Below are 130465 nucleotides of genomic sequence, written 5' to 3'. Positions count from 1 at the left end.
GGCAAAGGGTAAGGGTATTCACTTGAATAGTGACAGCTCTTGCAAAAGGTTGTGATGTTTCCACCTATTGCTATGACAACCACTATTCACATGAGATATGAGGAGAGGAATTTGTATAGAGTTTTAGTGTGGGAAGTGAAGAATATGACTAAGTATTTATTTTTTTTGTATTTTTTGTAGATTTTTTTCATTTTTTTTTTGGGTTGCTGAAGTCATCACTGACGTCAGCAAACCCATGCTAGAGCACGAGCTTGTTTTGCCTGAGGGCTAGCCTGGTTTTGTGGGCCCCATCAGCTACCCTGGCAACTTTAGCCCTCTGGAAGACGAATTTGGGGCTTGGGCCCCCTCTTACCTTGGTAAGGGTAGCCCGTTGGAATTGCTCTTAGAGAGGTGGTATATAAATATGGTACGCCTAGCATTTTCCATTGCTTAAAGCCCACAAAATGCTTGTCTTGTTTAAAGATTGCTTTAGGAAAGAACTTATGTTTTAAGCCCACGAAAAGAATTGTTTTAAGAAAGAATCCTTGTTTAAAGTCTATGAAATGCAAGCCTTGTTGAAAGCCCATGAATCTAGTTTCCTTCTTTTTTTTTTTTCTTTTTTTCAGGACTTTAAAAAAAAAAAAAAAATTAGCGTGCTGCGTTGTTGCTTGCGTTGTCGAACACTTGGAGTGCACAACCACCAGCTTGAGCAGAGAGGCAATTTGAAGCACATACACTGATTTTTTTTATTTTTTTTTTGGCGAGGAGAAGTGCAACTGCACCTCCTTTGACCTAAATAGGTTCGTCATTGGTACCCGAAACCAAACAATCGGTTCTTAATTAATGAAAAGTAACCTAATTCAACTTTAGGGGTAGGAAGAAGTTAATTAGAAAATAATTGGGAAATGCTATCAAATACTAAGATTACTATAGCAAATCGATAATATCGACAAAATATTGATACTTTGTTGTCATATCAAGACTCTATATGACTATTTTTTATTCAAAAAATGAATAATATCGACAACATATTGAGATGATATTGATGTACTAAGATTCTTTATTATAGTAATGGTGTTATTTGAAAGTAATAATGGTATTTGAGAGCCTTCCGCCAAATCATAAGAAATTTTATCACGAAAGTTTTATTCCAAATAATTCACTAATTAATTCCAATTATGAATTTTAGGATATGTTAAGCATATATATGTACCATATTGTTTACGACTTTTGCCACCAAAGAAATTAGGGATCTTCACTAATATACCCAAAATAGGAGCTGAAATTATAAAAAAACCCCACATGGAAAACACTTCATAAACACACCCAAAATCCATTTATTAAATAACAAATTAGTGTTGAAGTTCCAATAAATTACAGCACTGCCACTATCAAGCCCAACAGAAAAAAACTCAAAAAACACCCAAAACAAACCCAGCCCAAATTTATAAACAAGCCCAAACATTGTACCATCTCGTATTCTATAACTTTCGGCCCAAAAAAAAAGTAAACCGTAAAAGTAAACCGTAACTTAACTGCCAGCACGCGCACCTTCATTTAAGCCACTGTAAATAAAGTTCCAATATAAATAAAGTTCCAATATAGGGTAATAACACTACTAGTTCTCTTTGAAATCCTATTTCTTGTGCTTTTCTACCACTGTCAAGTTCCAGTATATGGTAATAATACTGATTGTACACTGAAATCCTATTTCTAACGCATGTCTGCCACTGTAAATAAAGTTCCAATATAGGGTAATAACACTACTAGTTCTCTTTGAAATCCTATTTCTTGTGCTTTTCTACCACTGTCAAGTTCCAGTATATGGTAATAATACTGATTGTTCCCTAGGAAATCCTATTTCTAACGCATGTCTGCCACTGTAAATAAAGTTCCAATATAGGGTAATAACACTACTAGTTCTCTTTGAAATCCTATTTCTTGTGCATTTCTACCACTGTCAAGTTCCAGTATATGGTAATAATACTGATTGTTCCCTAGAAAATCCTATTTCTAACGCATGTCTGCCACTGCAAAGTTCCAATATAGGGTAATAACACTACTAGTTCTCTTTGAAATCCTATTTCTTGTGCATTTCTACCACTGTCAAGTTCCAGTATAGGGTATTAACATCGATACTTTACTGTCATACTATGTCATAACACTATCTTCCTAGTAAAAATTACGTTATGCATATCATAAACTTCAAGTGCATAGCTATATATAGAGCAAAATATAGAGCATGCTTTGTTACTGAAAATCTGTTAATACTATGTCATAGAAGTACACTGTTAATATTATGTCATAGAAGTGCACTGTTAATACTATGTCATAGAAATCATCTCAGTTGCAGGGTATGAACAGTATAACAACTGTTCATACCACTTACTGGAAATTAACAACTACGTCATTTCATTTGCATAATAGGTACGATAAAGAATCCAAACAATACCACATCAAAACCAAGTTAATACTAAATAGTGTTTTACACATTAAAATCACAAAGAACCTAGATAACTGAGAATCTAAATCCAAGAACAGTAATTATCAATTTTCTTTTCTTTTATTCAATTTTCTCAGTAACCAAACATTACATAGCATACACAGACAGAGCCAAACCAGTCAACAACAATGAGAAAAACAAGCATAATGAATTCTAAATCTCTAATTCCAAATATTATATCATTCTAAAATAGAAAAAGCAATACAGTGACTCATATTGACTAATTGAGTATTTTACGCTAAGAACTCATTCCAAAATTCTGACTACCACCAACTCTAGCATCGTCAGCGCTCCAAAGAATGAAGAATCAAATTGAATCACCATATCACCATTGCCAAAATCTCAATTGAATCATACACTAAGCAAACACATAAATTAACTACAACAAAAAATTATGAGAAATTAAAATTTTCACAGTAACCTCTAAGAGCTTTTGTGTATGAGAGACTGAGTAGTTCTTCAGAGAATCTCTCTCCTGGCGGCGTATCTATACTGAGATCGATGAATTTTATCCAACGATCAATCCAAGTACGATTCCTGCCTTCTTCGCCGAAGTCATTCCTCCAGAGAAGTTCTTAGTTCCGTCTCTGTCTGCATTGAGGTTGTTGTGGTTGACGTCGCTCGGATTCTACGAAACTGGAGAAGGAACTGGAGGTGTGTCGTCGGTCGATGGAGATTGAGATGGAGATGATTACGATAGCGTCGGAGATGAAGAAGGATGGTGCGTTCATTGGAGCGTCCGACGGAGATGGAGGAAGGGAAATCGAAGAAAGAGTTTTGGGCGAAGGTGAATCGGCGACGGGTTGTGGTGATGGAGTCGGCAAGGGCTGTGGTGGAGATGATGAAGATTAAATGGGAATTGGGCTAGGAGAAAAGCTAGAAGCAGAGCTCGATTGTTGAAGAAGAAGAAGAAAGTTCGAGATGTGTGTTGATGAAGATTAAGTAGATTAATGGATAAAGCAAAAGGGCAAAATAGTAATCCAACATAGCTGTTGAATTTAAGAAATCGACAGCTGTCAATTTTTGGGTTTATTTTGGGTGTGTTTATATATATTGAATGGTATAGGGTTTCTTTATAGAATTATGTCTAGAAATGGGTATTTCACTAATTTTGTAAAGAAATTAATAGCTATGTTTTCTTTTCAGGTAACTGCATGTAAACATGTAGATATATGAGCTTTCAAATTTCTTGTGGGTTTTACCAGTTATTATGTCTTGTTTATCCAAGAAGCAGTAGACCAACCATCTTGGGCTACTTCTCTTCTAAAAGTTCAATGTCGGAAAATGTCCCAAATTTGAATCTCCCTCAACCGTTGATTACAACCAAAACAAATTTTTAAAAAATCTTCAGCAATGGATCTCTTGATCCGCGTCTTTTACTCAGATTTTCAATTTGGTCACTGTAAACCATTCTGGCCCTTTCCGTCTAATTCAAGCACGCGTGGCAGGTATAAAACACAAGGATCATATTGATCAAATTCGAAACAGAGTTTTTTTTGTCTGAATTTTTTTTTAAGATTCCAGACACATGGACCAAAATGAAATTGGAGAAAAACAGAAACCAAAAGGGTACTTTACCCTTATTTTGTTTCTTAATTGGTTTGAACATAATGCAAACTTATGAATTCATAATGGATGAAAAAAGAACATTCTGCAGTCGATTAATAAAAATGTGCCAAAAAGAAAAGAAAATCTATTTGCATTATTAATACAACAACTAGCATCTGTATCGGAACAAAATCTACATCCCTCATGTGTTCATCTCCCTAACCAAACTCGGAACCCCCTTCCTTTCTCTCAGGGAAAAATAAAGAATTTTAATTACAAAAGTGAATTCTTGTATGTTATGTTGACACAGTTGAGTGGACTGCCCTTAATATGTATTCCTAAAGCCTAAAACAAAAATCATTTCGACCTACACAGAAATTAAAGTACAACAGGCTGTTTGTATTCTTGGTCAGCAGATTAGTTGTATATCTACAAAAAGGTGCTCAAAGTATGTACATGAATGTAAAAGAAGATGATTTTAGGCAGGTCTCGTCGCTGCCCACTGCCATACCTATGTTCCGTCCAGGAGGTTGGAGCGGCGTTCACAGACAGAGAAGGCTGTAGAATATAAGTGGTATGAAAGCATTATCAAGTTGTGCCGTGTAAGCCTCCAACAAACCACTCACAGTCACGGCTACGAGAAGAGAGCCCCAATGCTGTAAAAGTTAGGCATCAAAATCATGAGCAGATGAAGGAACAAATCCATATAAGATGGGAATAGAGAGAACACTGGCTACCATGACCACATTCTGTATGCCTCTCTTTGTTATTTTGGTGAGGAGAAATGGGGTGGGGGAACAGAAGATTCAGGCACCAATAAAAGATGCAATGCAAAGCATTAGCAAACCTCATACATAAATCACATGCATTTTGACCATGCTGACAAAAAACCTGCAGCACAAAACCACTGCTAATTCGGCCTCAACTAGGTGCCTCCTCATCTTTGTTTTAGGAAACACTAAATGGACTTGAACTACTTGCACTTGCATAGCTAATCTGGTTCATAGAGTGCACCTCAACTCGTCTAGGTCACTTGACTCCATAATTAGGCGACTAATTAGGTATCTTATTCAGAAATTCCTTTTCTAAACCAATTTCAACCAAATAACCAGTTCCATTATCTAAGTAATAGGTTCATTGAGCAACGGTCATATGCTAATTTGGCAGCGAGAGAAAGACAGATATGCCTACCTCAGTAAGAATATATCCGGTTGATGCTAGAAGGGGAAGCAGAACTGAGCAAGCAGCTAAGACAGATGTTATACCAGCTGCAGTCCCTTCAATTGTTTTCTCTATGAACAAGGAAAAGTTTTGTGTACATTAACAAAATTAATGGAAACACCTTCTTTGGTGAAGTTTATCAATAGAATTACTTACTGCCAGTTTTGCTCCACCTGAGGACACCATACTTGTGCCCAACAACTGATGCCTGGACAAAAAAACAAACAAAAATCCCAATTAATAAATTAAGCAATAGGTGTAACTCCTGTCCTGGTCATCCAGTGCAAGCACACTCACCATTGTATCTCCAATTCCGAGGCTTAAAATTCCAGAAAAGGGGGCAAGGGGTCGATCATTGTACCCAGAAGACATCCAAATAGGAAGAGCACATCCCAATAAGAGTGAAAAGTGGCTGAAAAAAGCAAACAACATAAAAAAACAACACAGTTGGGTTTGCATCAAACTTATGTGTTTAAAGCTTTGCTCTATCAGGAGAGGTCTTGCCATACCTGACAATAAGAAGATCTGAGTCACGATGATCAGTGAAAGCATTCATAAATTTATGTATGGATTGTCCCAATGGCCAAATTCTCCATACCTAGTCACAAAGATATGGTCAAGAAAAATGAAATAAGAAAGACAGACTTCTATCCTCTCTCTTTGTAGACATTAACATAAGGTGCTAGTTTGGAAACTTACTCGAATAATTTCCAATGCCAAGAAAACTGCCAAAGCTGCACCAAATGATAGATCAAGAAACTCTGGCTGCAAAAGAAACATACAGTGAGCATATCCAAACACACACAACCAGAATGAACACGCAGATAATATACCAGGATGACAGTCAATCCTTAGTCCTAAGTCACCTGGAAGATAAGAGCAGGCAGAAACATTGACACAGCCATCAGATGGTAGTATTTTCGTAGTAGAATCCTCTCAATCTTGCTATTCTTTGAAATGTTGTAGAACCTTAGAACAGACACATATATCACGCACATCCAGTAGACACACAAAGATAGTCTCTTAAGTGGTTCCGAAAAAATAAATGAAAGTACCCTGCCAAAGAAAAAATATTTGATGCTGACATAAGATAGCCATCTGGCAGAATAGATTAGATATTTTTGGTAAATAGAACCAAAAGTAGTATCAATCACAGCAAGTAGCCAAGTTATGCAACAAAAGGAAAACTAAGATGAACCTTATACAAGTGATATCCCATGCAAGGTTTGCCGTAGAGTTACCAAATTGCATACCCATCACAACCCAAATCCAGATCATGTACCCAATTCATGGTATTTTGGTGATCCAGTTCTCCAAAACTGGAATTCCAACGTACCATGATACATGGGGGAGTAAAAATAGATAAAATGTCAAACTTTTCAACACTAAAGAACAGTAGATGTTGGCGTACCATGGTATAGGAAATATATTGTGAGCTTTGAATTAAATATTTATGCATTTGTGCACACGTGGATTGATGTACTTCAAGTTGTGTGCAAGCAACCAAAATGACAAGCATAAAATTGGAATTTGAAGCTCAAAAATAGCTAACCAATTAAGTAAACCCTGTGCGCCACACATCAGGGCTAATAGCGCAATTCCGATGCCAGTACTGCAAACCCAAACATGAAAAAGACCCTAGTAACTCTGGTGTTGGCATGGAGCCTACCATTCAAACTACAGGAAATTCTTTTTACAAAAAAGAGACAAAACGCTTTTTAGTAAGGAAGTTGAAAACACAGAAAATATAGCATAAAGAAAGTCCAGTTAATTGCAATTCTAGGCCTACATCACAACCTATGGAAAGCAGTTTCGCTGGCATCACTGATTGCAATCTCTCCCTCTTGCCTAAGTCATACTTGCAACTGCACAGACCAATAAGAAGTGATACTTGATTCAGATTTGTGTTCATTATCTAGTTTTGTGCATTCACATGGAGTCGCATCTATGCATGATATCAACATGCACGCAGACCCTTTGGTATCCAGTTCAGACTTCAGAGCACTTGTATATTATGATTGCTTCCCCACTCCAGCATACTTCATCATGTTAAGCACAGAAGCAACTTATGACTTGTGTCATTAGGGCCTAGTTTTTTTAGCAGTCTTAAAAACGTATGTAATGGACTGCAGCATTTGATTTTCTATTAAATACCATGCAAAGCTTTCAGTCCATGCATCTGTGGACAGCACCAGATACATGAAAAATCAATTACCTACCTATAGTGTTGGGTTACCACCAAACAGAAACCCAATAACCACGTTGGTCAGAAGATAATAAAAACAATCCAGTTGAAGTAAACAAGTATCATTAAAATCAAATTTATGAAGTGTAATACCATAACAACGGATGCATATGAAAATCCTGAACCAACTGCATCCATGACGGAATGATCACAATCATGATAAATCCAAGGGAAGAAAAGAAGATAAGAGATCTCCAAATCTCGTTGTTTGTCCCAACTTCAGAACGGGCTGTACTGAATGTGGATTCCCACATTCGAAGAACAAATTTAAAGACCATTGGAAAAAGAAGAAGGCCAAGCAGCAATCCCTGCACAAAAAAGGAACAACCTTTGGATTCCAGTCATACCGCTTGCAACCAATTTCACCTCTTAAAGAAACATACCTGTATAATAATACTTATCTCACTTCTTTTACTTCCATATTGTACCACCTCTGATTTCATAGTCAACCCAGACACCTGTGTGAGCAATGTTATCACCAATAAGATGAGTATATAAAGAAAATTTGTCGAGAGAAAACATAGCTAAATCGAGCAGAAACAATAACCTTTTCAATGGTATATGCCAACATATCACCAAAATAGAGAACAAGACCTGAAGTCACCAGACATGATTCCCCTAGAAAAAAAAAATAAAGAAAAGAGAACATCAACAATTACTGAGAAAAGATCAAGAAATACCTCAAAACATGATTTTCACAAAGAGAGATAGAAATCGAAAGAAAAACAAAGCACGAAGAGATGAGAAGAAGAGGAGAGAGAGTGATCTGATCATTTGGTGACGAATAATATAAAAATTGAACTGCAAGTACTCAAGATGGGTTAACTGAGACAGTTAATGTTTAAAGAACTTAAATATCTGCCAGAACATATGAACTAGGTTGGATCAACTTTTAATCGTGTAACCGCTAAAAGCCAGTAAACATGAGGGCAACATGAACACTCTATGGGCAGTTAACTGCTACCTAACAAGCTAAACTATTTCCATTTAGCAGTTACATTTTTTCCCTTCTTTAATCAGTAAGAAAAACTCCATTGCATTTTGCAAGAAAGAGTAAGTGAAATAGAAAAAGTAGCAAGGCATATACCGATGGAAGCACAATATGGGAAAGTTTTAATAACATGCTGAATTAATTTTACTGCTGCCAATCCGTGACAGAGCATCCACAATAACTTCAATGCAGTCTCAAAGCCTGTATGGAAGGAGCAAATAAAGATTCAGTTGTCCAATTAATATTGGCTTAACCACAAGCAAAGAACAGTTTCCATGTTCCTAAATCAATTCAGAAAAAAAGGATTTGAATGAGATGCAGACCACTTACTAGTAAGAGATACTGTACCAAAAGTCACAAAGCTCACTGCTGTGTGTAATATTATGCAACTTAGGCTAAATTTTGCATGCCAAACATTATGTGCAGGTGGAGGAGGCATATTCTCAGGTGCCCGCCACAGAGTTATGCAGAGGAAGATAAGCACACTCAGGCAGCTGGCAGAAGCAGCCCAGTATTGCAACGTCAAAGATTCAAGTTCTGTACAGTAATATTGAACAGATTTTAACATATTAGGGAGGAATCATATGGTGAACAGAAAAGGTGGGAAATTTGTAAAATCAAATGAAAGCAATAAATGAAAAGAGTTAACAGTTAACACAAAACGTTACAAAATCTTGCATCAAGAAAAGAAAAAAGGAGGGTTATGATCTCCAAAAGAGAAGAAACATTCTGCTATAAGGTCCTACGTACCCAGCTAACGGAATGCTAAAGATGTCATTTCTATCACCTCATCTCAGATAGGAAAATACTAATTTCAGCTACATTTTATAGTATGAAGAACAAATTGCCAGCATTAAATTAATTGTCGAAAATGAGGGCTTGAACGTTTTAGCTCATCCTTACAAAATTGAAATGAAATTTAAAATTTTAACTTAATTTGATGTCTCTAAATTTCAGAACTTTAAAACTAATGTTTAGATGCCACAAGATAACGGTCCAATTAAGTCAAAAAACGAAACCAGTACCTTCAATGCCAACTTGGTCCAAGGGGAACGCCCGTGAGAGCTGTATCATTTTGGAGATCGCAACAGCGGGCAACGTGACGGCCCCTAACAGTATACCTGACGAAGCACCAGGCCTGAAACAATGAAAATTACAATAATGCACGCAGTCATCATCTGAAGAAGTTGAAGAACCCTAAGATTTAGAAAAATGAAAGAGGAGAGAAGACCTGGTGTTGAATTGAGAGAGGGAAGTGGAAGAGTCGGCGAGGATGTCGAGGGAGAGAGCGGAGAGAGCGAGGAGAGAGAGGGCGATGCCGTGGAAGAGGAGAGAGAGAGGGAGGGAGAAGAGGACACGACCGATGAACAGAAGCACCACTGCTCTCTCTCCGTTCATCAACCCGGCCATCGCCATCGCCATGGCCGCCATTTGAATTGGTAATCGTAGCTTGTTTCAATTTCGAGACAAGGAAATTGAAATTGGAATTGATTGAAGAATCAAAGAGGAGATTCAGAAGGAGCTGTTCTTGTTTGGCATTTTGGGGGTTTTCGCGGGAATTGGGAATGGGAGCCCCTCCATTACCAGCAAATACCAAGCCTCCATAGAATTCAATGGGCCAACAATACAAGAGGCTCGCGTGTGAAACGCCTGACCAACTTGGAATATATGATTAGATGCCGTCAGGACTTTGGGAGGCGGGACCAAACTACACCAACGCGTTAATATTATGGCTTTTTTCGCAATGGACTTTGGAATTTAGACTTTGGACTATGAAAAGGTCTCCTTTTTTTTTCTTTTTTTTTTCCTGCCAAATTTCAAAATTCTATATAGGTAAAATTCAACCGTTCCAGGAAGGTGTTCACGAAACAGCAAGAGTGCAAACAGATCTAACCCAGTGAAAAAGAGCCTTAACTTACAGACTAATAGTCTTAAATTCGAATACTATTGCAGCTTACAAACAATGCATTTTAAACCCTTCTAAATTATAGATCTGAAAACTACCAAACTCTAAAGTTATGAATGCGTAATAGTCACCATAACATTTTTCGAATTTTATCTTGTTAGTCACACAAAATTGAAGGCAGCATGTCATGATTTAAGGAGCTGATAACTGCGAGACTAGGAGAATAGGAAAGACTTGGTTATATAATTTGTGCCTTCGTTCGGGCTATAGTCCATTAGTAAGCGAGTAGGGGAACGGTTCCTTCCATTCAGTAAGGCTCTCACCATATGATTCAATCATCCATCACATTCACTCATAGCAAGGGGAAGAACAAATATTAACAAATATCCTTGGTGCTATGTCTTTCATTAACTTTTCTGGTCAAACAAGAGGCCTTTTCATGGTGCTTTTTTTCGTTGTCTTACCTTGAGGAGAAATTTGAATTTTGTTTTTGTTTTGTATACAAAGTTGCAGACGTGACGTTTATTGCCATGGGGCCATGCGAAGATTACAAGCCTAGCTGCAAACCAAAACCAATGGTGCCGGGAACATATAATCAGTCTAGAAAATGCTGGATCTTGCAAAGTGAGTGAAGCAGGAGAGAACATATATGTTACTGTCAAATTAGTTGAGATTGAGTGCATATATTATATGCCACAAATAAACAGAGATGGGATGCATACAACAACCCTAATTTCATTCTCACAAATTTAGTTCAGTTGTACCAACCCAGATATATATGTTTAATTAATTTAAAAAAATGAACAACTGATTGTGATCAATGCCTTTTTCTTTTTGTTACGATTATAGGAAGCGGGTATTGCTTAATATATAAAGGAAATTGATATTGACGCTACAAAATAGTCATCCAGCATTCTTTGAAGTGCAATTTTTACTCTTGTGAAAAATATAAGGAACCAATAACAATTTCTTATATAAAAATATGAGTGTAAAAATTCACCGTTGTAGCGACTTCGATGACCTTCGTGTGATCGCCCGACTTATATCATGACACATAAAAATTCTATCCATGTGCATGAATGAACTAGAGAGATATATTGTATACAAGACGTCAACAGTTATCCAAATAAAAAATACAAGACGTAAATTTTGTGAGATTTGGATACACATGGAAATTGGACACATGTGATTTCTTTCTCATGTTTGGATTTGTTAGAAGAACAAAAATGAAACTTATTCTTAAATTTTAAATATGTTAAACAAATGTTGTCTCCTAAATGCATTTATAGGTGACATTAAATAACGCTACGGGCGCCAACTTGTTTATCAATTTTTGGATACCAACACATGTGGCATATGACATGGCATCCCCATATGTCATATGTCATGTCATTTGTATTAATTACATAATTTGTTAAATAAAAAAAAGAATTTCACACAGCAAAAATAAAAAAAGAAAGAAAAGAAACTCAATGATTTTAGATTTAGGGATACACTCATCTCTTTCGTCTTCCTCCTTCCCTTGAAAAACCCCGGAAATTCAACAGTCCTCCATTGAAGAGCTAAAGCTCTTATCGCAGCAGTCTATTGGGCAACATAAATAATGGAGCAAATTTCAAGTTAATAAACATTCAGCAACAGAAAGAGAACATGTTTACTCAAATTTATATAGGGGCTATGTTCATCACTTGTATCATTGTAATTCTTTTCATTTAATTAAAAAAACATATATGATATACACTTATCAAAAGGAGAGATTGCAATGATGATGTACATGTTGGGGATGAGGATTGCTGTACAAATATGAAGTCTATTTCTTATGGCATCCATATGTGTCAATATGAACTCTCCTTTGTACATCATAAAGTGGAGGAAAAGAAAAGTACAATGAAAATTCATAAGAAAAATTAGAATTCGATTCATATTAAAACATTCAATATGCTTCATTGACGAGAGACTACTGCGATAAGAGCTTTAGTTCTTCAATGGAAGACTCTTGAATTTCTAGGGTTTTTCATGAGGAAGGAGGAAGACAAAAGGGATGAGTTTATCCCTAAATCTAAAATCGTTGGGTTTCTTTTCTTTTTTTATTTTTATTTTTATTTTTATTTTTGCTATGTGAAATACTTTTTTTTTATAAAACAAATTATGTAATTAAAACAGATGACATGGCAGATGACATGGATTGTTATGTCATGTGTCACATGTGTTAGTATTCAAAAATTGGTAAACAAGTTGGTGCCCGTAGCGTTATTGATATTTTAATAAGATGAGTACATAAGTTAGTATGACCAAAAAAAAAAAAAATCCTAACAGATCTAGGGATTAGGAATTTGATTTCTTAAAGATTTGTGCAAAATCCATGTATGCTTTATCTTGATCGTAAGCTTTGAACTTTTAGAAGCCACATTTTGAGGGAAGATAAGGACACAAACAGCCGCTTGGCACTTTGGCATGCATGAATATTGTTATGCAATTGCGGCTAACTTATCCAGGAATTGGAGTATTTCCATTTTCAGAAAAGAAAAGAAAAAAACGAGAGAACCCTAAATGTCATTTGATCAAATAGTATTTAATTAGTGGAGACTAAACTGTCATCTACCAATTGATCATCGGCTTTTAACCTATTCTCTTATCTTTAAATTTTATCTTATTAACCAAAATAAATACCTATTAATCCAGTGTGTATACCTAATACCTATAGGATTAAGCTAGCTAATGTTTTTTAATTTATAAAAAAACGAAGATTTTTCTTAGTCACCACAACACAAGACACCTTATAAGCTTTTATCCCTTTTACTTCTGAAATTGAAATGGGCTTGGGTTTTTAGATATTCAAATATCAACTTTGCAAAAACTCATTTGAATTCGAGATTATTTGACCACTCAATTAGATGATTATTATTATAATTTTTTCTTGAAGTACTATGTTCACTTTTTTTTTTTTCAGGATGATTTATGAATGAAGACTTAAACAATAGACAATTTGGATCGTTGAAAGAATATTCGTAGGGTATCCTAAATGGTGTCCTTCAATAAAAGAGAACTAAACAAAGAGCTTCAGTTGAGCACCCCTCAAAAAAAAACTTGAGTAGTAATTTGGAAATGGCTTAAAATTCAACATGAATTGATACCAATCATTATTCACTACTTGCTCTCGATCAACCAAAATGTATTTCCGCAAAGAAAGGCAAATTCAGTCATAATCTATTTCAGTCAAATCAAGTACCGTACAACTTGGGATTCATAACCTTAACACCGAAAAACCTAGCACATATATATCTCTCTCTCCCTCTCCCTCTCCCTCTCTTTCTCTCTCTTTGCAACTCATCTTTAATTCATGCGTTAATGGCAGACTCGGTTCATAATACCCATCACCAAAAGCGCCCTCACGCCATCTTCATCGCCTACCCTCTCCAAGGGCATGTAATCCCATCCGTCCATCTAGCCATCAAGCTTGCCTCACGTGGCTTCAAGATCACCTTCATCAACACCCACTCCATCCACCACCAAACCTCCAAAGCCCAACCAGACTCCGGCAGCGATCCCTTTGCCTACGTACGTGAGTCCTCCGGGCTCGACATAGACTACACTACGGTCTCGGATGGACTCCCCCTCGAGTTCGACCGGTCCCTCAACCATGACCAGTTCATGGCATCTTTATTGCACGTGTTTTCAGCCCACGCGGAGGAGGTCGTGGGAAAGGTTGTTAAGTCTTCGGCTGACATCACACCGGTTACTTGCATGATAGCCGACACGTTCTTCGTGTGGCCGTCCAAGATTGCCAAGAAGTTTGGGCTGCTTTATGTTTCTTTTTGGACAGAACCAGCTTTGGTTTTCACTTTGTATTATCATCTTGATCTTCTTCGAAAGAATGGCCATTTTGCATGTCAGGGTAAGTTACTGCTATTAATAGGATAATGATGCCTAAATGTTGTCACCTTATCCATCTAGACCATTAATTGGATAGACATTTGACATATTGGCCAGACTCTATATCCTTTGTGAAGCGAATTCTTATTTGAATGTGTGGTGTCTAGATTATAGTATGATAATATCAATTTAGCAAACCAACAGTAAATATATTTGTCCTTTTGCTATGTATATGAAATGTTATGCAGTCGTGCACTTGAACAAAAATTATATGACTCACAAACGTATTCACATTCCAACAACATATGCACAATCTAGCCAAAAAATATTTGCATCATGTGTACGACAATCATGTCTCTCTTACAGAGATGGGATCGACTTGCATAGTTAGATTCTACCGGAGACCAGAAAAGTAGCAAAGTCTACAAGGGTCTCGCATTTATGATAAATATACTAAGATACATATATGATTTTGGTTATCTTGTGATTAGATGTGCGCGAGGACACCATAGATTATGTACCAGGAGTGCGAGCAATCGAACCGAAGGACATGACGTCATTTCTGCAGGAGACTGATACAACGTCTGTGTGCCACCATATCATTTTCAATGCATTCAAGGACGCCAGAGGTGCACATTTCCATCTGTGCAACACAGTGCAGGAGATTGAGGCCGAGACCATATCAGCCCTGCAATCCAAGACGCCATTCTATGCCATTGGACCCATTTTCCCTTCTAAATTCAACAAAAATATAGTGGCTACGAGCCTGTGGTCCGAATCAGACTGCACCCAGTGGCTCAACACCAGGCCCCAGGACTCGGTCTTGTATGTCTCATTTGGTAGCTATGCTCATGTTTCCAAAAAGGACCTTATAGAGATTGCTAATGGGCTTCTGCTTAGCAAAGTGAATTTTGTTTGGGTGCTTCGGCCCGATATCGTGAGCTCAAATGACACCGAACCGTTGCCCACGGGCTTTAGAGAGCAGGTTAAGGACCGGGCCATCGTCATACCTTGGTGCTCTCAGAAGGCGGTCCTGGCCCACCCGGCTATCGGAGGGTTCTTGACTCACTGTGGATGGAACTCAACGTTGGAAAGTATTTGGTGTAGTGTCCCAATGTTGTGTTTCCCCTTGCTTACTGATCAATTCACCAACAGAAAGCTAGTGGTTGACGATTGGAAGATCGGGATCAACTTATGCGATCGAAGGGCTGTCAGTAAAGAGGAAGTTTCGGAGAAAATCAACCGTTTGATGGATGGAAAATCAAGGGATGAATACAGGAAAGCAGTTGTCAAGGTCAAGAAGACATTGGAGGATGCATCGACACCCAATGGATCATCAGAGAAAAACATGGACAATTTTATCAAGGCCCTAAAGGCCAAGATGTGACTGTAAATATGGGCCTCCATGACCCAAAAGATGAAATTTTTTTCTTTCCAAAGGAACCTTTGTTTTTTTTTTTTTTTTTTTTTCTGTATATACTACTCCTATGGCTTTGTTTATAATTGGCTAAAGGTTTGGCAGCTTTAAAATAGATATTGTACATATTGTATATACTCCTACGTAAATGAAGTTTGCATCTATTTTTGTTTTTACTTCAAAATATGTAGGGTTACTTGCCTTGCCTATATACAAAACTATTTTCCAACCGCAAGAAGTTACTGCGAAGGTGATTCTCCTCTCACATCAACTTAGGATGAAAAAAAGCATGAACTGCAGATCTCAGCTCTGTAAAAATTTAGAATAACAAGAAAGGGCTCCAAGAAGTTTGCAACAAAAGTAATCAGCAAAAGCTCCCTAAAATATGCACTTTATCATTTCATAGATCATAGCAGGTTCTCACAGCAAAATTGCACTTGCCTAAGGACAACAGGGAATTACAAAAATGTGACGGCCAAACACTCATTGCAAGTGGCGACTTCATTCATCTTGCATTGTTTGTTGTATCCCGATTACACTTGAAAATGTTATGTAAAGACTTTTTTTTCCCTACACGGAAGTACAGTACAACAAAGACGAGAATACGATACCCAACTGCCATTAGAAATAAGATCAATAAATTTTGCCACTTGGAATTTTTGTCCGGAGAGATGTCGTATGCACTACGAAGTGCCTGATACCCAGATATGGTCCTTACCTGCCCAACTGCAAAGGAAGTCCCTATGTACTCATTCTCCAACAGCCCCTATAACATGTAGTCAACAGATTAAAAACCTTCAGTAAGAGAGGTTAAAATTAGCCAACTAGTTCCAGAATATGAAATATTTGAATTTCGAATGTGAAGAAGACTGAAATGCTTTTTCCCTTTGTCATAAAATTCGAGAAATTTGAAACTGAACCAAGTTCCCTGAAAATAGTTTTTTAGCATTGTTATGCAGAGAGGAAAAAAAATTGCAAATGACATTGTAAATTCTCTTGCCTGTATAGAGTATGTATGGAAAGCAATATAGGATATTGGATATGTCCACACTGGCCCAGGCAAAGCATTTCGAATTCTGAAATACCCCGCAGATAGCATCATTACCACCTGAAATTTCACACATATTCACTGTAAGATTAGCGAAAGCTAGGAAATTGATTATAACTTATACCAGCTACCAATCATGACCAGAAGAACAGCAGATGGATAATAGTTCACTAATATGATACATGAGTCACTTTTATCACACACATCGCAAAACACCACAAGTGCCATGTACTTTGTGATACACAATCTAGGTTTTGGTTTCACAGTAGTATTTCAAGTCCATACAAAATTAAACTATCTTCAAGCAGGCAAAAGCAGTATGACATGCAATAAATGTAAAAGTTATTGTTGGGTTGCAGATGAGTCAATGCTGAACATGCTGACATTGGAAACTTCAAGTATATTCTTTGAATTGAGATAGAGGAACTTACTTGTACAGATACCAGAGTCAGGGTGCTCCAGAAAACATCTCGCGACAAAGAAACAACAACCAGCATTAATCCATCATTTACCAAGAGGCACATGAAGAAATTCAGCATGAAGTACATTAACAAGCTGAACTCATCTCGCAATCCTAAAAGGAAATAGAAGACGACACTTGATGGAATGGAGATGAGAAACAGGAATGGGATGCTAGAGAGAAGCTGCCCAAACAGAAAGATTAGTGCCCCCAAATGGTGGTTTGATTCTTCACTTGTGTATACCTGCAGAATTCATAATCAGTTTGATCAGAAGAATCAAGAAAATAAACACAACATTACATTACTTATCAGAATGTCCTATTAAAAATAATGCGTAAAAAGCTTAACCGGTTTTTCATTTTTGTTTTTTCTAGACTACTTTCGTATCTTTGGAACCATGCAGTTCATATGTTCTGTTAAATATGTATTGAAAACTCATATAAAGCCATTCCACCTCTGCATTTCAGGGATTTGATGTATTGAATAACCATGCCCCAGTTTGCATGTGATCATGAAGAGGCAGAGGGATCTTATATGTGAGCCTGGAAGACTTAATCACAGACCAACAGCTAATGTTAGTTTGTAAGCTTGTCTATTATTTCCTTGAGAAAACCAGTCACTTAAAGTGGCATTAGTATACCATTTTTTTATTTTTTACTTTTTTTAAAACCCAGAACTCAACTTTGTCAGCTTTGCTGACTCATCTTCCAAACTGACAAAGTGCTAGATAGGTAGTCCCCAGTTTGGAAGATGAGTCATCTTCCAAACTCTAGCAATAAATTGCTAGACAGGTACCTCAGTGAGTTTCGAACCCCAAACAGGTGGTTCCGCAACAAGTCCCCCAACCACTGGACCACAACTCACGGGTCATTAGTATACCATTATCATTGTCCTAAATTGATGAAATGTCTTTAAAGCTGCCAAAGTTTAAAAAGAGAGATCAATCTTTTACAGGATTAATCACCAAAGACTAGATTGCCAAGAAAAACCAGCACAAGATCTGGGGTTCTTCCTTAACAAACCATAATACGCATAATTCATATAATTATGTACGGATGTTAGCACTATATTAATCATAACTTGGGAAATTTCAATGCTTCTTCAAGTCAACTTCTGAGAAAGAATACAATCAGGGTTACCTCAACTTCTTTTATAACTGCAGGTACTCCAGAAATGCTTAGTAGCGCAGTAAATGAAACAAATACAAATATTGCTGCAACTTTTGTCTGCATATAAAAGTTGAACAAAGAAGAAAGTGACTCAGATGCCACACAAGATAACAAATAATGTGGGTGCATGAGGGGAACAAGCAACATTTTCCTGAAGCAGACTTCAACAATTATGTATCTTACGTTTGACATAAAAGGTTTAGCATTATAAAGAAAATCAGTGAACAGATTTTATTATTACAGTTTTATACTGTAGAACTTAGTATAAAACTACTCCAGCAGTGTATAGTAGTGCAGTGAAGAAACAAATAATACGTTGCTGCAACTCTTCTCGGCATATGGAAGGTGAAAAAAAACAAAGTTGACTCGATTACCACACAAACAAACAAGTTTTGCAAATGCATCTAAATAAAGACGGTAAGCAACAAGAACATTTTCCAAAATCAGACTTGAAGAGTAATTATTTTATGCTAGAAGTAAAACCTTCATCATTAATTAAGAAAAACCATGAACAGATTTTGTTAAAAATTCTTATTTGGGTGCTAATGTCATGCAGCTGATATCCAGTGAAGGTTTATAAGCAGAGTGGTCCATCAAATCTGCCATTGTGATTTTCCTTATAGCATCTGATTTTCCTATAGGAAGCCTTGCAGGTGACAAGCTACAACACAATTGGCTTCTGGGAAGCTGAAAGTTGAAAAACTATGGCACATGAAACATAGTCCGAAAAAGAGTCTTCAAAGTAGATACTAGCTACCTATTGAATTCTAAGGAGTTGAATCCTCTGACGCTGACCCGACTTCTCATTTCAAAATCCTGTTATATTTTAACTTTGGCATCCTTAATTAGTCTAAGTTATTTGAATAAATCCAACCAAATCACATAATGACTACTATTGATGGCTATCTCATATCACCCTTATTTAAAATCTCCCTCCAGATAAACTGACTATTTTTATATTTAACTCAAATATGAACTGAATTCTAGCTTATGTGAGTAAGGCATCTCCTTAAATAAAAAATTTCTTTGGGATCAAACAATGCCAGTAGGCGATATGGAGGCTATATTTAATAAAATTAAACTGACTGATCATAAAATAAAGCAGTACAGAAGACGTAACCATTTTGGTGAATTTTTTTTTTTGGTCAAACCATTTTGGTGATTATGATACACACATTTTAGCTATTTTGCTACAGAAAAATGAAAAGAAGTAGGAATTCAGAAGTGATAAGTCTTGTTGGAGGAAACAAGATTACTAGTCGCAGTAGCCTTCCAATAAACAGTAGTTCAACTAAGAAAGTGATTATTCATGAAATGTAAAACTGGAAATGTTTTCCAAAATGTGCAATTTTTATTTTTATTTTTTTGTCTAAATGATTGAAAAAAGTGATGTTATGTAACTCACCACAACTGAAGACAAAGAATGCCCTGAGCCAGAAAATACTGTACCAACGGAGAGTGTAAAAATCATATAAAGAATAAGACGAAGCCAGTAGTATTTCCATTCCCTTGACATTATTAATAATGATCTCCAAGTTAAAACTGCAATTCGTGTAGCAGTTCCAGCCTTTCCCTTGCTTTTAAGTACTGGACCTTCCTATAGAAGCAAATGCACATTGGGAGTTAAGAAAATTACAGAAGCTAACCTATACATATATATCAGTTATGGAACACAACATGCAAAAATGAAACTTCCAGTTATGATGCAGAATACCACAGCCGCACACTCATGCACGCACCCAGGATTTATGGTGTATAGATACGAGCATATCAAACTTATACCTTCTCCGTAAGTCTCAATATCATAGTTTCAACTGCAGCAGCATCAGCTGATGATTTATAAGTTGCTTCAAGGGTACGTATTGCCACAGCTGTATCCATGTTCACTGATGAAAAATCACCATTGTCATCCTGCCATCATGTTGCAGTCCATGCAAAGCATATGTTAAACAAAGTAATAATGTAAATGTCTTGCTAAAGTCTAAGACATATTGGCCCACAAATATTGTTACACATCGTTCCACCCTCTAATTCAAAATCAAAACATGTGGCCTAACAACTTTGAAACTATTTTTCTAATGGAAAATTATAGAGCAAGAATTAAAGAATCTTCAATACACTTTATGCAATGGGAATCAGAAAAAACTGCAATCCCCAAGTATTTACCTGCCAATTTTTGCACATTGCAATGATCTTGTCGAAATCTGTATTTATTGCGCGTAAAAAGTGATCAGAAGGACTTTGCATAATCGGACAAGGAAATCCAGCATTTGAGAAGTGCTTCATCAACATAAGGTATGTTAGTTAGCAATTACCTACAAAGCTCCAATTAGCTTCCAAAAATTAACTTTTAAAGTTCTAATTTTTAAAACATAAGTTGTTTCTTAAATTCTTCTCTCCTTCCTTCAAAAAAATTCTTCTCTCTTTCAATATGGCAACCAGATGAAACATACAAACACTAACAACAAGAAAACAGCACCTGATCAAAATTTGCATGACTCATATATTGTAGGGTCAGCTAGTCCAGAATTAAATATTTGATGCACAAACGGATAGAAGTAGACAAAACAGACTTATTTACACATCACTTACCTGTAAGCAAGCCAATGTTTCTCCAAAAAATAGAGTATTTCCATTTGAAAGCAGACATATCCGATCAAAAAGGCCAAATACTTCTGTGCTGCTCTGATAAATGGTAAATATAATAGCACAACCTGTACTTGCTAGTTTCTTCAACGTCACCATCATCAGAAGTGCAGAGACACTGAACAAAACAAAAGCACTTTAGATATGGTACTACAAGGAAGCAAATATATTCCAATAGAAAGAAAATCGCTCGTGAGCATGCAGTCACTGTGGTGAGCAATATATATATATATATATGAAGGACTAAACAAAACCTTTAAATTTCACTGCAGATCCCTCAGGAAACAATGCAGCAATAATTTCACATTATATCAGTTATAATGTAAGCCCAATTCATTCTCGGAAAAAAAAAAAATTCATCAAGTAAATTCATTACAATATCAATTTTTCAATATCTCAGGCCAGTTGCGATTGCTTGGCAAACATGTAATGCAAAGAAACTGAGAGAGTTCAAGGACAATCATAAAAACATGAGTTTTAGTTGGGAATGCTCCCATGGAAAATATATGCTTGCTTATGGTTGCACACAAAACAGTGCTACATGTCAACCATGGTGTTAAAAACCCATGAAGTGCAGTTATCACAAGTCCATTTTTAAAATTTTAAATCTAACAAAATAAAGTTTACCTATCAAGATGATAAAGAGGCTCGTCTATGAATAAAATATGAGGCCTCATCACAAGCTCCCGGGCAATGCTAACACGCCTTCTCTCGCCATTTGAAAGGCCCTTCATAAAACAGTAACCACCAATCAATTTGTTTGAACAGTCACCCAGTGACATGGCATGGATGGCATCCTCTACGATGCTCTTTTTTTGACAAAAGAAACCAGGAAGCTGAAGCAGCGCTGAGTAATACAGAAACTCCCGGACAGTGAGGGATCCAATTAGAGTGATTTCCCTCTCAACAAAACCCTGCAAATTGGATTAACAAGCATGAAGCTGGAATCATAGACACAGATTTAAACCCTAGAGAGAGAAAAAAAGACCTTGTACACACCCCCTCTGAAAAAAAAAAACAAACAAACAAACAACTTTTTGAAGAAAAGCACAGTCACAGTGACTAAGGTTAAACAATTGAAATTCTATCGCGATGAAACTAATTTGAGAGCATAGGCTAACAAAATCACTTGAATAAACTTTTCTTATACAAATCACCCCATTCGTGTGAGAATGTAAAAGAAATCGCAGAAAGATGATAAGAGGAACAATAAGGACACAGACTCATGACAAACAAAATAATCTCTTAAACAAAACTCAGGATTAATTGGGTAATAGTGGGGAAGCATTAAAAGAATGCATGAGCTGAAAACTACATAAAAGACTGAACAAAATGCTGATGGTTACTTGGAACTTACATATGAACCATACGGCATGTGCAATTTTGCACCATTCACAAACACCTCACCATACATTCTGGCTGAGTGAGGCAATCTTCCTAAAGCAAGGGAAACAAACAGCAGTTAGCACTCAAACATCCCATGATAAGAGAAGGAAAAATTCTAAATAAGCAATTAGTGATTTAGTAGTAGAAGTGCATGCTTGAAGACCTGCAATTGCCCTTAGTAGCGTAGACTTCCCCGATTTAGCAGGACCCATAATTACTGTTATAGTTCCTGGCAATGCATAACCATTTGAACTCTTCACAACCTTGTCCGAGTACTTTCTTTTCCCCTTAATTGTAACAGTCAAATCTTTCCACACAACTGAAGCCCCTGCAATCTTTCTTACTGCAGTTGCACCCTCTGGTAATGGTGGGGATGGCAAAGACCCACTATTGAGCTTTGAAAGAGATGGGGAGACCGGTGTGGTTGCAATGTTGATAGAGTCACCTCCTTCCTCCACCCTAACATCAATGTCTGTATCCTCCCATTCAGGTGAATCTTCGAATGAGATGGGTTGTCTGAGTGAGCCAGGTTTTCGCAAGTAGAAAAAGTTACTTGAGGGCACCCTGCTTGCTGGACTGCTTGCTGAAGACGAGGAAGACCTATAATTATCTGATTGTGATTGTATTTCTTCCATTATCTTCTCCTAGATTACAAAACTTCAAGTCATTCTACAATAACTTATGATCAGCAACAAACTTGCATAACTACCATGCGAACATAATTCTCAATACTTGTCAAAAACACCCTGTTCTGTGGAATCCTGCATCAAAAACACCCACCATAACCACTATCTGTTATGTTCAAACTGTGGGAACAGAAAGTCACTATATACTAACTAGAAAGACAACCCCCCAACCCAAATCAGTTTATTTTATATTTAAGGCTGAATTTGATTTTGGAATTAAAATCCATTGGGGTTTACAGAATATTGGAAAAACCTCACTGGCAACAACTACTTTTCTTCAAAAACCTCTCCAAATAGGCATTTTGTCATTGAAAGTTAATTTGGGTAGATTTTTTTTTATTTTATATTTCTTGGATGAGAAATCCAAAATGGAAAAATGGAAATACACAATTAAGTGCGAAACCTTTTCATTTTTAAGACGCCAGAAGGAAATGCTAAAATGTTTTTCCTTATTTCTATAGTTTCTTCTCAGCAACTAAATTGACATCACGAGGGAGACTGCTTCTTAAACCTTAAAATAGAAATATTATCATATAAGAACCCTTAGAAATTGAAAAAAAAATAAAAAGAGATAAATTAAAAAAATAAATCTCAACCTACAAAAATAAATAATAAAAACAATAACTTGAATGTGAAAGAAAATCTACATTATTAGAAAACCAATCACCACTAAACTGAAAGTGGAAAAAAATCATGTACTTATCTATCCAGCACACGCACGTAAATACACTAAATTTTTGTTTGGTAGCTGAAAACACGAAAAAATGGCTAAGAAAACTAATATAAACTTCGAATCTTAGTATTCCTAGTTAACCCAAGAAAACTAAAGTACTTGAGCTTAGTACTTCAATCTGGAAAGATCAAAAGAGCCCCAAAACACTAAACCCAGAAATGTGTAAATATTGTTTTTCTTTTTTCTCTTCCGTTCTCAGAGACCAAACAGAAGCAGAAGCTTATATCTAAATCTCAAAGTTACTTCAAACAGAGGTATTGGAAGCTTAAGAGATTGAAGAGGAGACAAACCTGGATCTGAGCAAGAGCTCAGAGAGAATGTGTTTTGCGCAGAGAGAGAGAGAGAGAGGAGAGAGAGAGTTTGTGTGTGTGGGCTTCAAGGACACTGGCAGTGACAAACAACAGAGCAAATAATATAATCAGCGGATTATTTGACGCGCTTTTTCCGGTTTATGTATGCTTTGCATCTCACTTTATCTTTTTTTTCTTTTCGGTCCCTGTCTGTTTTGTTTTATATGTTGTTTTCCCCTATTTTGTATAATCCAAAGTGTTTAATGTTGGCCAATGAAAGACCGAAGTGTAATGATTTATGTTTTTTCAGGGGCAAATTTGCCATGAGACGGTCTCTTTGGTCCCACTCCTTCTATCTAACCCAACTTTTACAACAAAAAAAACATTCCGCAATTTCTACACTTTCTTTTTCTTTTATGTCAAAGTTTCCATTCCTTGTTTTCTATTTTACCATCCTCCAGTTTGTAATTTTAGAAAACTTAAAAATGAAAAATCATATGGTCATAAAAGAGAAGGGAGAGTGCAGAGGGAAGTGAGAGAAAAAAGTTAGTAAGAAAACATTTGAATGGGAAATTTAAATAATTATGGAAACATTATATTATAAACTTTTGGGGCAAAATTGGTCCCAAATATTATATAAGGACGTATTTTTTTAGTGGTTGGACAATAATACCCTTATTTATTTTGAAGATTGCTTTGCAAGTCTACTTTTGCATTTTAGATGGTGATAAGGAACATTTTCTTCTTTGCTTTCTGTATAGTGTCAAACATGGTCCCACTTTCTTTTGTAAATTTTGATACTACGCAAATGATGGACATGTGTTGCTTCTACTACTTCTGTTATGGCTATTTCGATGATATGGTTAACGTGGATTGGTGCTGCTATTACTGCTTTTATTATGAAGGCTTGTGTTGTTGGGAGATTTTTGTTTTTCTTACGCTTCCATCATGTTCTCGATATTGTGGATCTCTTCTTCTGCTCAATTATTTCAATATAAGTTGTCATCATTTTTTGCTTCCAGTTGGTCTGCTAATTGATTGTACATTACTTCAAAAGTCTCCTCTCCTATCTTGCTTAGCCTAAATTCATATGTTTCATCAAGTCTTCATGCTGTATCTTCATGGAATTGGACTGAATTGTTGTTGTTGTTGTGCCAATGATGCTTCTCTATATCTCTTGATATCTTGCTTAGTAAGAATATTAGTAGTTTCAAAATCTGGATGAGTGGACAGTTCATTGTGAGAAATAATTAAGTCATGTCTTGCTCTATCTAGGTAAATATTATGCTTAAACTATTGTAAAGGAATATTGGTGAAATCTAGGTTTACTTATTCCTAAAGATGGAGATAGTAACTTATCACTTTTTTTAGTATGGAAGGAAATGAATGAAGATGGTGGTTGTTTTCAACATAAAGTTGTCCTAAAGAACTTTGCTCGACTAAAAAACCTGATGTAACTATTTCCTGGTTATGCTCTAAATATAATTCTTTGTTTTACCATATTTATGTTGACTACGTAAATTGTAAAAATGGAATGTTTTTCTTGCCTATAGATTATTTTACAGCATAAAAAGAAATGTTGTTCACAAACTCTAGTTTTCTTGAACGAAAGAAAAAACTAAATATGAAAAGATACAAAAACCTTATATTTTCTTCTTAAAAGTCATCTTTGTTGTTCATCTTAGCCTATCAAAGATGATTATATGTGAAAATTTGCCCAAAGTATAAGTTAATGATAAATATTTTGACCTACTTAAAGTTTGGCACAATTAACACGTTGGGCTCTCTTTCGAATCGAACATATTTGTGACCATGTTTGGAAAAAACATAACCTATGTAATTTTTATATGATTTAGGGTTGCTCAATTCACTAAAGATGCACGGGTATCCAGAGACAAGTTTTGGGTTGCAAATAGAAAGAAGATGAAAATGTTTTCTTACGAGAACATCCGCAACTAACGTTACTTGCGGACAACAACTATGGTCATTCGATGAACTTAGACAACTAAGATTAAAATGTGGGTTTAAAAAGGTTGCACGTACAAACGTGTAAAAGAAACCTAAATTTGAAACTCCCAAACTTGAAATAAGGAACCCACCAAAAGTTAACAACAAGGTTTGAACACATAATCGAAGAAAAGCGCCAAGAAACTACATATTCGAAAGCCAAAGTGTTTTGGAATCCGACTAGTTGAGTGAATCCACGAAGGTTGAAAGGCAACTCCATACGCTACCAATAAAATACTTAGATAGTTTGAGTAGAAGAGGAGAAGTCATATCGTACAGTCCTTGAAGCAAAGGTTACATCGAAGTGATTGCCAAAGCGAATTATTTATTTCGGAAGTTGTAAGTGCGAATATCCTTTTGTTACATTTGAAAAAACCTTAAGTTGCATTTGTAATCAGCATTTGGTAATATGAAAGTAATTTAGTGTAATTTAAAAAATAATAAGATATGCAATTGGCGTAATCACAGTTACTCGTTGTTTAAGTATTCAATAGTTTCCATTTGGAATCAAAACACTTATTCAATAATATTTCAATATCACCCCAAAGCAAAAATGCATATACATGGGTCCACATGTTCATCAGACGTGATGGAAAAGACGGCTTTTGATAGCCTCCATTAATGGGATAATTGAGAGTGTATTCAATAAGACCCAAGTAATTTTTTTTTAAAAGTTTATTACATCTAAAGAAATTCATAGAAATCTTGGAGTTCGGAAAAATTAGTCATGTGGGTTGATATTGACATGTGTCATTGGACTATTAAGGATTATGATTGCATAATACTCAATCTGCTTAAGACTATTTAGGAATAATAAAAAGTCAAGTGGATTTATAGAGAATGTGATGACTTATAAGATTTTATATATGAATTTATATGATGAATACTTTTTACTTATAGATTTTAAAAGATTTATTAGATTTGAAAGGACTACTTGGATTTAACTAACACCCCAAAAATACTAAACTTGCCTTTAGGATATGCGAAATGCAATGGATGTTATGTAATCTCCATAGAGAGACATGTCATGCACACAATAAAAGCAATTGCACTTTTCCTATTTATACTGATTTATAGGTTTTTATCTTAAATTTGTATTATTATTTCTAACCTCAATCTGAAAATGAAGAAGCATTAAACAAATCATGTCTATTATTTCCTATCAAAAGCAAAAGAAAAATGTCTAGTTATTTATAAGGCAAGTTGCTTTTTTGAAACAACAGAGCGTATACTAACTTGGTGCTCATGCATTTTTTTATTTAAGAAAAGAACAGCAGCACACGCTGTTTCTAAAATGAAGCTCTCTGTAGACTTTCGTCGAACACTTGGTAGGCATATTGTGATTGTAATAACCCAAACCTAAATTCATATTTAATTAGTAATTTATTAAGATGAAAAGATAATTTTGCCCTTTGAATAATTTATTAACGAAAAGTTGACTTTTTGACCGAGAAGGAATTTGACAATTCCACATAACCGTTGCGTAGAGCACGACGAAACGAGTTCGTAGACACGAAGTGGACTCGAATCGGAGTTTTAACGAAGAAAATACAGTTAAAATATTACGAGGGGCAAAACGGTAAATTAAAAAATCAGATTTTTTTACAAAACCTCACTTCTCTCTCTCTCTCTCTCTCTCTCTCTCTCTCTCTCTCTCTCTCTCTCTCTCCCGTCGCGAACTTCCCTCCCCCTCGATCGACATTTTGGGGTGCCGTCGCCACCACGGAGCACCACCGGCCACGAGACTGGTCTTGTTCAAACCGCCACCTCCTCCTCTTATCGTCCCAACCGGTCCCCGTCGCCGAAAACTACAGAAATCCGAGCGGGTGTGACCGGAATTTCACGGCCGTCGTTCTCCCTCATTTCTCCACCAAATCGGACGAGGCAGGTATGGATTTTACACCTCTCGAGCTGTTCTAGCTGCCTGATGGGTAGGATTTAATCGATTCTGAACGTAGATAATTGATTTTCAAATTGAAAATTCGGCCGATTTTGGGATATCGATTCTGGCCACTTCCGGTCAGTTTTTGGGGTAGGTCCAAGAACAAAAGTTGTTCCAAATATGGTGTTATACCTAGGGTGGCGATGCGTAATCACTTTGGACACCCAGCGCTGCCGGCGCGTGGACGAGGGTAGTAAAGTGGTACTGTGTCTTGATGAGATCCTTAGGTTGTCACGAGCGCGTAGGAATTTGCGGATCTCAATTTGAATACCGTTTGAGCCTCGAACGGATTTTACATATTGTGCGATTTCCGGGTTCAATACTGTTGAGCCGTTGGATCGTAATCTTTTTCAGATATGTTACTCGAGATAATTTCAGAATCGTGTTGGATTCGACGGATTGTGAATCGGAGTCCCGGATACTCTGAAATCCTGAACCCTAGGGCTAGAGTTTCTAAATCGTGCGATTATACGATCGTGATCAATCCAACCGTTCGATCGAGACCAAACCCTCTGGACATGTGTCCTAGACATATTGGAACTTCTAGCAACTTCCGGATCATATTGTGAGGTCATGGACCCGCGGGGTCCTGGGTTGACTTTTTGGGACTTTAGCGCTTTTTGAGTCCCAAGATACTGCTAAACTATTCCAAGCTTTTATGGGCATAGGAATAACTTTAATTTGACGCACGTACTTCTAGGAGCTGGGGGTCAGGATTTTTAAATTAATACTATATTGTATTAATAGAATATTATGGTCATTGAATCAGGCACCCAGGCACCAGTTGACCCGCAGGAAGGACCTTCAAGAGGTCCAGCGAGCACGGACTACCAGTGAGTGGACTCTTTGTTTTTATAAATGAATTTAAGCAGTTCAGTTTCAGTTACAGTATTTGATTTTGAATAAATTTTATCCAAACATTAGTGTTATAAGTTGTTTTATGCTTTTGAATATTTCATTTTGCATGCTGCAGAGTGGAATACCCTTTAAAAGATATAGAAAAAGAAATTCTAGTTAATTATCAGATAAATGGCAGTAGAATTTGAAAGGTTACAGAAATGTTATATTGGTTGCCTTCGGTTTAGTCAGCATGCTTGACAGTTGCCCCACGAGTCCTTTGGTAATCGAACTCGTGTGGAGCGAGTAATGCGGATTAGGCGGACTACGGTCCCCTGAATCCTGCGAGTTACGGCTCGGACTGACCTCGTGTCACTGAGACCTGCGAGTATGTGTCACCCATGATGATGCAAGGAATTGACGGATATAAGGAATTGACGGAAATAAAGGGTACACCTAGGTGGTAGTTTTAAACTGTTTTCAAAAGTAATGTTGACCATGAATATGATTGGTTTATATACATGTATAATTATATACGTGCATTGATTTCAGAAATAAAGAGAATAAGTTAGTTGTATAACTGTTTTTACAGTGGGGTTAGTATGTTCATATGCTATTTTCTAAACTTTGTTTTGGGTCCACTCACCCTTTTTGTTGTTTTGCGGCCCCAGGCAGTAGATGTGCACAGGAATCCACCGGTTAGGGTGAACCGGCTAGCTCACAATACTATGATGTTGCCACCATGAAGGCTCGAACTCGTTCCCTCTTGCATGAAAGATAGCCCACATACCACTGTGGTAGTAATAATTATTGCGTTTTTATTGTGTAATTATGGTATTTAAAGGCTTATTAACGGAATTAGAAAATAATATAAAAGTGTTTGAGCTTTACCCCTAACACATATATTTTATTTTGAACAAAAGTGATGGTCTGAACTTCTCTCTCTACATATCGCTCTCTCTTTCTTCCTCATCCTCCCTCATTCCCTTTCTTTTCTCTGTCAGGACTTCTTCTTCTCTCTTTCTTCATCTCTTTCTCTTGTCATCGTTGTCATCGTCGTTGCAAGTCGCAGTCATTGCCGTCTACAGCCGCGAAGTCGTCGTTAAGCCCAGATCACGCAACATGTCTCAGTCATCTCTACACCTTAAACACCGAAATCGAGCCAACCCAAACCATTCAATCAGTTTATTGAGGGCTCCGGTTAACATGAGGTGGTGGTTCCGCGTTGGTGAAAGAAAATGCTACACCAAGGACGGTTTTAGGTCAAACTCGAACCAACCCAAACCGAGCTCACCCTTAGTGGTATTGAAAATTTAGTGAACTACTTTATGATTTGAAAAATAAATCCAAGTTTTTCATTATTTACGTCATTCCCCTTACTTTTGCATATAATATAGAAAATGATCTAGCTTTTTGATAACCATGACATCTTTTCGACATCAATAGCATACGTTGGTGGGAGGGAAGGGACTACATGTTATGGTAAAAAGCCACTTTTTGGTTTTGAGATAAATTTCAGACAAATATTTGGAAAATGTAATAAATGAGGATTACAAACTGAAATACATGATCCGCCTTGTCATCAACTACTCTCTCTCAAGGACAACAACATTTAAATAATAAAAAAATGTAAACTTCATGAGGTGTGCTCCCAGAATTGGCTCGGTATAAAATTATGATGTTTGTAGACATGCACTCGTCTAAAGATCTTTTCGCATGGCTTGCTTGTGTGTTTCAAACCCTACCAAATTTGTCTAAAGTATGATACATTCTGTCCATGGACAAATACCAAAATCACGAAGTAGTTTATTGTCATAAACCGAAGTAGTTGTGGTTCCTACAACAATGCAAGGCGTGCAAACAACCTGAAAGCAATTTTGCGCATTTCACGTATTCTTTCGAAACGGGTCAATCGACAGGCTATAAGCAACACACACAATGACTATGCCCTGACATTTAGAAGCAATTGTTGTCGTCGATTTTCTTGGCCTCAAGGGCTTTGGTTCATCAAAAGAGGAAGCACTCCAATTCCTATGTTCTTTGAATGATTGTAAGAAAATTTATATTGAATGATGTCAAAATTCTCAACACAAGAGAGTGCGATATGAGAAAGTCACTTATATGAGAAAGTCACTCCTAACACTGCAAAATATTTGGGATCGAGTTGGGAGGTACATATGAACACATAATATCTATAAAACATAAACATAAACTCATTAAAACATTATTTAAACATACAAACTATATAATACATCAATAAGACACATAAAATGACAAAGTAATACCTTATTCAATCGGATTCATAAAACTCCATCTCTTGAATTGTTGACTTATATTGTAAAGAGGATATGTCATCCGACCTTAACCAATTTTGTGAACAAATTAAGGCCTCCACAATCCTTGGAGTCGAAGAAGCATGAAATGAATTAACTACCCGACCACTCTTGCTAAAGCATGATTTAGAAGCCACCATTGATACCGAAATGGAAATCACATCCTTTGTAATAAGTGCCAAACTCGGATACTTAACCCCATTCAATTTCCACCACTTCAAATAATCAAAATCAGCCACCACAATTTCAATAGGGTTGGTGATGTACCTATCAATATCATGCTCCAATATTACGTCATCACTTACTCAAGACTCTTTTATCCAATTTTCCTTTCATTGCAATCAAATCATGAAAGTGGTATGGGAAGCGAGATGCAAAGTGGCATTTATTTTCAATATTCTGTCATAAAATACCTTCAAAAAATTCACAAAGGTAAGAGCATTGTTTTAATCTTCACTAGTTGGCGACGCTTCCTTCTTTTCAAAATAATGAGATACAACCATCCCATCTTTGAGAACCGATACATCTTCACCAAACCAAAAAATATATGGACCTTCATCATCTTCTCCCATTCTCCAAAAGACTTTTTCAAACTTCAAAGCGGCTTCTAACATCCTATATATGGAATTCCACCTAGTTGGCACATCCAACACCAAAATTCCTTTGCATTTAAATTGTTTATTCATAACACAAGTCCTAAAGTCGTATAACCTTTGTAGAGAGGATCTTACATACTTCACCGCATTTCTTATATATAATATGTCTTTCTCCAATTTTTTCAACTCATCACGAACTATCAAATGCACAATATGAGAACAACACCTAATGTGCATGTACTTTCCTCCTAATGTGAGGCACACTCTATGTGATGCTAATTCGTCTTTCAATTTTTGTTTCATAGCATTATACATTGCCATGAATGCCTCATAAGTGTCATATGAGATGACACTTGGAAATGAGGGTTTAAAGAATTACAAAATCGCCTTAACCCTTTTCCTTCAACCATACTAAAAGGCAACTCATCAATTACTACCATTTCTATACATGCATTTAACTAATCCTCTTTACCATGCACTAGGGGTGGGCATTTGAACCACAAAACCGAACCAATCCAATCCGAAAAAAATTGAAAAAAATCATGTTGATAGTAAAAGTCAAAAACCGAGTCAAATCCAAACTAGAGCGATTTAGACCAATTTCAATTCCGGTTTTCCACCCTAAGGAACTGGTCCAATCCGAACCGGTCCAATAAAATTAATTTATATATATTTTTGTGTTATATTTGAAATTATATAAATATTTTCATATGTGGCTAAGTTTGATTAGGTGTCTACGCGGCTACCATAAGCGCGCATCACACAGAAGAAAAAAAAAGAGACTCTAAATGAATTACCAAGGTTTTTTTGTCTTCAGTTTCCTTTCTTCCATTTCGTTTCTTCTTTGTTTCTTCATACAGAGCCGCCCTCTTCCAAACCTTTCTCTCTCTCAGTCTTAGCCATCACGTCACGCCTCTCTGCCACCGCTCTTCTCCCAATGGCCGTCGTCGTTCTGTCAGCCAATCTCCTCATCTCTTTCTCTCAGTCGTCGTGCCGCCATCACTCACACTCACGCAAGTTAGATAGATTATGTCTCTTTTTTTTTTCTCTTTCCCTTCAATTCTCTGTCTGGCCAATTTGTGTGTCCTCCAGCAGCAGCAGACCAGCATCAATTTTCTCGTAGCTTCCAATAGCAGCAATTTCCAGCATCAATTCTATCTCTCTCAGGTATTCTTCATCGCTCTATTTCTCTCTCTCTCTCTCACAGATATTTTGAATTTGATGTTTTGCAATTGAAATTTGGATGTTTGCAATTGAAATTTGGATATTTTACCATGTTAATTTGTTAATTGATGCTCATCCAATCCAATGGATATTGTACCCACTATGACAGGATCCGACCCTAATTTTTCATTGGAACTCGTGTCGAATCCTGCTATCCGACCGACACCCGAACGATGCCGGACACACTACTAAAATTACACATTTCACCCAAACTTTTAGATAAAAGGGTCGAGACTTCTACAGAAATTTCGGCAAAGTCTCCCCTGTAATATGGACTTTCCTCAAATTAACACCTGCAATTATCAACAATATAATAATCTCAACTGGCAGCACACACAAGATAAGGCACACATAAAATTTACATGGCCTCCGGCCTCAATTTCAATCCTAAGTGGGAAATATCAGAGCAACTATTGGAGTTGAATTTACAAAAATATTTTCCAAATAAACCATGAGAACGGAAGATGAAGTCTGCTACTAGAATTATAAGGACTTCACCAACGTCGGAGTAGCTTACGTGGATGTTCGAATGTTGAGCTATCTATTTCCTGGGGGCACAAAAGCGTGAGTAGACAAAAAAAAAGTTTTTCTTGAAAGTAATTATATAGAATATACTAACTCCTCTGTTTTCACAAACCTTTGGAAAACTCACTAATACACATAAGTATATGTATAGAAACAAAATATAATCAATACAACTCCAAATATAATTCAACAAAGATCAAGTTTCAAACCATTCTTTGAATCCCATAAACCAAGCAAGCTCAAATAAAAATCATCTGAAATCCAATTTATACAAAAACTCTCCACCCAAATATACCTATGGGAAAAATAGCTGGCCAACCCTATGTAATATATCGGCAGGGTGGCAAGGGAACATCCTGGGGAAAAATCACTGGCCAGACACTCGCATTTGTAATATGAGTACAGGCAATACACTGAGGGCAACCAGGGAATGGGGAAAACTGGTCAACCACCTGTGTAGACAATCGGGCAGGTGGAGGGGGAAAATCCTGGCCAGACACTCGCAAAGGCAGGTACAGATAATACACTGGCCGAACACCTACAAAGTAATCTCTATGTAGGTACAGGCAATTCACTGGTCGGACACCTGCGCAGTCAACACAGGTATATGCAATATACTCTGGCCGGACACCTACAAAGTAGTCTCTATGTAGGTACAGGCAATCCTAGCCATGTGCACAGACTTAACCGAAGGCAACCATAATTTTCGAAGGCAACTCATTACACTTTTTTCAAAGGCAACCATTTTATCTCTTCCGAGGTAACTCATTTATTCCTAAGGCATCTCATACATTATGAAGGCAACCAGGGATAGGTTCCTAGGATGGGTTTGAAATTCAATTCCAACACTTAATCATAAAAGCCCTCTTTTTCCACAAATCCCTGTTTACCACACTCTTTCTCAAATCCCTTCTTAGTCATCTCAAATAAAACACAAATCTTTCAAAACCAAATAAAGTTCCAAGTATGCATTATAATTAATTAAATAATCAAAATCCTCTTTAAAACCGAGATAAAACCCAATTTCCATTATTTTGATTCAAACCATTTATAATTCTTCCAAAAAAGTTTCCCAACTAAATCCGAAACAATAATCTACATATCAAATCATATCTAAGCATTATCCCACATTGAAATTATTTCCAAACATTTAATAAAATCAAACTTGAATACCAAACCATAATTGGAACGATACATAATTCATTTTCAACCAAAATCAAATGCTCAAAAGTAAACATCAAAACAATTCATTCGTAAAACATTCATAAAAATTGTTTAGAAAGCAAATGTTCACTTGCACACAGTCCAAAGCGCATTCAACCCTCCGCGGTTTCATCCAGAACAATTCGTAGCGCCAAAGAACCTATTTGAGAGAATACCAAGACAAACTGAATAATCAAACCCAACACTGAACTTTAATTCAAAATCCTAACTCTCAAGACTCACAGTGAGTGCATATCCTTTAAGTAAAACCCTAAGGCCATCTTAGTACTTAACAAGAGACAAAACGTTCTCCAAAGACCCCTGGTCAACTATCCGGTCCCACTAATCATATTGGTCAACCGATAGTCAACTAGGCCCACGGGGCCCACAACCTCCCACTTACAATCCGAACTTTTCTAAAGCTCCAATAGAGTTTCCTAAACAGGTCACAAGAGTTTGATCTTGATCGAGCGGTCGGATCGCTCTCGATCATACGATTGGACGGTTATCATTTAACGCAAACGTCATGTTATTTAATAGGAACATCCGGGGCTCCGATTCACAATCCGCGAATTCCTACACGACCTTAGGAATGTCTAGATCAACATATATTAATTTGGACTGGATCCGACGGTCCGAACATATCAAACCCGAATAATGCACAATAGGCGTAAATCCGTTCGATAGTAAAACGATATCCGAATTGGAATCCGGGCATACCTACGCGCTCGTGACAACTAGGGGATCGCATCAGGACATAATGCCCCTCTACTACAGTGCCCACGAGCCACCACAAGCGCGGGTAGCGCGTGGGTGTCCAAAGCGTTAACACTTGCCGGAAAAACCTCAAAATCTAGGGCCAAGACTCCTACCCTAGGTGTAAAACCCCATTTCGAGTCACTTTTGTTCTTGGGCCTATCCCAAAAAGTGGCTGGAATCGGAGGCCGAAAATCGGCAGAATTTCAATCGCTTAAACGACTACCTAAACGTAGAAATTTCTCAAAACTAACACAACAAGCAGCAAGAACAGCTCGAGAGGTTGAGAAAACATACCAAGTTCGAAGAATTTGGTTACTAGAATCACCCGAATGAGCTCCGTGAAGTTATGGGTAAAATCGGCCGGATTTTCACAAATTCCGGCGAGAAACGGCGACGGCTAGGGTGGCGAAGTGTCGGGATGGGAAGGCAACGTGGCACTGGTTCTTTTGGTACCAACCTTGTCGAGTTTGGTGGTCAGATGAGACGGTGGTGGTTCAAAGAGCCGTCGGATGAATAGTGTCGTGGGAAGGGGCTGTTTGCACGAGAGAGAGAGAGAGAGAGAGAGAGAGAGAGAGAGCGAGAGAGAGAGAGGAAGAGATCAAATTTTAATCAAACCAACTTCAAGGAAATTACGATTATGCAACCGAGCTTATTTTGATCGTAACTTCTTCGTTACAACTCCGAATCGAGCTCACTACGTGTCTACAGAATCATCTCAATATGATCTACATAAAAATACCACTCGCTGCCCTAAAATCCTTCAGAATCAAAAAGTGACCAAAATACCCCTACTCCAAGGGTAAATTCATAATTTCATATTAAATTAAATAATTTAGATAGGGAATTTAATTTGGAGTCGGGGTGTTACACAATATTCTTGTGCTAGGCTAGGCTTAGTTTGTATTTTTGTACTCACAAGTTGGTTTTAGTTCATATTTTATCAACTGACAGAATTTAAAAAAATAAAAGGAAATTGTTTCAAGTTCAAAAGATTTAAGGTGGTGTGGATGAATGATCTTCATGGGTGACCCACTTCACATTATTTATTAATGTGAGGTCTGTATAGTTTGCCATCGTAAATTAGCCATTGAGTTTTCATCTGCCAATTAGTTTGGCATAGTATCCCCTGCCATATTGCTGGAGTGAATCGTAGATGATGTTTTAAAGCAATTTCCAGAATGTTGCAGATCTCATGATAAAACTAAGGAAAATTGGCATGCTTACTTTTATGCACAGTAATTGTGGTTTTGATAGTTATTTACTTCAATCAGTATGATAATTGGTTTTGATTATATATGTATGTACAGCTTGTATTAATATGTACATCTTGTATGTACAACTTGTATTAATATGATGCAGTAAATATAAATATGTGTACAGCTTGTATTAATACATGTAATACAATTGATTAATACATGTACATGCATCATGTTTAATTGGGAAATGAAAGTAAATATAAATATGATGTACATAGTTATTTTTTTACTTAAGTATTTTGTTTTGTTAGTTTGATTGTATACTATTTAATTTTCTGTTTTTTTTTTAAACTGAGGGGTTGTTTTTTGTTAGTATCATGTTTAAGTTGCTGTTTTTTGTTTCTTAAAGAAACCATGAATGAGTCAAACCCATTTGGAGAGGTGCTGCCACTACTAATAGTGAAGTTGGTTCGTCATCGGCATCCGTATCCACATCCGCATCCGCATCCGCATTTTCATCAACACCTTCACCCACTTTACCCATCCCTCAAACACCAACTCAAAGTGCACCTCATACCCAGATACCACCTCAACCGAGTGGTCTTCCCCCATTACTCCCTTCCGGCCCAAGAAAAGAAAAATCAGAAGTATGGAAACACTTTGAGAGATATGAAGATGTGGTTGAGAGTGAGAAGGAGAATGAGAGCAAATATGCAACCATTAAGAAGAGAGCTAGGTGTAAGTCTTGCACTATGCGCTATGCGACAAACTCCACTAGAAATGGGGCCTCAAATTTGAGGAAACATATTGAAAACCTATGGAAGAAATATCCGGGGAGGGTTCCTAAAGATAAACGGCAAAAGCTCTTGTCTTTTGATCAAGAACATGGGGTTCTTACATCAACAGTGCATGGTAAAGAAGAGTGGTTAAATGCATGTGTGGAGATGGTAGTAATGGATGAGATACCGTTTAGTGTGGTTAAAGAAAAAGGGTTTAGGCGGTTTTGTAATTCTTTGAACCCCCATTTCTAAGTGCCACCTCGTAGGACACTTGTGAGGCATTTCATGGTAATGTATGATGCCATGAAACAAAAATTGAAAGAAGAATTAGCATATCATAGAGTGTGCCTCACAACGGACACTTGGACAAGTGTTCAAAACATAAATTACATGGTCATCACGGCACACTTCATAGATGGTAATTGAAACTTGCACAAGGGGAACTCAATTGGTAAACTCCTCGAGTCATGTTTGCTTGATTGGGATATGAAGAAGATATTAACCATCACGACCAATAATGCTTCTTCAAACACAAATGTCATAGATTACTTGAAGTCGAAAATGGGTCATTGGGGAAATGGAAGTCTTGTATTAGAAGGAAAGTACATGCACATTAGGTGTTGTGCACATATTGTGAATTTGATAGTTCGTGATGGGTTGAAGAAGTTGGAGAAAAGCATATTGTGTATAAGAAATGCGGTGAAGTATGTAAGATCTTCTCCCAAAAGGTTAGAGGACTTTAAGAATTGTGTTAAGAATGAGCAAATTGAATGCAAAGGGCTTATGGTGTTGGATGTGCCAACTAGGTGGAATTCCACATATATGATGTTGAAAGCCGCCTTAAAGTTTGAAAAAGCCTTTTGGAGAATGAGAGAAGATGATGAAGGCCCATATATTTCTTGGTTTGGTGAAGATGAATCGGATCACGGAGATGGGGTGATTATGTCTCATTACTCTAGAAAAAGGGAAGGGCCACCAACTAATGAGGATTAGAACAATGCTCGTACCTTCGTGAATTTTTTAAAGATATTTTATGATACTACATTGAAGATGAGTGTCACTTTGCATCCCGCTTTCCACACCACATTTCATGACTTGATTGCAATGAAAGAAGAAATTGAGGATTTGTTGATGGAAGAGGAGGAAATATTAAGTGAAACCCAAACCTCCAAAGTTTTGAAGGACATGACACTTAACATGAAGATGAAATTTAAAAAGTATTATGGTGACCTTGATAAATTGAACCAAATTTTGATGGTTGCTCTTGTTCTTAACCCTCGATACAAATTGGGGAACTTGGAGTTTATCTTGACGAGCCGGTTTGAAAATCCGGAAGATGCAGTTAAGAAGAAGAATGAGATCAAAGATATTTTAAAGAAGCTTTATGAGGAGTATGCCATGTCGTTGTCACCACCACCATCCACTCAAAGTAGTAGTTATTGTTTTAGTGATACTACTACCATGCATACAAGTAGTAGCCTAAGCTGGAGGGGAAAGAAACGGAGGCAAATGACTGAAAATTGGAGAAAATATACTCGAGCAAATGATGTTGTGGTATTGGAGCATGAGATTGATAGGTACATCATCGACCCTATTGAAGATGTGGTTGACGAATTTGATGGTTTAAAGTGGTGGAAATTGAATGAGGTTAAGTATCTGGGGTTGGCACTTATTGCAAAGGATGTGTTTGCCATCCCGGTATCAACGGTGGCTTCGGAATCATACTTTAGCACGGGTGGTCAGTTAGTTAATTCATTTCGTGCTTCTTTGACTCCTAAGATTGTGGAGGCCTTAATTTGCTCTCAAAATTGGTTAAGGTCGGATGACATATCCTCTTTACAATATGAGCCAACAATTCAAGAGATGGAGTTCTATGAATCGATTGAATTAGGTATGTCTTTGTAATTTTATATGCTTTATTAATGTATTATATAATATGTTTGTTTAACTAATGTTTTAATGGGTTTATATTTTTTTTGTAGATATTATGAGTTCATCCACACCTAACACCACAGCTTCAGCTACTTTTCAATGTTATGAGGAATTTAATGAAGTTGGATTGAATTTGTGTTGTAATATATATTTGGATTGAATTTGGGTTGTATTTGGCTTGTAATTTATTTTGGAACTTATTTTGTTGAAGTTTGATTGAATTTGGGTTGTAATTTATATGTTGAAGTTGGATTGAATTTGTATTGTATTTTTGTTGAAGTTGGATTCATTTTGATGTGTTCAAAGCTTGATGGAACCTCAAATTTGGGGTATGTTAGTATATAAATACATTTTTGGCAGGTCTATAAATAAATTAAAAAAAAAAATTTGGGCCCATACTCAAATCGGAACAGTAGGAACCGAACAGGTTCGGGTTGGTTCAGATTTCTATATGGATTTTAAGCAAAATTGGTCAAAACCGAACCCGTTTGCATTTTCAATTCAAGTTCCATTTTTTGAAGAAAATCAGTCCAAACAGAATCATCCCAACCCCTACCATGCACCATTTATGTAAGACACCTAAATCATTTGTTACGACCCAATTCGAGAATAAGGAATATTCCTAGATCATGGTGTGATTCATACCGTAGTCATAAGAATAAAATCCTATAACCATGATATGATGAGAAGTAGAGTCACAAATAATACAAATTTAGTTAACAATACAAAATCAGAGTCGTAGTAGCTCGTAGTTAAATTGACTACTTACAAATACTAATTATACAATTCAACAACAAAAACTTAATAGTTTGGTTGAAACTCGTTAATTTCCTCAAACTTTGCCCCGAATCCTGCACAATTTATTAGGGTATGAGCATTCTAATGCCCAATAGAGTACCGTTAAACCCTTCAAACTCAGCTATCACCATTAATCAAAGTGTCATGCATCAAACAACACAAGAAATATAAATTATGCAATAGTCAAATTGAAAATACCCATCTTGATAGATTTATGCAAAGCTGGAGTCAAAATTGAGCCACGACCAACTAAAAGTATATTTGACATAGGATTCAATCAAATCAAATGGGTTCTGAAGATCCCACTATTTCGATTGAGTATTGAATTTGAAGTAATCAGAAATATTATGGTATTTGAACAATGTGTCACATTCCACTCCCTATAGTAAGATATTTTTTGCATTGGGCCTAGGCCCTCACGATTTTGTACATAGGCTTAAACTTATGCTATCTTGGACAAAATATGTACATGAGATGTCAATTGCTCTTATAAGGCATTTCAAGTTTTCCTCCCTGGGCAATGTCATATTCTTACCCTTCTTGCTTCTTAATAAGCTCATGGGTCTTACACAATGCCATAACTCAATAAATTGTTACATAAGTTAGTATGCTTCATGGGTAATTGCTGGTTGAGAGTAAAGTTATACTGGAAGATAAAATTATAAGTGAAAGATTAAAGAAGTATACTTCATCAGTTATCAAATGTTGTAAGCTCTAATGTTTACTAGAATAAGGATACCATTTTACATCTTGAAGGTCCACCATTACCAATAGATTGTAATGTGGATCCAAATCCTTGTAAAATTGGGGATTTACAAAATCATGGATCAGGTGAACCCTAACATTGTAAACTAAGTGCATACATTTGTAAATCATTACCCAAAAATCTTGTAACTTACAAGTTCACAAATCTTGTTTACAATTTTATGGTGCCCTTGTATCCAAAATTTTGTAACTCCGGTCCATAATCTTGTAAGCTCTAATGTTTACTGGAATAATGATATCATTTTACATCTCCAAGGTTCACCATTAGTAATTGATTGTAATATGGATCCAAATCTTCATAAATAGGAAATTTACAACATTATGGATCGAATGAACCCTAATATTGTAATCCGGGTGCCAAAACTTGTAAATCATTACCCAAATCTTGTAACTTAAAAGTTCAATGATCTTGTTTACAATGTTATGATGTCCTGTATCCAAAACCTTGTAACTCCGGTCCTTAATCTTATAAGCTCTAGTGTTTACTAGAATAAGAACATCATTTTACATCTCCAAGGTCATTCCTTGTAATATGGATCCAAATCCTTGTAATTAGGGATTTACAACATTATGGATCGGGTGAACCCTAACGTTGTAATCCATGTGCAAAAACTTGTAAATCATTACCCATATCTTGTAACTCACAAGTTTATGGTATTTACAAAATTACGAATTGCGTGAACCTTAACGTTGTAATCGAGGTACAAAAACTTGTAAAACGCTACATAAATCTTATAACTTACAAGTTTAAGGATCCTTTTTAAGAAGTTATAGTGCCTTTGTATCCAAAACCTTGTAACTTCGGTCCTTAATCTTTGAAATCCTTTATTTAATACAAAAACGACACATTTTACTCCTCCAAGTTCCACTCTTACTAATACCTTATAATATGAATACAAATCCTTGTAAATAAGGGATTTACAACATTATGCATCAGCTGAACCGTAACATTGTAAAAACTTATAAATCATGATCTAAATATTGTAACTTACAAGTTTAGGGATTCTGTTTACAAAATTATGATACCTTTGTATCCAAAACCTTGTAATACTAGTCTTCAGTCTTGTGAAATCTTGTGTTTACTATAATAGGGACCCCCATTTACACCTCCAAGGTCCACCATGACCAATTCCTTGTAATATGGATTCATATCTTTGTAAATAGAAGATTTACAACATTATGGATCAGGTGAACCCTAACGTTTTAATCCCGGTGAACAAATTTATAAATTGCTACCTAAATCTTGGAACTTACAAGTTTAGGGATCATGTTTACGAAATTATGGTACCCTTATATCCAAAACCTTGTAACACATGTCCTTAATCTTGTAAACTCTCATATTTACTAAAGTAAGAATACTATTTTACATCTCTAATGTCGACTTTTACCAATTCCTTGTATTGTGGATCAATATCTTTATAAATAGAGGCTATACAACATTATGGACTGGGTGAACACTAACGTTATAATCTATGTGTAAAAACTATTAAATTGATACCCAAAACTTGTAATTTACAAGTTTATAAATTATTTTTACGATGTTATGGTACCCTAATAGTTATTAATATTGTAAACCCTTTGTTTACTAGAATAATGACTTTTCAAAAATAGAGAACTTTGCTCTTGCTCTATTTCTCACTACATTTTAGAAAGAAATACCAACATGTTGGAAGGTATGTTTTAAAAAAAAAAAATCCAAATACCATAATGTGACTCCTATTATGCAATTTAATTACGCAATTGCTAATGTATAAGCATACTTTTACAATGTAAATATGCAATCGATAACTCGTTTGCATACTTTTGCATTTTTGGGATGCAATTACGAAAAGAGAAAACACTTTATTTTCACAGCAAATGTTGTAAAATAAATGAATTAATTGAATGAATTGTCATCAATTGCAATTTGAATTTGCAATGCAGTTACCTGGAAAAGCCAGTTAACAAGTATATTTATTTATGGGGAATGCTAGCAACCTTCTCTCTAACCTTCTCCTTTGGACCTTCTCCCTTCTTTGCTTGACACGTGTCACTTTCCTTACACATAAAACAATGCTACTAATTACAGAAAAACTAAAAATTATATTTCCATATTTGCCCTTGAAGCTAAATCGTCTTCTCTTTGCTTTATCTTTCAGAAGACGCTCCTGCCATTTCAACTCTCAGGCTCAACCACAAAAGCTAAAGCATCTTGTTTAGCTTCTCTTGCTCCAAGTCTGGGTCAAATGTATGGTTTCATTTCTGCTTTATTATTGTGCTGAAAATTGATATCTGTTGGAAGTATTTTCTTAGGTTGATGGGTATTTCTTTTGTTAATCTAAACTGTGATATATTTAGGTTTTCATATTGAATTCGATTTTGGTGATTTTTTATTCTTTTGGTTCTATATATTTTATCTCAAGCCTATATTGTTAGGTGTCTATGGGAGTCGAGATTGACTTGAATTTGCCCGAAGAAGATGTTGATGGTGTGAGTCAAGATAACACTAATATATTTAAGAGTGCAAGCTTTATTAATGAAGACACAGACTTTAGTGAAATGGAATTCCATTCAGATGACAAGCCGTATGAATTTTATTCAGAGTATGCTAAACAAAAAGGATTTGCTGCCTCAAAGGTATCTTGTCGTCTGTCAAAGACATCCGGAGAATGGATTGATACAAAATTTGCTTGTACGAGGTATGGGGAAAAACGAAAATCTGATGCTATTAACTCACGGCCTTGCTTGAAAATAGATTGCAAAGCAAGCTTGGAAGTCAAAAGAAGGTATGATGGAAAATGGTTTGTTTGTAATTTTGTCAGAGAGCATAACCATGATCTCTATCCATAGCATATACACTACTTTCCAAGTAATAGAAGAATCAACAGTGCCGACAAGTATAATATTAATGCTTTGCATTCAGTTGGAGTGAAGCCAAGTAAAATTTTTGCTGCAATGGCCAAACAATACGGAGGATATGAGAAAATTGGGTTTTTAGAAAAAGATCTAGATAAGGAACGTCGTTTGGCACTAGAATCCGGGGATGCTAAGGCAATGCTTGAGCTTTTCATGAGAATGCAAGAAGAGAATCCTAACTTTTTTTATGCAATGGATTTGGATGAAGAACAACGTTTGGTAAATGTGTTTTGGGTCGATGCAAAAGGCCGAGAAGACTACAAAATTTTTGGTGATGTCATTTCGTTTGATACAACATATATCACCAACAAATATAAGATGCCTTTCGCTCCTTTTATTGGAGTGAATAATCATTCTTAGTCTACATTACTTGGATGTGCACTACTTGTGGATGAAACTACTTGTACATTTGTTTGGTTAATGAAGACATGGATTAGAGCTATGGGTGGGAAAGCTCCTAGTGCTATACTAACTGACCAAGATCAAGCTATGAAAGCAGCCATTGCGGAGGTTTTCTCAAATGCTCGTCATCGTTTTAGTTTATGGCATATATTGAGAAAGATCCCTCAAAAGCTTGGTGAAGTTTTGAGAAAGCATGGAAATTTTATGGGAGTGTTTAATAATTGCATCTACAATTCATGGACAGTAAAGGACTTTGAGCAAAAATGGCAGAATATGGTTGAAGTGTTTGAGCTTGATAACAATGAGTGGATTAAATCTTTGTTCGAAGACCGCAAGTTTTAGGTTCCCACTTACATGAGAGATGCATTTTTTGCTGGAATGTCTACAACTCAGAGATATGAAAGTATCAAATCTTTCTTTGATAAATATGTAAACAAGAAGACTACATTGAAAGAGTTTGTTGAGAAATACAAGGTGGCTTTACAAGATAGAGAAGAAGCAGCAACCCATGCAGATTTTAAGACATTACATAAAGAGCCTACTTTAAAATCTCCATCACCTTTTGAGAAGCAAATGTCAGTTATTTACACACATGAAATTTTTAGGAAGTTTCAACTGCAAGTTTTAGGAGTATCGGCATGTTATCCTATAAAAGAAAAGGAGGAAAGTATGAAAAATACTTTTAAAGTTCAAGATTTTGAAAAGAAGCAAGATTTTGTAGTCGTCTTTGATGGAAGAAAATATGAAGTCTGTTGTGTATGTCGGCTGTTTGAATATAGTGGGTTTCTTTGTAGGCATGCAATAGCTGTGCTGCAATCTTCTGGTGTTTTTAGAATTCCAAGTCATTACATATTAAAACGATGGACAAAAGATGCAAGGAATGGATACACCAGTAGACATATGTCAAAAGAAGTTGACCCCAAAAAACAGCATTTCAATGACTTGTTTCGAAAAGCCAATAAATTGATTGAAGAGGGGTCATTATCTCAAGAGAGTTATGATATTGTAAATCATGCATTGGAGAAAGCCTTGAAACAATGTGCAAGCATAAATCATTCTCTCAATAGCACATCATATGATTTTCACAGCGTTGATAAAGAGAATGTTAATAATAATGTGTTGTGTGATATCAATGTGCTTGATCCAAGAGTCTCAAATACAAAAGGAGCCCCGAAAAGGGTGAAGAATCAGAACTCGAATGGTAAAAAATATAACAAGAAGCCAAAGAAGATATGCTCTAAATTTTTTTCCTGTACATAAGACATATATTGATCTACTTCCTCATATTGTCATTGCCTATCTATTAAATATACTTTCATCTTTTTTCGTAGGCACAAGCAAATCTTGGACTATCTAATGATGGGATAGAAAGCTCCTTGCCAAGACAAGTACAATATATTAGTTTTCTTTTGGAATTACCTTTAGATGCATATATAACATATACATGTCAAGGTGTTTTTTTTATGTATAGGAACATGAAAGGACCTGCCCCGAATTTTTCGAAATCCGAGGCGAACCCTCTGGAATTCCCGACATCAACCCCGATGCCAGGCCCACTTACTAAAGACCGAGACTTCCTGCCGAAATTTCGGCAGGGTCTCCTCTATAAATTGGACATTTTCCAAAATTTCAACCTGCATAAAAACGAATTTAATATCCACAACTGGCAGCATGCACAATATAATTTCATGCAATTTACACAAACGGCCTTCGGCCTTCCAATAATTCTCAACTACTACCAAACCCACTAAACAAACAATTCATGCCTTAAACAAGGCAAACAATTCAAATATAAATTATGACTAACATTTAGTTTGCGACTGCACCTAATAACCTTAGGCTGCCTACGTACCCTCCTCGAGAGATCAAGTCACACGTAGTTCTTCCATAAAACCCAATTCCACACATAGGCGATACCTTATTTCATTTCTCTGTATTTCACATAATCTCTCCATACGCCGGTACAACCAACGTCACGTATGGGGTCTGTCAACAAGCCGGATAACCTACGCCACGTGCGACTATGCCATATTATCATAATATCTCCCTATACGCCGGTACAACCAATGCCACGTATGGGGTCTGTCTCAACACCGGATAACCTACGCCACGCGAGACCTGCACATCATATCACATCTCCCCATACGCCGGTACAACCAACGCCACGTATGAGGTCTGTCGACACGCCGGATAACCTACGCCACGTGCGACCTCAACACAATATACATAATCTCCCCATACGCCGGTACAACCAACGCCACGTATGGGGTCTGTTCGCACGCCGGATAACCTACGCCACGTAGGACCTAACTTTCACTTGGTGGTACTTGTAGTGTAACCAAAATCCGGGGAGGTACCTAAGGTAGTGCGTATAACACTCCAAACTGACATTCTAGACTCTTTTGTACCCTTGTACAAACATATATAATTATATTAATCCTAATATTGTGTAACCCTCCACAATGGTCTAGCACCCGATAATCCCCCATGGAAATGTGAGATTACTCCGAGAGACTCGCGGTCAACTAAGGGTCAAACGGACCTGCGGGGCCCACGACCTCCATATTCTGATCCGAAAGTCCCTATGGGTTTTATAAGGTATAGGACACTCGTCCTGCAAGTTTGGTTCAGATCGGACGGTCGGATCGCTCACGATCGCACGATCTGACAGTTAATATAAAATATAAACTTTATTTTACTATTCGGAACATCCGGGGCTCCAATTCACAATCCGTGAATTCCTACACGATCCTAGAAATACCTAGATTAACATATATTAAATTTGGGACCATCCAACCGTCCCACCCTATCGAACCCGGATAACGCACAATATGCTTTCGTCCGTTCGATAGTCAAACGACGTCCAAATTGAGATTCGCGAAATCCTACGCACTCGTGACAACCTAAGGATCTCATCGAGACATAGTGCCACTTTTTCTACAGTGCCCACGCGCCACCGCACGTGTCGGCAGGGCGTGGGTGCCCAAAGCGATAAAGCTTCGCCGGAAAATCTCAAAACCACGGCTCCAAACTCCTACCCTAGGTATAACACCCTATTTGGAGCCATTTTTGTTCTTGGACCTACCCCAAAAACTGACCGGAAGCTGCCGGAATCGCGATCCCAAAACCGGCCGAATTTCAATTCGAAAATCGAATTGGCTACGCTAAGAATCGATCCAATCCTACCCAACCATCAGCTAGAGCATACAAAAGGGATGAATTTCCATTCCTTGATCGCCAGAAATGGCGGCCGGAGGAGGGAGATCGGAGCCGGCGAAGTTCGAGCGAAAACCGGGAGAAAATCGCCATTTTCCGGCGGCTGAAGCGGCGGCCGATGTCGAGGGAGGGCTGGGTCGTGACGCCGAGGTCGAGCCGGTCCTTTTGGCACCTGTCTCGTTCGCAGCCGCTGCCGGTGGCCGAAGATACGAGGAGAGAGAGAGAGACCGACGGGAGAGAAAGAGAGAGAGAGCTCGCGGGAGAGAGAGCGAGAGAGAGAGAGAGAGAGAGAGAGAGAGAGAGAGAGAGAGAGAGAGAGAGAGAGAGAGAAAATCTGATTTTTATAAAAAATCCCATTTTGAAATAATTACGATTGTGTCACTGGGTTTCTTTTGACCATATCTCTCTCGTTACAACTCCGATTCGAGCCCACTACGTGTCTATGAACTCGTCTCAGTATGACCTATCCAAAAATACTAGTCACTGCCCCAAACTCTCTCCGATTAAGAATATAACCAAAATGCCCTTAAATAATTAAATAATTTAAATAAGGGTTAAATTTGGAGTCGGGGTGTTACAGAACAAGCACACATAAGGAATGATGCTTCTGATAACTACAAGGATACTCATGAATGCTTGCAACAAATAGTAAGTATACCATAGGTGATACACAAATTCTTCTTTTCAGCACTTAATAATCATAACCTTCTATTGAATTTTATCACTTATGAATAAATCTTGTTTTTCTTTGATATGTTATAGGATGAATATGAGACTCTTGAAGGGCATAATGGAATGAAAGTAAATATGGACTGGATGGTAGTTAATATTGTCATATATGATTTATTTGTGTTTATTACTAATATATTTGTATTAATTAAGGTGCATATCTACTGCATGTAATAGGAAAATTATAATTTGTGGACCTCAGACATGCATGAATATTTTGCTGGTCAAGCTACACAAGATGGTATTGTTATAAGAACTTTTTATTTATTTATTTATAGAATTTTAAAAAGAAAAAAATTTATAAGAACTTTGTTTGTGCTTGTTTGACCAACTGAATTTGTGGTAATAGGAACAGTTGATACATATTAGAGAAGAGTTGCATGTGAAGTCTGGGAAGATGAGTAGTGAAGTTGTATACCTTTGAAGAAGAGAAGTGAAGTGAAGTCTGGGAAGATTAATCATTTTGTTTCTACTACTACTAGATTCTGGAAATTTTTTGGGAAGACTTTAATATTGTATAAAGATTTCACTATTTGGTGTTTTGTAACCATTGCTAATATTAAAATGTGTTGTTTTGTTTCTACTCAGATTTGGGGGATATTTTAGTTTATTTAGTAGTATAAGAAATGCAATCAAGCAATTTCCTTCAGGAAAAAAAAAAGTTAGTCTATAAACTCTGTACAATTGGGGTGCTTACGGATTTGAAGGACTTTTTTTTTCCTATCTAAACCCTTTGTGTTAAAAAAAATGAACATTACTTATTTTTTTAAAACGCATACATTTTCTTTATTTTTTTTTATAAAAAAACTGACATTAAAAAAAATAAATAATATGATGGTAAAAAAGTTGTGAATTTTTTTGGGATAAATTGAATATATTTAATAAGGGTAAATTTGGAAAGCAAAAGTTAGCTTGTATAATATATTAATGAAATTATTTTAAGTGCAAAGAGAATGACACATGTCAAGAAAAAGGTTACAGAAAAGGTTGCTAGCATTTCCCTTTATTTATTATTTAAAAAGTTGGTGCACCGTAGACGTAATTCCCATTCCAACTTCTATTCCTATTCCAAGTCCAATTCGGGTTACTGCTTCTCCATATAACCAAACAACCCAGTTAGAAATATTTCTCCGATTTTCGTGCCAAACAAGCCATAAAACTCAGGCCCAGATATATCCACCCACACACAAGATCACACAAACACTCTCTCTCTCTTGGTCTCTTTGCTTTTCGTCTACCATACTTCCTGATCTCTGAAATCTCCACCATGGCTCACCCAGCCGAATCGTCCGACTCGTAAGTCAACCCACTGCCATTATATTCCAAAATCCACCATCAATTTTTTGTTTTTTGTTTTAAAGTAATAATTTTTATGTATTGAAGTTTGTTTTTTCAATTTTTTTTATTTTTGTAAATCTTCAGTTTTGATTGTGGATTTCATGGTTTTCCAGGAAGAAGAAGGACTTCTCGACCGCGATTTTGGAGCGGAAGAAGTCGCCGAACCGTCTCGTCGTGGATGAGGCTATAAACGATGACAACTCTGTCGTTTCGATGCATCCAGAGACCATGGAAAAGCTCCAGCTTTTCCGTGGCGACACTATCCTCATCAAGGTATTTTTTTGCTAATAGAAAATTATTGATTTGTTATTGGTAGCTTGTCAATATATTTTTATAAATAAAGTATCACGCTAGGGCTTTGTTAGGATAAGGTTTTAGGGCATTTAATTTTGCATAACCCGTATTTTCTTTGAAACTACTTACCTTAGATTCAGAAATTGCAACTGTGTTTAAAAACCGTAGTTGGGTTGCTTTGTGTACTCATTGGTTTGGAAGGTCAAGCTTTCGAATTATAAAAAGTAAAGGTTATCAAATTTGCATAATCTGAACTTGTTTGATGCATGGCAGCATGAAGCCAATAAATGCTTATTACATTGGTATTATACAACGGGAGCCTACCCAAGTTGTTTGACATTGTTTTTTTTTTTTTTTTTTGTTTTTTTAATTTGCAGTTGTTTTGATTTGTTTATGTGTTGTTTATTTAATTATCCGTAATTGAGTTTTCAGGGGAAGAAACGGAAGGACACAATCTGCATTGCACTTGCTGATGACACCTGTGAAGAGCCAAGAATCAGGATGAACAAGGTTGTCAGATCGAATTTGAGGGTTCGACTTGGAGATGTTGTGTCTGTACACCAATGCCCTGATGTGAAGTATGGGAAACGTGTTCACATTCTGCCTATTGATGACTCCATAGAAGGAGTTACTGGAAATCTCTTTGATGCCTTTTTGAAACGTGAGTTCTTGACCTATTTTGCTAGTCATTATTTCCTTTTGAAATTGTTATTGACTTAGGGATCATCCTAGAGTTTCTGCAACTTTTGCTTTCCCAGGGTCATTCTGGGGATGGTTGGTCTGGGAAGAGGTTAATGGCTTCGCTCATTTGTTTTTATTCCTTTCTGTAGCCCTTTCTATAAGTTCTTATCTCAAATTTGCAGAAATAGTTTGGCTTTTCTTTGGATTGCTTTCCATTCCATGTTATCTGTGCATGCCATTCATGGAGAATCTGAAAGGCTTCTGCAAATGATTTTCGCTGTCTGGACATGCTTTCTAGTGTCTGGCTTTTTTGTTTAGGATAGGATTATATTCCTTTAGGCTAAATTTCTTTCAATTTATTTTTGAGACTTGACATTAAAACTTGGCTTGCTCTATACCTTTGTTTTGTCTGCAGCTTACTTCTTGGAAGCTTATCGCCCTGTGAGGAAAGGAGATCTGTTCCTTGTCAGAGGAGGAATGAGAAGTGTAGAGTTCAAGGTTATTGAAACAGACCCAGGAGAATATTGTGTGGTTGCCCCAGACACTGAGATCTTCTGTGAGGGGGAACCAGTGAAAAGGGAGGATGAGGAAAGGTTGGATGAAGTTGGTTATGATGATGTGGGTGGTGTTCGGAAGCAGATGGCTCAAATCCGTGAGTTAGTTGAGCTGCCACTGAGGCATCCTCAACTGTTTAAATCTATTGGTGTGAAACCACCAAAAGGAATTCTACTTTATGGACCCCCGGGTTCAGGAAAGACATTAATAGCCAGAGCTGTTGCCAATGAAACTGGTGCTTTTTTCTTTTGCATTAATGGGCCAGAGATTATGTCTAAATTGGCTGGAGAGAGTGAGAGCAATCTCAGAAAGGCATTTGAAGAAGCGGAGAAGAATGCCCCATCAATCATCTTTATTGATGAGCTTGATTCAATTGCTCCTAAGAGGGAGAAGACACACGGTGAGGTCGAAAGGCGGATTGTTTCTCAACTTTTGACTCTGATGGACGGATTGAAATCTAGAGCTCACGTTATTGTTATTGGTGCTACAAATCGTCCAAACAGTATTGACTCGGCTTTGAGAAGGTTTGGTAGGTTTGATAGGGAGATAGACATTGGTGTTCCTGATGAAGTTGGGCGTCTTGAAGTTCTTCGCATTCACACCAAGAACATGAAACTCTCTGATGATGTAAGTTGAACCTGTTCTTTTTCTCTAAGTTTGTTTTAAAGGTAAAGCATGTACTGTATCTGGAATAGATGATGACAGTTTTGGTTCCCTAACATTAACTGGATCCGTTTAAACAAGCTAGTGACACCATAAGTTATCCTATAAACCAAAAGGAAACTCTAAGTTATACGTGTTACATATGATTACTAAAGCATAGGTTTGATGGACCATACTGTAAGTTTGAAAAATCTGGTTATGTGTTCGCAAAGTTGGCCTGTATCATTTGTAAAAGTTTCTTTCTTAAATGCCAATCTGGTTTATGTTGTTCATTCTTTATCTTCCTTCAGCTGTTATAAATTATGCTTCCTGCTGTTCAGGTTGATTTAGAGAGGATTTCCAAAGATACACATGGGTATGTTGGTGCTGACCTTGCTGCTCTCTGCACTGAAGCTGCACTCCAATGCATTAGGGAGAAGATGGATGTGATTGACTTGGAAGATGAAACCATTGATGCAGAGATACTCAACTCAATGGCTGTAACAAATGAGCACTTCCAGACTGCTCTAGGAACAAGCAATCCATCTGCTTTGCGCGAAACGGTGAGTGTTATTCGGCTTGGATTCCATCCAGTGTTGTATAGAATTATCATTTTATATTTTTGAGATATGATTTTTTTTTTAATCTTTCTTTCTATTCTTTGATTTGGGTCAGGTTGTTGAAGTTCCCAATGTTAGTTGGGAGGATATTGGAGGCCTTGAAAATGTCAAGCGGGAGCTACAAGAGGTAATAATTTTTATTTTTTAGGTATTCTGTTTATATCTTGTATTTTTTTTTCCTTCTCTGCTTAGTGCTTACAACCAAGTCTTTTTTGTCTCTGCCTTGTTTTCTCGAAGACTGTTCAATATCCTGTTGAGCACCCAGAGAAGTTTGAGAAATTTGGCATGTCACCTTCTAAAGGGGTCCTTTTCTATGGACCCCCAGGATGTGGGAAAACTCTTTTGGCCAAGGCAATCGCAAATGAATGTCAAGCTAACTTCATCAGTATCAAAGGCCCTGAACTACTCACCATGTGGTTTGGTGAGAGTGAAGCCAATGTTCGAGAAATCTTTGACAAGGCTCGTGCATCTGCACCATGTGTCCTTTTCTTTGATGAGCTTGATTCCATTGCTACACAGGTCAGTTTTATCGTTTATTGACTTTTATTTGCTTTTAACTGTGCTCGTATGATTTTCATACATTAAAGTCATCTGAAATTTGAACTGCAAATTTGGTTCCACTTGCTTATTAGTTTGTGTAGGAGAAGTGTTTGCTTCAATATAATTGAATAGCAGAATAGTAGTAATTTAACCTTGTTAGGATGCCCATAATTTGCTTTAGTTTCCTTTTGATTTGTTGATTTTACTTCACACTGATTGTTGCAGAGAGGAAGCAGTTCTGGGGATGCAGGGGGTGCTGCTGATCGGGTTCTTAACCAACTCCTGACTGAAATGGATGGCATGACAGCAAAAAAGACGGTTTTCATTATTGGGGCCACAAACCGACCTGACATCATTGACCCAGCACTTCTCCGACCTGGCCGTCTTGATCAATTGATTTATATTCCTCTTCCTGATGAAGAATCGCGTTTCCAAATCTTTAAATCCTGCTTGAGAAAATCACCTGTCTCAAAAGATGTTGATTTGAGAGCATTGGCCAGGTATACACAGGGCTTCAGTGGGGCTGATATCACAGAGATCTGCCAGCGGTCCTGCAAGTATGCCATAAGAGAAAATATTGAGAAGGTATCTCCTCATTTGTCCTTGTTACTTCTTCACCTTCCTAATATTCCTCATTTATATTGGTCATAAACGTTGATAGCTTAAATTTTCATGATTGTACCTTTCCTCTTGACCAAATGTGAAGTACAAACTTGTTCTCGCATGAATAACTGAACCTGGCTGCTTAACCAAGTTATTTCTCGAAACTACAAGCTCTGCTTGTTCAGAGCTGTTAACTTGGAACCTTACCAATTTGACTTTCAAGCCTTGCATATCTGATTTCATTGTGCTTCTCTTTTGCCTGTAGCGATTAGGGGCTTTATATGGCAATATTTTTATGCAAAAAGTGAATGGCTTTGAACAGGATGGTTCCATTTGATGAAACATGCAAATCTCTCTGGTTCGCATCCCAAAACTTGGGATGTGGTTATCTAGCCTTGTAGACATGGATTGACACTGCATGTAACATAAATTCTGCACAAGTTCTATACATCATTAACGCATGATGTGATTGCAGGATATAGAGCGGGAGAGGAGGAGAGGGGAGAATCCGGATTCTATGGATGAGGACATCGATGACGAAGTGGCAGAGATTAAAGCTGCTCATTTTGAGGAGTCAATGAAATATGCTCGTAGGAGTGTCAGCGATGCAGATATTCGCAAATATCAGACCTTTGCTCAGACCTTGCAGCAGTCCAGGGGTTTCGGAACTGAGTTTAGGTTTGCTGATAACCAAACTGGGGCAACTGGTGCTGATCCATTCGCAACTTCTGCTGGTGGGGCTGACGAAGATGATTTGTATAGTTAATATTTATTTATATATGCATGGTTTCGGGTGACATTTGTGTCTACTGATATGCTTTTGTCTGCTCCTCGTGCCACCCTGGAGGAAGCCTTTCCTTTTCATAGTTATGCCTAGTCTTCTGTGTATTAAAGAGTTTGTGGGGTTTGCTAGGATGACATGCTGTTTCAAGTTTCATATGCTGTTAATCAATTTCTATCAATCAATGGATGGATGGATTGAAAAAGGCCACTTACTATATTCATGGAATTTGTTATGTTTAAATATTAAAGTTGTCTGTACTGGATGAAGTCGAGTTAGATGCTACTGGTTTTGCTTTGTTGTTCCTCTTCAGATGGGACGGATTGCGACTTGGAGCGGTGAGTATAGAGCCCGCTGCTTCTGGCTTGCCTACTTGACTTTGGTCTATAGATGATCTATGGTGGATTGGGAGGGTAGTTTTAATCTCAGCTCTAAATTATTTTGGAGTGGCTGGATTTTGTGGAATTACCCGAGCCTTCACCTAATGGACAAAAGAAACTGAAATAATGCAAGAATTGTAGGTATTTTATATAGATCAAATTGCAGATGATGTGATTTTGCTTTACGCCGGCTTCAAGTCAGGTGCATGACTTCTCACCCTTTTGAGATGGGCCAGGTTTTAGTGCCTGGTGTCATGGATGATGACTCTCAAAAATTAAGAGAAATGTCGGAAATTGGTCACCAGTTTTTAACCACGATGTAAACAGAGTCTCACTATTCACGTGAAATGAACTTTTTATTTATTTATTATAAAAGAATTCATATGAAATTTTTGCTGGAGATTCAAAGCCAGCCAAATATTTGCCTTTTGCATTCTATGATCAAAACGTAGGATAGCTGTATAAAAATAAAGAAAAGAAAAATGGCGCATGGGAGAATCTTAGGTTCAAAAACTACTTGATATGGGTGAAAAATAAACGTAATAAATTAAATAAACCACTTTTCATTTAATCATCATGACTCAAAAATATACTTAACCCTTATACGTTTCTCAATTCCATCCCTTTTTAAGAATCTTCGTAAGTACCAGTTATATAAAATCACTCTCACAATACGCGAGTAAATTCACCATAAAATAGTGAGACTCACGTGCATATTATGAGAGACACTTTGTAATATGTATAATCCGCACATACAATCCATTAATCCACCACTCATAAAACGCGGAAATCATATGCAAAACACCACTTGCATCCTTTTCCCAGTCTTCCCCATCAAGGTTTCTTGGAGCGCATAGAAGAACAGCCTTGGCCAAGTGCGTGATAGTTCACATACCGGCTTGGAGCAGAGGCATGCCTAAACCCTTTTGGCAAGCAACCATTCACTTCCCTCCCATGAAAAACTTGTTGCTTGTGATTCAAGTCCTGAGGCTTCATGCTCACATAGTGATCTAGCCCCTCCGTGACCAAAGGCCTCACCATCGTGCTCGGGGCGCTAGACGGGATGTTTCTTGCAGCCAAAGAGACGTCAAAACAAGGAAAGAAGAGCAGGGAATATATGAGGGCAATGCAAAGAATATAGGAGGACATGTCTGAAATATGTTTTGAGTGAGGGTTTTTTGGGTTTGTGAGGAATGTAATGTAAATTTGAGGGTTGGGTTGAGGATGCGAGGGGTTTATATGGGGTTTTATTTATGGGGCTAGTGTTGCGAAAAAGGAGGTGAAATTGAAAAGGGGTCTTAAATGGGCTCGTGAGTAGCTGAACAAGGCAGAGGGTGCACAGCTCATCGCTAGCAAATTCAAATGCAAATATTAGTTTTGGGGTTGTGGTGGTGGTGATGAGTATGACTGATGATATGATATGAGTAGTTGTGTGGTGGGTGTTTTTTTAGACTGTAGAGAAAGGAGGATGCCCGTGAGCTTCTGTCATATGGCACGGTTTGCACCCGGCCCTCTATATCTTCCCATTATTAACTCCAGATCAATTCAATTTTTTTTCTTTTTTCCAAACCCAAAAAAAGTGAAATTGATTTTGTGAGTGAGAGAGAGAGAGAGAGAGAGAGAGAGAGAGAGAGAGAGAGAGAGAGAGACGCGCCAAGTGACAAATTTTTTTATTTTTAAAATTTAAAATTTTGGTTGAAAGGAAACTTCATAGAAGCCCAACAACTTTAGGATTTAAGAAGTATCTGCAGTACACTCACCTTTTGTACCTTTGTTATAAGAAATCTGGAAAAAAAAAAAAAAAAAAAAAGAAGAAGAAGAACATAAATTGAACAAACATACAGAGAATGAAAACAGAGGTGCTTAATTAAAATACATGAAAGTTAGGTTTAACTTGTATGATAAAATAATATTTAGGAAGTTTTCTATAAAAAAAACTTGTTAATAAGGATAATTTTTAAGTATGACCGTAACGCCGCCACATAATAGCATTAGCAGCATCAACCCATAAGCAAGCAACTACTAAATAGTAGAGTAACAAGGATTCAAAAATTGCCCAACTACTTCCTTTTTTTTAAAAAGATAATTAGGATGTTTCTTAATTCCAGAAGGAAAAAAAAAAAGCATATTATAAATTATAATAAAGTCTATACCATCTAATAATTGCCTCTCCAACAAACAAAATGCAAATAATGAAGCAATTGTGAAGCTTTACACCCACAGAAGAAGAAGAAGAAGACATTGAAGATATTTATGAAGGAATTAATTTGATTGCTGCAACCACTATCCATTGACATCTTTTGCATCGTGGGTTTAACAACTTTTATGAAATTTAATTCGACTCTTCTGAGAATTGTAGATCAGCAACTACATTTCACATAAAGATTAATGTTCTCAATGCAGTAGGACATATACTTACTCTAGTGATATAGACAATACCAACTTTCAAGAATTGATATTATGGTAAAGAAATATGTTGTGTTCTTTTTATTCTTCTTGTTGTTGGAGAAATATGTATGTTCAGTGTCAAAGACATCTTTACCCTTATATATACGGGAGGTTCAAAAGTAAGAATGAACATGAAACAAGTTGTAAACTTAAACATCTTTAGTTTAAACTTCAAAACTAAAAAAATATATGAATTTACCTTACATGTTGTTCGCATATGATTGCATATAAAGAGATTAATCATGGAGTGCTCCTTGTTACATTCAATTTTAATGTGTGAGCTTTAGCATAATTGAGTCACATATATGTCCCACTTTCAACAATTTTCTACTAGGATTATGCACGATTTGAGTAGATTAAAGAAAAAAAAAATTGTATACGGCTTGTTAACATAAGATGAACATTGACACAAAAATTCGATATTAGGGCTGAAGTTTATTGAGTGGTGTTGAAAACAGGTGAACCTATTAACTACTTATTTTTAGTACTATTCCGGTAGTTTAGTGATTTATTTATTTACTAAAATTATTTCAATGGGTTATTTGGGCACGGGTTAAAACGGGTTCATTTTTGCATTTCTTCACTCATTAGCTTAACGTGGTCGTGTTAAGTTTAGATATTTTCGCAAAATCCAACACGACCCAGACCCCCTTACCATGTCTAATTTTGAATTCCAAAAATAAAATGGCAGTTCTGAAATTGTATACATAATCAATGGCAAATAAAGACCAGCCCCAGCAGCCAAGATAAGGCAGTTAAGATTAAGAGACCAGAGCAAATCATATTCCTCGGAGCCTGGTGTTTGCCTTACTCGGAAAGACAGTAAATGATGGAGCTGGCTGTGCACAAACTATCGTTTTCTTCCCTTCCTCAGAGTAAGATAACCCTATTTTTGGTTTATTTCAAGCATCAAACTTCAACTTCCATGGCCGTTATGTATGTCTTTATTGTTCACCTTTCCATTTCATGAGAGTGTTAATACATGGGAAGTGAAGGTTGTTGATTGATTTCATTTTAGAAATTTTAAATCTTGATACTGGAGGTTGGTAAGCAGCAGAAATGTGTTCAAGACATGAGACAAATGAGATAAGCCATCTATTCTTTAACCACCATCAAATTTTAAGTTTCCCCATTTATTGGTATCTCTTCACTTCAACACCTTCAACAACTCAATTTCTATGAAAAAGTCATTAACAAAAGGGCCATCTTTTTATCTGTTATAATTATGAAAACCATTTCAACAGCAACCTTCCTCCATAAAGATTACAATGAATGGGTATGGTGGCATAGCCAAATCATTAGAACCCACTTCCTAATGACTCGCAAATGCTCAATAAAGCCCACCATAATGTCAATCTGATCTTGCTGGATGGTGCTTCTTGGTTTGTTTGGTTTGGCGGATAGCTTCTTCTCTAGGAGTTAAAAGTGTTCTTTATTTCAGGATACGAGGACTTGAACCCAGAACCTTGTCTGGGGGAGCAATTACTCCAAACCTCTACACTAGTATGTCCTTGTCTGTTAATTGCTTTTGGTTAGTGAAGAATTTGTTTCTTGTGCTAATATGGGTTTAGAGATTCTATTGAGCACACCATCTTTAGGGAGATGGAGAGTGAAAAAGATAAGATGGGGTGGGGGGAGCAAGATGGTGATATTTAGGATTTAGGTTGAACTTTAATGTGACTGGTAGGGAACAAGGAGGAACCTGAACCTTGTGAAGGCTGGAAATATGTTAGGCTATGTTAAATAGTCCATAATTGGCTTTACCATTTGTGTAGGAAATTGTTTTTTCATTCAACTTCTCTTGAGACTTAAGCGCTCACATGTATCATGTGGGGGTCCTGGACTTGTCTATTTCTTTCCCGGTACACATGATCCAACTGGCACAACAACTAGTACAGAACTCTATACATTGTTGTCTATATATGCCCATGTACCTAAAGTTGAATAGTTTTTTTACTAAGTCTGGGCTGGTTTCTGAAGTGTTGAGTGATATTCGTTTAGCTCTACTGGACAACCGATCTAATCTGTTACTTAAATTTAGGGATGGAAAACAATGTGTTATTACGCCTAATTATCAGACTAAGTTTTACTGTATCAGTCGTCTGGATTTGAGGCTGGTAAGCTAAAAATTAAAACACGAAATATGCAGAGTGGGAGCTTATAAGAAGTGTAATTGAAACGTACAAATCATAACATCATGGCATTTCCATGTTTTTGTTCTTTGACACTTTAGCTTTCTTTTGTACAATTCAGGCTACAATACATGCCACTTACTGTGGTAGTTAGTTTTTAATTATTTACAATGCTTAATCAAGTTTGTGAAATCCTCCATCAGCAAGCAAGAACTTAGTTAAATTACCTGGAAAAATTTCTTCCTGGTTCATATGTTTTGATGTTTCTTAAAGTATAAGGCTATATTGTTAAATGATTAGTGTTTCTGGCTGAATTGTCTTATGATATAATGCACTTTAATGGTTGGATCCTAACTTTTGTTCTTCAGTCAATGTAAAGCTGCAAGAGCAAAGAAGAAGACCATCCCTGGTATCTGCTGCTCTACCTGAAACAGCGGCTTCAATAGCGATTGCTGCTGCAGTTGTTGGTACAGCAGCTACCATTCTTGTGAGGAGAACCAAAGCTTCTGAGGCAGCTGAGGTATGTACTTAATTCTAAAACAAAAAAATCAACTCAACTTAACTGAGCTTTACTTTCATCTAACTGGGGTGGGAAAGTAGTTTACAAAGACATGATATGTCATATTCAACAGTGAGAGGAAAGTAATGATCGGGCGGTCATGACTGTGCCGCATCTCTTTTCCTATGCTTGAGCTATCTCTCCAAATGAACTACTTTTCAGAAGTGCAGGTTCCTATGAAAATCTGTGAAGCCTGTGGTGGTTCTGGTATATGTCCTGAATGCAAAGGCGAAGGCTTCGTTCTTAAGAGACTCTCAGATGAAAGTGCTGAGAGGGCAAGATTGGCTTCTAAGAATATGGCCACTCGATACACAGCAGGGTACACTTTCTTTTGAGTTTCTCTCACTTTTCCTTCTCCACTCTCTCTTTCTCTCTCAGCAAACACTTTGGGTTCCATTAATGCCAGAATTCTTCCTTAATGGCATCAGGCTTCCAAAGAAATGGAGCTACTGTACAAAATGCTCCTCTGCCCGATCATGCCTTACCTGCAGTGGCCGTGGAAAGATAGTTTTGCTGTAACCATCTTTGTGCTTCAGATAGAGGAGACCGCACATTTGACGTGTATGTAAGACATATATCGGCTTGTAGGCTTCCACTTTGGAAGATTTAAAATGTCCTCTTTGTTTTGTAGTCTGTCAATTGCTGCATTGGTTGTAGATCAAGTGATGGGTGATGTATATATTTGTATTGTAAGATCACACAAACACCCCAAGTTTAATCACATCTATTGATGAGGGATATAAATACCTTTTGTTAAGAGAAGCACTATTTACACTCTCCAGTGTAGTCCAATACTCAGTTACAACAATGGCAGAACATCTTATATTGTTCATCATCTGTTGAACAGAGAACGTAAAACAAAAGTTTCAAGTGCTATAGAAAGCAAGACACCCAAAAACAAAAGACCAAAACACACACAACAATTTTGGCACACTATAACATAAAACCTACAAAATACTGTCACGCCTTCATAGTTCGATAATGTTGGATTTTTAATTGTTCGACATTGTCTTGTCGATGCCCAAAAAATATAGAGAAGCCTTATGCTTTCCACTGTCTTACCCTTTGAAACCCTTTAACATCATGACTAAATCCCCAAGCTTTGAATGCCAGAGCCATAACCATTCTTCTAAGCCTCAATTCAAATTACTCTAGAGAAAATTCGAGCTACCGTGAGCCACAACCTCAAGCTCTCCCCTCCAACCACCATAGCCAAAACCTCATCCTCCATCAAAGCTTCTTAGAAACCCTCCTGCATGCCAGCATAGCCTATATTGAGAAAACCACCAAGCACATTCTCATTTGCTAAACTAGTAGACTTTAGGGGCTATTTACTAATCAAGAATGGAGAAAGTAAGGAATTGGAAAATTTAGGAATAGGGGAAGTAATGAATTGGTATGAGAAGAATAATTCTCATTAAGCTGTTTACTAATTATATGGAAGCAGCACATGAATGAAGTTGATTCCCATTGTCATTGTTTACTCGTTCTCATGAATCATAACCTAAACTAATTTGATTACTAAAATGCCTTACACATATAAATATATAATTTTCACCTAAGTTACTTGTAAAAAAGCAAATTGACAAAACTTTATTTTACAACTAGTATATATTATATGATACTATATGACGAGTGATGGAAAAACTAGTATATAATAATACAAGGAATATGTTAGAAACAAAAAAAGAAAAACAAATATGACACCGTGATAAGAAGTATAACAAGACAAGTAGAGGCTAGCAACCAAGGTGAAAAGGGAAATTTTTTGCTTTTTCCAACGGTAATTAGGGTGTTTTGAAATTATCGTAAAGTGGTAAGGATATTTTTGGAAGGTAGTAAGGGAAAAAAGGAATGGGAATTGATATGATTCCTAGTTTTGAGGGGATGCAAGGATTTTAAGGTGGGACCCACATATTTTTGCATTCATGATTGCAAGTAAACGATGAGGAAGTCGGGAATGTAAATCATTCTCTTTCTTCTCATATCTATTAATGATACAAAAAATTTATACCCAAGGAACTGCGATTTAGCCCATGGCAGCTTTTGACCCATTGTAGCCAGTAGCCCACCTCCTAAGCCCAATAACAATCATATAGCAAGCAGGCATCCTTCACGTGGTCACTCGTGAAAGTTCTGTAAAATTCATGGTTCCGACTTTATTCATGCTTCTTATGTCAAGACCTCTTTCAATTTGTAATAAACATTGAATCTCTTTTCATTGCCATCTCAAGGAGTCATCAAGAGTAACAAAGCACTTCCTAAGTTTTGCACGAGAAACTAATTCCCTAACTCCATTTTATTGCTCCCTTTTCTTATCTCTCTTCTTCCTTGATAGGTGACATAGAAAAGGGGACAATGAAACAGAGATAGAGAAGTTTCTCTCTTGCCTAGTTCTTATTAATTCAAAAGTGGGGGAAATACAGAGCCTTGTTCATCTCTCCTGCAAAAAGACCCAACTCCGCATTTGATAATTTTCACAAAAAAGATAAGTTAATATATATTTTTTTTAAATGGTTGATTGCATTTATTTATTTTTTTCCAAAACCTTGTTACTCCGAATACATATTTTGTTCTTAGATAATGCATACGATAATACGAATGTTCATTTCCTTTCGTGTTTCTTAAACATAAACAAGTCAACTTCTACCCAGCTAATAATTGAGGATCTCTCTATTGTTAAATCAGATTTCCAAATTCCCTCCAACCTGGAATGCCATTTATGGATAAGTTCGCGTGGATGCCACAAACACCCATTGACATCTGCATCGATAAATCTCTAGAGAATCTATTTTAATTGACAAGAAGATTCCAGAATCCTTGGGCGGGAGTAAATGGCTTGTCTTGATGTTTGGGTGTCACGGTTCTACTGTCACGTGTTGTTATCAATTCATTCATATTATAATGCATGTATGCATTTATTAAATATTAAGTTATAGTAATATTGTCATCCACTATATTACGTGAATTAATAACACACGTAATAATGTGACAGTCATACTCACAACCTTATTTGCCTCTTGAAGGATCGTCTTACATTGAGGTCAATTACTCGAGCATTGCATTTCCTAGCACATCACAAATTGAGTGGCATTCACTGCTTAGTTAAAACATGAGAATATATAACGATGTTTTTTCCATAATTCAGATTTGTAACATATATGCTATATATCCTAACTAGACAATATCCATTATTCAACTTGCCCCTTCATTTGGTTATAAGAAAGTTCCAACATAAGTTTTTTTTTTTTATAGGGAAAACACAAAAACAAATCTATTATATGAATGTAACAAAACAAAATTATTAAAAAAAAAAAAAAAAAACTACTACTGAAAATTATCATAAGTTTAAACCTTGAAAGTAAAAACATTTGTGTACAAGATACATATATAGAGGCACACGCTATATGGCAACTCTATTTTCATTACAAATAAAACTACTTGTATCAACTCAACTGATCATCTCTTGTATTTCTAATAGAAATACAGTACACATATGATTGATTGAGATGATACAAAATAGCACTTCTCTGATTATTGGTTTGTTCCACACCACATATGCACCTTGGTGCATGTTGACCTTTTTCCCTTGTTTGACTAAACATGGGAAGGTGTGGTGTTGGGTGGGGTTGGAGCTGAGGCAACACGCCTACCACGCTCAGACCTACTATTCTCTGCAAACCTCAAACTCTGCTGGTGTAGCCCCTTCTGCTTCTCCTCCTCATTCCACTCAGCTCCATAGTAAAACTCTTCCGTTGATTTCACGACATCTTTTGAAGGCGGAAGGAACATGCTCCCCCACTGAGGGAAGTGCACCAAAGTCACTGGAAGTGTGCAGCACACGATCATTACCCCCATCAGAGACAACCCTGTCGCAGTTGAGAATGCTGCGCTTGAGAAGAACACTAGTTGGGTCAGCCCGGATCCGAAGTTCCCACCCGCTCCAGTGAGGCCCGATATGATGCCGAGGGATCGCCGGGAGATGAAGGGGATGACGCCAAAGGTGGCTCCGCATGCAGCTTGGGCTCCTACAGAGAAGAGGATCATGGCAAAGACCGCAATGGGGAGTGAGTTTGCTCGGCCGAGCCAGATGCAAAAGACTCCTCCTAGTGTTTGGAGGATCCAAAGAGTCCATAGCCTGCCCCTCATGCCAAAGTACCTGGCTGCTCGATCAGACGCAAATCCTCCAAAGGGACGGGCCACTATGTTGGCCATGCCAAATGCTGCAGCAATGATTCCAGCTGTGTGAAGCTTGAGATTGAACCTGTTTGATTAAAGGACATTTGAAATTAATCTCAGCTATCTCTCAAAATACTTTGTTGTTCAAACATATAGATATTTTGTTGGGTTGGAAATTCTCAATCTAGTCTTTTGAACATCTCTAATTTAAATGTGTGGTCCAGATTGACAGTTTGACAACATAACATGTCAGATATTTAAAACGAAATATTTCGCTAACTAGTGTTGTTAACAACATTATATTCTTGTGGTGAGACCCGATATGGCATGTGGGTCGCTTGAAAAACATATGATCAACAAACATGGTAAAAATCATTATACTCTTTAAAAATTAAAAGAAGAAAAAAAAATGAAGAACAAACCTGTCATAGAAGTATTCAGCAATGACATTATCAATGGACAATTCAACACCCATGGAGTAGCCATAGAGAAGGACAAAGATCCATGTCCTGTAGTTTGTTATAGCATGCCACAATACCTGAACAATATTCAAATTGGAGGGGAGGAACATCAATCAGCTTATTCTGTATAAATATTCATGGATATTCGGAAGTCATGAATACATAAGCAAAGATTCCAAAAGGCCTTAAATATAAAGAAAACTGACCTTGGAGAATTGATCTTTGGCAACATCACCCTTCTTTTGCAGGGCAGCAAGATTTCCATCAGGCAAGTCTTGGCCAAGGGTCAAGACCATTATTCCCATAATGACATGAAGCCAGCCAGGGATGAAAAAGGCAATTCTCCAAGCAGTGAAAGGAGTTGCACCAACTCTTCCAATTATATCAAACACCAATGGCATCAAGAGCTGGGTGGCCCCACCACCCATGTTTCCCCACCCAGCAGCTGTCCCATTAACCAGCCCAATAATCTTACTGTTAAACATGGTACTCATCCAATACTGGCATGACACGAATGTAGCAAGCGAAAAACCAATCATGAATCTCACTGCCAAGTAGCCCCCAGCATCAGATACAAATGACATGCAAAACACAGTGGGTGCGCTGAGCATTATGAGAAAGGCACACCCATATCGTGGCCCTAGCAAATCACACACTGCACCCATTACAAGTCTTGAGAATATGCTGCCTGAGACAGAGGCAACCCCAGCATTTCCAATGTCTTGCTTTGTGAGGTTGAGGTTGTCTCGGATTATAGGGACAAGTGGGGCCGCTGCAAAAGTTGAGACAAAGCAAGTGAAGAAGGAGATCCAAGACAAGTGGAAGGTTCTCATGTGCGGGTTGGCCAAAGAGAAGATTTTGAAAACTTTGGCCTTGTGCTCTGAATCAACAGGTAGGTCAAATTTAGCTGTTGGGTCTGTTGGGACGATGGGGGAAGCTACTGAGAACGCAAAGGTTTGCTCTCTGCCTGTCACTCCATGCATGGAGCTTCCGGGTTCACCTTCGACTTCGGCCATTATTTGGGGTTTGGAGTTTGGATTTTGAATCTCGAGTTTCAAAACTCGAGTTTCGAATTTAGAAACTACTTAGACTAAATGAAGTTCTAGGGTTGTGTGGGGAAAGTATATGGGAGTGTGGCATTTATATAGGGCTTGGAGTTGACATTGTGTGAAGGGTTATGAAGAGGCAAGGAAAGATTCTCAACACTTTTGTTATCCATTTTGCCGCATCTTATGTGAACAGGAAAAGTCTCATCGTATATCCCAAGGGATCACATAAACCTTCCCTAATGGGCCATCCAGCTGGTTAACTAACTGGTAGCCGCATATAATTAGGATAATCAAAAATTAATTAAGTCAATGAACCCTAATGAACTCGGCTTGGGATTTGTACACATTGCACGTTCCATGGACCACTGTAAAATGGTTAGAGTATTACAGATGATATGACATACAGATTTATATAGCTTTTATTTATTTATTGTTTTGTACACTTTGTAGTAAAATAACAAGTGTTTTTGTAGCAAACCCTTCCATTCAATAACTCTTTTTATCAAGAGAAGACTTCATAAAGAACACACACAGTTCTCTTTTGGGTTTTGTCCCCCCTATCTCATCAAAAAAGAACACACACAGTGTTACGTAGAGAAGCACTGCAAGTCTACAAAAAATGATTCTCTAACTTTAAAACAAACACCTTTTATTTATTTTTCAGAGAAGAATGTTAACAGGACTTACTTAACAGAAAGTTTCTACATGAACTTACTATCACCTCATGTTTATTGTATAAAATCGATCGAGCTTACCATTAACTTTATCATGAGGTGACAACAAGTTCATATAAAGATTCTATTTTAAACGTATCGTTAATTAGTATTTCTCTTTTATCTTTTTCATTCCAATAATATCAACAACGTTTTTAGTTTGCAACATTTTTGGCTCTGCCAAATGCACTTTCAAACATATAAATATCGGCTCAAAATTGTTGAAGTGAAAGCCTACAATTAATTAAGAACCCTTACAAGTAAGAACTAGTTATTTGTCTCATCTAGCACCTCACTCCACCCACCCCTACTTTTATATACGTTTTATTGATTCATGCTGATTTTTTAATGTGTTTACTTTTGCTCTAAGAGCCAAAATTCATATGTCGTATTCAACCTGACTTCAGTGTCAACGATGTCTCGAAGGATCGATGGTTAATAGGCATCATTAGCTGTTTAATAGAGCAATTATTTAGCTGTTTAAGAATAATTAAAGTGAAAATAAAAAACAAAAGAAAAGACAAGCACGTTAGTTTGTGGTTGAGCCATATTAACAGGTAAGGAGGAGTTCCTCCTTATGGGCAAGGAGGAAAACATTATTCATCTTATGAAAGCATTACGTTTATATATCGAATAATATTATCTTATCAGATAATCTAACCACATATATTAGAATGTTAGACTGCTAATTTGGACCATTATCACACATTGACGTACGGAAGACATGTTTGTACTAACAATGTATCGCAAGCCTACCACAAGCAACTAGCCAAACTGCAGATATTTTAGGAAGAATTATATATACTCTGCAATTTGCTAGTCAATCAGGGGGCAATGACGACGGATGATATCTTCTTTTTGTCCTTCACACCCATTACAATTCATCATATAACTAGCTAATATCTTATTAAGGTGCCATTGTGCCCTAGTTATATTAACTATTATTAAAATGTAGTAATTATTTGGACAATGTATGCCCCACTAACTCCTACTTATAATTCTCAGGTGACAGGTCAAATGGTACCTTTCCTTTTCTCATTATCAATCGTTTGCTTGTTGTAATGGTTGATGGATGATATATGATATATATATATATAACCCAATACTTAACCTTTCACTTGCTGATAGAGTTCTTTGTGTAATGTTTTCGAGGGGCTTTTGACAACATGACTTGGTATTTGTGTTTATAATTAGTCGGGAATGCATTGGATGGAGCTGTAGTTGAGGCCTCTTATTCTTTGTTTAAGAGCTACAAAGACAAGTGTGTTTGCTGACATAATTATAAGACCTTTTGTGTTTTGATAAGTAACTCTTTTTTATTTATTTATTAGTACAAGAGATTGTCTAAATTAGAGAATATGGGAATTTCTCACTCACACACAACTATGATGTCGTAGGGATTCGAACCTGAGACATCTGGTATGCAAGTTAAAGCTTTTTTTCATTGAACTAGACTCCGTTGGCTTGATAAGAACTCTATGATAAGAATACAGTATAGATAATTTTATTTGAGGGACATCCTTTAAGGTTCTCTATGATTTTTTTTTTAATGATCCAAACCGTCTATTTTTCAAGTCTTCAATCATAAATCATCCTTGCATAAAATCAGGAAAATTGAAAATCATTAAGGAATCTAATTGGGGCTAACAAAATAGACAAACACAAGAAAATACTATAATAACAACAATCTGGTTGAGTGGACATATTTATAAAAATGTCATGCTAGAATGGGCATATTTATAAATTTTTTTTTTTTTTTTAAAAAAAGGTATTTTAAAAATTCATGTTCGGTTATGGACCGAGAATGGTATTGTTACCCCCATTCTCGAACCCAGCCGAATAAGTAATATACATTTAATATAACTATGTATAATTTAATATTTATTTAGTTTTCTCAAATTGATTTGAGATTAAGGTGAAATTAGTGTTATAATGTAGAATAAGTATTATTTTATGAAAAAAAATTGGGGATTCAGGATGGATTTGGGAGGAATCCCTCCGACGGGGACGGAGATGAGGATGTGAACGTGAATTCCCCGAAAATTCTTATTGAGGATATGGGCGAAGACGAGGGCCGCTTCGCGGATGGTACTGCCATACCTAACCCCAAACCAGCCCATTGTCATTCTTAATATTGGTTGAGAATGGCAACTTTAAATTTACCTACATGTCCAATGTTCCCATGAATATGTCCTCCATTTCTTTCCACCAACTTTAGTCACATGTTAAATCATGTTCTTCATCCTCAAAACTCCATATATGGTAGTATCTATTAATTTAAGACAGACGCATAAAGTTCAACCAAAAATTATTAATTTAAGACAAAGGCATAAAATTCAACCAAAACTGTTTAATGGCTTGGCAGCCAACCTGTAGTTAGGCTGAATTTTTTTAAAACCAATCTGCACACACAAGCATCAAAATGCGCGGCTACGTAACCTCGGGTGCACATTCATTTTGTGTTCATTTTAGTACACTCCAAGAGCACACATGCATGACCATCCAATTACTCTATGCATCTCATACATTCATATCTAATATAGAAAATATGATTAAAACTCAAAAGTATTAGGGTTTATTAGGAATAACCACATATTTAAAATTTTCAATACAAACTCATTCATCATTCTCTCCACATCATCAAATTTACCATATTGAATTGGTGAGTCCTCGATATTTATGATTTGTAATAATCAATTTTTTGTGTGCCTATTTTGCTCTCCAATTTTTATATTTTTATTTTGTCAATACCTTAGCCTAGCTGCTGCTTTTTGTTTTTTGTTTTTTGTTTATAAAAAGAAACCTTGGTGGTACGAAGGAGAATTTTATTGATCAACAATGGAAAAAACAAGGAGCGAACTTAAAACCTGACCTCTATTACAAGCATCCAAGAAAAATGCATCATGTATAATGTCTGATGGTTCCTCAAACCACTCAACTCTAACATCACAAGATAAAACAAATTGAGCTAGTCTATGTGCCGTGACATTAGCTTGTCCTCGTATACAAGCAAATTTTGAACCGGGTTGGGTCCTCATCAACTCCTTGATATCTTGGAGAATGTAACCAATCTGGGAGTGGCCATCCTCTTGACAGCTAATAGCCGACACCACCTGCTCACAATCTCCATCCACAATCTGAGAGTTTCAAAAGCTGAGCGGGATGCATGAGATCACTTCCATATCAATGGGGGAGCATCACCGTTTGTAATTTTGCAAAATCCCGTCTAGGAGAACCATCCTGGGTAATAAAATCACGTACAAAAAGTTGTTCATTCCAGGTCCTAGGGGCGATATAGGAGCAAAACTAGTAGGACGGGGCACCCAACGATCACCCCATATTCGCACCATATGTCCATTACCCACCTGCCACCTCGAGCTACGAATAATCACCTCCTTTGCTGCCAATAAACTCTTCCACATATAGGAAGGCCGCATCCCCGGTTGAGCAATGAAGAAAGTCCTTGTAGGAAAGTACTTGGCATGTAAAATTCGTTGCAACAAGGATTCAGGGCGATGAATGATACGCCAAGCCTGTTTCGCGAGCATGGCAAAACTAAAAGCAGATAAATTATGAAAACCCATGCCCTTCTATTTCGATATACACATCCGACTTCAACTCATCCAATGAATGCGATGTTCTCCTTGTCGTTGTCCCCACCAAAAGTTAGCCATGAGTCACTCAATATCCTGACATAAGGACTCGAGAAGGAGAAAACAGCTCATAACATAAATGGGGGATATATTGGGCCACCACCTTTAGGCAGATCTCCTTGCCAACTATGCTCAACATTTGCTCCCGCCAGCCCTGTGGCTTTTTCCAAATTCATGTTCTTAAAAACTGAAAGCTTACATCTTTAGACCTCCCCGTCACCATAGGTAGTCCCAAATACTTGTCATGTTGATCCACAAGTTGGACTTGAAAGGAATCATCAAGCCGTTGTTTGTGTTAAAATTAATGCACACTTATCTCTTGAATAATATAGAATAATCTAAAAAAATTGAGAGAAGTTGACAAGTTAAAGTCACTAGAAATATCTTACTAATTATATAATGTATTACAACTAGAGAAATCTAGAACTATAAGACAACTTATGGCTGAAAATGACTTTAGAAATGTCGGTTATTGTGCAATTGACTTGTCCAAAGCAAAGTTGCCGACTTACCTTTCCTATTTCAATCAATAGAATAAAACTACTTTGTTACTCTTTCAAAAGTTTTCCTTTCCAAGTTAAGCTATTGTCCTAAACACTACCAACCATTCTCTAAACTTCTTCTCCCTTAAACTAACAGTTTGACAGTACTTGGACATTTTTACTAAAGCAACACTTCTCTTGTCGTAATTGATGCGTTGTCCGGAGGCTTGCTCATAAGCTTCAAAAATACGCTTCAACTCCTCACAATTTTTCTCTTTGGTACTCGTCGACACACTGAAATGCCCTGTGATAATTGTGCTCTGTCTGCATTTCGTAGTAAGGTTGTAAAAGCCTCTGCACAAAAAAAGTAACAAGTGCGGGAAGAGTGGATTCCCTTGACGGAGACCAATCCTTGGATGTAACGTGCCTCACGGTTCCCCATTAATTAGGAAAGAATAAGACAGTTTGCACACAATCCATAACCCTTGTGATTCATCTAGAGTCAAAACCAAGCCATCATGCACTCGAGGAAATTCCATTAAACTCGGTCGTAGGCCTTACTCGTATAAAGCTTTAGCGCTAGCCATCCATTCCTCACTTTCCTTTTATGATTTAGAAAATGGGCAATCTTAAAAGCCACCATAGAGTTGTCTGAAATAAGACATCTCGGTACGGGCACTTTGACTTTCGGAAATAATTCTATCCATGATTTTCTTAAGCCTATTGGCCATCACTTTTGCTCTGATAGGTCATAGGTGAGTCATATTCTTTGGGTCTTTCACCTTGGAATTAAGGTGACTAAAGTGGAGTTGATGCTTCTTAATGCCTGTTAAGATTGAAAAACTTGTTGTACAGCCCCTATGAGATATTCCCCCATAAGACGCTAATACTTTTGGTAAAACAAAAGGGGGATGTCGTCGGGTCCCAGGGCTTTTGACGGATGCATTTGAAAAGGGCCATTTTGAGCTCCTCCCTTGTGAAATCTTGCACCAGCATTCATGTAGTATTTGTAGAATGCAAGTTATAATTCATATCATAGTCTGAATTCTAACATGGCCTCAGAGCCAAGTTCGATTGTTTAGCTGGGCGATTGAATTTGTGAAGAAAGTGAGCTGCGATTTGAAGAACTTGTTTTCTTGAAGATCTGTGTCTAACATGGCAGGATCTGGAGGTGGTGAGCTAAGAGCGCCGATCTTTTGGTGGTGATAACTATGAGTTCTAGAGCATAAGAATGAAAACCATTTTCAAATCTCATGGGCTTTGGGAATTGGTTGAGAAGGGAATCGAGTGCTCAGATTCGAAGGGAGCTAGCGTATCTGATGCAAAGAAGAAAGAAAAGGAAGAATCGAGTGGTGCTGGGAAGATGACTCTCACCGAGCTACTCATGAAGGACGCTAAAGCTCTGGGTCTGTGACAGGACCCGATCCAAATTCCACTTTGGAATCTGAGCGGACCCTATGCGTGTCCGACACCTGGCGGATGTCGGGCACGAATGACCTATTTGCCCTTCTATGCAAAGCACAATAAAATAATAAGGTTGACTTCTACCGAAAAAACTACATAGTTTCCCTTGTAACTGGCTCAATACCAAATCATGAACACCTGCCAAACAAGTATATATATGTACAACCAACTGCCAGCATACGTATATATACATTTCAACAGTTCAATTCTCAGTCTAGGGCAAAACATCAGAGCAACTACTAAGAATTTATAAAGGAGTTAATACTTTACAAAACAAAAATCCTACATCAAAGGAAAGGCGCGGAAGATGGAAAACTGCCCGGTGGTGGATCACTGTGCACGCCTACTGCCTGGGGCCGCAAAACATTAAAAAGAGTGAGTGGACCCAAAAACAAAGTTTAGAAAATAGCATATGAACATACTAACCCTACTATAAAAACAGTTATAGAAACTAACTTATTTTCTTTATTTATGAAATCAATGCACGTATATAGTTATACATGTATATAAACCAATCATATTCATGGTCAACATTAATTCCTTAAGGCATTGAAAATAGTTTAAAAATACCACCTAGGTGTACCCTTTATTTCTGTCAATTCCTCATATCCGTCAATTCCTTGCATCACCATGGGTGACACATACTCGCAGGTCTCAATGACACGAGGTCAGTCCGAGCTGCAACTCGCAGGATTCAGGGGACCGTAGTCTACCTTTATCCGCATTACTCGCTCCACACGAGTTCAAGTACCAAGGAACTCGTGGGGCAACTGTCAAGCATGCTGACTAAACTGAAGGCAACCAATATGTAACACCCCGGGATCGGCTTCGCCATAGCACAATATTGTCCTCTTTGGGCCCCCTTCTCTGCCCTCACGGTTTTGTTTCTGGGAACTCACGAGCAACTTCCCAGTAGGTCACCCATCTTGGGATTGCTCTAGTCCCCAACTCGCTTAACTTCGGAGTTCCTACGACTCCGAAGCCAGTGAGCTCTCAAAAGGCCTCGTGCTAGATAGATGCGGGTGTGCACATATAAAACACATCACCCTCTCTCCGTTGGTTGATGTGAAATTTTACACAATATAATCCGAAGGCAACATTTAATATCTGGGTACAAGGTGGTTTAAGAAAATATAAAGTTTCTGTAACCTTTCAAATTCTGCTGCCATTTATCTGATAATTAACTAGAATTTCTTTTCCTATATCCTTTAAAGAAGATTTTACTCGGCAACATGCAAAATAAAATATTTAAAAGCATATAACAGCTTATAACATTAATCTTTAAATAAAATTTATTCAAGATCAAATACTGTAACTGAAACTGAACCGCTTAAATTCATTTATAAAAACAAAGAGTCCACTCACTAGTAGTCCGTGCTCGCTGGACCTCTTGAAGGTCCCTCATGCGGGTTAACTGGTGCCCGGGTGCCTGATTCAATGACAATAATATTCTATTAATACAATATAGTATTAATATAAAAATCCTGACCCCCGGCTCCTAGAAGTACGTGCATAAAATTAAAGTTATTCCTATACCCATAAAAGTTTTCCTTCCAGTTTAGCAGTATCTTGGGACTCAAAAAGCGTTAAAATCCCAAAAAATCAACCTGGGACCCCGCGGATCCATGACCTCACAATATGGTCTGGAAGCCGCTAGAAGTTCCAATATGTCTAGGACACATGTCCCGAGGGTTTGGTCTCGATCGGACGGTCGGATTGATCACGATCGTGCAATCGCATAATTTCTAAACCCTAGCCCTAGGGTTCGCGATTTCGAAGTATCCAGGACTCCGATTCACGATCCGTCGAATCATACACGATTCTGAAATTATCTAGAGTAACATATCTGAAACTGATTACGATCCAACGGCTCAACAGGATTGAACCCGGAAATCGCACAATATGGAAAATCCGTTCGAGGCTCAAGCTGTATCCAAATTGAGATCCGCGAAATGAGTCCGATCTTGTGGAGAGAGAGAAACTGAGGGAAGAGAGAGAAATGAGGTTTAAAAATCTGATTTTTTCTAATTACCATTTTGCCCTTCGTGATATTTTAACCGTATTTTCTACGTTAAAGCTCCGATTCGAGTCTACTTCGTGTCTACGAACTCGTTTCATCATGCTCTACGCAACGGTGTATGTGGAATTATCAAATTCCTTCTTAGTCAAAAAGTTAACTTTTCATTCATAAATTATTCCAATGGCAAAATTGTCTTTTCTTCTTAATAAATTACTAATTGAATATTAATTAAGGTTTGGGTTATTACAGTATGATTCAAGGAGCAGTGTCCGATGAGATCTTCCCTCGAATTTCTCATGAAGAAACCTCTAAGGGAGCTTGGGATATCTTGATGAAGGAATTCCATGGTGATAAACATGTTAGAAGTGTTAAATTGCAAGGTTTACATAGAGAATTTGAATATACGAGAATGAGAGATGATGAGTCCCTTTCTGCTTATCTTACCAAACTGTTTGATTTGATAAACCAAATGAGGAGCTGTGTAGAGGATTTAGCTAGAGCAAGGATTGTTCAAAAATTACTAATCAGTTTGCCATCAGCTTATGATTCAATCTATTATGTTATTGAGCATTCTAAGGATTTGGATGAAATTGAGGTACAAGAAGTGGTAGCTTCTTTGAAGAGTTTTGAATTAAGACTAGATAGGCACTCTGGAGATAAGACTGATAAAGCATTTGCTAGTCTTAGTGTGAATCCCAAATCAGAAAAATACAGTGGAACTCAAAGTGGTTCTAAGGATCAAAAGAATTGGAAGACAAAAGGCAAAAATTGGGATAATAAATCAACCGATGGAGCTAGAAACCCTTGCAAAAATTGTGGCAAACTACATTTTGGTGAGTGTCAGTTTAAGGGAAAATCAAAATGTTACAACTGTGATAAATTTGGTCATATCGCAAAAGACTGCTACAACAAGGAACCAGCACAACAGCTCAACTATGCTACTCAGACCTAATCCACACCAACCATGTTTTATGCTAGTAATAAAGGTTCTGCTAGTGTAAAAGGATGTGATGATGTATGGTATTTGGATAGTGGATGCAGCAACCATATGACTGGCAGAGAAGATGTATTAGTTGATGTTGAACCTGTCAAGGCACGTGTCGACCGTCGAAGACACTCCCACGATGTAAGATCCCACATCAAACCAACGGAGAGGGGGGTGATGTGCCTTATATGGCACACCCGCATCCATCTAGCACGAGGCCTTTTGGGAGCTCACTGGCTTCGGAGTTGTAAGAACTCCGAAGTTAAGCGAGTGGGAGGCTGGAGCAATCCCAGGGTGGTCCCATCCTGGGAAGTTGCTTCGTGAGCTCCCAGAAACAAAACCGTGCAGGCAGTGAGAGGAGGGCCCAAAGCGGACAATATCGTGCTACGGCGGAGTCGGTCCGGGGTGTGACAATTTGGTATCAGAGCCACTCTGCCATGTGGTGCGAGTGTGCCGACGGGGACGTCGGACCCTTAAGGGGGGTGGATTGTAAGATCCCACATCAAATTGTCACTAACTTTGGCATCGGAGGGTCTTCGGCCGGCGCCACACCGATGTCTTAGATCTCACCTGCCGTTTCTCTCTCCAGGCCGAATCCAGCATCACATCTCGAGGAAGGACCCCACGAACCGAAGGCTCCTCAAGTCCAAACCATCCACATCACATGTAAGAGTTAGCTTTATTTATATCTGTTTAGTTTTAGCGCGAACAAGTAGGATTCAGTATTAGAAGAGATTCACATAACAAGAATAAGAATACTGGTCAAATAATTTCAAGAGTATTTGTTTGTTGCAAGAAGGGTTTTCGACCGAAAGATAAGCGAGATTATTTAACTAAAAGTTCTCGGGCAGAAACAAGGACGGGTTGTAATGCTAAAATGAGCATTAAGTTGAATAAATCTAATGGTAAGTATTGGGTTAGCCATTTTATGGAAAACCACAATCATCCTCTTGTAAGACAAGAATGCACTCATATGTTACCGTCTCATAGAAGAATATCTACTTCACAAGCTACTGAAGTAGATTTGACAGAAGAATCTGGGATTCCACATAGGCAGGCATATGAGTTCATGGGTAGGCAAGTTGGTGGAAGAGAATCTCTTGGATATATCAAACAAGATCAAAAAAATTACCTTCGGACAAAGAGGTAAAGAAAATTGGCATATGGAGAAGCAGGAAGCTTACTAAAGTATTTTCAGAATGAAGCATTGGAAACCCTTCATTTTTTTATGCTGTGCAATTAGATTGTGATGAGCAAATTACGAATATATTTTGGGCTGATGCGAAGATGATTGTTGATTATGGTCAATTTAGTGATTTTGTGTGTTTTGACACCACGTACAAAACTAAAGAAGCAAATCGTCCATTCGGAGTGTTTGTGGGATTTAATCATCATCGTGAGATTGCTATTTTTAGGGCATCATTGTGGTACGATGAGACTACCAATTCATTTATATGGTTGTTTGAAACATTTTTAGAGGCCATGTCCAAGAAGGCCCCAAAAACCTTATTTATTGATCAAGATGCTGCGATGGCTAAGGCTTGTGCACATGTGATGCCTAATACATATCACAGGCTTTGCACATGGCACATAATTCAAAATGCCATGAAACATGTAAACAGTTTATTTAGGTGCATAGGTGGAGTTAGGAGCGTTTTAACACAATTTATGGATTCCTATGAGGAGAAAGATGAGTTCTTAGTTGCTTGGGAATCAATGTTGGATGAATACAATGTGCGTGGACATCCTTGGTTAGAAAGCATTTTTATTTAAGGAATAAATGGGCAATGGCATACTGTAAGTAGCCTTGGTCTGCAGGAGTAAAAACCACACAGATAAGTGAAAGTTTTAATGCTACCTTAAAAGACTGTTTGAATGTGGACCATGATGTGGTGCAATTTTTCATGCATTTTGAAAGGTACTTAAGGATAAGAGATATAAGGAGTTGTAAGCAGAGTATGCTTTGTGTCAAAAGTTACCTAAGGTGATAATACCTGTTTCAATGGTGGTTAAGGCAGGAAATATTTATACTAAAGCAATATTTGAGGATTTCCAAGCTCAGTATATCAAATCACTTGAATTAGACATGATATCTTGTGACAAAGATGGTGATGATTTGGTGTATACAGTTGTCCTACATTGTAACTCGAAAGAGCGACATGTTAGAAAACAGAAAGATTGTGATGTCTCTTGTAGTTGTAGGTTGTTTGAGATGAAAGGTTTCTTGTGCAGCCATGCACTGAAAATTCTTACTAATTACATGAATGTCAAAGAAATTCATGACCAGTATATCTTAAAAAGGTGGACAAGAAAAGCAAGATCTGAAAGTGTGAAAGATATGCATGACGTGACATTCAGACAGATGTGAAACTACAACAAACATCTCGATATAGGTCTTTATGTTCCATGTTTACCAAGATATCATCTCGAGCTGCTGAGAGCGAAGAAACATATAAGATTTCTATTAGTCATTTGAATCAACTAAGCAAAACCATTGAAGACATGTTAAGTTCAAAAATGGATGGTCAAGTACATGATAAGAATGGCCAAGGGTCGCCTTCCACCATAGTGACAGATGGTGTTAATGAGGCATGTTTCTTGGGTAGTGCAAAAGTTATCCAAGCAAGGGGATTAAAGAAGAGCGAAGCCTCCTGAGGAAGAAAAAGAATAAAAAGTTGTTTGGAGAAAAACATAGCTAAGAATAAAAAATCATCTAGTTCTCGTTCGTCACATGTATTTTCTTCTTTTGCATTCAAAGTTCAATTTCAATATAATAATTTTTTTTCTTTATTTAATTTTTTGTTCTCATATCATGTTTCTAGTTTAAAATGTTACTGTAATACTACATAGGCACAAGATCACGGGCACCTAATACAATATCATGGATGCCTTACCGAGAACTCCAACATAGTTTCCAACCATTACTTATCCCTGCAAGTTTCCCTTTATAATTTCAAGACTTGCAAGTTTCAAATGACATTGTGCGGAGTCAGGTATATTAAGATTTATAATATCCTTTTTATAAGTCATGGTAAGTTTTTTTTATTTATTATCATCAATTTTCATAACTACTTTATACAGGCTATGAACTTGATGATCGATAAGCCACATACAGCTTCAAATATTGATCAAACTAGAGATGGCATATGGAATCATGGGTATGTTATGCTCTCAGCAATATCTTTATTATGAAATTTTATTTGTATAATACTAAGTAGTGTTTCCATTGGTTTTTTTTTTTTATACAGGTCAATATATCAATAGGAATGCTTTTGCAAAAGATACACAATTGTTCTTTCTTTTATTATTGATGTGTAAATTTATGTTTGTCATTTATTTGATGGGAAGATTATAAATCTTTTGTCTTTTTAATGGAAATTATAAATACTTCTTCGATTCTATTTCCTACATCCTTTCTTTTCTGTTCTCTTTAGCACTCTAGTTAGCTAGATGATGGCATGATGGTTTATGCAAGGAGAGAAAAAAGGAGAAAATGACAGAAAGAGATATTTAAAAATAAAAATAAAAGAATAGAACAGAATGTGAATAAGGAAGAAAAAAATAAAATTTAAATTTAAATTTAAAAATAAAATAAAATAAAATATAAAAAAACTGGACGTTAACTACTGTTAGTTGGGTGTTAGGAGTTTTTATTCTTTTTTAATTAGGAATAAATTGGATTATTGTTTTAAGATGATGTGTCAACTTTTAAATCCGTTAGATTAAATTTTAATGAGGTGGCGTATAGAGAAAATCAGAGCAGAGGATCTGGATCCTACAAGCTAACTGGTGAAAATTATCTAAATAATTGAAATAAAAATAATCATCAGTTCACTTATATGCTTGGGAAAAAACTGATAATAATAAAGAAAAAATTTCCCCAAGAGAGAAGTAAGCTTCTCGGTCAACTTAAGGAGAATAATTGGGCGCATGAGGAGTTTGCAAAGCATTTCAAAGAAACAATTCTCATGAGATCATAACATAACCTAAACATGGGAAGGTGTGGTGTTGGGTGGGGTTGGAGCTGAGGCAACACGCCTACCACGCTCAGACCTACTATTCTCTGCAAACCTCAAACTCTGCTGGTGTAGCCCCTTCTGCTTCTCCTCCTCATTCCACTCAGCTCCATAGTAAAACTCTTCCGTCGATTTCACGACATCTTTTGAAGGCGGAAGGAACATGCTCCCCCACTGAGGGAAGTGCACCAAAGTCACTGGAAGTGTGCAGCACACGATCATTACCCCCATCAGAGACAACCCTGTCGCAGTTGAGAATGCTGAGCTTGAGAAGAACACTAGTTGGGTCAGCCCGGACCCGAAGTTCCCACCCGCTCCAGTGAGGCCCGATATGATGCCGAGGGATCGCCGGGAGATGAAGGGGATGACGCCAAAGGTGGCTCCGCATGCAGCTTGGGCTCCTACAGAGAAGAGGATCATGGCAAAGACCGCAATGGGGAGTGAGTTTGCTCGGCCGAGCCAGATGCAGAAGACTCCTCCTAGTGTTTGGAGGATCCAAAGAGTCCATAGCCTGCCCCTCATGCCAAAGTACCTGGCTGCTCGATCAGACGCAAATCCTCCAAAGGGACGGGCTACTAGGTTGGCCATGCCAAATGTTGCAGCAATGATTCCAGCTGTGTGAAGCTTGAGATTGAACCTGTTCGATTAAAGGACATTTGAAATTAATCCCAGCTATCTCTCAAAATACTTTGTTGTTCAAACATATAGATATGTTGGGTTGGAAATTCTCAATCTAGTCTTTTGAACATCTCTAATTTAAATACGTGGTTCAGATTGATAGTTTGACAACATAACATGTTAGATATTTAAAACGAAATATTTCGCTAACTAGTGTTGTTAACAACATTATATTCTTGTGGTGAGACCCGATATGGCATGTGGGTCGCTGGAAAAACATGTGATCAACAAACATGGTAAAAATCATTATACTCTTTAAAAATTAAAAGAAGAAAAAAATGAAGGACAAACCTGTCATAGAAGTATTCAGCAATGACATTATCAGTGGACAATTCAACACCCATGGAGTAGCCATAGAGAAGGACAAAGATCCATGTCCTGTAATTTGTTACAGCATGCCACAATACCTGAACATTATTCAAATTGGAGGGGAGGAACATCAATCAGCTTATTCTGTATAAATATTAATGGATATTCGAAAGTCATGAATACATAAGCAAAGATTCCAAAAAGGCCTTAAATATAAAGAAAACTGACCTTGGAGAATTGATCTTTGGCAACATCACCCTTCTTTTGCAGGGCAGCAAGATTCCCATCAGGCAAGTCTTGGCCAAGGGTCAAGACCATTATTCCCATAATGACATGAAGCCAGCCAGGAATGAAAAAGGCAATTCTCCAAGCAGTGAAAGGAGTTGCACCAACTCTTCCAATTATATCAAACACCAATGGCATCAAGAGCTGGGTGGCCCCACCACCCATGTTTCCCCACCCAGCAGCTGTCCCATTAACCAGCCCAATAATCTTACTGTTAAACATGGTACTCATCCAATACTGGCATGACACGAATGTAGCAAGCGAAAAACCAATCATGAATCTCACTGCCAAGTAGCCCCCAGCATCAGATACAAATGACATGCAAAACACAGTGGGTGCGCTGAGCATTATGAGAAAGGCACACCCATATCGTGGCCCTAGCAAATCACACACTGCACCCATTACAAGTCTTGAGAATATGCTGCCTGAGACAGAGGCAACCCCAGCATTTCCAATGTCTTGCTTTGTGAGGTTGAGGTTGTCTCGGATTATAGGGACAAGTGGGGCCGCTGCAAAAGTTGAGACAAAGCAAGTGAAGAAAGAGATCCAAGACAAGTGGAAAGTTCTCATGTGAGGGTTGGCCAAAGAGAAGATTTTGAAAACTTTGGCCTTGTGCTCTGAATCAACTGGTAGGTCAAATTTGGCTGTTGGGTCTGTTGGGACGATGGGGGAAGCTACCGAGAACGCAAAGGTTTGCTCTCTGCCTGTCACTCCATGCATGGAGCTTCCGGGTTCACCTTCGACTTCGGCCATGTTTTTGGGGTTTTGAATTTGGGGTTTGGAGTTTGGATTTTGAATCTCGAGTTTCAGCACTCAAGTTTCGAATTTAGAAACTACTTAGACTAAATGAAGTTATGGGGTTGTGTGGGGAAGGTATATGGGAGTGTGGCATTTATATAGGGCTTGGAGTTGACATTTTGTGAAGGGTTATGAAGAGGCAAGAAAGATTCTCAACATTTTGGTTAGGCATTTTGCCGCATATCTGATATGAAGAGGAAAAGTCTCATCGTATATCCCAAGGGATCACATAAACCTTCCTAAAGGGTCATCCAGCTGGTTAAGTAACTGGTAGCCGCATATAGTTAGGATAATTAAATATTAATTAGGTCAATAATGAACCCTGATTAACTCAGCTAATTGGGATTTGTACACATTGCACGTTCCTTGACCATTGTAAAATGGAAATGGTTACCATTAATGACATACAGATTTATATTGTTTGAGCTAAAGTATATAGACCCAATTATATAAGGCCACCATTAATGATGTGATCTACAATGTTGTAAATAAATATGTAGTTTTATATTGTTTTGTATGTGCCGACTTGTTATAAAATAACATTTGAATTCATTGTTGTGAGTTTCTTTGAAAGTGTTTAGGAAACCCTCACATTCAAATAACTCTTTTATTAGCAAGCCCCTCCACTAGAAGCTCATAAAAGATAACACAAATATATGCTCTGCAAGTCTTCTCTAAATAACAAGAAAAACTTATATTTACCTAAAGAGAAATGCTAATGAGACTTGCTCACTTGGACTTGATGATCATGTTTATTGTGTAAAGTGAGCCAAACTTAACATTAATTCTCAAAGTGTCAACAAGTTCACGTAAAAACTCTATTTTGAGCAAGTTCTGTTATAGCATTTCTCTTGTTTAAATGCAACATTCAAAAATTTCATCATAATTCACAATCTCACAATATAACATTCAAAAAGCTTGGCAATACGAAACCATTACGTGTATGTATATCGAATAATATTATCTTATCAAACAGTTTAACATACATATATATATATATATTATATATTATAGTGTCCAACGTTAATCTCAACCATTATCACATTGACACACAGATGTTTGTACCAATAATTCATCGCAAGTCTACGACAATCAACTAGCCAAACTGCAATTATTTTAAGCAAATATGTCCTGCAATTTGCAAGTCAATCAAGGGGCAATGGGAGGGATGATATCTCTTTCTTTCCTTCACAGCTATTACAATTCATCATATATAACTAATATCTTATTAAGGTGCCATTGCGCCTACTCGTTATTATATATTAACCATATTATTCAAATGTCATTCTCAGGTGACAGGTCAAATGGTACCTCTTTTATAATCACAGACTGTAGCCTTTTCTTTTCTCATTATCAACCGGATACTTAACCTTTCACTTGATCATAGAGTTCTTGTGTATTGTTTTTGGAGGAGATTTGGACAACATGACTTGGTATTTGTGGTTGGATGGAGCCTTTTATGATTTGTTTAAGAGCTACAAAAACAAGTGTGTTTGCTGACATAATTATAAGACCTTTTGTATTTTGATAAGAACTCTATGATAAGTCCATGTATGTATTGGTCAGATCCTTGCAAGGACAAAGGGTAGATAAGAATGCTAGCAGGTGTCTCTGTTGGTCTCCATTCCGGATAACTTTTAAAATCATGTGAGTTGATATATTTATATAGCTTATTATTATTATTATACAGTATCCTCCTATTTTATATTGAGGGATACTCTTTAGGGTCACTTATGAATTTTTTTTCAACGATCCAAAACATCTATTTTTTAAGTTTACATTCATAGATCATCCTTGCAAAAAATTAGATAAATCGAAAACCTTTTCTACTTCCAATTGTGTCCTACAAAATTAATGAACACGGTGCTTCGAAAAAGTACTAAGATTTCAATAACTCAATTGAGTGTCCAAATGATATCGGATTCAAATAATTTTTTATAGAGATAATCTTTGAATGATTATCTTAAAAATAGACGATTTGAATTAGTGAAATACAATGCGGAGTGAGCCCTACAAAGGTATCCCTCAAATAAGTTTATTTGATATATCTCTCAATGAAAGCTAGGACCTTAAGTGCAGGAGCAAAAGTAAATGCTTTTAACCACTTGAGTTTTTGTTAAATAAGGAAACAATGAAACATATGAATCTACGCTTTTGCCAATCATGTTCAAATCGAACATATGGCATGGGAAGCTGATGCATTCTTAACCTCGAGTGCACATTCATTTCTGTTCATTTTAGTACATTGCAAAAGCACACATGCACGACCATCCAATTTGTATATTTCTAAATGCATCTCAAACATTCATACCTAATAATCCAAACCCATCCATAATGTATATAGTATAATAGTCCCTCTTATTCCCACCCCTTTAGGAAAGATGAGCACCGACCGTACAAGCTGACTGGAGAATATAACCTAAATAATTGGAGAACAAAATAATCAATTAAATTATATGCTTGGGATACAAGTACACCATGGAAAGAAATAAAGAATTGAGCGCATGTTCGATGCATATTTGCACGCTAAGTCATACAAGGACAGGGCTTCCTCATCTGTATAAAGCAGGAATTTTATATTCACAAATGCATGCACATGCTTCCATGCATTTCATATGAATCATTCTCATATGAGATCATAACCTAACCAGCCAGCCCATTTTGTATCCCAGTTGAAAGAATACTTTAAAGTTTAAATGTACAACTCCACAGTCCATCAAATCTACCCTGCAGAATGAGGAACTTTAACAAATCAAACCTAAGTTCATAAGTTTCTGTGAGGAAATAAGCATCTTTCACTACTAGTTTTGAATTTGGATCCATTCCACTCCTTGCACCATAACAAGGACTAGATATACCAAACCTAATTTAGGTGTATCCTAATATTCAAGTTCTAAGTGCTGGTAGTCCCCCTTCTTTGAACTGGTTTGTAAAGCACAACTGTAACAAATTTTGAACGAAAGCGATGAGTGAACCCAAGTGCAACTACAGATCGTGGGCTCTCCCGGTTCTCAATGTAAAGATGATTGAGGGTCACATTCTGTGGCAACGGAAGAGTTCCAGCAGTGTCTGCGCTTGCTGGATAACTAAGTAAGGTCTGTTGCAGATGTGGAGGGACAAGAGGCGGATCCCGTGCCTCATCTTCATTCCCAGGGTATACATTGTCGTAACTTGCATCAGGTGATCTTAAAACTTCAAATCCTGCAACAGTTGCTTCATCCTGCATAAAATATTTAAAGGTCGGTCCTTTTTTATTTCAGTAGATGAGTAAATCATCAAGGTTCCGGAGGCTTACATAATCATCACCAAATGAGTTGTTCATGCTGAAACAGGAACTAGCAGCACAATATCATCAACTAAGGAAGACTATAAGGACCTGAAAGACAGTGGTTTATCTTCCATGAGAATCACAGATACACTAGCAGTGCGTCAACACACATAGAAGTAGAATTCCACACCAAGGCAACCCAGCAAATTCAATCATCCACTGCAATATGTTAAAAGTCAAGGAAAAACAACAGGATGGCTATGAGAGCCAAGTAACCAATCCCATATACTCTGTTTTAGATGAATGATACAACCAATTACAACTTAGGGGACTGAGTATTTTCAAAATCATGACCTTATATAATGAGTTCGCTTAATGGTCCTTAACTTTTCCATGATAATTCGACGTCTTTTCCTTTGATTCCCTTTTCGTACACATCTCATTTTTGGGCCATTGAGTGTTAATGAACTACTATTCTTCTGATACTAAAGAAATCTAATCAGACATAATTACAAAGAAATCCTATACCATGCACAGTCAAATTCTTTCAGTTCTATTCTTCCATACAAGATATAATTAATTTATAAACTCCAAGGGATATCTTATATGTTATAATAGAAGAAACAGGTTTTCTCTGTGTCACTACCATGGTGATGTAGAACTTATTTCCAGTCCTAAACATAAGATGGCAAATGAATGAGAAGCTGAAAATAAATCTCAGAGAAACCCACCCATAACATTATAGAGAAGTCACTAGGAAGCCTCACTTGCATGTTTACATTTAATGAAAATTAACCAAGTGGACAACATACACTTTCGGAGCTTGCAAAGCTTTTAGGGTAATGTTCTACCCCAGCTCCTATTTCTACTGATTTATGCAGCTTACCAATCAACACACGTAGCATACACTAAGTTGATGCACTGATTTAGGCTTAAAACATCAAATACAGTTTTTTTACTTCTCAATTATAGTATAGCATGTGATCAATTTTCATCTACGCTCTTTTAGCAAATCTTAGCTAAAGTCGACTTCTTCTTGTAAAGTTAAGCTGCGTTGGTTAACTTTAGCCTAACGCATCAAAGTACTAGGACAAAACTAATAAGCTATTCCAATAATAAAGTTCTTCTATTCTTGAATTTAGAAGTAGACAATGTCAAAAGTAAACAAATAAAATAAGGAACATATATGTCTCATTTGAGTAGCATAAACTATAGATATCTCTCCAATCACATTAATAATAGATAATAAAATTAATAATAGATCATATAAATAATAAATAAAGCAAAATCAATTTTGGTCTGTTAGCCTTCCACATTCCACCATGCCTCCCCTTCCCTCACCCTTACGACCTCATCCTAGCCGCCCCCCACCCCATCCCCAATGTTGTTTGTTCTGTGGAAACATAGCAGTGGTGGACCACTGCTAGAACCAGAACGGCCTCGGGGAAGACAATTTTCACAGGTTTTGTTGAGATTTGCAACTGGATCCAGTGAGCCTGCTGCAATGGTGTGGGAATGGGAAGCCATGGGTGAGGCTCTATGCCAACAAGGGTCTCGCCCCATTAATGCTCTGTGGCCTCAATATGATCTGTAGGAGACTTCACGCTTTAGTCAGAGAATCAACTCATTAACGATACAGATAATTAATTTTCTAATAATGAGATAAATTCATTTTTTGTGGAACCTTTAGGTGTTGGAGAGTGCTGATTTGTGAAGTGATCTCCCCTGTGTCATGACTCATGATAACTGGTGAGTGAGATTTGATCAAACAAGGAGATAGAGAGAGGAGCAGGGAGGCCGGTGGTGGAGGATAGGGGAGGAGGGATGGGGTAGTGTAAGGTCAGGGAGGAGGTGGGGCTGGGGTGGGGTTAGATCGGAAGGGTGGGACAGCGTAGATCTTTCAACTTTAAGATAATTTTATATTTTAAGTTGAAATTTATAATTTTTTAATTAACTAATATTACTATTAATTTTTAAACGGTTTAAGAATTTATTTTTATCGGTAATTGGATAGAAATGACACCATTAAGTAATGGAGTCAAACAAAGTGACCAAAATACAATTTCGTCTACAACACAGGGGCCAAAAAGGTATTTAACCCAACTATGTTAATCTCTGAAAGATTGGAAAAAATATATATTGGCTGTCGACCTTGGTACGCACATCCGCATTTGTAATGGCAGCTACAATTTCAAATTTTTGCAATATACACCAAATTCAATTGCATTGGCCATAAATCTTAATCTATGAAAGACCAAATTCAAAGACCTAACAACAAATCCAAACTGAAGATAGAACCCCAAGGTCAATATCACATCCCATCCAAGAAAATACCAACCAGATGAAAAGAAAACTGAATCAACTGCATTTTAAAAGTTCCTCAGCCAAATGAGAAAGACGAGGAAAAAATAAATTTGTCAAGCGCTTTCCCAGTAAAGTCCCTCCTTATCAGACTTAAACCAAATCAATTCTTGAATGTTAACACCATTTCTCACCCTCTAAAAGCCTTCAAAGGGTGCAGCCAGTGAATAGCTCATCACTGGCACAGCTACTGAAATAGGGAGGAAGGGCAAAACTGCAGTCTCATTATGCAAAAAGGTCTATTCAAGAAATCACCAGCACATGCCTTCTGCAGAATGTGCAGATTACGAAAATACAAGAAGTACAAGTGTACAGTCAATGAAAAATAAGAAAACCATGCAGATTAAGATGAAATTAATTGGAATCAGATTCCGGGGATGAAGAGTCTGATGTGGCCTTCTTAAAGAACGAAGAATCTATTTTGGAAGTGATTAAACTCCATTAGTTTGTGGCCAAATATAAATGTTACATAAACATGTAAAAAATAATAAATGTTACAGTTGACCATAAGAACGTTTTGCCCTTGGTCAGATAAAAAGTTTTAAAACAAATCTCTCACTGGCTTCCTATTCGTCCAGGTAAAATCATTTCTTTCTTCATGTTGTTTACAAACAAAAATTCATTCATTCCCAGCCCAGTAGGCATTGCCTCACATGTGCATTGTTAACTGAAGGCTTCATTTCAATTAGGAATCTCTTATGCAGTTAAGAACGGATAATTTGTGGATTCACTCCAATAAAGCAGTTCTTTTCTTTATATAAGAAACTAAACTATACATTAGGTTGTCAATGGTTGTCTTGTCATAGAACAAACAAGGAGTAGATTGCACTAGAAGGATGCAGACAAAATAACAGAAAAATTCTACACTTCTACCGGGACCATGAAAAACACACAAACACACACATTGCTCAAACAAAACCCACAAGCATCAATACCATACCAAAAAATATCAACAAGTAATACACTACATGAAAATCCACAAAGAATTTCTATATGCAGTCTCCACATTGTACTTTTGATGACAGTCTCCCTTCATAATTTATAAAATAGTAGATTTGCCAACATTAAGAAAGCAAGGCCAACCATTCAGAGCTATTGCTGTTGCTCTAAATTATCACCTCTCTCCTATAAAATCATCTTTTTAGTGTAAAACGCAATGGAACTAACAAACTGAATTCTGCAGAATATCAAAACACAAGTAAGATAGAAAAGGATCAAAGCAAGTAAGATAGAAAAGGATCAAAGCACACCTTTAATAGGACTGCATCCAGTATTGGTCTTCCTACCCAAACATTTTGATAACTAAAGAGTCATTTGCAAGAGAAATTTTCATAACTAATAGATAACGGCAAAACATACACATGGTAAGCTCATACCTACAATGCATTCAATATGAATTCTAGAAGACTAAATACCAAAGTTTCAACATTCCTAAAACCATGAGGGAAAACATTTAACAAAATTTCAGAACGGAAGGAAGACCCAAATGATTTCAGAATAGGCGAGCGCGTGCACACACACACAACCCACAAAAACAGAATTCTTTAAACCTAACCTATAAATATCCTCAAGAATAGATGATATTCTCTAAAAGATGTATCCAGTAGCATAAGAGGGCAAAAATCAGTAAGATAAATCATATCAAAGCACATGATACGCGAAAATTTGCTTCATCCGAAACCATCACCAAATATCAATATGCTAGGGATCACATTTCAAAGAAGAGACTTACCGGATTGGACTAACGCCCCAACCTTCAATCAACAGCTTCTCAGTGCCACCTTACTCTTGAAACCAATATGAACAGCTAACAATTCAATTAATAACAACATGAACTTTCGCAGACCCTGCGCTTATCTGAAAAAATAAAGGCAAACCCAGATGGAATCAAAAGCTACCCATAAGATATTTTACCAAAACAAAACTACCCAAAAATCTAAACGCTGCCAATTTCATGTTAAATCCTCAGAGTAAATGAACCCACTTTAGGAATGAGTTCAATTAGTTGAATTCAGTCCCATACAAGCAGACCCACAATGGGATTTCAAGGTAAAAAGGAAAGTATAAAAAGAATCCGACAAAAGAAAAACCAAACAATTCTTTACCTGGTAATTTAGTGGCGTATTCCGTATCGGATACTAGTTTGGATACGATACGCTTTGGATACGGTCCGATACGCATTGGATACGTATCGCAGTCAGTGGATACGTTAGTTGACTATTCCAGACACAAGTATCTGACTTTTCGGATACCTTCCTCCGGGCGAAGTTTGCCGTTGAGGGGCTGTTGAGGAGCCCCTGGGCGCTGCCTGTGAAGAGGGAGAGAGCGAGAGAGATCGGCACGCACGAGGAAGAAGAAATGTCGACTGACCTAATTTCTATTATCTCAAGTGACGACGTCGTTTTCAAAAACAGGATTTGTAATATTTATATTTTTTTCATAGGTCTGTTTATGGGTTTGGATCTTAAGCAATAGGTTTAAAATGGGCTTTGGGTAATGACATGTTTGGATGAAAAAAGCTATACATGCCTAAATATATTAAGAATCAGAAAAGAAATCCCAATATGCTACACTATATTTATTATTTATTATTTATTATTTATTATTTATTTATAATTTTGTTTTAAGTTATATATATTTATTAATAATAAATATTTTTAATAACCGTATTCATGACGCATCGTATCTTAATTTTTAGATATTTATCTTATTCCCGTGTCATGTCGTATCATATCACCGTATCTGTATCCGTGTCCGTGCTTCTTAGCTTTAAACTGAGAAAGCTAGAAACAGGGGGTGAGTGTGTTGGTTCGAGGAAATGACTACACAAATCCAGCTCGAGAGACTTTCTTCTAGGAGATTCCGCGAAGAGATCTTGACACTAGGCTAGTTCGCTAAGCGAAAACTAAATTTTCAACAATAACAAACATGGTTTTCTTGGTTTTTTTTTATTTTTTAGTTTTTTTTAGTTTTTAATTTATAATCTGGGTTAGGGGATTTGAACTAGTTTCTTTAAACAAAGTCACTAGCCAAGTAATCAATCAACAACAACAAAAAACAACATTTATTTGTTTATACAATTTTTCTCTATATTAACAAACCTTTTTTTAGTAATACTATATTGTATAATGGGTAAATATACTCTCAGTTTGTGATTGCATAGATCTTTTTGTAAGTGCTTTAAAAAATAATAACATTATTAATTTTGCAGCACATAGTAACAAATTCATGATGGGTATAGGCCAAGAAAATACTATGAAAAGTTTGTTAATTAGTCTCTATCAAAAGGAAGAAAAAAAACCCTTTGCTATTTAGTCTTCAAAATATCCGGATTAAATCGTATCAAAGGAAGCCAATTTCACTATGAGGGGGAAGGAAACTATTGTTCTTCCTCCTCTCTCACTCCTTCTCTTCCTCCCTTCACCTCTTCCCCCATTTTTAGAGACAAATGATTTTCCCTATTTGTCAGTGGCGGAGGTAGTTAGATATTTGGGGGGGCCACAAGCTTAAAACTATGGGATTTTTTGTGCAATCTATATTATACTCTTTATACAGTTAAAGAGGTGAGAAGATAGTATGGGGGGCCCAAGCCATCTCAGGCTTATGAATAGCTCTGCCCTTGCTATTTGTCTTCATTTTGTTATGATTTTCATCCAACCATTATATGCGGCTGTGTCTCGACGTTGAATCTCTACCTATGTTTCGGCTTCGGATCTCCACTACCATCATCCTTTTTGTAATTTATTTATGTTTAAAATAAGTTGCAGAGACTCTTTGGGTTCTTTGTGTAGTTTTCACATTTCCTTTTGTGAGAGTTTTTCATCTCTCATTTGTGAGAGTTTTATATGTATTGTTATAGCTTGATTTTTTCAAGCTTTTTCTTTTTCTTTTTTTTAATTCTAAGTTTGGAATATTAGTTTGGATACTTATGCCAGAGTTTCTTCTATCCCGCGTGATCATTAGTGGAGGAACACCGAATTGTCTTAATTTTGATGTTAGACTGCTATGTTATTGTAATGGCTCTTTTGTGGCTAGTTTGCATTGGTCCTTTGTGACTACTGGCTTTTTTGGCTGAATTATGAATACAATCATAGAATTTCTCAATAAAAAAAAAAGGTCTTCAAAATATCCAATTAAAATAAAGAATTAATATTTTAAGTCAAATCTTAAAACTAAATGCATTTTTAATATGATTTTAGTATGTCTTCCAATTTTTTACATAGATTTTTTTTTTTTTTGTATGAGCTCCTTTATCTTTTAAAACGTGAATTTGTCAAAATTTCTATTAAATTCAGGGTTATTTCATTCATCCAAAGGTATTTATAATAAAAAGCTAACATTTATCACACAAATTTAACGATTGGGAGTTAATTGGCATGTTTTAAAAGATTAGAGGGCTCATAAACAAATTGAAAGTCAGAAAAAGCAAATGGGAAGAAGGTCATAATTTAAAATGTGGGGTGCAACACTCTCAAACTTGAAATAGAAAAAACTATAGGGTGTCACCTTAACTAGAAAGGTTAATATGCTTCGTCTCCTTTTGACTTTAATTCAAGATTCATGGTATTGTTTTACATAAAAACAATAGTCTATAAAATAGTTTCTCACTGTGTTGATGTCCTTCAGCCGGGTGTGTCTTACGACGGGTGTGGAATGAATCTGCGAAAGGAGAGAAAAAGGATGAAGACTTTAGCACCGGTGTGGTACCGACCGAAGGCTCTCTAATGCTTAAATTAGCTTTAAGGATATAGTGTAAATGTATTTTGATAGAATAAGGGTACAAATGCCAAAATACTATTACCTAGTGCTTTAAGGCAAGAGTCTTATATACAGGAAAAGTGGCAGGCACTTTGGGTTAATATTTCGATGTGAGACAATTGGCGTCACTCGAAAGGCCATCACATGTCCTTGAGCTTAAGCAGCACGAAAAATGCCTTTGTTGAACTCGATCGGCAGGGTTAGCTTGTCGAGGTTGAGTCCTTATGCCGATTGTTGGCGTGGATCCTAGTAGATGGTCTAGACTATGGGCCTCCGGTTAGGTATTGTTTCTCATGCTTGCCCTCGTCGAAGAGGGTTGGTCTGATATGGTTTACACACAATGCTTAAATCGTACTTAGATTTTTTTTTTTTTGTTGATTTATGAGTGTAACACTAATTGTCACATCCCGGGATCGACTCCGCCGTAGCACGATATTGTCCGCTTTGGGCTCCCCTCTCTGGCCCACACGGTTTTGTTTCTGGGAACTCACAAGCAACTTCCCAGTGGGTCACCCATCCTGAGATTGCTCTAGCCCCCAACTCGCTTAACTTCGGAGTTCCTACGACTCCGAAGCCAGTGAGCTCCCAAAATGCCTCGTGCTAGATGGATGCGGGTGTGCACATATAAGGCACATCACTCCCTCTCCGTCGGTTGATGTGGGATCTTACAATCCACCCCCCTTAAGGGCCCGACATCCTCGTCGGCACACTCGCACCACACAGCAGAGTGGCTCTGATACCAAATTGTCACATCCTGGGATCGGCTCCGCCATAGCACGATATTGTCCGCTTTGGGCCCCCCCTCTCTGGCCCGCACGGTTTTGTTTCTGGGAACTCACAAGCAACTTCCCAGTGGGTCACCCATCCTGGGATTGCTCTAGCCCCCAACTCGCTTAACTTCGGAGTTCCTACGACTCCGAAGCCAGTGAGCTCCCAAAAGGCCTCGTACTACATGGATGCGGGTGTGCACATATAAGGCACATCACTCCCTTTCCGTCGGTTGATGTGGGATCTTACACTAAGGATTCAATAGCTATGCTCGGTTGTTAACCTAATTAAATTCACAACCACGTGGTAGCTAAACTAAGAATCTAGGAACAATGACGTCCTTCGAGGTGTGTGATTTAAGACATGCAAGTACGCGGCCAAAGGCCAAGCATACACTTGTCATGGCATGACTTGTTTTGAAATTCTTCCAACAATTGCGGCCAAGGAAGGATTACATCTTAACAGTAGGTTCACCTGCTACTGTTGAATGACTTGAATATATTTAGAATCGTCATAAATTGGTAGGGATACTTCTCGGCATAAGCTCTTCATCGAGTGGAACAAGCACCACCTCAATGGGGAGCTTCTGTTGGATGAAGTTCTTCGTCGATATTAAGTGTACCTAGTGGGGCAGTGGAAGGGGTACACCTACTCAAATATATTTTTCTTTATGGTCACATTTGAATTCATTTTTATTTGACATATACAAAATACCTAATTTGAGTACTATACTTTATTATTTTACATTTCACATATTAACTATCTACTCATCATTGATACGAGCAAAAAATCTTCGCCAAGTAAATTGTAGGTACCAAATTATAAAATCAATTAAAAAATACAACCAGTTCGATTTGGTGCAGTGTAAAACCGGTACCGGAATCAGTTCAGTCCAGTTTGTTGACTTTTTTGGTCAACTGATTTTTTTTTCCTGTTTTTTTTAATCAGTCTGGTTCGTGAGGGCGAGAACATTTGCCTATAAATAGGGGACTTACGCTTCATTTTTACGTACCCAACGTCTCAACAAAATCAACCCAAAATGTTGCTTAAATTTCCTCTTAAATCAAACTTAGAATTTTTATTGATTTCTTAGGATTTCATGCCACCATATCACCAAGAAACTTAGGCATGTTCAAAGTTCTCTTGAGCATCATTGTAACTAAGCACATTATATATATATAAAAAAACAGCTCTGATTCATCAGAGTATTGAATAACATCCAATCCACCCCGATTTCTCAATTAAGCTTTTTTTTAGTCTATAAATCAAAGAGAAATTGAGAGATCAAATTGAAAACCAAACTCTTCATTGAACACAGCAGTCTTACAAGCACTTGACTAGGGCGGACGACATCAAGAACTTTGTTACTAAAGTTGAGAACCCAAAGGCTGAGATCGCATTCCACTAGGTGGCTTCACTCATACAACCAATCACCTTCATTAAGAAGTCATAAAGGTGGGGTTGCAAGATCATGAAACTTTTGGCAGTATGATTCTATCAAATGTCAAGATTGTTCGGGAAATCAGCATTTTAAATTTTGTTGATTTTTCTATATTAATTAGGTACCCTACTTATCATTTCAGTTATACAATAGACTTTAAAAGTTCATGATAAATATGTTGAAACTCCAACAACAGAAAATAGATGCAAACCTACCTCTTAAAAGAAAACAAAATAGCAAGGGACTAGGTCAAGAACAAGAAGACCATCAATTAGAAGAAATCATTGTCAAACATCATATATGGGAGAGGTAAGATGCTAGTTGATTGGCGTTTATGGTTTGAGTATCATATATACATTTGGACTTTAATGGCTTTCATCAAAATCCAAACCAACCCCACAAACAATAACCTAATTTATACGTATTTATGCATATAACAAGTTAATAACAACCACAATGCCACCAATTTATCTTCCTCTTATTGTCCTTTTTCTTTAGGCCAGTTTGGATTGATATATAGTTCCAAAAGGCACCCGAGTTCTTATAGGACCAAAAGCCTAGCTACCAAGACTTTTGAGTTTAAGCATTTAAATCCCAAGGTCTTTTGTGGCATGGTGACCCTTCCGTACGACTTCCTTGCTCTTTATCATTTGCAAGCAGTGTGCTTCCCATGTGACACCCCCCACCACTCTACATCCCCAAATGGGGCCATCTCTTCCCCACATCTCCCTTCACCTATCTCTATCACTCGGTACTGTAATCAACTGGAATTACGCCCAGCTGCCAACTCGGGGACCCATCTTTAATGGAGTCGGGACGAGTATAACCTCTTGTCTATGGCTTTCTCGTTTACATTGACACTGACAGAGAAGAGATGGGAATGGCAAAATCGTTCCGACTTACTTCGCTTACTTTTAAGTATCATCGCTTGCAAGGACTTTCTAACTCAAGTAATTTAAGAACATTTATTATTTTATCCTTGCACTCAAGGTGTTGTGTTGGATTACTTCTCTTTCTCACAGCATCGCTTAATCAACAGTTCGGTAGCGGTTTGAGTCTTATGCATGTTATATTTTACCTATCTCTCTATCACTGATAATGAAGCCAAAGTTGGTTTCGGTAATGGAGTTCCATAAGTTCATATTATACTACCTCTTATATAAGGTATACACCGTACACCTAAAAATTTGGATTCAGAATATCTGACAAGATTCCTCATTTAGAGGAACAAATGTGCACGTTGTGTGATAAATAATGTTATATGTATCATATTTATAATATTAAATTAATAATTCTCAATCATAAAAATTTGTAAATTTTCAAACTTAACACGTGGACAATACATTTTAGACGACGTTAAATACGTGTGGCCGTGGGACTTTCACACGTAGGCTAACCCGCTCTGATACCATGAAGGAAATTGAGGTTCCACCCAAAAACCAATTGGTAATGGGGGGAGTACCCCAACTCCTTATAAGCCATTGCAAGCTAACTCTAATAGATTTTTATATTGGCATAACGAACATGGAGCTCAAGTGATTAAAAACATTTATCCACGTACCCGAAGTTCCAAGGTTCGATCCCCCTCCTCTAATATAGCTTGTATAAAAAAAATAAAATAAATGTTATTAGCTAAAAGTTATACTTGAAGAACGAAGGAAAAAAAGGCCAAGAAGTTGAAATAACGAAAGGCTCTTTTCGATAAAGTGGCAGATTTTGGTCATAGACTTGGTTAGAAGCGTGGCAATTTTACGACCCCTTAAATGTCTATCATCTCTTCATGGCAAGAAGCCTACCAGTGCCAAATATCAACCCAATAGTCAAATCAGAACCAGTCGAATTTCGAATTTCATTCTCAAAACCAAAACCCATAACCACAATGTAGCTTGTGGCCCTTGTTCGCTAGAAATATAATATCTAATTCAATGATTGCAGGCAGCAGTGCAATCTTTTCTGTAAGCTTTGAGAGCAATGATATGAAGTCCAAATTTTTGACCTAAAAAACCAAAAATCTCATAATGGGATGGGATATGTCTCAAATTTTGTCTTTGAAAAATATAGATCCAATTGATTTCCATTGGTCACATATCAACTCATAAGTACTAATATCGCCAAAGAAAAAGCAACCCCTTGCTTTGACATCATCATGATCGCAGATTTTGTTACATTCCTTATTTAAATAATATTCTCGTTTTGCTCTTGCAGTTTTATTTTTTTTAAATAAATAAAAAATGCAAGTAATATTTTAAACTATAAAAGAATACGATTTCTCACACACGCTACTAAAGTATTATGAATTTCGAACATGAGACCACTGATATGTAAATCAATACCTTTTTTTTACTATATTAGAGATTTCGTTGGTTGTTGTCTTACATTTTAGTTCATTGAAAGAAGTTATTAAAAATATATAAATGATGAATACTAATGGAAAGAGAGTATTGACCAAAAACAAAAAAATGGAAAGAGAGTAAACAAATAAAGGTTGATAAAAATGAAAATGGTCAGTTAAATGTGGTATCTTTTTTTAGTTTGATGACGAAAGAAGAGGGGACAGCAGAATAATTGAAAAAAGGGTAAATCTGCAGCAGCCAGCCACATCAGAATGTACGGACACGGCCACGAGCCCTTCAGGTGGACGCCTGCTGGGAGGAATCTGTCACTTTACACGGGATTTATTGTTTTTTTTTTTTTTTAAATTTTCTTTTCTTTTTCAGGTATAAACGGTGATTCTTTCATTTTCTCTGTCACACACTTTCTTGTCAAATTAAACAAAAATTTAAAATTTTTTGTTTTTTTGGGGTGGGAAATAGATGCTTTACTCATTAATAATGACACATGACAGTTATTAGTGGAGACGTAAAAAAGAACTTTTGAGAAATATGAAAGGAATTTATTTTTTATTTTCATCGATATTAATATCTTTTTCTTCTTTCTCCTTCCACATCTTCATCCTGCCATGTAATTTAGGATTTGTTTGAGAGTAATTTTGCGAGGGTCAAATTATTTATGAGGAGAAGCATCTCTCACGCACTTCTTCATATAATCACTTTGATTTTAAGCAATTCAATGGAAAAGTGATTATTGGCCTATCTAAAATCACTCTCAAACGAGCCCATAGTGATCGGAACAATCCATTTATCTCTCAAAAATTATCTCTACAAGAAACTCTTAGTGGGATAGCTCAGTTTGTTGAGCTCTTCTACCTCTACTCATGTGGGCAAAGGTTCAAAATCCCGAGACATCCAATGAATATATATATTTTATATATATATGTTTCCCCATTGTTAATTGGTTTTTGGGAGAAACTTCAACTTCATTCATAGTATCAGAGCGGGTTTACTCACGTGTGAAACCCGATAGCCACACGTGCTCTACTTCACCCAATATGTTTTATTCGCATATTAAGTTTGAAATTTCGCCGCATCTGAGGAGGTTGGGAGAAGAGGGCGTGTGAAGATGTGAAAAAATATCTCACATCTAAAAGTTAAGTGATATTAATTTCATAATAACTAAGAACTGACAATAATTTAAAAAGAATGATAATATTAATGAGTGTGGATGCATGAACCCATATAATAACACCAAGAGGATGCCCTCATCTGCCCAACACCGAAAATAAAGTTAGGGTTCAGTGAAAGATGGCGATGTGTAACTGCGGCCGCATTGGCTCTGAGTACTGTCAGCTCAGCATCCGCCAATCAAATGGCAAAGATTGTAAAAACTAGACCAGCTAATAAAGTTTGGGCTCACCCATGTTCCTAATATATAACCCCAACAAACCCTACCTTCGCTTTACCATCCGTGGTTCATGAGCTTCCTAACTCTCATCTCTTTCAAGCACACATACAAAGTCAGGCCTCTGTTTCTTTCTCTGTTATATTGCTTTCTATTTTATTTGTTTTCTCTCTCTAATCCTAATTAACATTTGTTGATTATCTCTAATCAATTTTTTTTTCTTCCTCATTTTCTCTTTCAAACACTGGAATACCGACTGGAATTTTGTCTCTGGATATGATCGTTTCTGTGGGAATCTGAATTTGGTTTTTTTTCTTTCATTTTCAAATTGTGTTATTTGTCGGAATCGATCGATCCTTTCCGAGAAACCTGAGCTGGATATCAAAATCTGTGAATTGTGAACAAAATATATGTAACCTTTATCATTATTATTTTTCTCAAATATTCTTTGAGATTTTTTATTATTATAGATTAGGTAGTACCTTAAAAAAAAAGAAAAAAAAAAAGAATAGGGTTTTGTTTTGTTTTCTTCTTGGGTCTAGTTTCAACACGTTAGATTCTTCTTGGGGTACCCCTCTTTACGTTTTGGCCACTGGCAGTAGGCCACGTAAGCTTATTCCTCGTGGACTTGGTGCTATTTAATTTGTACACGATGAAACGAAAATTCTCCAAACTATTCCCTTCACTGTGTTCTTCTTTGAATTTCCTTAGTCTTCTGGTTTTTTTTTTTTTTTAAAAATATATATATAAATAGTTTATGTATCATTTTCTTGTTAGATTACCTCTTCAAAATCCACAAACACTCGGATCTCGATCGGTACATGACTCGTATATATGCTTTGATGATATAAAAAGATTGGCAGTCGTTGTTTGCGGGCGTAGCATCATCAAGATTCACGCACATGCAATTAACTTGAAAGTTTCTCTCTTTGCCAAAGTTTCTTTCAAAGTGAGAATCTTGATGATGCTGCATCGGCAATAAACCACTATACAAACGAGAAGACTCTCTCTCTCTCTCTCTCTCTCTCTCTCTCTCTCTCTCTCAGTCTCACCAGTCTTTCACAGTCTCACCAGTCGCCAAGGCAACTTTTTTCACTTCATTGATTTCCTGCTTTCTACTGTTAGGGGAGGGGTTCTTTTTAAATTTGTTGCTTCCTATTTTTAGGTGTTATTTTCCTTCAATAATTAAGGCAGCTCATATCATTGGAGAAGGGTGTGTATGTGTTGTTATATATATGGCTCCTCATTAACTCTGCTCTGCTGACTTTTGACAGATCTGTGATTATTCTTCTGAGAAAAGCTGAGTGATTGAGTCTGTTTATGGAGAGAGAGAGAGAGAGACTTGAGCCTCGATGATGCTGCAAAGCCTTTTAAAGCATTTTGAAAAGGTGAATATCTTCAAACCATTTATAAATATTTCACATGAAGGTAAATTTTGTTGGAACCATTTTTTTTTGGGTCGGTTTTCAGTTCTAGTTCAGATCCACACATGAACTGTCCGGATCGTTTGGTACAGAATCCAAAAACTATGTTTTTTTCATTTCAAATAAGGAGTGCATTTTGATTTTAACAACAATATTGGCTCTTTGGTATATAGTTTCTAATTAATAAAGAATAGAATAACCCAGAAACAACCCGTTTTCAGAAGATGCAAAGGTATTGTTTTCAAAATTGAAGAAGCTCACTACTAGAAAATGCCTCCCCTTTCATAAAAGACGGATGCAGAAAGGTGAGAAAGAAACAGTAAGATCAGTACGTAGGTTTTCCATGGGATGTGCAGGAAAAGAAACAGTACTAATGATCTGGTGTAAGATATGCAGCTGAAGCTGAGAAAGAAGTTAATTTTAATTAGGGTGTTTGTGTGTGTAGGTGGGGGGGCTAGCTGTTTGATGCCTGTTTGATTGAAAAACTTAATAATTGTTTGATGAACAATGTTCCAAGTGGTTTCGATCTCTAGCTGTGGAATCAGTACTTCATTGAAAATGGGAACTTCGATATGTAAAATCGTGGTGGGAACTTGTCACAAAATGTCACATTGTGACTGCCTGCCATTCTTGTCCTTGTCTCTACACTTTGTTTGTGTGGACCAAACCAAGAGAGTGATCATCTCTCCCAACTTGGACCCTTCGACATGTAACCTCACACTCTCCCTTTCATCTCATCACTCCTCTCAAAGACATAATATTATTCACTCCACCTCTTCAATAATAATTCACACGTGACAGTGATAATTCAGACCATGGAGATCTGTGTGCCTCTATCACTATCCATGCCTTTTTGATTCACATATGCATCCATTATTTTTTCGGTAATTATGTGGAAGAACATAACTCGTGACCTCTTATCCGTTAAGGTAAACTTTGTGTACTTGCAATCACTCTAAACCTCATTTATAGTTTAAATTTGAGTGTTGTGAAGCTTTTGAACATAGGATTTATCCAATTATACATAATGCAAGGACCACTGATTATAATGCAGTATAGGGATTACATAAATATATATATATATATATATGTGTGTGTGTAATGCTAGGACCACTGGTTTCTTAATATTTACTCTTGAGGTAGGAGGGCATGATTTCCTGTTTATTAGATAACTTCCATAAGACTAGAACTTTGATGTACTTTGTTTCTCAAACACATTTTAATTCAATACGTTAATCCCTACTTCATTCACTTCGTTTTCTCATATTCGAATCTGTCATAGATTTCGACGTTTTGAGTTCCAATCATAGCTAGCTGGAGTAGCTTGGTCATTTGCTAAATTTGAATTTCCAGTGGTGGATGTTTTCTATTATTTTTACTTATCAAATTTATTTGCCTCTCTTTTCGTTTTGGAGAGCATCTCCCGTACTTTACTACTTTAGAATCGTCTCATAATTTATAGATATGTAGTTTGAATTTAGTTTTCCATATAGTTGCAATCGTACTTTGAATTTATCTTCCTGACTCTAATATTTTACAGAGGCTGGTAGGTGTGGACGTCTCTGCACCGGATATTGTAAGAGGACGCTCGATTGGCATTACATAGTCCTATTGTAGTTCTGTGCAGACGTTCACATGTAAACAGTTTTACACGTAGAATACTTTGAAAACTTTCATACCTTCGTTACAGATACAAATACATGAACAGATACGTGCCGTATATGCATCCATACCAATAAAATATTATATTTTTCCTTACGATTATTGGATACACAAAAATACTTCTGTATGGCAGGGCGCGACTTGGCGTGGACTCACATTTGAACGACGTAATGCATGAGAACTAGTGGAGATGCTCTAGAGAAATTTCTGGACAAAATTCTGAGTGGATCTCTTGATTTAATTTTCGTTTGGAAATCATTAATCAATGAGGACCACAGATATACAATTAGTTGCTTTGTTTATTCTTTTTATTTTTTTATTTTTTTCATCATTGTATAAAGTTGGTCCTATTTTGTACATAAATTTATTTCTTGCCAAGGCCACTCATCATCCTTCATGTTGAGCAAGAACACGAAAACTGTCACATGGGAAATTATGAGTACATAACAAAACTATGTCAATCTGTGGGGTTGTATATATTAATTATTGCATAAATGTTGCTAAACAGCAAATGTAATTCTAGCTAATTATGTATTATTGTGATGATCATGATTATCAATCATGATACTAATAACAATGATGATGGACAATGGAATCATGAAATAAATATATAGAAATTATAATCCCCTTCTATTGATGGTTTGGATTGTTGAAAAATATTTCATGGGGAACCCTAAAGAGTGTCTCTCAAATTATTTGAGGGATCTCTCAATGGATGGAGACTGTATAAAATAGGACCGCAATAGAAGGGGTCTAAATGAAAATGGTGTTAATTACTAATTAGGCAGTGTTGTCCAATTGAACCTTTACTAATTATTTTCTCATATTATACACCGACATGGTGTTTAGGAAAATTGCAAATCGCACATGGACTTTTCATCTAATGTTTTTTTGCAATTGACCACCCTAACTTGAAATCCCTGGACGAAAGAACAATGCAAAATTGATAAACGTCATTTTTATTAGTGTCAACTCTGCCCTTTAAATGCTACTGATAACCAAACTGCGACTACATTTTTGTAGCCACCATAGGCTTATGATGTTGAATTAGCAGGAAAAATAAACCAATATATGTTGTTTAATTGTGTTTAAATATGTTAATTAATTACTTTAATCTCTTTCTCATTCCATGAAAGAACCTAGATATACAAGATTCATATCAAAAGCAAGTTAACATGACACCTTACAATTTTAGAATGAAGATCCATTAATCTTTTACACGAAACTCTTTAATACATGAATTGATATTCATTTGGTATTAGTAATTCAGTCTTAGTTTCTATATCTATTACATTTGGGATTAATAACCAAATCTACAAATCTACGGATTTAGATGATGATATTTAAAGTTAATTGTTCGTTTAGCTTACTACAATTCATGTACGCGCGCCAAAATTTGAATATGAGTAATTTGAAATTCATTTTATATGTACTGTAATTAGTGGTCCTAACAATCAGTGGTCCCAGCATTATGTATAATTCATGTCGAATCCAATTTTTTTTTTTTTCAAATACTTCCAATCAAATGGAGTAATACATTTCGGATCATTGAACGGAATATGAAATCATCCAAATTTCTGAGCTTAGTATCTTAGAATGTCAGTCTTTTTTTCTTAATTTGTGGGTTAACATTGAAATTGTAGTAGTTGTGTTCATGCATAGTGGAAAAGCCCAAAAGCACAAGTGGTCCAAGTGATGCCACCCAGTAGGTGTACATGTGGCAGACATGTATACAACTGAAAGGACCATCTCGGGTCGCATGCAACAGATCTCCTTTGGACAACAAAATCCAACTATTATTTGTCGCAGACAGAAACTTGTGTTTTGTCAGATCAGTTGAGGCCTCAGCTCGAGCAAGGGGCCTTAGGCCCCCCATTTGGTTTTCAGCGCTCAAGTTTTGTCAGGGTAAGAGTTGGGCTCCACCAAAATAGGCAAGCCCAAAGGTAAAATTTTCCTAGATAAGTTGACCTAATGCTGATGTCATTGTGACATCAGCAACTAATTTAAATAACCCAAAAAAATTTTAAAAAAGGAAAAAAATATTAAAATTTTCAGAATTTTTTTTAATTTATAAATACCTAGCCATATTCTTCACTTCCAGCACCAAAACTTTATACAAATTCATCTTCTCATATCTCATGTGAATAGTGATTGCCTTTAGATTGTTATGGCAATTGGTGGAAAACCAACAAAAAATTTACCAGGCATTCATATAAATAGTAACAACCCTTACCTTTTGTCATGGAAAATAGATGAAAATGCTCTTGTGATTCATGCACCAACCTGTTGATATATATTCAATGCCATGCATTTAAATCCTAAATTTGCTCTATAGACCCCTGTGTTTTTACATAAAGATTTTGATCCAATTTTTCCCTTCAACAAGGCTTTAAAAGAAATACCATCTCCGTTGTTGGAATTATTGAAACTCACACTTTCACTTCAATACTTGCAACAACCAGGATTCGAGTTGTAGAGTTCAATGTGAACAAAAAGAGGGGGACAAAGTTTCGAGGCCGATGTGAGGATGTGAAGTATTTTTTTACATCGAAAAGTTGAGAAACATTGCAAAGATTTATAAGAAACTGGGTCACTCTCTCCATTGCTAATTAATTTTGGATTGGAATTAGGTCACTCTCTCTTAATCCCTAACAAATGTAGTGCGGTTTATCTTCTTTCACATTTATCTTCTTGGCTAGCTCATTGGAGATTCTAAATTTTAGCTACGAAACTCCATCCCATTATTTACTTCATCTTAGATGGGTAACATAAGGGACACATCAAGATTTGAATTCGAAAGGCATCCTTGAATTGTTATTTTGTTTTTATCAATTAGAGAAGTGAGATCTGAACTTGAGATATTTTAAAACATTAAAATAAAAAATAAAACTAAATCAAAAAAGCAATGTATGTGGCAAGCGATGTAACTCTACTCTATGTTCATACTGCATCACAGTTCAACTATATGAGCAACATATGCAAAAGAAGTGTCCCGTAGTGGTAACATAACTTTGAAGTCTTAGGGATTTTCATTTAGGATTTTCAGCCGTTTTAATCCCTCAACTATGACCATTGTAGAAATTAACCCCCTAATTAAAAAAAGCAGCCAATTTTAACCATTTGTTTAGATTTTATCATATTTCATCCAGAATTCCGTCAATAATGTCAAGTGCGGTGCACGTGGAACCAAAAACAGAGGACAATTTCGACACAGCGAGCAACAATCACGTATTACATGGTCATATGGCTCCAAGTCAACGTCTTCAATGGCCATATGGATGGACTTCTACACAGAGAGAGAGAGAGAGAGAGAGAGAGAGAGAGAGAGAGAGACCCAATCGATGGCCAGCACTGGAGCCGCCGCCGCTTCTGCTCCGGTTGAATCGGCGAAAGAAAGTCTTCCACTTTGGGCCGGCGACGATCTCCACTCCCGAAGCTTATAGAAGGCTTTGAGGTCGCGGGACCACCAGCAGTCGTCGTTTTGGTTTACTCACATCCGCTCCCACCAGGCTGACGATGATGGGATATAGAAGCTACATCGCGAACTGGTTACTAATGACTCCAAGTTCAACGTTTTCCATGGCCATATAGACTTATAGAGATGAAGAGAGAGAGAGACTTCGGAAAACCCCCAATTGAACAATTGTGTCTCTCTCTGTAAAACCCCCATTGAACAAGGCGCTGCTATCTCCACTTTTGTGATCCAACCCACGTGCTCGACTTGACTTGGACTTGGCTGAACATGTATGTTCGTTCGCATCTTCAAACCACTTCCTCTTCTTCTTCTCCTTCTTAACTATCTACAATGATGGGTATGTTGAAACAATTATCTGTAATGGTGGAATTTGGGAAATTAGGGCTGCTATGTTTTTAATTTGACCTAACTATTAGGGAAGATGAAGATTGGTAGGGAAAGGGGTTAGAATGACTATATTGCCCCTCCAATTATGTTGCGCATGTGTCTCACGTGCCATTTGTACGGACTTTTGGATGAAATGTGATAAAATCTAACAACATGTGTTAAATTGGTCATTTTAATTAATTCAGATGTTAAATTGACAGATTTTTTTGTTCATGGAATTATGTTTGATTGGGGTCCTAGTTTGGGAGGGTCTACGACAATTTACTCTTTCATTTATTTTGTCCACGAAATTGAAAGAAATTAGATGAAGGGACAGTATTATTGACAAAAACTGAAAAGTAGAAGATTGCATTGAAGTGATCCAAGTTTTTGGCACTATACAGAAGCAAGAAGCAAGATCTTCTTTGGCACAATCTGAAAAGAAGAAACAAACTCCTTAGACAATCTAAAACAAAGGCATTTTTGTCCAACCACTGTAAAATATGTATTTATACGTCCTTCTTAATGAATACAGCGCCCCCCCAGAACAACTCCACCCATTTGCCCTTAGTCATGGCAAGGGGGAGTTAGGGCAGCTACTATTCACGTGAATAGTGGTTGCTCTTGCAAATAGTATTTTGTATTTCCACCCGTTGTCATAGTAAAAGGCAATTACTATTCATTTTTTTGTTTTTTTTACAAATTTTTTTACCTTAATAATTAATTTGGATAATATTTTCGGGTTCCTACGTATCAATACTATTCATATCTCATAATCGGATAAAATTTTCAATTTCAAATTTCAGATAAATTTTTAAAAAAATTGGCTGGTATTTATAGAAAAAAATTCATTAATTTGTGGGTATTTTTAAAAAAAATTTCTGAATTTTTTTCAGTATTTTATTGCAAAAACATTGGCTGCCGTTGGATTGGAGGAAAAAATCCGATTGGAGAGCCTAGACGACGCCACATGGCAACAGAAAAAATAAAATAAAATGCGTGGGCTGACGCCAGCCTGGCATCAGCAATGACATCATCCCAGTCCTCGGGCTTGAGTTCGGGCTGAACTGGCCTGAGGGCCAGCCCGACTTCGTGGGTCCCACTCCCAACCCGAACTTGGACTCCTCGCTAGAACTGGGTTTTTTTTTGCTCCCCTCAGCCTCTGGCTGGGCTTGCCGCTGGAGTTGCTCTTAAAAAACAAAGACAAGGCCACACCAAAAGCAGGTCTAATAAGAAGATGTGCATAAAGCCCAGAAGAGTGCAAATTTTCACACAACAATTTGATCAGTGAACCCAACAAATTTTTTATTTTATTTTTTATTCAAGCAATATTGGGGAATTTGGACTTAAAAATGAAATTTCAGGGCTAAACGCTCTTAACCACTTAGTTACAAGTTCCCGTTGCGAACTCAACACTTCAATTTATTTATTTATTTATTTTTCAGTTGACCCACAGAGAATCTAAAAATGATCAAACTATGAGTGCCACTGATCAAAATTGTTAAGTGCACGGAAGAACTCACAAAACAAGCAGAAACCAGCAAAAATGAGCCCAAAGGCTAAACAAAGCACAGAGACTGGCAAACAGAGGCCCAAGCCGATGCTGAGAATCAACACAAAAAACAACCGAAAACGATAAACATAATCCTGAGACTTCAATCTCCAAATCAAAAATGTCATTCCAGAACGTCCTCAGAACCCTCAATACTGTCAAAAGAACACCCGTCAGACCCTATCAAGAATTCATAGAATTAATTTCTAAAACCCCAGAAACTGCAACTTCAAAACCCCTCAATACCACAATCATATCCCTCCTCTCCAAGCTCAAACCCAACTTTCTCAACCTCATTCTCTCAGACCCCAAATTCAAATGCTCCAGATGCTTGCTTTTCTTCAACTTCCTCCTAAAAAACCAGTCCTTTATCTCATTCAAGATTGACCTCCATGCCCACTTAACCCTCATTTGCAGGCTTCTCAAGGCAAGAAAGTTCACTGAAGCTGAGGAAATTTTCAAATGTATCTCAGTTGATGAAAATTCCAGGTACCCTTTTTCTGTTATTGCTTCTGCTGCTGAAATTTGCTGTCTTGAACCTAGAGTCAAAGCGAAATTGTTCAATTTGATGATTAAAGTTTATTCGGATAGTGAAAATTTCAAGCAAGTTTTTGAGACTCTTGATTTTATGAAGAGTAATGGGATTCAGATTGATGAGAGGACTTGTACTGTGCATTTGCTTGCTCTCAACAGGAGAGATGAGGTGCAAAAGGGTTTAGATTTCTTTTATCGATTGCTCGAATCGGGCACTAAGGTCTCAGTATATTCTTTGACAGTTATGGTAGATGGGCTGTGTAGGAGTGGGGAGATTAAAAGGAGTAGAGAGTTAGTGGAGGAAATGGTGAGTATAGGAACTAAACCCAATATCATTACATTCAACACAATTGTGGATGCTTGTGCTAAGAGATGGAACTTTCCAGAGTTGGATCTGATATTGCTTGTGATGGAAAAGGAAGGAATGGCATTCGATATCAAGACGTATCAGTTCTTGATTGATGGGTTCGCGAGTTCTGGAAAGGTTGAAGAAGCTGAAAGGTTGGTTGGGGAGATGCATGATAAAGGATTGAAAGTGAACACGCATTCATACAATTTGATAATAAATGGCTATTGTAGATTGGGGTCTATGGAAAGTGCTCATTCTTTATTTCGTAAGATGGCTGAGAGAAGTACATTCCAGAATGCTGATACGTACTGGGCTCTAATAAATGGTTTTTGCAAGGTTGGGGCGCTGGGGCTGGCAATGGAATATTTAAATGAGATGCAGAAGAAGGGGATTGAATTGGACAATGTTATCTTGAATATATTGATTGATGGTCTTTGCAACAAAGGGATGGCTGATGAAGCTTTTCAGTTGCAGGCATTGATGGTGAAAAAAGCTTTTAATGCTGATTTGTCTGGGTGTAAAGAGACAGTAAATGGATTATCTAAATTGAATCAGGCTGAGGAAGCAAATGAGGATGCCGGACCTAATTAGTCAGACAGGTGCAACAACTTAAAATAGGGAGCTTCTCTACTTTGCCAATATATGAAGAAAATTGGGGAAAGCTATCATTCAAGGAAGAGATGAGATGACAGGGGGCTAGGGGGAGGAAAACGGGAGAATGAAGTTCAGAAGTTCAGTGAGGGGTGAAGATTAAGGATCATGCTTGATCCAGACCATGATTTCAATATCTGTGAGAGACATTCTTTTTTCGCGGCTTCTATTCTAATTGTGGTCATCATATCTGCTTGTGACAGCTCCACAGAAGAAGAGTTCTTAAGAGTAACTTCTTCTATGTGATTACAGTTAGCAGCTGCAATTTCGATTCGGCAATATATGGGAGAACAAGTTAATTTACCCATAAAATGGCCCACTGTAAAATTAAAGCTGCAATGAATATGTCCCCTGTCCTTGGCTGTTTTATTGGGTTACAAAGTCTGGATGGCTGGAAAGAAAGTGATTCGAACTCAAATTGAATGATGAGCAGTGAACTGTGGTCTGCCATTCAGTTCATGGTAGTTCATGGAGGTTTACAAATTTTCTTGGGAAAATTTACGATTTTTTCTGTTGAAGGATTATACACCTTTAGGATTTGATCTGGACACAATACTATCACCAATGAAAGGATTTCTTCTAAAGTTATACATTCTTTGGAAGTGTTGTAATATTAAATCAGAAAGATCAACTTGAATTTTTGTATTCAATTAAACCGATCAACTTTTGCAATGCATAAGTTCGTTCTGCCAGTTTAGGCTCTCTTTTCCCCCTGAACGACTGTAGTGAGCTATATCTGGTTTATGGTAAATGGTTTCTCCATTTCCATTTGCACTTTTATTTTTGCTAAGTTTGTTTCATTTTCACTTTTTTTGGTAATGATTGCCACATATAAGATGAAGTGAACCTTTTGTCTTAAGAAAGGAATTTTGACTATCCCAAATTTCCTTCTTGTATGATATGTTGTAGTAGTTCTGTGCTGCTTCCCTCATCCTATGTTGCTCAACTCTAGTCTGACTTATACAGCCTGACTCTTAATTTGAGTTGGGTATGAACTCTTATCCCTCCAACTCACATTGCCACTATAAATGGAGGTTGTGGGAGGCTTTAGAAATTCTCTCTGAAAGTTCGAACTTTCATGCAGCCTCCGAAAACCGAAAGCTATTTCACCATTTCCGTCGGACTAAGGTACGCAAAAGCTAGTTCTCGTAGTCAATCCTATGACCTTTAGGCCCCGTTTGGTTTACGGAATGAATTTGAGTGGAAATCATTTCCCATGTCATTTCTCAATGGATGGAAAATGGAGGATTCATTTTCCACGTTTGGTAATGCTGGGAAAGTAATCGGGAGATATCACTTTATTTCATTTCCCATGTTTGTTTTGAGTATGAATGGAAAACATAGTTTGTGTAATTTTCCAATTATACCGTATTAAATCAAATAAAAAAAGAATGCATTTAATGATATATCATAATTCTAAATTTTTAATGGGGACAAAATGGTCATGAAAAATGTGCATTTAATGTTGGCTCATTTTCCCAAACTTTTCCATGATGAGGGAAAACAAAACCCAAGTTGGGAGGGCTTCACTTTCCTCCCTACTTTCTCATGTGCCAGACAACCATTTCCTATGTATGGACTTATCAAATATGGAAAAGCAATTGATTTCTCATTCACAAGCCTCCTTTCCTATGAACCAAACAGGCCTTAAAGAATTAGAATTGTGCACTGAGGCTCTAGTTGGCATTGGACTATCTCTGGCTATAATGCAACACCATTCAGCTTGTAACAACAACTGATATAGGGTTATTCATTTTATTAGTCCCTAAACTTTGACCCGATTTGTATTTAAGTCCCTCAATTTCCATCGTTCCTATGGTCCTTCAACTTTAGTTTCGTTAGGACAATTGGTCCTGCCGTCAATTTTGTTAACTTTTTCTGTTAAATGCAGGGGTAAAATTGTTTTTTTTTTTTTTTTTAATTTTTAATTTTTTAATATTCCTTTCACCCAAAAATTAAAATAAAAAATTAGAAACTAAAAATTAAAAAATCTTATTCCGATCCTCAGTCAAACTAAAAATTAAAAATTAGTTCTTATTCCTAAAAACTTGATTTTTTTTTTGTTTTTAATATTTGATTTATATTTTAATCATTTTAAAATTAATATATATATACATTTTACCCATGCATTTAATAGAAAAAGTCAACAAATTTGACGGTATGATCGTTTGTCCTAACGAAACTGAAGTTGCAGGACTACAGGAACGATTTTGGAAATTGAAGGATTCAAATGCAAATCCAGTCTAAGTTTAGGGATTAATAAAATGAATAACTCACTAAGTTAATTTGGGTTTTTCTACTTGGTAAGTGAACCTGAAGGTATCCGTATCATTTTACACTTCCAAACCTTGGAAGTTAACCCCTCTAAAATTTGACTAAGCAAATTTTGTCTTGTTATAAAAATAACCTGGAATATGTATGAATATTGAGCTGCACGTAAAGTAGATGAGATACAGCATTTAACGAGGTTCGGCTATGCCTACGTCCTCGGAGAGCAGCAGCAGTAACTTTTTCACTATATAAAATAATAGGGCTACAACTTTAGAGTTTACAATATGTGAGGCTCACTGAATTTTCTCTCTCTTTCCTCTTCTATCTTTCCTCCTCTTTTTCCTCTTCTTTCCTCTTCTCTTTTTCCTTTCTTCTTTTCTCCTCTCTTTTCTCTTCTCCCCTTTCTTTCTTTTCTCCGTTGGTCACTCTTCCCATTGCAAGTGATATGCCTATTTATAGGCTAAGGTTTTGGTAAAATACAGGGAAGGGAAGGTTCCTGGAAAATGCAAAGAAACTTCCTGAATTGATAAATACAGGGAAGGAAAGTTCCTGGAAGATGCAAGGAAACTTCCTCTGTGGGCTCCACCTTCAAACTTTTACAACATATCTCGATTTTTGTAGGAATTGTTTACAATTATTTGGATTTTATTTTTATTTTTATTTTATTTTAAGAGAGTAAGAAACTTCTAGCTCAAATGATATAAAACAAATATCGACAAACAAAATATATAACCCAGCCCATATTACAAAGAGCTTATAGCTCAAGTAGTTTAGAGCAATTCAAATCTCTTCTCCTTTAGTATTGTTTGTATAAAAAAAATTTATAAATAAATAAACCCAAGCCCATATCTCACAGGGATATACTGGAATTTGAGGCTGAATAAATAAATAGAGTGATAAATTTGGTTTGTCTTGTATTTAAAGCTATGCCAAATGAAGGGCAAGTAGATTAGAGATAAAGCGAATATTCCAAGGATTGTCTCCTGTCAAACTTGAAAGGTAATGTACTTCCTTCCCAACCAAGGTTTCATGGTTGCTTCAACTATCTTCATCTCTCCCCAATTTCTTCCTTCAAATTGGCCTCAACTGAAGATTGAAGTATACAAACAAGAGGGAATTGGGCTCGCAAAATGCTGTAAATCTACACCAATCTGCATAGTTTTTCAAAGAGAAACTGTCTTGTGGTTAGTTGAAGATTATAACTACCAAGAGAGATAGGGAAAGCAGAACAGAAAAAGGATTGCACCAAAGCCTATCAACCAGCATACAGGAAGGTATGGTTTATTTTTACAGTGTCCTATTTGAAGTAATGTGTAGCACTAGTTTTTGTTTTTCCTCACAAAGCACTCGCAACAACCAAGTCTAATATATTTATATAAAACAATATAAAATAACATTATTAAAATAATAAAAATCCCATTATGGAAGGTCTTCCAGCCTGAGACTGCAATTTCCTCCTCTACTTTGCTCTTTATAGAGAATCTTCCCTTGATCCAACCTGAGGTTTTCATTCCTTAGCTTGGTGAAAAAAGGCTTCTTGATCCAGCAAGATCACGTTGTTTTGAGTGATTGGGGGTGTCAGTTTTCTTTCTTGCTCAGTTTTGTTCAAGCAAACCCGAAGATCCTAATGGTACGCCTTGTTGCCTTTTATGGTGGTTGACCTCGGTTTTTCTTTGTTGCGTGATCGCTTACCAATTCTGATCCGCTTTCCTTCCGTAGCTTTTCTTCACATGAATTTATCATCATTCTGTCCTGCGACACATTCCGCAGGGTCCTGTTTCAAGCTCACCTCAAATAAGATATGGCACTTTGAAGCGATCTTTTGGGCTGATAGAGATGGCGCTTTATATTGAGAGACTTCAAATAGAAATACATGCAAAACATTCATGCTTGTTTATGCTTCTAAAACGGCCAAGCCCCATTTCCCTCTCTCTTTTTAGTACTGGCATATCCAACAACACGCTTGAATAACTAACAGGATGAATCATGGGTATAGGAATTATTTCACTGACTTTCCATGTGTTTACTAGCGCATAGGTATTGAAATTATTCAAATCCTTGACTTCATACTAACATATAAAATAATAAAATTTATGTCATTTCCACATTAAAATTCTTAATTTAAAATTCTTAATTCAATACCAGAAAAACCAAAAATTAGATTGATTAGGAGGGAGTAGTTGATCCCATACCCATTCATCCTCTCCCCTATTCGTAACTTCCCAATTCACGACTTTTCCCATTTCAAATAAGTAAGAGTTATTCGTAGCAATGATCCCTCAACTATACTTGAACTTACACTTTGGTCACTCAACTCAAATATTAGTTGCAGAGGTCACTCAATTGGGTGTTGTGTTACACCATTAGTCCCTACCGTCAAGTCTGTGACTTTTTCTGTTTAAAATGATGACGTGACAAGCATATCTTAGATTATTGATGGGCAAATGTGACTTTTCAGTTAGAATTATTTGTAGCAATGATCCCTCAATTATACTCAGAGTTGCATTTTGGTCACTCAACTCTAAAAAATAGTTATAGAGGTCACTCAATTAGGTGTTGTGTTGCACTATTAGTCCCTACCGTTAGAGAAACTTGACGGTAGGAACTAATGGTGCAACACAACACCCAATTGAGTGACCTCTGCAACTAATATTTGAGTTGAGTGACCAAAGTGCAACTTCGAGTATAGTTAAGGGACCATTACTACAAATAACCCAATAAATAAACATACCATAAGTGCTAACTTAGTGAGGGCAAGCCTAACATGCAATGCATGTATGAACTAAATAAAAGTAAGAAGTCCCTATGATCCCTTCTCTATAAGGGGGAAGCTGCTTAGAAAGTGAAGCCCTTGCAGAGGATGTGCGGAACACTTGCATCCCCTACCAAACTGTTCACTTGCTATAGGGTTGCGGGTAACCCTCGGATGCTTGCAGTACTCTGAAATTTGAGTAAGAAATAGAAAATTATGGCCGTACGGTATTTTCAGTTTTTTTGTGTTAACAAAACGGTATTTTCAGTTAATGAGTAAGGGATCTCCATCTAGCTTCTTCTGGGGATTCGATTCGATTGGAGACGAGCCTAAAGCCCTAGTTTTCATCTAGTTATGGAACTATTCAACCAGCTTTTTTACAGGAAAGAAAGCAACGCATCGGCCATAAACCAAGTTATATAGGGTCAAATGAAAAAAAAAAAAATCCTTCACTTATGATTTGTGAACAAGTGAAGCAATAAAAGCCAAAACTATCTTCCTATCTTCTACTGAAAGAGTGTAGAAGCACTTTCGCTACCGAAGCCGGATTGTGTTATTGTTTGCCGGATCTCTATATGCCCATTCTCAGCCAGATGCAACTCCTCCCCTTGCTGGCCTCAGCAACTTGGTGAATAGTGGGCCAATACATCTTGAACAGAGATTGAAAAAACAACCGATTCCATCCCTGTTAGAAAGAATAATGAAAAGCAGGTTGGTTACCCAACCATAGATAGCGCTAGCATACAACTATTAAATCATGTTAGAATGCACCCCATATTCAAAACTACCCTAAAATCATGTTCTCATTCTAACAAAGCTAACAGTACCAAACAAAAATACATTTTAGATCCATTCCACTGCAACTGCCTAAAAGCATTACTGTACAAATGAGGAAGATTTTAAGTTACCTAATTACTCTACAAAAGGAGGCTAAACATAGATAAGGGAGAAAAAGGCAAGGATATGAGAACACTAAAGCTTCAACAAAATAGTTGTCCTAGCACTTAGGGGCTCCAGAAAGTATGGGACCCCTGATTATTGACCCACGCCTTCCCAAGGCTGGAATGCTAAGGGAACGTCGTTTTCTAATTTTCACATTGCCAGAGCACGGCATTGTCATCTCATTCTTCTCCAAGAACAAAGATGAGTATGAGCACAATGGTTCAGAAAATGATTGGTGTCTAGTTCTAAGGAAAAGATCCAGGTTCTGGCGATACTTATCCCCTTCTTTATCGGCTGATTGATCATCGGAAATGGGGAAGATCTTAGGATTGTCCCCTCTCTTCTCCTCTCCTGACCAGTATCCATTTCCCTGCACGTCCTGCATTGCGAGGTCATCGTACTCTTCATCCGATTTTGTAGACTCCTCATCCACTGACCCTATCTGCAAGATAGTATGAAGTTTAAAGTAAACGATTAATTGACGTAAAAGTAGAGTTCAGACTCTCATCTGATGTGACCAGGATTATAACAGTGTAAAGATCCAAAGTTCACAAATCTATTAGCCTGGGTCAGACCAATTATCCACTCATTTTAAGCTGTCTGTCATTCATTTAATTTATATTCTCTGTATATAACATATATATATATATACACGTGTGTGTATAAATATTTATATGATCCTAATATATTTCTGGGGCAAGCAGAGTTATCAGATACAAAAAGCTGATAAAATTCAAGAAGTTGTCCTAATCTCTTCGGGTTCCAGTGTAAACTAATAATAATCTAAAACAAAAGCAATTAATACCTCTTCATAGTCCTGTTTGTCAACATCATCACTTAATTCCTCATCACTGCCTGCATCAGCCTCTTCATCAACCTCTTCATCACTTCCATGCACTGAATTTTCTTCCTTCAGCTGAAGGAAAAGAAAACAAAAAAAAAAAATTTTCAAGAAGAAAAACAGTAAATTGAACAGTTAAGGAAAAAATGATAGGTAAGAGTTTTTTCCTACGGAACAATTAAAATTGGTGTTCAAAAGTACCTCTTTGGCAGGCCCCTCAGATATCCGTGGCGAGCTGCAGCAAGAAGAGGGATGACTTCTTCCAATCTCAGTTCCATCAGCCCTCGACTCATCCACACTTCCAGCACAACTCGGGCCACCATCACTGGGCCAAGCACTGATCCCATAGAGACCAAACTGAAGATTTACTTGCTCTGCGGTGCCAATCTCCAAGTCAGTCCCATGGCAAAATATAGGCTTCCCATTCCGATCAACTGAATCAACAGGCCATGCCTTTGCCACAGATCCATCAGTATTTACAAGAGCCATCAGATGCCTAGTTGAACCTTTCCTCTGGATCAGCTGAAACATCCCCTTAGAACTCAAAGAATTGGCTGCACACTGGTTCCTGTACTCCTCATCCACTACAGTAACTGTGTTTCTTGGGGGATCATAAAGTTGCTCCCCTGCTTCACGCCTACGCAGGCAACTGAAGACGGTTGCATGGATGGCTGCCACACTCTTGTCAACATTAGTATTGTTAATTTTGGGGACAAGGTGCTTGTCAGCTCGCTTGCAGAGATATTCTTGGATTGTTCTGATGTTTCGGATATATTTCACATATTTGTTCTTTGCTGGGTCCAGCGTCATATACTTTGCACGAACGGCAAATCGTTCCATGTGCTTGTCCTCATTTGTGATGTATATCATGAATGGAATGATAGAAGGGTGTTTCTTCATAAGCCCCATCTGGGATTCAAAGAATTATTTAGAAAGGGAGAGATAACAAGCATAAAAGAACAAGAATATATTTAAACAAGGCAACAACAAAGGGAAAGAGAACTATAGATTGTACATACCACAAAATTAAGACTCAGGTGAACACCTTCGACAATAACTGATTCTCTTCGTTCCTCCCATGCAGTGATAAGCCGATCAAGACTGTCAATCACCATCTCACTTTGTGCTTTAAACCCTTCAACTGCCATCTGCTTTGGACTGATCAATTCAGCAGTACTCGAACCAACATCTGACATCCGGGTATCAGATTTCCCAAAGGCAGAGCCATCAGGCATTCCATCTTTGGGAAGTGAGTGTAAAGTTCCAGCTAATTTTTTGGCTTTCTTTTTGGCTTTTGCTTCTGCAACAGACACTGGGTCCAAGCACTCCCCAGCATGGTAGGTTGAAGCCCAGAGCAAAGGGTTTTGTTTATCGTCCACAAAACTCCTCATCATGTGCCGAATTGAGTCAGTAGATATCACAGTTGTGATTCCCAACCTACTACCCTGCAAGACTTTATGGATTACACCCAAAACCCATAGCAGCACACAAATTTTTATTCTTATTGATTTTCATCGTACAAAACTTGGACTATCAGACAATGACTACATATAGACAATCACAATGAAGATACATAGTACATCATTATATCCCTTTTTTTTGTAAAGAAAAAAATTCCCATATTATGTCAGATTAACAACTAACAAAAGCTAACACCAAAAAAAAAATCAAAAGGAAATTATGAAAACGAAGAATGGATGAACTCAAGTACCAGCAATGAGGACAAAGTAGATTTTCCACAGCCACTAGTGCCACACAACAGTACAGTCACAGATTCCTTCCTTTCACGGATTCTGTAAGAAAAAAATATCCTGGTGAAATTAGGAAAATAACAGAACAAAGACAGGAATTTATAACTCAAAAGAATGCAATAAACAACATAGAAAATGACTCCACATCACAAGGCCATAGAGAAAGACTGAACATTTATTTTTAGAATCACAAAATCTCCATTAATGTTCATCTTCTTGTTCCAGCTGCATTACTAAAATCCCCTTATTTTCATCAATAATCTAAAACTATAATGATTGCTGCATCACTTAATTAATCAATTGTTATGCCACTAGTAAATTTTCAGGATGATATAACAATACGGACTTCTTTCTTTGAAATATGTAACCACAGAAAACGTCCACAGATGTCACTGTTATCATAAAAGTTCCATAAGAAATACAATAATTCTTACACTAATGTTAATATGATACACAATTACAGCTTTAAACATATGTGTTTCCCTATTTTAATGAAATGCAAATTGATGACACAGCATGTGAAATAAGTAGCCAGAATGTAACCACAGATTCCCAGATTGCACTTTTAAATGAATATATGTAAATAAAGTAAATGTATTTTCAATAAAGATGCAAGACTTCTTCGTACCTGCATGCCAAAGCTAAGTCCGCCCTCTGGTTGGGACCAACATACTTGTACTCAGCCAAAGCATCACAAACAACATCTAAGAAAGTTTCTCTCGCAACAACAACAGTCGTGCGTATTTTGTACAATTCAAATGGAACACTCTTATTGCTATCATCCTTCCCTGAAACCAAATGCTTGCAAGCCTCAGCTTTACTAGGGGAAACATTTTCTGTTCCTTCTGGAAGCAATACACTAGATGAGCTTTCATTTCTTATCAATTCGAAAACCCGCTGGCTAATCTGATCAAAGAAAAATATATATGGCGTTAGTGGTTACATTTCTCAAGCAAAATAAAACATTGGAATCAGTCAAGTTACGTATGAAGGAAACATGAAAACTCACCAATCACCAGAAATATTATTATTCTAATAATGAAGCAAATGACCTGCCTGAACTCTTAAGGTATAAAATATATAAAGATTGTACTGACATAATAAAATAATAAAGAAATCATATAATGAAGAACCAAACTAGAGCACCAGAGTTATCATGGAGTACTACCGTGAGGTAAAACAACCTGACAACTGGAACAAACAGCTGATTAATTTGACTGAACCGATCAGCTAATGTAGACATTTCTAAAACAATGGCCAAGACGTTGCTGGTATTGGACTTTTCCGAAAAACCATGCAGGCCCAAGATTAATGAAAAGTGAATAAACTAATGTTCCAAAACTAACATAACACAACAGAAAGAACTGTTCTACATATCCAAGCAGGTTCAGTGAGATACACACAAGCAGAAGAAACACACTATAAACTGTTAATAACCCAAACTGGAATATAATTCAATTACACAGTTCACCCTCTTGGCTATTCCTCAGAACTGGAGGACACTTGAAAGCATGTGAACAAAGTTCAAGGGATTTCTCACGCAAAACAAACCCTACCCAGTTTTACATTTGAATTGCACAAACCCTCAAGATATTGGTGAATGCATACGGAACATGAGGGATATTCTACCCCAGGCAATTTTAATATTAAGTGCATGACATATATAGTCAGATATTGATTTGCAGAAACACCATTGGAACTTACTCAACAGAACTTATTGCACAAAATAGAGAGATCCATCAATTAACAGAGTCAACTCTTGAAATTTAAGAGCTGAAAAAGCCATAAGTGATGGAAAAATTGGAAAGTAAATGGAGGACAGGATGAGAGATCATCAGTTAAGATGGTTAAAGCACAATAAAAACTAACGGCTCCACCAGCAGAATAATTTTTAACAGGTCAAGTCGAAGGCGACCCAGAAACAACATAACGGTCATAACCCACCTTTTTTTAATAAAAAAAAAATTAAGAAGCGCCTGGACTTAATCTGTGATAATGACATTTTGCACCATAAATTGACACATAAAAATCACTATACAGAACGCCAATTGTACAAACAAGACTAATAGACCAACAAAAAATTAGTTCAGAGAAGCCTTCGTTGACCAGACTCTGAATAGAATTCTTTCACCAAAAAATTCAACACAACACAATGTATCGTTGAAGACTTTGAAAAGTGAAATTCAGAAAATTTGCAGAACGCATTACAAGCAAACGCAGATCTACCCCACAAACACCTTCCAAAGCTATTCACAGTAATAAATTCAAAAACCAAAATACACCCTTCCTCCTGAAATTTAAATTCTGGACTCCCTCATCAAAACCACACAACCCATAACTACAAAAGTTTTAAATTTTTCAACAACAATTTAAGATAAATTCGAAAGTCAAAAACTTTGTGTATACCTTAAAGGCATGCCGAGGCTTGCAGCCCATGAGTTGCAAAGAGCTTTGCAAAACAGGGCGCGTATATCGAAAAGACTCTTTTCCTTTCTCTCTCTTAGCTTCATCGTCAACCACCACTATGTACAACACCTTCGCCGCCTCCGTCATCTCTGCAACAACACGAGAAACCAAAAAAAAAAAAAATCAGCTCACCAAAATGCATAAAATCTCGAAGACAAAGAAAATCAAATTCGACACAATGATTAGCCCGTGACGATGTGATGTTCCAAGCACGTGCAAAACATGAAGGAGAGAGAAACGAAGATAATTGAAGGCAATGCACGTTTGTGAGAGAAAATTGAGAAACGAAGAGAATTGAAGACAATGCGAGAGAGAGAGAACGGACCTGAAAGTCGGTGATCGAGAGATTTGAAGAGCCAAAAAACCGAAAGTAAAGAGCTGTTTCTCAGTCTCTAACGGCTTTAGCTTGATGATCCGCCATTTTCAAGAACGCGATCTCGGCGTTTTACTCAATCTCTCGCCACTCACCACCTGCCCTCCCCCCCTCCACGCATCGCACACAGCGACCCTCCACGAGTCTCTCTGTCTCTCCAACACACCACTTTCTCTCTCTAAAACTCTCGTCTTTTTGCAAGCACACACTCTCTCTCTTCTCTCCACAGTCTGATCTCAAATGACCGATTTGGGCTTCGATCGGTGCGGGAATTGCAAATCCTTCGCGTCAAGATTTATAGGGTGGAAGTGTGGGGCCTCAGCGCGATGTTCAAGGGGTGGTGAAAAAGGTAATTTTGTGAAAAGGTGGGGTGATTGCGGAGACAGGGGGCGTTATAATGAGATGGACGAAAGGAAATGGTCCACAAGGACAAAGAGGAAAAGGACTTCAGACCAATTAATTTTATTTTTTTTGGAAATTTAATTTTGAGGTTTTTGTTTTAAACTTTGATGGATCCCGCTGATAATTGTAGGAAATTGAAATCAGAACCCAAAAATTTAATTAATTGTAGGAATTTTCTCGTTTTTCTCGTTTTCTTTTTTTGGTTAAAAGAGATAGAGATGAATGACATGGAAAGGCAATTTACGACTATTTTATTCGGGTTTGGCTTTTCATATTCTTGTTTGATGTGAACTTATCTATTCGGTTTTAGTAAAAACTCCTTCGTCGGTAACAAAATATCCTCTCTTTATTTTATATTTTTTATATATGAAAACGAAAATTACAAAACAAAACTTAAAAAGCTCAAAGAGGTCAAAATAGAAGGAAAAAAAATAACAGAGAGGGGCAACCCCAAACAACATTAGTCAAGAGGCCGTGGCCCATATTAGCTACAGTATCTGCAATGTAATTAGCCTCCTTAAAAACATGTTGAAAACAAATAGAATCACTCAAGGAACTCAGCTGCCAAATATCTTAACATGGAAAATCGAAAGAAGCAAAGAAAGGAGATTTTTTATTTTTATACAAGCGATATTGCTAAAACACTTAATTTTAGTTTTTAGTTCTTCTCTTTTGTTACTTATTTTATAATAACATTTTCTCCTATATTCTTCACCATTATTATCTTTCTCCTTACTTTTCTCTTCTTTTTCTTTCTAACAAAATAAAACATTTCTTTTAGTATAAGCGATAGTCTAAACTACATGGGAGAAGGATTTCTCACACACACACAACCAAGATGCCATAGGAATTCGAATCTATGACCTCTGATATGCAAACTAATGCCTTTTTTCATTGGGTTAGACCCCATTAAGAAAAAAATAAAACATTATCATAAAACAAAAAACAAAACAAACATAAAAAAGGCCATATCATATAGTTTTCACCATTATTATATTTCTTCCTACTTTTCTCTTCTTTTTTCATATAACAAAACAAAACTTAAATGGTTAAATGCTAACCCATAATATTACTTTTAGAATTAAATTTGTTGCCAACGGGGTCTAACCAAGTAGAAAAAGGCATTGATTTGCAGACCAGAGGTCTCAAGTTCAAACCCTCATTACATCTTAGTTTAGACTTATACTATAAAAAAATTTGTCAAAATTAAATATGCATACGCCAGTTAAAAAAACAAGTGTTGAAATAAATAATTCATTTACAATCAATGCAAGTGCTAAAATATTTTCGGTGCTTATACTTTTTAATTTCTTTTAAACAAATGAACATATTTCCCTACATATACATATAAGTTGTGAAAAAAATTTGCGTGTAAATGTAACATATACTATTGCAAATCATATTTAATAAACCGGTTTGTGTGCAAAATATACTAAATTTTTATAAGAATTAGTATGAATTAGCTTTGTGTCCCCTTTAATTTGTAAAATTAACATGGTATCACAATGTATTTATCGCCTCTTTGGGAGTGCTTCTAAAAGAGTCAAAAACCGTTTATGACAACTAAAAACTCTTGTGACAGTGTTTGGTAAAAAAAATTAGAAGTGCTTTTGGGTCAACATTTTTATAATAAAAGCTTTTACTAAAAGTTCTTATGAGCATAAGTGTTTCTTAAAGAAACATTCTCAAATGAATGCTTATTATATAAAGTATCACAGTCCCAATCTCTTGGACCACATCAGTCTAAGAGACTTATGGTCACACACCCTTGGAGAAAAATTTACTTTAAAAGATCTATTTTGTTTTACTTTATAAATTTAACTAACAAATAAAAGTTAAAAATTAAAAACCAAAAATATCTCAACATGCTCTTCCTCTCATTGCTGCCTTCCTCCTATCGCTGCCACCACAAGACCTTCGACTCTGGCGTACCCAAAATCTGTGAACGTGTTCTCCTTCCTCCTATCGCTGCCTTCATTTGACTCCGACTCCGACGTACCTACTATTCCCGTCCTCACAAAATTCATTTATAATATTCAGTTCTCAATTACATCCATATGAACACACCACAACCAATAGCATAGTTGTAAAGGAGCTTTGAATTAACCCAATTCAACCAATTATTGGCATGTGTTAGTCATATTATCTACCTATAGGAATTCAACCCATTCAAACCAACCAATTACATGCTTTGCTATGGTTGGGAAAAAATTAAAACATGTTAACAAAGAAGGAACACAAGTCAATCAAAAACTATAGAATGATTCACTAGGAGTGAAAACTTGACTTGGACCTTTTCTGAACTAGAGAATTGAAAGGCAGTGATGGGAGGAAGAAGAATACGTTTATAGCTTTTGGGTATGCCGGAGTTGGAAGTCTTGCGGCGACAACGATGGGAGGAAGAACACGTCAAGATATTTTGGGTTTTTAGTTTTTAACTTTTTTTGTTACGTTAAACTTAAAAAGTAAAAGAAAATATATTTTTTAAAGTAAATTTTTCTGAACCTTTGGATTAAATTCAAGGGTGGGTGACCACAAGTGTCTTGGACTTCTCTGGTCCAAGGGAACGGGACTGTAAAGTATCATTACTTTATATTTCATTAGAGTTCAAATTTGATTCCATGATTTTCTCATTAGGTAGTTTATTTGTTAGAAAGTCATTTTATGATCTTGAAAGGGTTTTGAACAGAGAGAGAGAGAGAGAGAGAGAGAGAGAGCATATTATTGGGTTAAGAAAGGAAGGTTACTGCTTGTAGAGCATCCACAATAGGCTCTCTAAACCACCTCCTTAGATAAATTTTAGGGAGGAATTGAAAAAATACAACTTCAACCATATTCCCTATCCACCTCCTAAAATAGGGAGACCTTTAAGAGCTCCTAAATCTGAGAAGAAAGAAAGAACTCATAGTGGCTCCCTATAATTTAATGTTGTTTTATTTAATGAGTATTTCAAACTTTTAATTAATACTAACTATTTTTATAATATTTTTTAATAGAGATTGACCAATTGAAAAAGAGTTATAACATTTATAACTACCTAAACTAGAAAGCCTGATTAGATTTTAAATTTTATAGGGAGCTACTAAAATAACTTTGATATGTTTTTAGTTAAACTTTAACTTAAAAATAGAGAGCATGATTGTGGATGTTCTTAGAGCATCAATAATGGGCTCCCTAAATCCCATCCTTAGACAATTTTAAGGAAGAATGGGAAAAATACAACTCGAGCCATGCTCACTGTCCACCTCTTAAAATATGGAGACTTCTAGGAGCTCCTAAATTTGAGGACAGGGAAAAGACTCCTAGTGACTCCCTATAATTTAATGTTTTTTTATTTATGATTATTTTAAACCTTTAATTCATGCTAATTATTTTTTATATATTTTTTTTATAAAGATAGACTAATTAAAAAATAGTTATAGGTAAAGAGTCTGATTGGAGTTAAAATTTTATATAGAGTTCTTAAAATAATTTTTATATATTTTAAATTAAATTTTAACTAAAAAATAAAGAGCATGATTTGTAGATGTTATGCATAAAAATAAAATCTTTGTTGAATAAAAAAAATTAAAGAATGAGCACTTAGTGTTACGAAATGTTATTTAATTGTAAGGATTCCATCTGTCAATTCCAATCCAAACAAACCATAAGAATCCCAAACCAATAATGAGTTTGACAAGACCACTTGATTATTAGACCAAAAGAGGCAAAGGCCGCGGTCTATTAAAAATATAAATAAAAATAAAACAAACAAAGCTGGGATAAGGAATAAAAGAAAGAAGAAAGAGTAAAATATGAACTGGGAGGCTTGACCATAGAAAAGATTAAAAATAAAATAAAAAAGAGAGAAAGAAAGAAACAAAATAAAAGACGCGGTGATGGCACGCTTTTCAAAGAGGAAGCTTTAAACTTTGGCCTTTTTTTTTTTTTTTTGGATAGGAAAAACTTTGGCAGTTTTGCATTTTGGAATTCTAGAAGTTTCAGCCCATCTGCGAGCCTTGTTTTCTACTTTGCATTTTCTGCTTTCGGAAAAATATATTTTACGATTAAAACTATTTCCTTTTGATAAGAAATAAATTTTTTATTATTTTTTAGATTTTTTTTTTAATAGGCTTTGTGTCACTTTACGCTATGAAATTTGAATTTAGTTTTGAGCTCCTCTAATATTTCAATGCGTGTCAATATGCCCCTTTCGACAAGTTTGTTAATTCCTCAGGCAAATTAAGAGACATTTTGTTTATGCAAGTTAGGATTTGATTTGACTTGACTCATTGTTGGTACGTTTACTTACCAGTAATGGGAAGAAGAAGAAAGGGAATAATTTTCAATCCCGACTTCCCTATTTACACTCGAGGAATCATTAAATACGTGAGTACTACCTAAACATATTGATCCTAATTGACGCGACCTGTCCTTTCATTCAAACCCCATTTTAACCCATGGAAGCCTCATTTTCACCAATTTTAACTTTCTTTTGTCCATTAAAAGTAGGATTTTAAGGGAAGAATGGGTCTCACCAATTTTCACATTTTTTTTATGTTCATTAAAAGTATGATTTGAAGTCAACGAGGTCTAATTCAGTAGAAAATGACTTTGACTTGCAGACGAGAGGTCTTAAGTTCGAATCCCCACACCATCATAGTTGTATCTATATGTGAGAAATCTCCATACTCTATAATTTAGACTATCGCTTATATTAAAAAAAAATATAAGTTAAAGAGAGAAATGAGTTGAGTCAATTAGAATAACGAGTCAAACTAAATCCTAACTTGAATGGAGGAATTAACAAACTTGAAGGAATGGGACACAATAAAAACTCTTATTTTTTCACTAAAAAATAATAGTTATACAAGACATATCTTACTACTCTTGTAAAAACTAAACAAAACTTAACTTATACGTAACTAGTGTGTATATATTTTGTTTTTGAAAACTAGAGGACAAAAATGAACGTGTCAAAGACTCAAACTCTAATTTCAAAGTCTAATGTTACCGTGAAAAGCTTCTCAGAAAATGGAAAATTGAATTGAGTGTTTATCTTACAAAGGAGAAATTATTCGGTGTGACATGAAGAAGATCACGTGGCATGGAAAACAAAAATAATAGGGACAGGTGATGATGACACCTCTGTTCCATTTGATGCGCACTCTTCTTCATTTCTATTTCCTTCTTTCTTTTCGTTTCTTTCCTTTTTCTTTTTTAGTGTGTAGTTTTTGCTTTTTCTATAAGACTAACCTGTGCAGGTCCATAAATTTCAGCATGTTTTTCGGGAAGCAAATATGATTGCGGATGCTCTACTTAATTTCGGACATTTAATCTCCAATACAGTAATTTAGTTTTCTAATTTTTCCTTCTCTGTTTCTTGTTGTAAAGTTATTTTTGATATTCGGAATGTTGGAATTCCTTCGTTGTAATTTTCTTTTTGTTTAGAAAATGAAAAGAAAAGAGAAGTTGGCTTCACGGTTGACTCTAATGTCAAGGTGATTTGTCTAAATGATTAGATATGTGGAATGTCCTCAACGATCCTCAAGCCACAAGAGACATCAAGGCATTGATTGAAGCTTTCATAGAGGCACCTATCAACAATTAATCATTTGCTTGTAGCCATCATTTTAAACAGCAAGTGCTATATTTTAAAAAAAAAAAATTGGTGGGTTAACGATTTATTATTAGTTAATATTATTTTTAATCAAAGCTAATTACGATTACATTTGCCACTTGTGAAGCTCTTTCCTTTTCTCAAACTTCCTTTTTAATGATGATGTGCATAATTTTAGTACCAATATGAGTGCATTACGGCAGGAGTATCGGGGCATCTTTGATAAAGAAAATTTTCAAAAGTTTGTATTAAAATTCTGAAAGCAACGTGTGAACTTAAACTCGAAGACATGGGTTAATGAAAAGGAGAATTAAATTTCAAGGAGAACAAAATAAGGCCAAAATTTTGAGCGACGTATATTTGTATATCTTAGAATGGCATCTTCAACTTTGGTTTTTGATGCTGCCCGAATTGAGCAATGAACCAACGGACCTTACGTGACAGAGAGTTCAAGTCAAATTGCAAGAACGGCTAGAATTGGCCTAGACAGGTTGTTTGAATAAAATAAGGCTGGAATTTTTTATGGGAACTAGATTAGATTCTCGGGAATATAGTGCATTTTAAGTGCACCATTAGAATTTTAACACTTTAAATTTGGGACGTATGATATGAGTAAATGAAATGCTCGTTAAGATTGTTAGTATGAATGCTCAAAGGAAAAGAAAAAAAGAATTAAGATTTGATACATCTTTATATTTTTAATAGTTTAAAAATAAAAAAAACGTATATCATCATTCAAGAATGTGAATACAGATGTATACATAAATATATAGCTTACTTGAAAATACATTAACAAATGCACCTGAAAAACAAATTACAACAAAATTAAAATCCACAAATCGGCCAACACAACCAAAACACCCTTACAAAAACATAAGCACATAAACACAAAGACAACCAAACGATAATCACTAGGGGTGGGCACGGTTCGATTTGGATCGGTTTTTGTCTCTAATTAAAACCTATCCGGTACTATTCATCCGGTTTGGTTTGATTTGGTTTTAATTTAAAAAAATTCAAAAAATATCCGGTTTGAGTTGAACTGGATTATTAAAATTATTATTTTTTAATACAATTTTCAATTGAAAATTTATTTTTTTGACTTGAAAATTAATAAATTATTCAATTTCATATAAAAATAAATATTAAAGCTAGAAGAGAGAGATGTTTTGAAATTGAACTTGAATAAATATTAGTTATGAGATTAAAAATATAGTATTGAATATAAATAAATATTGAAATTATATATATTTTAATTTGACCGGTTTGGTTTGACCCAGTCTGATTTTTAAAGACATAGAATCGGAACCAAAATCGGTCCAGTTCGGTTTTTGACCGGTTTTTGACTTTTTGGTCAACTTGATTTTTTTTCGATTTTTTTCGGTGCAGTTGGGCTCGGCTTTCCGGTTTGCCGATTTGAATGCCCACCCATAATAATCACTCACTCCACAATGAAACCATAAAAGCACCAAAACAAACACAACAATCAAAGGAAAACACAACCCAAAAGCTAAGGAGCCAGTAACTAGAGAATGAAGACTCCAAACTTCAAAGTAGGGTGGGTGCGGCCTGGTTCAATCTGGTTTTCTCCTTGTACCGAAACCGAAATCGGTATTATTTGACTAATGTTGTTCGGTTCGGTTTTGGTAAAATTTTTGTATGAAACCGACATGTTCGATTTAAATCGGTTCCAGTGCGGTTTTCAATTTTTCTTAAATTTTGAACCGTATATTTTATTTATTTATTTTTACAAGTTTCAACTAAAATTTTATTTTTTGAGCTTAAAAATTCATAAATGATCCAATTTCATGCAAAGAGACATGATTGGGCCTATAAAAGAAATGTGTTTTAAAGTTGGGCTTGGAAAAATATTAGTTATGGGATTAGAAATTAAGCATTGGACTTAAATAATTAAATATATATATAAATATAAATACATAACCGGTCTGATTTTGTAAGGTGTGAAACTTGCACCGAAACCGATTTGAATCGGCCTGGTCTAGTTCGATGTCGGTTTGTTGACTTTTTAGTAAACACATTTTTTTCCCCTTTTTTCTATCTGATGCGGCTTGGTGTTCCGGTCTCGATGCCCACCCATGCTTGAGAGTTAGAGCAAGAGGTAGAGCTATACAAACCTTTCAAGAGGTCCCTCTCAAGATCTGTGCATCGTTGGAGAGTTTTTGGGGGATGGAGGGCTAGGGTTCTGCGATAAAGCTTGTGAGTTTGTGGTTCCATCATGAATTAGCCTAAAATTTGGGCGTGTCTTTAAATTGTGATGGATATCAAACTAAATAGAGGTGAAGGGGAAACTGAAAAGTTAGAGAATAATTTAACTATAAAACAAAGGGTTAACTGTCGATTTATCCCATGAACTTGTACACTACCTTCAATTTGCACCCTCAACATTTTTTTTTTTGGAAAATGAAGTACACGAACTAATTTTTATTACCAATTTCCCCCTAGTGTCTAAATCAACATGTCATCCAATAATCCGTCAAATAATTTTTTTAAAAAACGAAACAATTAAAGAAAAAGAGGAGAAAAAATAAATCATAGGGACCACCCCAGAATCCCACCCCCCCATTGCAGTTTTCTTCTCCTTCAATTCCTCATGACCACCACCCTTCACTCTAGACCAATACCCCTTCCCCACCTTCTCCCTTTTTTTCACCCTCGGACCATTCACCTACCTCCCCATCCTCCTCTCAATTCCCCCATGACCACCACCCTCGAGCTCCAACCCCTAAATGAACCCAAAACCCACATACAAGACCTATCCCTTCCCTTCCTCCCCCAGATTTCTTCTCCCCAACCCCCTTTCTGGTTTTTTTCACCCACAGCCCCTCATGAACCTAGAACCAAGCCACCAACCACCCATTTTCTTCTCCTCCATTCTCCCATGACCACCACCACAAGCTACTCTCCACCCCAGAACCATCCCCCTTCCCATTCCCCCCTGTTTTTTTAATTACAACAAAAGGGAAAAGGTGAAGTGGTGAGCCCCTTTGTTTTTTAAAATGAATTTTTTATTTGTTTTAGATTTCATATTATTTTAACATCTAAAATGACTAATTTGCTTTCATATTTAATGGCAAATTGAATGAAATGTTGAGATTTAGACTGTAGAGGGGAATTGGCAATAAAAAATTAGTTTGTGTACATAATTTTCCAAAAAAAAAAAGTTGAAGGTACAAATTAAAAATAACATACAAGTTCAGGAAGTAAATCAAAAGTTAACCCTAAAATAAAAACAAAATTGAAGAACTAAAAAGAATTTGTCATTGTTTTTTATTTTGATTTTATGTATCCTTAGACTTAGGGCTCGTTTGAGAGTGCTTTTGGAGCAGCGAAAAGCGTTCTAAATGGGTATAGCCTTTTATTTTTATTTTTATTTTTTTTCTGAAACATGGTAGAGCTTTCACTCAAAGATGCAGAACTCGGGTTTCTTAGCATATTAATGACTTGGAATTATTATGCTGCGGAGCCAATTTGGGAATTGGTCATACCAATACAACTTACAAGTCACAACTGCCTTGCAATCCGTTGGATTAGAAATTTAGAATATTATTTCGACCAAAAAAGAAAAAAAGAAATTTAGAATATTAATTCTACAGCACGTCGACGGACTGAGATGGTTTGGTGAAAAAACAAACACAAAAAGGTGTGTTTTCCAGAACTGTAGTTGTCATCATATTGAGTGGATTGCATGCCATCACTTCACAAATGTTTGGTAGAGCCTACTTCTCTCACCTTAAGGAAAATGCCTAATATGTTTTGAGAAAAAGAAAGCCTAACATTTGACAGAATTTGGTAATACCAATCAGTTTAGTATATAATAATACTTTTTTTTTCCTTAATAAAAGTAATTTCTTTTTAATTACAAGCGATAGTCTAAACGATAGTTCATAAACATTTTTTTTTTAGTATTTCATTTATATTTTACATTTACGTCTAAAAGATAGTTTATAAACATTTATTTTATTTTATAGTATTTCATTTATATTTTACATTTACATCTATTAATATGTTTGATTAGATCAAACTTAAGGATACATGTTTAAAATTTCATTATTGTCTTTTTCCATTATCAAAACCGATCATCCAATTCAATATCAATTGGATCAGATCATATTGGATTTAAACATCTAATATGATTGGATCCGATTGAAAAAATCACAATCAATTTATATTAGATCGGATGTGCATAGACTAAATTGTATCAATTTCGAATCGACATACACCTTTAATTGTGAGACTCATTTACATTAAGCTTACAACCCAAAAAATAAAAAATAAAAATTCATATAAAAATATGACATACGAAGGAAAAGGAGAGATCAAAGAAAAGAAATGACGGAGAATAATAAGGCGATACATTGCCATTTTTTTTCCTTCTTATTCCTCTAAATAACATTGATTTTTTATTCCACTTTTTAAATACTATTTTTATTTTATTTTTTTAGAGCGTCTATTTGAAGAAATTGTTGTGTATGACCATTACACCACACCAGATGCCAACATTCAGTCATGAATTCATTCAAATTATAACACAAGTAAGGAGGCGTTTGGTATCCTATTCAAATAGGGAACTCAAAAACTTTGATTTTTCTTAAAAGCAAGGAGTTCTTAAATCTATTTTTAATATTCAAAAACTTACTTGGTATGCAACTTGAAAACTATTTTCAAATCTTAAAATTTTGAGAACTATTGAGTTGATAGAAAAAAACAGATATTTTTTGTTTTTAATAATTAAAGTGTTTTTTAGTTGTTCTTGAGTTTGAGTTTTTAAAAATAGGGTTACCAAACATTTTTTTTTTTTGAACTCAAATTCTATTTTAAGTTTAAAAAGTTGGTTCTAAGTTGAATACCAAACATGCCCTAAATTTCTTAGCATTATACCCTAAAGTACAAACTTGTTCCTCCACCATATATTTTTTGAGTAAATTGATAACACCAAGTCGATATGTCACAATGATATTACAACCACATACAAGATATTTTGTTTATTGGACCTGATATATTATTGAGAGTAGCCAGCAATTTGGAATCCAATTTTACTTCCCAAAAAAGTTATTTTAGAAAAGAAAAAAATAAGATCCCACCCACCACACACACACACACACACTCTCTCTCTCTCTCTCATTTCCTCGCTCCTCACCGGACCATCTTTTTGCAGTTCTTTTTGGATGTAACACAGATTTTTTTAAAAAAAATCTTTCATTTGTCTACCCAAAAAATAAAAAAAATATCTGATTTAATATCCACCTTGTGGAAAATGAAGCAGTAAATCTAGTGAGTCAAACTAATTCAACCATCCAGAACAAAACGTTTATTCAAAAGTGGAAGGCGTTGAATGGGCAAAACAAAAACAAAAGCAACGGAAAAGTTTCATTTGCAAGCATGATCAACTTTATTACCAAAAAGAAAAAGGAAAAAAGGAAAAACAAAGAAGAGGCTTGACATACCAATTACCAGATTGTCGTATGGCCAGTGAAGTTGAAATCACAACTGGCCTTCAACCTGCCTTTGCACTAACTCCTAGTGGTCTTGGATTCGAAGGTCGGTACCACATTCTCTACAAAACCCAAAAAAGAAGTTGAAATAACAATTTAAGGCCCAAAACCAATTTTTATTTTAGCAAAAGCAGACAGCGATTTGTGGGGCGATATGCATAAATTTTGAAAAAAGCTGATTCTGGTTCAGAAGGGAGACCAACTTTAGATACCAACTTGTGTACCAACTCTCTAATAGAGGTGGAGCCCACCAATGCAATGGGTCCCACACTCTATTAGAGAGTTGGTACACAAGTTGGTATC

General features: G+C 36.6%; 10 protein-coding genes and 1 long non-coding RNA gene across 18 annotated transcripts; 5 read left to right on the top strand and 6 right to left on the bottom strand.

Annotated features, from left to right (window-relative positions):
* On the bottom strand, positions 4144-10423 carry LOC18773176 (dolichol kinase EVAN). 2 transcript variants are annotated; one of them, XM_020566564.1, is made up of 14 exons: positions 9719-10423; positions 9513-9625; positions 8836-9024; positions 8584-8688; positions 8044-8114; positions 7880-7954; positions 7590-7804; positions 6118-6307; positions 5951-6016; positions 5761-5849; positions 5549-5663; positions 5408-5459; positions 5222-5322; positions 4144-4686 (listed from the first exon to the last, which is right to left on the bottom strand). In XM_020566564.1, the coding sequence occupies exons 1-14, from the start codon at positions 9916-9918 to the stop codon at positions 4573-4575; spliced, it is 1695 nt and encodes a 564-aa protein (XP_020422153.1). In that variant the 5' UTR covers positions 9919-10423; the 3' UTR covers positions 4144-4572. The 2 variants fall into 2 exon arrangements, with proteins under 2 accessions (XP_020422153.1, XP_007205002.2); XM_007204940.2 differs by having other exon boundaries at positions 8818-9024; positions 9719-10422.
* LOC18774945 (UDP-glycosyltransferase 86A2) lies at positions 13221-15973 on the top strand. Its single transcript, XM_007206198.2, has 2 exons — positions 13221-14288; positions 14758-15973. The coding sequence occupies exons 1-2, from the start codon at positions 13742-13744 to the stop codon at positions 15651-15653; spliced, it is 1443 nt and encodes a 480-aa protein (XP_007206260.1). The 5' UTR covers positions 13221-13741; the 3' UTR covers positions 15654-15973.
* On the bottom strand, positions 16045-24386 carry LOC18773155 (ABC transporter G family member 3). Of its 2 annotated transcripts, none has more exons than XM_020566378.1 (12): positions 24103-24385; positions 22557-23154; positions 22365-22444; positions 21635-21921; positions 20954-21125; positions 20528-20641; positions 20144-20272; positions 19767-19958; positions 18332-18418; positions 17163-17435; positions 16684-16791; positions 16045-16449 (listed from the first exon to the last, which is right to left on the bottom strand). In XM_020566378.1, the coding sequence occupies exons 2-12, from the start codon at positions 23026-23028 to the stop codon at positions 16189-16191; spliced, it is 2175 nt and encodes a 724-aa protein (XP_020421967.1). In that variant the 5' UTR covers positions 23029-23154; positions 24103-24385; the 3' UTR covers positions 16045-16188. The 2 variants fall into 2 exon arrangements, with proteins under 2 accessions (XP_020421967.1, XP_007208059.1); XM_007207997.2 differs by having other exon boundaries at positions 16189-16449; positions 22557-23037; positions 24103-24386.
* LOC18774257 (cell division cycle protein 48 homolog) lies at positions 49301-54572 on the top strand. Its single transcript, XM_007208017.2, has 9 exons — positions 49301-49536; positions 49692-49851; positions 50305-50533; positions 50969-51735; positions 52092-52313; positions 52426-52497; positions 52608-52889; positions 53136-53495; positions 53989-54572. Exons 1-9 carry the CDS (start codon positions 49508-49510, stop codon positions 54277-54279), a joined length of 2412 nt encoding a protein of 803 aa, XP_007208079.1. The 5' UTR covers positions 49301-49507; the 3' UTR covers positions 54280-54572.
* On the top strand, positions 57867-60592 carry LOC18774521. 2 transcript variants are annotated; one of them, XM_007206510.2, is made up of 4 exons: positions 57867-57997; positions 59623-59774; positions 59984-60132; positions 60242-60592. In XM_007206510.2, the coding sequence occupies exons 1-4, from the start codon at positions 57949-57951 to the stop codon at positions 60330-60332; spliced, it is 441 nt and encodes a 146-aa protein (XP_007206572.2). In that variant the 5' UTR covers positions 57867-57948; the 3' UTR covers positions 60333-60592. The 2 variants fall into 2 exon arrangements, with proteins under 2 accessions (XP_007206572.2, XP_020420612.1); XM_020565023.1 differs by having other exon boundaries at positions 60220-60592.
* On the bottom strand, positions 63139-65561 carry LOC18773670 (high-affinity nitrate transporter 2.1). Of its 2 annotated transcripts, XM_020567206.1 has the most exons (4): positions 64660-65561; positions 64415-64530; positions 63367-64077; positions 63139-63336 (listed from the first exon to the last, which is right to left on the bottom strand). In XM_020567206.1, exons 1-3 carry the CDS (start codon positions 65467-65469, stop codon positions 63411-63413), a joined length of 1593 nt encoding a protein of 530 aa, XP_020422795.1. In that variant the 5' UTR covers positions 65470-65561; the 3' UTR covers positions 63139-63336; positions 63367-63410. The 2 variants fall into 2 exon arrangements, with proteins under 2 accessions (XP_020422795.1, XP_007207632.1); XM_007207570.2 differs by having other exon boundaries at positions 63142-64077.
* Positions 63151-80963, bottom strand: LOC18773076 (high-affinity nitrate transporter 2.1). Its single transcript, XM_007208410.2, has 4 exons — positions 80051-80963; positions 79805-79920; positions 78806-79472; positions 63151-63410 (listed from the first exon to the last, which is right to left on the bottom strand). Exons 1-3 carry the CDS (start codon positions 80858-80860, stop codon positions 78806-78808), a joined length of 1593 nt encoding a protein of 530 aa, XP_007208472.1. The 5' UTR covers positions 80861-80963; the 3' UTR covers positions 63151-63410.
* LOC18773156 (SNF1-related protein kinase regulatory subunit beta-3) lies at positions 83333-88918 on the bottom strand. Its single transcript, XM_007206095.2, has 4 exons — positions 88640-88918; positions 88267-88391; positions 84201-84281; positions 83333-84125 (listed from the first exon to the last, which is right to left on the bottom strand). Exons 3-4 carry the CDS (start codon positions 84225-84227, stop codon positions 83799-83801), a joined length of 354 nt encoding a protein of 117 aa, XP_007206157.1. The 5' UTR covers positions 84228-84281; positions 88267-88391; positions 88640-88918; the 3' UTR covers positions 83333-83798.
* LOC109949812 lies at positions 97101-100832 on the top strand. 3 transcript variants are annotated; one of them, XR_002272109.1, is made up of 3 exons: positions 97101-97354; positions 98514-98627; positions 100204-100832. It is a non-coding gene; the product is annotated as an uncharacterized LOC109949812 (long non-coding RNA). The 3 variants fall into 3 exon arrangements; XR_002272110.1 differs by lacking the exon at positions 97101-97354 and adding an exon at positions 97364-98056; XR_002272108.1 differs by lacking the exon at positions 97101-97354 and having other exon boundaries at positions 98064-98627.
* Positions 105696-107959, top strand: LOC18771975 (pentatricopeptide repeat-containing protein At2g28050). The gene has a single exon (XM_007206178.2). The coding sequence runs from the start codon at positions 105840-105842 to the stop codon at positions 107190-107192; it is 1353 nt and encodes a 450-aa protein (XP_007206240.2). The 5' UTR covers positions 105696-105839; the 3' UTR covers positions 107193-107959.
* LOC18771983 (P-loop NTPase domain-containing protein LPA1 homolog 1) lies at positions 112625-118930 on the bottom strand. 2 transcript variants are annotated; one of them, XM_007204912.2, is made up of 9 exons: positions 118601-118930; positions 118216-118364; positions 116438-116715; positions 115770-115851; positions 115078-115503; positions 114260-114967; positions 114023-114133; positions 113493-113659; positions 112625-112960 (listed from the first exon to the last, which is right to left on the bottom strand). In XM_007204912.2, the coding sequence occupies exons 2-9, from the start codon at positions 118360-118362 to the stop codon at positions 112861-112863; spliced, it is 2019 nt and encodes a 672-aa protein (XP_007204974.1). In that variant the 5' UTR covers positions 118363-118364; positions 118601-118930; the 3' UTR covers positions 112625-112860. The 2 variants fall into 2 exon arrangements, with proteins under 2 accessions (XP_007204974.1, XP_020421608.1); XM_020566019.1 differs by having other exon boundaries at positions 112649-113659; positions 118601-118929.

The sequence above is a fragment of the Prunus persica genome, chromosome G6 (assembly GCF_000346465.2).
Source record: "Prunus persica cultivar Lovell chromosome G6, Prunus_persica_NCBIv2, whole genome shotgun sequence".
Classification (NCBI taxonomy): domain Eukaryota; kingdom Viridiplantae; phylum Streptophyta; class Magnoliopsida; order Rosales; family Rosaceae; genus Prunus; species Prunus persica.
This window is presented reverse-complemented; position numbering and strand designations above follow the sequence as displayed.

Coding starts and splice junctions, on each gene's coding strand:
- LOC18773176 (XM_007204940.2), bottom strand. CDS start 9,918: ATGGCGGCCATGGCGATGGCGATGGCCGGGTTGATGAACGGAGAGAGA. Junction 7,955..8,043: donor TGGCATATACCATTGAAAAG/GTTATTGTTTCT, acceptor TTGCTCACACAG/GTGTCTGGGTTGACTATGAA. Junction 5,323..5,407: donor CAGGTGGAGCAAAACTGGCA/GTAAGTAATTCT, acceptor CCTTGTTCATAG/AGAAAACAATTGAAGGGACT.
- LOC18774945 (XM_007206198.2), top strand. CDS start 13,742: ATGGCAGACTCGGTTCATAATACCCATCACCAAAAGCGCCCTCACGCC. Junction 14,289..14,757: donor TGGCCATTTTGCATGTCAGG/GTAAGTTACTGC, acceptor TCTTGTGATTAG/ATGTGCGCGAGGACACCATA.
- LOC18773155 (XM_007207997.2), bottom strand. CDS start 23,028: ATGGAAGAAATACAATCACAATCAGATAATTATAGGTCTTCCTCGTCT. Junction 17,436..18,331: donor CAGTTATAAAAGAAGTTGAG/GTAACCCTGATT, acceptor TGAATTCTGCAG/GTATACACAAGTGAAGAATC. Junction 16,450..16,683: donor TCCATACATACTCTATACAG/GCAAGAGAATTT, acceptor TACATGTTATAG/GGGCTGTTGGAGAATGAGTA.
- LOC18774257 (XM_007208017.2), top strand. CDS start 49,508: ATGGCTCACCCAGCCGAATCGTCCGACTC. Junction 51,736..52,091: donor ACATGAAACTCTCTGATGAT/GTAAGTTGAACC, acceptor CCTGCTGTTCAG/GTTGATTTAGAGAGGATTTC. Junction 52,890..53,135: donor TTGATTCCATTGCTACACAG/GTCAGTTTTATC, acceptor TGATTGTTGCAG/AGAGGAAGCAGTTCTGGGGA.
- LOC18774521 (XM_007206510.2), top strand. CDS start 57,949: ATGATGGAGCTGGCTGTGCACAAACTATCGTTTTCTTCCCTTCCTCAG. Junction 59,775..59,983: donor AAGCTTCTGAGGCAGCTGAG/GTATGTACTTAA, acceptor TCAGAAGTGCAG/GTTCCTATGAAAATCTGTGA. Junction 60,133..60,241: donor GCCACTCGATACACAGCAGG/GTACACTTTCTT, acceptor TAATGGCATCAG/GCTTCCAAAGAAATGGAGCT.
- LOC18773670 (XM_020567206.1), bottom strand. CDS start 65,469: ATGGCCGAAGTCGAAGGTGAACCCGGAAGCTCCATGCATGGAGTGACA. Junction 64,531..64,659: donor CCAAAGATCAATTCTCCAAG/GTCAGTTTTCTT, acceptor AATATTGTTCAG/GTATTGTGGCATGCTATAAC. Junction 64,078..64,414: donor GCTGAATACTTCTATGACAG/GTTTGTTCTTCA, acceptor TTAATCAAACAG/GTTCAATCTCAAGCTTCACA.
- LOC18773076 (XM_007208410.2), bottom strand. CDS start 80,860: ATGGCCGAAGTCGAAGGTGAACCCGGAAGCTCCATGCATGGAGTGACA. Junction 79,921..80,050: donor CCAAAGATCAATTCTCCAAG/GTCAGTTTTCTT, acceptor AATAATGTTCAG/GTATTGTGGCATGCTGTAAC. Junction 79,473..79,804: donor GCTGAATACTTCTATGACAG/GTTTGTCCTTCA, acceptor TTAATCGAACAG/GTTCAATCTCAAGCTTCACA.
- LOC18773156 (XM_007206095.2), bottom strand. CDS start 84,227: ATGAACAACTCATTTGGTGATGATTAT. Junction 84,126..84,200: donor ACTCATTTGGTGATGATTAT/GTAAGCCTCCGG, acceptor TATTTTATGCAG/GATGAAGCAACTGTTGCAGG.
- LOC18771975 (XM_007206178.2), top strand. CDS start 105,840: ATGTCATTCCAGAACGTCCTCAGAACCCTCAATACTGTCAAAAGAACA.
- LOC18771983 (XM_020566019.1), bottom strand. CDS start 118,362: ATGACGGAGGCGGCGAAGGTGTTGTACATAGTGGTGGTTGACGATGAA. Junction 115,852..116,437: donor GACTTAGCTTTGGCATGCAG/GTACGAAGAAGT, acceptor TTTTTCTTACAG/AATCCGTGAAAGGAAGGAAT. Junction 114,968..115,077: donor ACCTGAGTCTTAATTTTGTG/GTATGTACAATC, acceptor TTTGAATCCCAG/ATGGGGCTTATGAAGAAACA.